Source organism: Salvelinus fontinalis, chromosome 5 (genome assembly GCF_029448725.1).
Source record: "Salvelinus fontinalis isolate EN_2023a chromosome 5, ASM2944872v1, whole genome shotgun sequence".
NCBI classification, from domain to species: Eukaryota; Metazoa; Chordata; class Actinopteri; order Salmoniformes; family Salmonidae; genus Salvelinus; species Salvelinus fontinalis.
In genome coordinates, this window is record NC_074669.1 from 38,873,579 (window position 1) to 39,017,757 (window position 144,179).

General features: G+C 47.2%; 3 protein-coding genes across 9 annotated transcripts in view; 2 read left to right on the plus strand and 1 right to left on the minus strand.

Annotated features, from left to right (window-relative positions):
• Positions 1-16,753, minus strand: part of LOC129855561 (protein RUFY3-like) — an 86,930-nt gene extending 70,177 nt beyond the window's left edge. For 3 of the 6 annotated variants that reach the window (XM_055923354.1, XM_055923350.1, XM_055923356.1), the window contains exon 1: positions 16,457-16,753. In XM_055923354.1, coding sequence (XP_055779329.1) covers positions 16,457-16,742 — 286 coding nt within the window. In that variant the 5' untranslated portion in view covers positions 16,743-16,753. Of the gene's footprint in view, positions 1-3,268; positions 3,970-16,456 lie in introns of those variants that run through there. The other 3 variants (XM_055923351.1, XM_055923352.1, XM_055923353.1) reach the window with 3 other exon arrangements.
• Positions 16,754-44,306: 27,553 nt separating this feature from the next.
• LOC129855562 (mitogen-activated protein kinase 1-like) lies at positions 44,307-103,470 on the plus strand. Of its 2 annotated transcripts, none has more exons than XM_055923358.1 (8): positions 44,307-44,619; positions 66,957-67,139; positions 70,973-71,162; positions 74,616-74,732; positions 77,162-77,276; positions 88,945-89,186; positions 97,570-97,710; positions 102,700-103,470. In XM_055923358.1, exons 1-7 carry the CDS (start codon positions 44,483-44,485, stop codon positions 97,684-97,686), a joined length of 1,101 nt encoding a protein of 366 aa, XP_055779333.1. In that variant the 5' UTR covers positions 44,307-44,482; the 3' UTR covers positions 97,687-97,710; positions 102,700-103,470. The 2 variants fall into 2 exon arrangements, with proteins under 2 accessions (XP_055779333.1, XP_055779332.1); XM_055923357.1 differs by having other exon boundaries at positions 44,308-44,619; positions 97,570-97,699; positions 102,700-103,469.
• A 21,113-nt stretch (positions 103,471-124,583) lies between these two features.
• LOC129855563 (protein yippee-like 1) overlaps positions 124,584-144,179 on the plus strand; it is a 47,009-nt gene continuing 27,413 nt past the window's right edge. The window contains exons 1-2 of the mRNA XM_055923359.1: positions 124,584-124,731; positions 136,164-136,476. Of these exons, the coding sequence (XP_055779334.1) occupies positions 136,360-136,476 (117 nt within the window). The 5' untranslated portion in view covers positions 124,584-124,731; positions 136,164-136,359. The remainder of the gene's footprint in view (positions 124,732-136,163; positions 136,477-144,179) is intronic.

A 144,179-nucleotide genomic window follows, 5' to 3' on the forward strand; every position in this document is an offset into this window, starting at 1 on the left:
CTACCACTAGACAGAGAGAGAGAGAGGACCTACTACCACTAGACAGAGAGAGGACCTACTACCACTAGACAGAGAGAGGACCTACTACCACTAGACAGAGAGAGAGAGAGGACCTACTACCAATAGACAGAGAGAGAGAGAGGACCTACTACCAATAGACAGAGAGAGGACCTACTACCACTAGACAGAGAGAGGACCTACTACCACTAGACAGAGAGAGGACCTACTACCACTAGACAGAGAGAGAGAGAGGACCTACTACCAATAGACAGAGAGAGAGAGAGGACCTACTACCACTAGACAGAGAGAGAGAGAGGACCTACTACCACTAGACAGAGAGAGAGAGAGGACCTACTACCACTAGACAGAGAGAGAGAGAGGACCTACTACCAATAGACAGAGAGAGAGAGAGGACCTACTACCACTAGACAGAGAGAGAGAGAGGACCTACTACCACTAGACAGAGAGAGAGAGAGAGGACCTACTACCAATAGACAGAGAGAGAGAGAGAGGACCTACTACCACTAGACAGAGAGAGAGAGAGGACCTACTACCACTAGACAGAGAGAGAGAGAGGACCTACTACCACTAGACAGAGAGAGAGAGAGAGGACCTACTACCACTAGACAGAGAGAGAGAGAGGACCTACTACCACTAGACAGAGAGAGAGAGAGAGGACCTACTACCACTAGACAGAGAGAGAGAGAGGACCTACTACCAATAGACAGAGAGAGAGAGAGGACCTACTACCAATAGACAGAGAGAGAGAGAGAGGACCTACTACCAATAGACAGAGAGAGAGAGAGGACCTACTACCACTAGACAGAGAGAGAGAGAGGACCTACTACCACTAGACAGAGAGAGAGAGAGGACCTACTACCACTAGACAGAGAGAGAGAGAGGACCTACTACCAATAGACAGAGAGAGAGAGAGGACCTACTACCAATAGACAGAGAGAGGACCTACTACCAATAGACAGAGAGAGAGAGGACGTCTCTAGTACACAAATTGAGCGAATTCCGTCCTACAAATATAATGGTATCTGGCTTGATGACAAACTCTCATTTAAAAAACATGTCACTGAGCATAATGAAATAAAAATCAAAAAGGAACATAAAACTAAACATCCCAATTACGATCTGACAAACAATACTTCAAATCAGTTATAGAACCCAATGCGCTCTATCCTTGAGATGTTTCTACAACTTGATTGAGGTCTTTTGCCTTTTGGGTAGGCCGTCATTGTAAATAAGAATTAGTTCTTAACTGCCTAGTTAAAGAAAAGGTTAAATTAAAGGTTCAATTAAAGGTTCAATTAAAGGTTCAATTAAAGGTTCAATTAAAGGTTCAATAATAATAATAACAAATGCCCAGCAGAGGGAGTTCCCTTTGACCATTTCCCGATTCACTGTTTTGGTGGTGCTCATAGAAAGTAGCAGAGATCCCACTCTGGTAATGTGACGTGTTTAAATATTATATTGTTTAAAACCATGTCTAAAAATGAACAATATTCATGTTGAATAAATTAAATGGGTAAAATTCTATGATTAATATATACACTAGATGACAGATAGGAGGCGCTGTGTTGAAACTAGCCTCCATCTTGGCTCTCCCCCTCCGTTGTCAAATATATTTAGGAAGTTATAAGAATCCATTTATTAATGTCTACATGTTTTTGCCATTTTTATTTTATTTAAGACACATTAATGCATACTTTAACATTTAATTATGAGCTAAACAAAAATATATATTTTTATAGATCTCCACTACAACAACAAAATACATGTCATTTTCTTCTTTAAACATTTAATTGAAATACTGTAAAATTCCATTCCTCCTGCTGGGAGTGCAAATATGGCCGACTGGTGGCATCAAAGCTTCTCAACGGACAATACACAAGACCCCTACAGGACCCCCCCCTCCTACAGGACCCCCCCCCTACAGGACACACAGGACCCCCCCCACAGGACACACAGGACCCCCCCCACAGGACACACAGGACCCCCCCCACAGGACACACAGGACACCCCCCCCCCCTACAGGACACACAGGACCCCCCCTACAGGACACACAGGACCCCCCCTACAGGACCCCTCATACAGGACCCCCCCCTATAGGACCCCCACTACAGGACCCAGGATCTAGTTTGAAATACACACCTTATTTCCAAGCAGCACCTCACCACACCTAGGGTGAGCACATTTAAAATACCCGCATGCAGGACAACAGGATGAATTGGGGGGACAGCGTAGCCACACCACTCTGCTCCTCCCTGTTCAACACAAGCCTCCTCTATGGCTCAGAGAGAACACCATGTAATCATAGAGTTCAATCAGCGAGTTACCGAGCGCTGGGAGACTCTGACATGACGACATTACGAGGGCCTGTATTCATAAAGAGTCTCAGTAGGAGTGGTGATCTAGGATCAGGTCATAAAGAGTCTCAGTAGGAGTGTTGATCTAGGATCAGGTCATATAGAGTCTGAGTAGGAGTGGTGATCTAGGATCAGGTCATACAGAGTCTCAGTAGGAGTGTTGATCTAGGATCAGGTCATAAAGAGTCTCAGTAGGAGTGGTGATCTAGGATCAGGTCATACAGAGTCGCAGTAGGAGTGTTGATCTAGGATGAGGTCATACAGAGTCTCAGTAGGAGTGTTGTTCTAGGATCAGGTCATACAGAGTCTCAGCAGGAGTATTGATCTAGGATCAGGTCATACAGAGTCTCAGTAGGAGTGGTGATCTAGGATCAGGTCATACGGATTCTCAGTAGGAGTGTTGATCTAGGATCAGGTCATACAGAGTCTCAGTAGGAGTGTTGATCTAGGATCAGGTCATACGGATTCTCAGTAGGAGTGTTGATCTAGGATCAGGTCATACGGAGTCTCAGTAGGAGTGTTGATCTAGGATCAGGTCATACGGAGTCTCAGTAGGAGTGTTGATCTAGGATCAGGTCATACGGAGTCTCAGTAGGAGTGTTGATCTAGGATCAGGTCATACAGAGTCTCAGTAAGAGTGTTGATCTAGGATCAGGTCATACAGTCTCTCAGTAGGAGTGGTGATCTAGGATCAGGTCATACAGAGTCTCAGTAGGAGTGGTGATCTAGGATCAGGTCATACAGAGTCTCAGTAGGAGTGGTGATCTAGGATCAGGTCATACAGAGTCTCAGTAGGAGTGTTGATCTAGGATCAGGTCATACGGAGTCTCAGTAGGAGTATTGATCTAGGATCAGGACCCCCCCCTCTGTCCATGTTACAGTCCATCACCTACCTTCGTGGGCTGGCTCTGGGTCTGGGGTGAGAGAGATGTCGTTGAGCTCCCTGAGACAGAGCCATTCTCCGTCCACCGACACGCGGAAGTTACACAGATAGATGGTCTCCCGGGCCGCCTGCGTGATCTTGTCAGTGGTGGGGGTCGGGGCATCGGCCTGAGGCGTCACGTCTGCCATGATGACTCAGCGAATAGAGGGGCTGAGAGACGAACGGCAACAAAGCAGGAACGCTCTCTCTGTCCAGGCGACGCAAAGGCCGCAAAGAGGGGGGATGGAGAGAATTTGTGCTGAACGACAGCAGTCTCCCCAGATATAAAAGGATGGTGTTATTTCTCTTCTTCCTCTCCGTGCCTCCTCCCCCCTTCACGCACTCCCGTTTTTAACGGAGGAGTGAGGAGAAAAAGCCAGTGTGCGTCTTGTCTCAACAAAAGCTGCAGCCCTGCTCTCTCCTCCGCAGCGCGGGCCTGGGATAACAACGCTAGGTCTCTGCCTGGGCGCGGCCTGGGTACTGGGATAACAGCGCTAGGTCTCTGCTCCGCTGGAATGACAGCCTCTCCTTTGGTGGGCTCTGCCTCTGCCCCTCTCCTCTCGTTTCGGCTAGCCCTCACAGGATTGGTTGTGTGCAGGCAGTGAGTCGCTGCTCCTCTGACAGACAGCAGAGTGGGTGTTGACCAAGATGGCTGCCTGATAATGAGCTAGCTGGGTAAAAGAGTAACATCACCTGACCAGATGGTGCATGGGGAGGGGGAAGGGACTAATTCCCATGATGCCCATTTGTTGCAGGGAGAGAGGGAGGGCATCTTTGATGCAGGAAGGGAGGCATGGATGGCTCGTCGCTCTCTGGCATCAGCCAGATTTCCTGGCAGGTTAGAACTATTAATCAAACACTGAGCTGAGAAGCACCACTTTACTCAGCCACCAGTATTTATAGGATAATGCCACAGTTAACCCAACCCCTCTGAATCTGAGAGGTGCTGCGTCTTCCACAGTAAACCCAACCCCTCTGAGAGGTGCTGTGTCTTCCACAGTTAACCCTACCCCTCTGAGAGGTGCTGTGTCTTCCACAGTAAACCCAACCCTCTCTGAATCAGAGAGGTGCTGTGTCTTCCACAGTAGACCCAACCCCTCAGAGAGGTGCTGTGTCTTCCACAGTAAACCCAACCCCTCAGAGAGGTGCTGTGTCTTCCACAGTAAACCCAACCCCTCTGAGAGGTGCTGTTTCTTCCACAGTAAACCCAACCCCTCTGAATCAGAGAGGTGCTGTGTCTTCCACAGTAAACCCAACCCCTCTGAATCAGAGAGGTGCTGTGTCTTCCACAGTAAACCCAACCCCTCTGAATCTGAGAGGTGCTGTGTCTTCCACAGTAAACCCAACCCCTCAGAGAGGTGCTGTGTCTTCCACAGTTAACCCAACCCCTCTGAGAGGTGCTGTTTCTTCCACAGTAAACCAACCCCTCTGAATCAGAGAGGTGCTGTGTCTTCCACAGTAAACCCAACCCCTCTGAGGTGCTGTGTCTTCCACAGTAAACCCAACCCCTCAGAGAGGTGCTGTGTCTTCCACAGTAATCCCAACCCCTCTGAGAGGTGCTGTGTCTTCCACAGTAAACCCAACCCCTCTGAGAGGTGCTGTGTCTTCCACAGTAAACCCAACCCCTCTGAGAGGTGCTGTGTCTTCCACAGTAAACCCAACCCCTCAGAGAGGTGCTGTGTCTTCCACAGTAAACCAACCCCTCTGAATCTGAGAGGTGCTGCGTCTTCCACAGTAAACCCAACCCCTCTGAGAGGTGCTGTGTCTTCCACAGTAAACCCAACCCCTCTGAGAGGTGCTGTGTCTTCCACAGTAAACCCAACCCCTCAGAGAGGTGCTGTGTCTTCCACAGTTAACCCAACCCCTCTGAGAGGTGCTGTGTCTTCCACAGTTAACCCAACCCCTCTGAGGTGCTGCGTCTTCCACAGTTAACCCAACACCTCTGAATCAGAGAGGTGCTGTGTCTTCCACAGTAAACCCAACCCCTCTGAATCAGAGAGGTGCTGTGTCTTCCACAGTAAACCCAACCCCTCTGAATCAGAGAGGTGCTGTGTCTTCCACAGTAAACCCAACCCCTCAGAGAGGTGCTGTGTCTTCCACAGTTAACCCAACCCCTCTGAGAGGTGCTGTTTCTTCCACAGTAAACCAACCCCTCTGAATCAGAGAGGTGCTGTGTCTTCCACAGTAAACCCAACCCCTCTGAGGTGCTGTGTCTTCCACAGTAAACCCAACCCCTCAGAGAGGTGCTGTGTCTTCCACAGTAATCCCAACCCCTCTGAGAGGTGCTGTGTCTTCCACAGTAAACCCAACCCCTCTGAGAGGTGCTGTGTCTTCCACAGTAAACCCAACCCCTCTGAGAGGTGCTGTGTCTTCCACAGTAAACCCAACCCCGCTGAATCAGAGAGGTGCTGTGTCTTCCACAGTAAACCCAACCCCTCAGAGAGGTGCTGTGTCTTCCACAGTAAACCCAACCCCTCAGAGAGGTGCTGTGTCTTCCACAGTAAACCCAACCCCTCAGAGAGGTGCTGTGTCTTCCACAGTAAACCCAACCCCTCTGAGGTGCTGTGTCTTCCACAGTAAACCCAACCCCTCTGAGGTGCTGTGTCTTCCACAGTAAACCCAACCCCTCTGAGGTGCTGCGTCTTCCACAGTTAACCCAACACCTCTGAATCAGAGAGGTGCTGTGTCTTCCACAGTAAACCCAACCCCTCTGAGAGGTGCTGTGTCTTCCACAGTAAACCCAACCCCTCTGAGAGGTGCTGTGTCTTCCACAGTAAACCCAACCCCTCTGAGAGGTGCTGTGTCTTCCACAGTAAACCCAACCCCTCTGAGAGGTGCTGTGTCTTCCACAGTAAACCCAACCCCTCTGAGAGGTGCTGTGTCTTCCACAGTAAACCCAACTCCTCTGAGAGGTGCTGTGTCTTCCACAGTTAACCCAACCCCTCTGAGAGGTGCTGTGTCTTCCACAGTAAACCCAACCCCTCTGAGAGGTGCTGTGTCTTCCACAGTTAACCCAACCCCTCTGAATCAGAGAGGTGCTGTGTCTTCCACAGTAAACCCAACCCCTCTGAGAGGTGCGGGGAACTGCCTTAATTCGACATCCAAGTCATCGGTCTATTAGCCTACACCATGTTTAGTATTTCAACATTATGTCTCTCTTGATATGTTATAGGTAAAGTAAATAATATTCATCATAGACTTACCTAGTTAAATAAAGAATGAAACATGAATGTACACCATTGTCGACAACAGCAACAACAAAAAACAGGACTCGGGCCGCTGCGACGACCCGAGTCCTGGGCCGCTGCGACGACCCGAGTCCTGGGCCGCTGCGACGACCCGAGTCCTGGGCCGATGCGACGACCCGAGTCCTGGGCCGATGCGACGACCCGAGTCCTGGGCCGATGCGACGACCCGAGTCCTGGGCCGATGCGACGACCCGAGTCCTGGGCCGATGCGACGACCCGAGTCCTGGGCCGATGCGACGACCCGAGTCCTGGGCCGATGCGACGACCCGAGTCCTGGGCCGATGCGACGACCCGAGTCCTGGGCCGATGCGACGACCCGAGTCCTGGGCCGATGCGACGACCCGAGTCCTGGGCCGATGCGACGACCCGAGTCATGGGCCGATAAATACACAATTATTTGTTACAGCCTGAATTTTAAATAGATTTTACCCATCTACATACAATACCCCATAATGACAAAGTAAAAAATATATATACAAAAATTGTTGCCAAATTTGTTGAAAATGAAATAAAGAAATCTCTCATTTACATAAGTTCTCACACACCTTAAGAATGGCAGCAATTACAGCTGTGAGTCTTTCTGGGTAAGTCTCTAAGAGCTTTGTACACCTGGATTGTACAATATTTGCACATTATTATTTTTTTTATTCTTCAACCTCTGTCAAATTGGTTGTTGATCATGATAGAAAGCCATTTTAAAAAGTCTTGCCATAGATTTAAGCAGATTTAAGTCAAAACTGGAACTAGGCCGCTCAGGAACATTCAACAACGTCTTGGTAAGCAACTCCAGTGTAGATTTGGCCTTGTGTTTTAGATTATTGTCCTTTTGTAGGTTACTTCATCTCCCAGTGTCTGTTGCAAAGCAGACAACCAGGATTTAACTAGGATGTTGCCTGTGCTTAGCTCTATTCCGTTTCTTTGTATACTAAAAAAAAATGCCCTAGTCCTTGCCGATGACAAGCATACCCATAACATGAAGCAGCCACCACCATGCTTGAAAATATGAAGAGTGGTACTCAGTGATGTGTTGTGTTTGCCCCAAACCTAATGCTTTGTATTCAGAACAAAGTTAAGTTCTTTACCATATTTTTTTCAGTTTTACTTTAGTGCCTTGTTGCAAACAGGATGTTTTGGATAAGGATGCACGATATATCGGTGAACATATTGGAATCGGCTGATATTAGCTAAAAGAAATGCCACCATCGGTATCGGCCGATGTCTAGTTTAAAGCCGATGTGCAAAACCGATGTCAAAGCTGACGTGCGTACCTATATAACGTAGGTACATGATGTAATGACGCCATGTAAAATTTTGCACTACACGTGCAGCACAGCATTCCTAACCCACAATGTCTGCTGTGTGGATCGAGCAGTCAACAAGTCCAGCAGTCATTTGAAAGAGTAAGAACATTTCAGAGAGACAACTCAAAGGCGAAATCCATAACGCCAAGATAATGGAATTCATTGCCCTTGACAATCAACCATTCTCTGTCGTGGGTGATGTTGGCTTTCGCCGACTGATCAAGCACCAATACACACTAACAAATGCGCTATTTTTCAGATGTTGCCCTACCGGAGTTACACAGTAGTTGCGTCACTGCTATTAGCTTCACCACATACATACTATGAAAAGCCGTTTGGGTCTTTGCGTGTCAAAAGATACAGTAGCACTGTCAAAGCTGTACAAACATTTCTGCAAGCAAGCAAACACCGGCCACGAACAATGTGTTTTCAATAGCGCGTTGGTAATAAAGCATAATTTGTTCGACCGCAACTTCTGAGCTAGCTAGCTTTAGCTTGGTGACTAGCTAGCACCAATACAACCAGCCTGAAAACAATGACCAGTAGAAACTGCAGTCATTTTCATAATTCTTAGCAATGATTTAGGAATCCTTGAGTTAGTATTAGCTAGGTTGCCACTTGTTGTTCGACTATTGAAATTGAACTTCAGTTCATGACAATAAATAGCTAGCCAGCTACTTAACCCTGTTGCCCACAGCTAACGTTATAAGCGACCAGCTAGCTTCATCTGGCTAGTGAAGCTCGACCGGACCGGGTTATGTGCTGTGAAGCTAGCCACAATAAGGATTAGGCACAATAATGGAATTTGCGGTATGCCTTCAAAATAAAAGTATGTCTTTGACAGTGATGCAAATTAATACAAATAGTAGAATTATGCAATACTTTTATTTTGAAGACTAACCGCAAAGTCCACTATTGTGGCTAATCCTTATTGTGGCTAGCTTCACGTCGATGGGTCCTCCATTAATCAAATAAGAACTGTCTTATAAATTAGGGTTATTTTAGATGATAACACCTAGCTATATAGTTAGCTAGCTAACTATAGCGACTGAAACAGATTGTCGTTTTGCTATGTTTTTGGGGAAGAACATTGTTTGCATCCATGAGCTACATTTAGATTTACATTTTAGTCATTTAGCAGACGCTCTTATCCAGAGCGACTTACAGTAGAGTGCATACACTTTATTAAAAAAATTTTTTTACATTTTATTACATTTTACATACTGAGACAAGGATATCCCTACCGGCCAAACCCTCCCTAACCCGGACGACGCTATGCCAATTGTGCGTCGCCCCACGGACCTCCCGGTTGCGGCCGGCTGCGACAGAGCCTGGGCGCGAACCCAGCCCAGCCTGGGCGCGAACCCAGATACTCTGGTGGCGCAGCTAGCACTGCGATGCAGTGCCATAGACCACTGCGCCACCCGGGAAGCTAGCTAGCTTTTATGACCAGCACTGTAGGTACGCGAGACAACTTTACCAGCATCATAGCGTACGTATCGATGAATCGTTGTGACATATGAAATACGAGTGATTGTGTAATAACTGTGTAAAAAATGTAGAAAAGCTTTAAATAGTTGTGTGACATGCAGTCATATTCAGGTCCTGATTGGTCAAATAGTGTTATTTGACACGTCAAAGTGTTATGTGATGTGTATCTTTTTTGACACGCAAAGACGCAAACGGCGTTCCATAGAAATCCTGGTTGAAAATGAAACGACTGAACAAAAGAACAACGAAATCGCACAGCAAGAAAGTGAATGAAATCTGATTTGATTATGTTTTACTAGTAATGGGGAAATAGGTAAATGCCCTCAAAATAACTTTTTGGTCAGTGTGTGTGACCTTTATTTAACTAGGCAAGTCAGTTAAGAACAAATTCTTAATTACAAATGACGGCCTACCACGGAAAAAACGCCAATCATGGCCGGATGTGATACAGCCTGGATTCAAACCAGGGACTGTAGTGACGCCTCTTGCACTGAGAGGCAGTGCCTTAGACGGCTGTGTCAATGTGTGTGAACTATTTACCTATACTAGAAATCTTAAAGAGGCCGCTAAAATTTTAAATATCGGTTATCGGCCAAAATTGTCATAATGGTGCATCACTAGTTTTGTAATATTTTTGATTCTTTACAGGCTTCCTCCTTTTCACTCTGTTAATTATGTTAGTATTGTGGAGTAACTACAATGTTGATCCATCCTCAGTTTTCTCCTATCACAGCCGTTAAAAACTCACTGTTTTACAGTCACCATTGGCCTCATGGTGAAATCCCTGAGCGGTTTCCTTCCTCTCTGGCAACTGAGTTAGGAAGGACGCCTGTATCTTTGTAGTTACTGGGTGTATTGATACACCTTCTAAAGTGTAATAATTCATTTCACCATGCTCAAAAGGGATATTCAATGTCTGTTTGTATTATTACCCATCTACCAATGGGTGCCCTTCATTGTGAGGCATTGGAAAACCTTCCTGGTGTTTGTGGTTGAATCTGTGTTTGAAATTCACTGCTCGACATAGGGACCTAATTGTACGTGTGGGGTACAGAGACGAGGGAGTCATTCAAAAAATGATGTTAAACACTATTATTGCACAAGGAGTGAGTCGACGCAACGTATTATGTGACTTGTTAGAAGCACATTTCACTGGCAAAGAAAACAATATCAACACCCCCAAAGACTTTGCCATTGCTATTTTCTATAGATACTGATTTGGTCTAATTCAAAATGAGGGCGTCATCGTCACCATAAACGCTGAACGATGATCAGCCGTCGTTATAAACGCTCGTTCACGCTCAGTTTTACGGCAGGTCTGATTTATAACAGGGCAACCGGGAGGTCCGTGGGGCGACGCACAATTGGCATAGCGTCGTCCGGGTTAGGGAGGGTTTGGCCGGTAGGGATATCCTTGTCTCAGTATGTAAAATGTAATAAAAAAAAGTAGCATGCGTATGTATTATGTGCGTCAAGTTTAAACATTTAAAATATATTTTTTTAGAAATAGATCACGCAGATATTACGTGTAACGTTTATGCCACGGTTATAAATGAAGAGAGAAGGTTACTCATCACCGAAGGCCCTTTGAACCACACATCCCCATTGACAATGTCAGTTTTTTTCCACACTGAGTCAGGCAGTCAACGCCGACTCCGGGACTGAACTTCTGTGCAGTATTTGAACAAAAATACTAGAAATTCCACTCATCCAAGGTTATTTCAGTCACACCAATTTAACTCAACATAAAAACACAACTCAGGAATCAGAATGGATTCAAGCATGAGCATTTCACTGTCGCCATCTTGTCTGCTACATCCTATCATTCTACATCTCGTCTTCCACATCTTGTCTGCTACATCCTATCATTCTACATCTCGTCTTCCACATCTTGTCATTCTACATCTTATCTTGTCAGTCTAGCTCATAGACTGTAAAAAAAAAAATGGACGAAGCCATCGATGACGTCACCCCATTACATTTACATTTACATTTAAGTCATTTAGCAGACGCTCTTATCCAGAGCGACTTACAAATTTGGAAAGTTCATACATATTCATCCTGGTCCCCCCGTGGGAAATGAACCCACAACCCTGGCGTTGCAAGCGCCATGCTCTACCAAATGAGCCACATGGGACCACATTGTGTCCTATGAGAATGCCTGGTGGCGTATTTGATCATCATGAAAATGTCATTTCAGTGTCGCCATCTTGTCAACAAACAAAGAGTGCACCAAGGGGTGGGGGGGCCCCAGGGGTGGGGGGGCCCCAGTACCAAATTTGGGAAACATTGAACTACTGACATGACAAAACAGCAGTGTTACAATGTTCGCGGCTTCCCCACAGAATTGGCCTACTTTGAAAACGATGTCGCGGGTGAAAATGGATTTGTCGAGGGGTTTTTTGTGCTATTTCTAGATTGCACCGTGGCATTTCTCTTAAAAATATATTTCGCTGCTGACCTGATGCTGACTGTCAGGCAGCGAGGCAGGCTGTTGCTGAGTGGATGGTGGGGAGGACCGGAGGGGTGTGTCTGTGTTGAGAGAGCACTACAGCTATTGGCTGAGTCATGTGAGCGAGAGGAGAGAGCAGCACGCCTCACATGTCATGACAACTTCTTACCAGTTGTAGGACTTGGCTATTTAGATTGTCATTATGGAGACACCTATTTCCAAACCTTTTTCCATAAAACATTAATACTCTAGAACTGATAATAAATAATTGAATAATAATGATAATAATCAAGAAATAATGGAGACAAAGCACTGGAAAAAGACTTTGGGCCCACTAGGACGCATTACATAAATCCACTCTGAGGTGGTTTAAACTGCATTCTAATGTTGACTGTGTAACGGATGTGAAATGGCTATCTAGTTAGCGGTGGTGCGCGCTAATAGCCTTCTAGGATGTGAAATGGCTATCTAGTTAGCGGTGGTGCGCGCTAATAGCCTTCTAGGATGTGAAATGGCTATCTAGTTAGCGGTGGTGCGCGCTAATAGCCTTCTAGGATGTGAAATGGCTATCTAGTTAGCGGTGGTGCGCGCTAATAGCCTTCTAGGATGTGAAATGGCTATCTAGTTAGCGGTGGTGCGCGCTAATAGCCTTCTAGGATGTGAAATGGCTATCTAGTTAGCGGTGGTGCGCGCTAATAGCCTTCTAGGATGTGAAATGGCTATCTAGTTAGCGGTGGTGCGCGCTAATAGCCTTCTAGGATGTGAAATGGCTATCTAGTTAGCGGTGGTGCGCGCTAATAGCCTTCTAGGATGTGAAATGGCTATCTAGTTAGCGGTGGTGCGCGCTAATAGCCTTCTAGGATGTGAAATGGCTAGCTAGTTAGCGGTGGTGCGCGCTAATAGCCTCCTAGGATGTGAAATGGCTATCTAGTTAGCGGTGGTGCGCGCTAATAGCCTCCTAGGATATGAAATGGCTATCTAGTTAGCGGTGGTGCGCGCTAATAGCCTTCTAATCGGTGACGTCACGGACTAAAGTTAAACTGTCACAACTGCTTAAAGAAAACGGTATCAATGCGAAGTGCTTTATGCACTTCGGGGGGGGGGGGGGGGGTCCTCAATGAAACTGACATGAGGCTAAATGTGGAGAATGATTCATTTGCCTCAGTTGGCTATCACGTAGCCTATTAATATACATGCCATCGTAGGCTACCATTTGATACAATAAATATGTTGAAATTATTTATCACTGGAGTCATTGCAAATCAATTTTTTTTATTTTTTTTTTATTTTACCGTTATTTTACCAGGTAAGTTGACTGAGAACATGTTCTCATTTGCAGCAACGACCTGGGGAATAGTTACAGGGGAGAGGAGGGGGATGAATGAGCCAATTGTAAACTGGGGATTATTAGGTGACCATGATGGTTTGAGGGCCAGATTGGGAATTTAGCCAGGACACCGGGGTTAACACCCCTACTCTTACGATAAGTGCCATGGGATCTTTAATGACCTCAGAGAGTCAGGACACCCGTTTAACGTCCCATCCGAAAGACGGCACCCTACACAGGGCAGTGTCCCCAATCACTGCCCTGGGGCATTGGGGTATTTTTTAGACCAGAGGAAAGAGTGCCTCCTACTGGCCCTCCAACACCACTTCCAGCAGCATCTGGTCTCCCATCCAGGGACTGACCAGGACCAACCCTGCTTAGCTTCAGAAGCAAGCCTGCAGTGGTATGCAGGGTGGTATGCTGCTGGATGTGAAGCCTACCTGGAGCTGGTAAACTAGTTGAATAGAAAGCATGTAACTCAATGTGTAGCCTACCTGGAGCTGGCAAACCAGTTGAATAGAAAGCATGTAACTTCAGTTTATTGTTGTAGTAGTCTTGTGTTATTAAAAACACATTAGATTGATGTAACAGTCAGATTAGGCTACAGGTAAAACCCATTAGATTGATGTCAGATTAGGCTACAGGTAAAACACATTAGATTGATGTAACAGTCAGATTAGGCTACAGGTAAAACCCATTAGATTGATCTCAGATTAGGCTACAGGTAAAACCCATTAGATTGATGTAACAGTCAGATTAGGCTACAGGTAAAACCCATTAGATTGATGTAACAGTCAGATTAGGCTACAGGTAAAACACATTAGATTGATGTCAGATTAGGCTACAGGTAAAACCCATTAGATTGATGTAAAAGTCAGATTAGGCTACAGGTAAAACACATTAGATTGATGTAGCAGTCAGATTAGGCTACAGGTAAAACACATTAGATTGATGTAGCAGTCAGATTAGGCTACAGGTAAAACACATTAGATTGATGTAACAGTCAGATTAGGCTACAGGTAAAACACATTAGATTGATGTAGCAGTCAGATTAGGCTACAGGTAAAACACATTAGATTGATGTAACAGTCAGATTAGGCTACAGGTAAAACACATTAGATTGATGTAACAGTCAGATTAGGCTACAGGTAAAACCCATTAGATTGATCTCAGATTAGGCTACAGGTAAAACCCATTAGATTGATGTAACAGTCAGATTAGGCTACAGGTAAAACCCATTAGATTGATGTATCAGTCAGATTAGGCTACAGGTAAAACACATTAGATTGATGTCAGATTAGGCTACAGGTAAACCCCATTAGATTGATGTCAGATTAGGCTACAGGTAAACCCCATTAGATTGATGTATCAGTCAGATTAGGCTCCAGGTAAACCCCATTAGATTGATGTATCAGTCAGATTAGGCTACAGGTAAAACACATTAGATTGATGTAACAGTCAGATTAGGCTACAGGTAAAACCCATTAGATTGATGTATCAGTCAGATTAGGCTACAGGTAAAACCCATTAGATTGATGTAACAGTCAGATTAGGCTACAGGTAAAACCCATTAGATTGATGTAACAGTCAGATTAGGCTACAGGTAAAACACATTAGATTGATGTCAGATTAGGCTACAGGTAAAACCCATTAGATTGATGTAACAGTCAGATTAGGCTACAGGTAAAACCCATTAGATTGATGTAAAAGTCAGATTAGGCTACAGGTAAAACACATTAGATTGATGTAACAGTCAGATTAGGCTACAGGTAAAACACATTAGATTGATGTAGCAGTCAGATTAGGCTACAGGTAAAACACATTAGATTGATGTAACAGTCAGATTAGGCTACAGGTAAAACACATTAGATTGATGTAACAGTCAGATTAGGCTACAGGTAAAACCCATTAGATTGATCTCAGATTAGGCTACAGGTAAAACCCATTAGATTGATGTAACAGTCAGATTAGGCTACAGGTAAAACCCATTAGATTGATGTATCAGTCAGATTAGGCTACAGGTAAAACACATTAGATTGATGTCAGATTAGGCTACAGGTAAACCCCATTAGATTGATGTCAGATTAGGCTACAGGTAAACCCCATTAGATTGATGTATCAGTCAGATTAGGCTACAGGTAAACCCCATTAGATTGATGTATCAGTCAGATTAGGCTACAGGTAAAACCCATTAGATTGATGTAGCAGTCAGATTAGGCTACAGGTAAAACCCATTAGATTGATGTAGCAGTCAGATTAGGCTACAGGTAAAACCCATTAGATTGATGTATCAGTCAGATTAGGCTACAGGTAAAACCCATTAGATTGATGTAACAGTCAGATTAGGCTACAGGTAAAACACATTAGATTGATGTAGCAGTCAGATTAGGCTACAGGTAAAACCCATTAGATTGATGTAACAGTCAGATTAGGCTACAGGTAAAACCCATTAGATTGATGTCAGATTAGGCTACAGGTAAAACACATTAGATTGATGTAACAGTCAGATTAGGCTACAGGTAAAACCCATTAGATTGATGTAACAGTCAGATTAGGCTACAGGTAAAACACATTAGATTGTTGTAACAGTCAGATTAGTAATCTGACTGTTACATCAATCTAATGTGTTTTTAACAACACAAGGCTACCATGCTGTGTTGTCGTGTGTTGCTGCCTTGCTACGTTGTCGTCTTAGGTCTCTCTATGTAGTCTTGTCTCGTGTTGTGATGTGTGTTTTAGCCTATATTTATATTATTTTATTGTTTTAATCCCAGCCCCCGTCCCAGCAGGAGAGGCCCTTTGCCTTTTGGTAGGCCGTCATTGTAAATAAGAACTTGTTCTTAACTGACTTGCCTGGTTAAATAAATACAGTACCTTCCTGTATGTTTTCGTTTCGACTCCAGTAACTAACCCGATTCAATGTATCAAGCAGGTAACGCGAAGTATTAGAATCAGGTCAACTATTTTAGGGTTGGAGAAAAACCTACAGGACGGTAAATTAACTCTCCGGGAACAGGGTTAGCGAGCCCTGATATAACGGGAACCTCTTATTTCTGTACTGTAGTTAATCAAATCTGAAAGTTGTCTTTGGCTGGCTAGCTAGCTGCTAGCTAAGACAAAGAGCTTCATATCCCCTACTGCAACTCTGTTTGCTTGTTGGCTAGGTAGATTTGAGTCAACAGTCAGCTGGTGTTGGCAGTTCACTAGTTGTTGACAAATAGCTAACGTTAGCTAACTAGCTAGCTGGTACAACAGCTAAGCTTTTTCAGTCAGACTGCTATTCATTGTCAGCTAGCAAGTGGACTAGTTAAAAGGGTAGGTAAAGTATTGAAACACTCACTCTTCGACGTACTCTTGATATTGAGTTCATATTGAACAGAAGAAGTAGGAGATGACAGTCCAGTCTTCGCAAAAGAAATGTTCGCCGAACTCAGCGCCTCTTTAAAATAGATGACAGAAGTCGGAGAGAATGACTCGTCCGGGGTGCTAGCAACATGTCCATTTTTATCTTGAATGTGTGCTCTGTCAGAGTCCCCCGAGGCATCCAAACTTTGTGAAAGTGGTGAATCCTGGATGGGACACGGGAGTGTTGACAGTCCCTGCTCCTCCGCCATCTTCACTTGCATGTGACTCGTTTCCAATCAGCAGTCAGAGAGAAACTTCTTCTTCTTTGTTGGGGCTTATCGGCGGTTGGGATCCAACGTTATTGTGCATTACCGTCACCTACTGTACTGGAGTGTGGGCTAGAGACAGGGAGAAACTAAATCCTACCTGGCATCTCAGTTGCTCTTGAATAAGATGACAACATATTTGAGACTATATCTAAAGAAGTTCTACTCAAAATACTGTTTAAACTCATTTCCTGTATCCCCTTCTCCCTCATACTAGATCTCATCCTCTCTCTTTCCCTCTGATACTGCCCACACTGTATTAATACATGCTCTGTTTCCTGGTAATAATCCCGCATTTCTGTTGGATGCTTTCCTATTACATTTAAAGTCATATTTATCTGGCTGTGTCCCACCCTTCATCTTGTAAAAAAAATTGCCTCCTCTCTTCTGTCTCTTCCCGATGTTCTCCCCTCCCTGACTTTCCCCTGTACTTGAAATAAATGCCTGCCCTTAGAATCACTGCTCCTGCCATCTCTGCACCATCACTGTCCACATCAGCCTGTTAGCTAGCCATCTCTGCACCATCACTGTCCACATCAGGCTTGTTAGCCTGCCATCTCTGCACCATCACTGTCCACATCAGGCTGTTAGCTAGCCATCTCTGCACCATCACTGTCCACATCAGGCTGTTAGCTAGCCATCTCTGCACCATCACTGTCCATATCAGGCTGTTAGCCTGCCATCTCTGCACCATCACTGTCCACATCAGGCTGTTAGCCTGCCATCTCTGCACCATCACTGTCCACATCAGGCTGTTAGCCTGCAATCTCCACACCATCACTGTCCACATCAGGCTGTTAGCCTGCCATCTCTGCACCATCACTGTCCACATCAGGCTGTTAGCCTGCCATCTCTGCACCATTACTGTCCACATCAGGCTGTTAGCTAGCCATCTCTGCACCATCACTGTCCACATCAGGCTGTTAGCTAGCCATCTCTGCACCATCACTGTCCACATCAGGCTGTTAGCTAGCCATCTCTGCACCATCACTGTTCATATCAGGCTGTTAGCCTGCGTTCTCTGCACCATCACTGTCCATATCAGGCTGTTAGACTGCCATCACTGTCCACATCAGGCTGTTAGCTAGCCATCTCTGCACCATCACTGTCCACATCAGGCTGTTAGCTAGTCATCTCTGCACCATCACTGTCCATATCAGGCTGTTAGCTAGCCATCTCTGCACCATCACTGTCCACATCAGGCTTGTTAGCCTGCCATCTCTGCACCATCACTGTCCACATCAGGCTGTTAGCTAGTCATCTCTGCACCATCACTGTCCACATCAGGCTGTTAGCTAGCCATCTCTGCACCATCACTGTCCACATCAGGCTGTTAGCCTGCCATCTCTGCACCATCACTGTCCACATCAGGCTGTTAGCCTGCCATCTCTGCACCATCACTGTCCACATCAGGCTGTTAGCCTGCCATCTCTGCACCATCACTGTCCACATCAGGCTGTTAGCCTGCCATCTCTGCACCATCACTGTCCACATCAGGCTGTTAGCCTGCCATCTCTGCACCATCACTGTCCATATCAGGCTATTAGCCTGCCATCTCTGCACCATCACTGTCCACATCAGGCTGTTAGCCTGCCATCTCTGCACCATCACTGTCCACATCAGGCTGTTAGCCTGCCATCTCTGCACCATCACTGTCCACATCAGGCTGTTAGCTAGCCATCTCTGCACCATTACTGTCCACATCAGGCTGTTAGCCTGCCATCTCTGCACCATCACTGTCAATATCAGGCTGTTAGCCTGCCATCTCTGCACCATCACTGTCCACATCAGGCTGTTAACCTGCCATCTCTGCACCATCACTGTCCACATCAGGCTGTTAACCTGCCATCTCTGCACCATCACTGTCCATATCAGGCTGTTAGCTAGCCATCTCTGCACCATCACTGTCCACATCAGGCTGTTAGCCTGCCATCTCTGCACCATCACTGTCCACATCAGGCTTGTTAACCTGCCATCTCTGCACCATCACTGTCCACATCAGGCTGTTAGCTAGCCATCTCTGCACCATTACTGTCCACATCAGGCTTGTTAGCCTGCCATCTCTGCACCATCACTGTCCACATCAGGCTGTTAGCTAGCCATCTCTGCACCATTACTGTCCACATCAGGCTGTTAGCTAGCCATCTCTGCACCATCACTGTCCACATCAGGCTGTTAGCTAGCCATCTCTGCACCATCACTGTCCACATCAGGCTGTTAGCCTGCCATCTCTGCACCATCACTGTTCATATCAGGCTGTTAGCCTGCGTTCTCTGCACCATCACTGTCCATATCAGGCTGTTAGACTGCCATCACTGTCCACATCAGGCTGTTAGCTAGCCATCTCTGCACCATCACTGTCCACATCGTGCTGTTAGCCTGCCATCTCTGCACCATCACTGTCCACATCAGGCTGTTAACCTGCCATCTCTGCACCATCACTGTCCACATCAGGCTGTTAGCCTGCCATCTCTGCACCATCACTGTCCACATCAGGCTGTTAGCCTGCCATCTCTGCACCATCACTGTCCACATCAGGCTGTTAGCCTGCCATCTCTGCACCATCACTGTCCACATCAGGCTGTTAGCCTGCCATCTCTGCACCATCACTGTCCACATCAGGCTGTTAGCCTGCCATCTCTGCACCATCACTGTCCATATCAGGCTGTTAGACTGCCATCACTGTCCACATCAGGCTGTTAGCCTGCCATCTCTGCACCATCACTGTCCACATCAGGCTGTTAGCCTGCCATCTCTGCACCATCACTGTCCATATCAGGCTGTTAGACTGCCATCACTGTCCACATCAGGCTGTTAGCCTGCCATCTCTGCACCATCACTGTCCACATCAGGCTGTTAGCTAGTCATCTCTGCACCATCACTGTCCACATCAGGCTTGTTAGCCTGCCATCTCTGCACCATCACTGTCCACATCAGGCTGTTAGCTAGCCATCTCTGCACCATCACTGTTCATATCAGGCTGTTAGCCTGCCATCTCTGCACCATCACTGTCCATATCAGGCTGTTAGACTGCCATCACTGTCCACATCAGGCTGTTAGCTAGCCATCTCTGCACCATCACTGTCCACATCAGGCTGTTAGCCTGCCATCTCTGCACCATCACTGTCCACATCAGGCTTGTTAGCCTGCCATCTCTGCACCATCACTGTCCACATCAGGCTGTTAGCTAGCCATCTCTGCACCATCACTGTCCACATCAGGCTTTTAGCCTGCCATCTCTGCACCATCACTGTCCACATCAGGCTGTTTGCCTCTGCCTTGCTCATTGAAACTACCACATCAACATCCCCACTACTTAGTGCTTGTTCAGCCAGTACATCAACATCCCCACTACTTAGTGCTTGTTCAGTCAGTACATCAACATCCCCACTACTTAGTGCTTGTTTAGCCAGTACATCAACATCCCCACTATGTAGTGCTTGTTTAGCCAGTACATCAACATCCCCACTACTTAGTGCTTGTTTAGCCAGTACATCAACATCCCCACTACTTAGTGCTTGTTCAGTCAGTACATCAACATCCCCACTACTTAGTGCTTGTTCAGTCAGTACATCAACATCCCCACTACTTAGTGCTTGTTCAGCCAGTACATCAACATCCCCACTACTTAGTGCTTGTTCAGCCAGTACATCAACATCCCCACTACTTAGTGCTTGTTTAGTCATTATATCAACATCCCCACTACTTAGTGCTTGTTTAGCCAGTACATCAACATCCCCACTATGTAGTGCTTGTTTAGCCAGTACATCAACATCCCCACTACTTAGTGGTTGTTTAGTCAGTACATCAACATCCCCACTACTTAGTGCTTGTTTAGCCAGTACATCAACATCCCCACTACTTAGTGCTTGTTAACCCAGTACATCAACATCCCCACTACTTAGTGCTTGTTTAGTCAGTACATCAACTGCCTCGTTCCCCTCCACCCCCCACAGAGGGACCCAAGTAACTCTTATCTGTATACCCATCTGTTTCATCCTGCCATGGGTTTGTAGTACATCATAAAGCAGGTCTTGTGTGTTACGTGAGCTAAAGGTCTGCAGACTCATTAACACTGCATATGAATCATAGCAAATAACTTCTTCCACCCACTGCAAGGCCAAAAGGATGGCCATCAGCCATATATATACACAGCAAGATGTTCTGTAATACATTTCCTGGCTGCCACTCCACATTCCGGCACTACAAAATGCTGACTCAGCACTTCCTGTCCTCAGATCTATTGAACCATCTGTGTAAATGGCCACAACATCCTGGTACACACAGTATCCAGACGTCTCTTAAACCAATCAGATGGATCGACACCCTCTCTGTCGTTCTGTAGTCTCTCCGACACTTCTAGATCAACTACTGGAGGTGGGAGTAGTCATGGTGGGTTTACAGGAAAAGCTGGCGTTGGACTAAACTCCCTTCCATTACAGTCCCATCTCCTTCGCCCAGTCCCATCTCCTTCGCCCAGTCCCATCTCCTTCGCCCAGTCCCATCTCCTTCGCCCAGTCCCATCTCCTTCGCCCAGTCCCATCTCCTTCGCCCAGTCCCATCTCCTTCGCCCGGGTATTACCCCACTCACCCAAAGCTCGTGTTCTGTCCTCGCTCATCCTTCCAACATGCCTGTAAAATCCCTTTCGTAGGATGAGACACCCCGTGTCCCTGTAGGTTGACCCAATCATGAATTTCCAGCTGCTGTCTCCTAATCTGCAATGGCATATCCCCCATCTCCACCTGTAGTGCAGCCACTGGGGAGGTCCGAAACACCCCACTACATATTCTGAGTCCTTGCCCCTGTATTACATCTAGCCTTTCCAATGAGGTCCGGGCTGCAGAACCATACTCTATACTGCCGTAGTCTATTACAGATGAGGTCCGGGCTGCAGAACCATACTCTATACTGCCGTAGTCTATTACAGATGAGGTCCGGGCTGCCGAACCATACGCTATACTGCCGTAGTCTATTACAGATGAGGTCCGGGCTGCCGAACCATACGCTATACTGCCGTAGTCTATTACAGATGAGGTCCGGGCTGCCGAACCATACGCTATACTGCCGTAGTCTATTACAGATGAGGTCCGGGCTGCCGAACCATACGCTATACTGCAGTAGTCTATTACAGATGAGGTCCGGGCTGCCGAACCATACGCTATACTGCCGTAGTCTATTACAGATGAGGTCCGGGCTGCCGAACCATACGCTATACTGCCGTAGTCTATTACAGATGAGGTCCGGGCTGCCGAACCATACGCTATACTGCCGTAGTCTATTACAGATGAGGTCCGGGCTGCCGAACCATACGCTATACTGCCGTAGTCTATTACAGATGAGGTCCGGGCTGCCGAACCATACGCTATACTGCCGTAGTCTATTACAGATGAGGTCCGGGCTGCCGAACCATACGCTATACTGCCGTAGTCTATTACAGATGAGGTCCGGGCTGCCGAACCATACGTTATACTGCCGTAGTCTATTACAGATGAGGTCCGGGCTGCCGAACCATACGCTATACTGCCGTAGTCTATTACAGATGAGGTCCGGGCTGCCGAACCATACGCTATACTGCCGTAGTCTATTACAGATGAGGTCCGGGCTGCCGAACCATACGCTATACTGTCGTAGTCTATTACAGATGAGGTCCGGGCTGCCGAACCATACGCTATACTGCCGTAGTCTATTACAGATGAGGTCCGGGCTGCCGAACCATACGCTATACTGCCGTAGTCTATTACAGATGAGGTCCGGGCTGCCGAACCATACGCTATACTGCCGTAGTCTATTACAGATGAGGTCCGGGCTGCCGAACCATACGCTATACTGCCGTAGTCTATTACAGATGAGGTCCGGGCTGCCGAACCATACGCTATACTGCCGTAGTCTATTACAGATGAGGTCCGGGCTGCCGAACCATACGCTATACTGCCGTAGTCTATTACAGATGAGGTCCGGGCTGCCGAACCATACGCTATACTGCCGTAGTCTATTACAGATGAGGTCCGGGCTGCCGAACCATACGCTATACTGCCGTAGTCTATTACAGATGAGGTCCGGGCTGCCGAACCATACGCTATACTGCCGTAGTCTATTACAGATGAGGTCCGGGCTGCCGAACCATACGTTATACTGCCGTAGTCTATTACAGATGAGGTCCGGGCTGCCGAACCATACGCTATACTGCCGTAGTCTATTACAGATGAGGTCCGGGCTGCCGAACCATACGCTATACTGCCGTAGTCTATTACAGATGAGGTCCGGGCTGCCGAACCATACGCTATACTGCCGTAGTCTATTACAGATGAGGTCCGGGCTGCCGAACCATACGCTATACTGCCGTAGTCTATTACAGATGAGGTCCGGGCTGCCGAACCATACGCTATACTGCCGTAGTCTATTACAGATGAGGTCCGGGCTGCCGAACCATACGCTATACTGCCGTAGTCTATTACAGATGAGGTCCGGGCTGCCGAACCATACGCTATACTGCCGTAGTCTATTACAGATGAGGTCCGGGCTGCCGAACCATACGCTATACTGCCGTAGTCTATTACAGATGAGGTCCGGGCTGCCGAACCATACGCTATACTGCAGTAGTCTATTACAGATGAGGTCCGGGCTGCCGAACCATACGCTATACTGCCGTAGTCTATTACAGATGAGGTCCGGGCTGCCGAACCATACGCTATACTGCCGTAGTCTATTACAGACCGGATCAATGCAACATACATGGTCCTCAGTGAGGAACGCCCAGCCTCCCCACTCCTTCCCCCTTAGACCAGATCAATGCAACATACATGGTCCTCAGTGAGGAACGCCCAGCCTCCCCACTCCTTCCCCCTTAGACCAGATCAATGCAACATACATGGTCCTCAATGAGGAACGCCCAGCCTCCCCACTCCTCAGACCGGATCAATGCAACATACATGGTCCTCAGTGAGGAACGCCCAGTCCCCCACTCCTTCCCCGTCAGACAGGATCAATGCAACATACATGGTCCTCAATGAGGAACGCCCAGCCCTCCCACTCCTTCCCCGTCAGACAGGATTAATGCAACATACATGGTCCTCAATGAGGAACGCCCAGCCTCCCACTCCGTCCCCGTCAGACAGGATCAATGCAACATACATGGTCCTCAGTGAGGAACGCCCAGCCCTCCCACTCCTTCCCCGTCAGACCTGATCAATGCAACATACATGGTCCTCAATGAGGAACGCCCAGCCTCCCCGTCAGACAGGATCAATGCAACATACATGGTCCTCAATGAGGAACGCCCAGCCTCCCCACTCCTTCCCAGTCAGACAGGATCAATGTAACATACATGGTCCTCAATGAGGAACGCCCATTCTCCCCACTCTGTCCCCGTCAGACAGGATCAATGCAACATACATGGTCCTCAATGAGGAACGCCCAGCCTCCCCACTCCTTCTCCGTCAGACAGGATCAATCTGTTAGGAATTTTGTTAATTAATAGTTAAAACAAATTCTAGCTTTAGATAAAACTATAACTAATTGAACTCTGCATGCCTGGTGAAAAGAGATTTGTGCTGTGGGTCATAAAATAAGCAGAAAGGGTCGTTAAACTATGGTTGAACTGACCCAACTTAGCCCTGAGGTGTTTAGATAAACTTTTTAGGTCTTCCATTATCTTGAGTTGTCTGCTAAAGTGGTAATAAATTATAGTGAGCCTTCAGGATAAATGATTATATTATGTGTCATGTGAGTGCCCTGTGAAGTTGGAATGAACTTTTGAACCTGTTTTCTATTTGTCAGGACAATGAGACTTAATTCTGTAACCTATGACGTCATATCTTGTATATAAACCTGTGTTTATGATCAAATGGCAGCTTGCTCCGAGAATAAACCCTATTATCTAATTTTAATAAGACTGTATCCTGTCTATTTTATGTTAATAAGTATCTTACAAATTCTTATAAATAGACAGATTGAATTTAATTAATGAGTAAATTAGAGGAATGATTTAATTCCACTAACACAATGTAACATACATGGTCCTCAATGAGGAACGCCCAGCCTCCCACTCCTTCCCCGTCAGACCAGATCAATGCAACATACATGGTCCTTAATGAGGAACACCCAGCCTCCCCACTCCTTCCCCGTCAGATAGGATCAATGCAACATACATGGTCCTCAATGAGGAACGTTCCACTACTGTCTCCTTCCAGCTGTCTGGTAGTTGATTGGTCTCCTTCCAGCTGTCTGGTAGTTGATTGGTCCCTCTACTGTCTCCATCCAGCTGTCTGGTAGTTGATTGGTTCCACTACTGTCTCCTTCCAGCTGTCTGGTAGTTGATTGGTCCCACTACTGTCTCCTTCCAGCTGTCTGGTAGTTGATTGGTCCCACTACTGTCTCCTTCCAGCTGTCTGGTAGTTGATTGGTTCCACTACTGTCTCCTTCCAGCTGTCTGGTAGTTGATTGGTCTCCTTCCAGCTGTCTGGTAGTTGATTGGTCCCACTACTGTCTCCTTCCAGCTGTCTGGTAGTTGATTGGTCTCCTTCCAGCTGTCTGGTAGTTGATTGGTTCCACTACTGTCTCCTTCCAGCTGTCTGGTAGTTGATTGGTCTCCTTCCAGCTGTCTGGTAGTTGATTGGTTCCACTACTGTCTCCTTCCAGCTGTCTGGTAGTTGATTGGTCCCACTACTGTCTCCTTCCAGCTGTCTGGTAGTTGATTGGTCCCACTACTGTCTCCTTCCAACTGTCTGGTAGTTGATTGGTCCAACTACTGTCTCCTTCCAGCTGTCTGGTAGTTGATTGGTCTCCTTCCAGCTGTCTGGTAGTTGATTGGTCCCACTACTGTCTCCTTCCAGCTGTCTGGTAGTTGATTGGTCCCACTACTGTCTCCTTCCAGCTGTCTGGTAGTTGATTGGTCTCCTTCCAGCTGTCTGGTAGTTGATTGGTCTCCTTCCAGCTGTCTGGTAGTTGATTGGTCCCACTACTGTCTCCTTCCAGCTGTCTGGTAGTTGATTGGTCCCACTACTGTCTCCTTCCAGCTGTCTGGTAGTTGATTGGTCTCCTTCCAGCTGTCTGGTAGTTGATTGGTCCCACTACTGTCTCCTTCCAGCTGTCTGGTAGTTGATTGGTCTCCTTCCAGCTGTCTGGTAGTTGATTGGTCCCACTACTGTCTCCTTCCAGCTGTCTGGTAGTTGATTGGTCTCCTTCCAGCTGTCTGGTAGTTGATTGGTCCCACTACTGTCTCCTTTCAGCTGTCTGGTAGTTGATTGGTCCCACTACTGTCTCCTTCCAGCTGTCTGGTAGTTGATTGGTCTCCTTCCAGCTGTCTGGTAGTTGATTGGTCCCACTACTGTCTCCTTCCAGCTGTCTGGTAGTTGATTGGTCTCCTTCCAGCTGTCTGGTAGTTGATTGGTCCCACTACTGTCTCCTTCCAGCTGTCTGGTAGTTGATTGGTCTCCTTCCAGCTGTCTGGTAGTTGATTGGTCCCACTACTGTCTCCTTCCAGCTGTCTGGTAGTTGATTGGTCCCACTACTGTCTCCTTCCAGCTGTCTGGTAGTTGATTGGTCCCACTACTGTCTCCATCCAGCTGTCTGGTAGTTGATTGGTCCCACTACTGTCTCCTTCCAGCTGTCTGGTAGTTGATTGGTCCCACTACTGTCTCCTTCCAGCTGTCTGGTAGTTGATTGGTCCCACTACTGTCTCCTTCCAACTGTCTGGTAGTTGATTGGTCCCACTACTGTCTCCTTCCAGCTGTCTGGTAGTTGATTGGTCTCCTTCCAGCTGTCTGGTAGTTGATTGGTTCCACTACTGTCTCCTTCCAGCTGTCTGGTAGTTGATTGGTCTCCTTCCATCTGTCTGGTAGTTGATTGGTTCCACTACTGTCTCCTTCCAGCTGTCTGGTAGTTGATTGGTCCCACTACTGTCTCCTTCCAGCTGTCTGGTAGTTGATTGGTCCCACTACTGTCTCCATCCAGCTGTCTGGTAGTTGATTGGTCCCACTACTGTCTCCTTCCAGCTGTCTGGTAGTTGATTGGTCCCACTACTGACTCCTTCCAGCTGTCTGGTAGTTGATTGGTCCCACTACTGTCTCCTTCCAGCTGTCTGGTAGTTGATTGGTCCCACTACTGTCTCCTTCCAGCTGTCTGGTAGTTGATTGGTCCCACTACTGTCTCCTTCCAGCTGTCTGGTAGTTGATTGGTCTCCTTCCAGCTGTCTGGTAGTTGATTGGTCCCACTACTGTCTCCTTCCATCTGTCTGGTAGTTGATTGGTCCCACTACTGACTCCTTCCAGCTGCCTGGTAGTTGATTGGTCTCCTTCCAGCTGTCTGGTAGTTGATTGGTCCCACTACTGTCTCCTTCCATCTGTCTGGTAGTTGATTGGTCCCACTACTGTCTCCTTCCAGCTGTCTGGTAGTTGATTGGTCCCACTACTGTCTCCTTCAAGCTGTCTGGTAGTTGATTGGTCCCACTACTGTCTCCTTCCAACTGTCTGGTAGTTGATTGGTCCCACTACTGTCTCCTTCCAGCTGTCTGGTAGTTGATTGGTCCCACTACTGTCTCCTTCCAGCTGTCTGGTAGTTGATTGGTCCCACTGCTGTCTCCTTCCAGCTGTCTGGTAGTTGATTGGTCCCACTACTGACTCCTTCCAGCTGTCTGGTAGTTGATTGGTCCCACTACTGTCTCCTTCCAGCTGTCTGGTAGTTGATTGGTCTCCTTCCAGCTGTCTGGTAGTTGATTGGTCCCACTACTGTCTCCTTCCAGCTGTCTGGTAGTTGATTGGTCCCACTACTGTCTCCTTCCATCTGGTACCACTACTGTCTCCTTCCAGCTGTCTGTTAGTTTCCCCTCCTCCCACACTCCGTTTTACAACCCCAATACCTTATCCAGTACCTCATCACTAAGATGGGCCAACATAACATAGCACACCTCATCTTTCCCAGGTAAAGTTAACCCAGCCTTACCTATTGCCCTTTTCATCTCTGCCATAATACAGTGCATTCAGAAAGTATTCAGACCCCTTGACTTTTTCCACATTTTGTTACATTACAGCCTTATTCTAAAATGTATATATATTTTTTTAAATGTCCTCATCAATCTACACACAATACCCCATAATGACATCACAATACCCCATAATGACATCACAATACCCCATAATGACATCACAATACCCCATAATGACATCACAATACCCCATAATGACAAAGCAAAAACAGATTTTTAGAAAATGTTGGGCATCAGGGAAAATATATGGAATAGAAAGTACATTATTTTCGTTAGGAATCTAGTGAAGTAAAAGTAAAAGTTGTCAAAAATATAAAGAGTAAAGTAAAGTACAGATACCCCCAAAAAATACTTAAGTAGTACTTTAAAGTAGTTTTACTTAAGTACTTTACACCACTGTCTAGATACAGTACTGTACATGAAAACAAGCAGCTGGCAATGTGTTGGCTAATTATAAATATCAAAAAGGGAAATAATGTGGTGTAGGGAGCGTTGTAATTCTACCTTGTTTATTTACTGAGAACGAATGAATAATACAGAGACAAAATCAGAAGGTCAATGGAGGTCAATGGCACGGAGGAGGATTGCAGAAAAGTTGGTGTTGATGGTAAAAAGAGATTTACAGAAAAATGTTTGCAAGTAAAGCCACAATTTCCTTTACTGGAAATACAGATATGCATCTGTTGGTCACAGATACCTTTATAAACAGGTCGGGATGTGGATCAGAAACCCAGTCAGTATCTGGTGTGACCACCGTTTGCCTCATACAGCGCGACACATCTCCTTCACATTTACATTTAGTGCACTCAGCCAAGCGTGTGCAACATCCTACATTGTCCAAAAATACAACAATGGTGGTGGAAAATAGTGTTTCATGAAGAAATTATGCATATTTTCCCTGTTATTCTCCGGCCTTCTCACCGTTGAAGCTAGTCAAGGAGGAAAATTGTGCTTTTGCAGCCTGAATGGAGGATGCCTTATGTACGAAACGGTCCGCGAGGGACACGGGTGAATTACCAGGAATGCACATCAAGCCTATTTTTATTTATTTAACTAGGCAAGACAGTTAAAACTTCTCCAGGCTTAGGGGCACTATTTTCACGTCCGGATGAAAAGTGTGCCCAAAGTAAACTGCCTGCTACTCAGGCCCAGAAGCTAGGATATGCATATAATTGGTATATTTGGATAGAAACACTCTAAAGTTTCTAAAACAGTTTGAATAATGTCTGTGAGTATAACAGAACTGATTTGGCAGGCAAAACCCCGAGCACAATCCATCCAGGGAAAATATTTTTTGAGGTTAATCTGTTTTCCATTGGTTTTCTATGGTAAACCCGTTTTAAGAGAAATATGCTTGCAGTTCCTATAGCTTCCACTAGATGTCAACAGTCTTTAGAAATTTGTTCATGTTTTTCTTTAGAGAAATGAAGAAGTACGGCTGTCACGCCCTGGCCTTAGTTATCTTTGTTTTCTGTAATATTTTGGTTAGGTCAGGGTGTGACAGGGGGGATGTTTGTGTGTATTTGTCATTAACTGACATCCGGTTTGGAGCGAGCGGTCGCATTTGCATTCGCTCTGCAGGTAGTATAAATTTTCATTACATTTTATTACATTTCATTATAGTACAACGGTTTAATTTGTCTAACCTTAGCAATTTCTTCTTAGCTAGCTACTTAGCCGTCTGTGTATAAAAGATAATTGCGTATTTATCGTATTTCGTCGCCTATCGTAGCCCAGCAGCTAGCAAACGTCCACCGTCTACCGTATAACTTTTCATTACATTTCATTATAGTACAACGGTCTGATTTTCATTTTCATTACAGTACAACGGTTTGATTTGTTTGATCTTAGCTAGCTACATAGCCGTCTTTGCATCAAACATAATTGTGTAGTTATTGAGGTTCGCCAGCCAGCTATCTTCGCCCTAACGTAACGCAACGTAGCCAACACGGCTAGCTAGCCAGCTTGCCACCGAATAGCAGCATTGTAGAAACGAGCGCATTACAACGTAACGACTTGATCAGTGTAGTGTTGGCTGACTACACAGTTGTCTTTGCTATCTTTGATTTGTATTTGTTCGATCTTAGCTAGCTACTTAGCTGGCTACATAGCCGTCTTTGTATCGGTGATAATTGTGTAGTTATCAAGGTTCGCTGAGGTTCGCTAGCCAGGTATTCTCGCCCTAACGTAACGTAACGTAGTAAACCCTGCTAGCTAGCCAGCAAGCCACCAATTAGCAGCACTGTAGAAACGATTACATTACAACGGAACGACTTGACTTGTGTAGTGTTAGCTAGCTACATAGTTTTCTCTGCTATCTTTGTATCTAAGATAATTGTGTAGCTTTGAGTAATTATCGGTTAGCTAGCCAGCTATTTTTTCGCCTGCCGCGCTGCCGTCCTCCTACCTAGCCAACGCTGCTAGCTAGCCAACTTCTACCGAATAGCAGCACTGTAGAAACTTACATTACAACGGAACGACTTGATTAGCGTAGTGTTAGCTAGTTGTCTTTGCTGTCCTTGTATCCACGATAATTGTGTAGTTTAGAGAAATTTAGTGAAATTGTCGAGGTTACCTAGCCAGCTTCACTTTCAACAACGTAGCTACTGCTAGCCAGGCTACTTCACCAGCCAGCAGTACTATATCATTTTAGTCAATAAGATCTTGTATTTTATTTTTATTTTTTTGCAACGTAAGCTTAACTTTCTGAACATTCGAGACGTGTAGCCCACTTGTCATTCTAATCTCCTTTGCATTAGCGTAGCCTCTTCTGTAGCCTGTCAACCATGTGTCTGTCTATCCCTGTTCTCTCCTCTCTGCACAGACCATACAAACGCTTCACACCGCGTGGCCGCGCCCACCCTAACCTGGTGGTCCCAGCCCGCACGACCCACGTGGAGTTCCAGGTCTCCGGTAGCCTCTGGAACTGCCGATCTGCGGCCAACAAGGCAGAGCTCATCTCAGCCTATGCGTCCCTCCAGTCCCTCGACTTCCTGGCACTGACGGAAACATGGCTCACCACAGATAACACTGCTACTCCTACTGCTCTCTCTTCGTCTGCCCACGTGTTCTCGCACACCCCGAGACCTTCTGGTCAGCGGGGTGGTGGCACCGGGATCCTCATATCTCCCAAGTGGTCATTCTCTCTTTCTCCCCTTACCCATCTGTCTATCGCCTCCTTTGAATTCCATGCTGTCACAGTTACCAGCCCTTTCAAGCTTAACATCCTTATCATTTATCGCCCTCCAGGTTCCCTTGGAGAGTTCATCAATGAGCTTGATGCCTTGATAAGCTCCTTTCCTGAGGACGGCTCACCTCTCACAGTTCTGGGTGACTTTAACCTCCCCATGTCTACCTTTGACTCATTCCTCTCTGCCTCCTTCTTTCCACTCCTCTCCTCTTTTGACCTCACCCTCTCACCTTCCCCCCCTACTCACAAGGCAGGCAATACGCTTGACCTCATCTTTACTAGATGCTGTTCTTCCACTAACCTCATTGCAACTCCCCTCCAAGTCTCCGACCACTACCTTGTATCCTTTTCCCTCTCGCTCTCATCCAACACTTCCCACACTGCCCCTACTCGGATGGTATCGCGCCGTCCCAACCTCCGCTCTCTCTCCCCCGCTACTCTCTCCTCTTCCATCCTATCATCTCTTCCCTCTGCCCAAACCTTCTCCAACCTATCTCCTGATTCTGCCTCCTCAACCCTCCTCTCCTCCCTTTCTGCATCCTTTGACTCTCTATGTCCCCTATCCTCCAGGCCGGCTCGGTCCTCCCCTCCCGCTCCGTGGCTCGACGACTCATTGCGAGCTCACAGAACAGGGCTCCGGGCAGCCGAGCGGAAATGGAGGAAAACTCGCCTCCCTGCGGACCTGGCATCCTTTCACTCCCTCCTCTCTACATTTTCCTCTTCTGTCTCTGCTGCTAAAGCCACTTTCTACCACTCTAAATTCCAAGCATCTGCCTCTAACCCTAGGAAGCTCTTTGCCACCTTCTCCTCCCTCCTGAATCCTCCTCCCCCTCCCCCCCCCCTCCTCCCTCTCTGCAGACGACTTCGTCAACCATTTTGAAAAGAAGGTCGACGACATCCGATCCTCGTTTGCTAAGTCAAACGACACCGCTGGTTCTGCTCACACTGCCCAACCCTGTGCTTTGACCTCTTTCTCCCCTCTCTCTCCAGATGAAATCTCGCGTCTTGTGACGGCCGGCCGCCCAACAACCTGCCCGCTTGACCCTATCCCCTCCTCTCTTCTCCAGACCATTTCCGGAGACCTTCTACCTTACCTCACCTCGCTCATCAACTCATCCCTGACCGCTGGCTACGTCCCTTCCGTCTTCAAGAGAGCGAGAGTTGCACCCCTTCTGAAAAAACCTACACTCGATCCCTCCGATGTCAACAACTACAGACCAGTATCCCTTCTTTCCTTTCTCTCCAAAACTCTTGAACGTGCCGTCCTTGGCCAGCTCTCCTGCTATCTCTCTCAGAATGACCTTCTTGATCCAAATCAGTCAGGTTTCAAGACTAGTCACTCAACTGAGACTGCTCTTCTCTGTATCACGGAGGCGCTCCGCACTGCTAAAGCTAACTCTCTCTCCTCTGCTCTCATCCTTCTAGACCTATCGGCTGCCTTCGATACTGTGAACCATCAGATCCTCCTCTCCACCCTCTCCGAGTTGGGCATCTCCGGCGCGGCCCACGCTTGGATTGCGTCCTACCTGACAGGTCGCTCCTACCAGGTGGCGTGGCGAGAATCTGTCTCCTCACCACGCGCTCTCACCACTGGTGTCCCCCAGGGCTCTGTTCTAGGCCCTCTCCTATTCTCGCTATACACCAAGTCACTTGGCTCTGTCATAACCTCACATGGTCTCTCCTATCATTGCTATGCAGACGACACACAATTAATCTTCTCCTTTCCCCCTTCTGATGACCAGGTGGCGAATCGCATCTCTGCATGTCTGGCAGACATATCAGTGTGGATGACGGATCACCACCTCAAGCTGAACCTCGGCAAGACGGAGCTGCTCTTCCTCCCGGGGAAGGACTGTCCGTTCCATGATCTCGCCATCACGGTTGACAACTCCATTGTGTCCTCCTCCCAGAGCGCTAAGAACCTTGGCGTGATCCTGGACAACACCCTGTCGTTCTCCACCAACATCAAGGCGGTGGCCCGTTCCTGTAGGTTCATGCTCTACAACATCCGCAGAGTACGACCCTGCCTCACACAGGAAGCGGCGCAGGTCCTAATCCAGGCACTTGTCATCTCCCGTCTGGATTACTGCAACTCGCTGTTGGCTGGGCTCCCTGCCTGTGCCATTAAACCCCTACAACTCATCCAGAACGCCGCAGCCCGTCTGGTGTTCAACCTTCCCAAGTTCTCTCACGTCACCCCGCTCCTCCGCTCTCTCCACTGGCTTCCAGTTGAAGCTCGCATCCGCTACAAGACCATGGTGCTTGCCTACGGAGCTGTGAGGGGAACGGCACCTCAGTACCTTCAGGCTCTGATCAGGCCCTACACCCAAACAAGGGCACTGCGTTCATCCACCTCTGGCCTGCTCGCCTCACTACCACTGAGGAAGTACAGTTCCCGCTCAGCCCAGTCAAAACTGTTCGCTGCTCTGGCACCCCAATGGTGGAACAAACTCCCTCACGACGCCAGGACAGCGGAGTCAATCACCACCTTCCGGAGACACCTGAAACCCCACCTCTTCAAGGAATACCTAGGATAAAGCAATCCTTCTGCCCCCCCCCCCCCCCCCCCCCTTAAAATGATCTAGATGCACTATTGTAAAGTGGCTGTTCCACTGGATGTCATAAGGTGAATGCACCAATTTGTAAGTCGCTCTGGATAAGAGCGTCTGCTAAATGACTTAAATGTAATGTAAATGTCTCGTCTTGGGTGGTTGTATTGTATAGGGGGTTTTGTAGAGGTTATGGGGTTGTGTTTAGTGTAGGTGTCTAGGTATGTCTATGGTTACCTGAATGGTTCTCAATCAGAGACAGCTGTCTTTCATTGTCTCTGATTGGGAGCCATATTTAATGCAGCCAAAGGCATTAGGCTATTGTGGGTAATTCTCTATGTCTATGTTGCATGTGTGTACGTAGTTTGTTTAGCTTCACGATCGTTTGTTGTTTTTGTTCGTTTGTAAGTGTTTTGTTTGTCTTCTTTAAAGAAGATGTATTGTTATCACGCTCCGCCTTGGTCCACTCTTTCTCATCAAGACGATCGTGACAACGGCTGTCCAGAACGAGGGTCCAGCTCTCTAATGTTTTGATGCGCGCGACCTGGAATGCACTTTCTTTGTTTTCCTTCGGTATTGAACACATTTTATCCCGTCTTAAATTTTATCGATTATTTACGTTAAATACCTCAAGTTGTAATAGGAAAGTTGTTTGAAATGTTTGGATCAAGATTACAGGTAACTTAGAAGACATTTTGTAGTCATGTTGCGCGAGTTGGAACCAGTGTTTTTTTTTTTAATCAGAAGCGCCAAATAAATGGACATTTTGGAGCTATAAGGACGGAATTAATCGAACAAAAGGACCATTTCTGATGTTTATGGGACATATTGGAGTGCCAACAGAAGAAGTTCTTCAAAGGTAAGTTATTTCTGACTTTTGTGTCGCGCCTGGCGGGATGAAATATGATTGTCTGTGTTTGTTTGATGGGGTGCTGTCCTTAGATAATAGCATGGTTTGCTTTCGCCGTAAAGCCTTTTTGAAATCTGACATGGTGGCTAGATTAACAAGAAGTTCAGCTGTAATTTGTAATTTGGTGTATTGCAGTTAAATATTTTTTATATCTTTTTTTCAATTTGGCGCTCTGCTATTTTACCGGATGTTGTCGAATGGATCCTGTTAACGGGATTTGAGCCATAAGAAGTTTTAAGAACAAGTTATTGTTTACAATGACGGCCTACCAAAAGGCAAAAGGGTGCTGAGATTTAAAAAAAAAATATAGGCCAAAACACGCATCACAACAAGAGACAAGACAAGACTACATAAAGAGAGACCTAAGACAACAACATAGCAAGGCAGCAAAACATGACAACACAGCATGGTAGAAACACAACATGACAACAACATGGTAGCAACACAGAAATATACAGGGCGGTATATTCCTGCTCGTTGGCTACATCTGTTGGCCAGGAGAGAGAAAGGCCCGGAAGGGTAAGAGCCTAATAACAATTTAATTCGTTTGGAGCTTGTGCAGTGGCTATTTTAACCTGGCTTTGGCCAGAACTGTTTTGGGGTCTTGTCCTTACCCAAGTAAGGACATGCCTGTTGAATTTCTGCTTTCTTTTGCCAGATACTCCGGTAAACAGCTTAGCTGTCCTGTAGCAGAGAGGGACGGGAAGACCCGTGTAGAAAGGCTCAAAGACTGAGCTAGGCTTTGTTTTGGTTTTGCTGTTACCACAGTGGCAGATTCTGTTTCTTTCCCCGAATAAAAGTCCTGGGTTGTTTCCCTGGAGAAAGTTATATTCTTGTCTACATTTGTGTTACTTTACACACTTGTCAGTTGTTGGCCAGCAAAATAATGTTATGAATCGGTTCAAACCCCAAAAAGGGCAGAACTACGTAGCACTGGACCACAAGACTGGACAATAATCAAGATTATATCAAACTAGAGCCTGCAGAACTTCCATTTTGGACTGTGGTGTCAAAAAAGTAGAGCATCTCTTTATTATGGACAGACCTCTCCCCATCTTTACAACCATTGAATCTATATGTTTTGACAATGACAGTTTACAGTCTAAGGTAACGCCAAGGAATTTAGTCTCAACTTGTTCAACAGCCACACCATTCATGACCAGATTCAGCTGAGGTCTAGAATTTAGGGAATGATTTGTACCAGGCCTGATCACCGACAACAATGAGACCGCATATGGGGAGGAGGTCAGAGACCTGGTCGTGTGGTGCTAGGACAACAACCTCTCCCTCAATGTGAGCAAGACAAAAGAGACGATCGTGGACTACAGGAAAAGGAGGACCGAGCACGCCCCCATTCTCATCGACAGGGCTGCAGGTGCAGGTTGAGAGCTTCAAGTTGCAACAAACTATCAATGTCCAAGCACACTGAAAAAGTTATGAAAAGGGCACGACAAAGCCTATTCCCCCTCAAGAGACTGAAAATATTTGTCATGGATCCTCAGATCCTCAAAAGGTTCTACAGCTGCACCATCGAGAGCATCCTGACTGGTTGCATCACTGCCTGGTATGGCGGCAACTGCTCGGCCTCTGACCACAAGGCACTACAGAGGGTAATGCGTACGGCCCAGTACATCACTGGGGCTAAGCTTCCTGCCATCCAGGACCTCTATAATAGTCGGTGTCAGAGGAAGGCCCTGAAAATTGACGAAGACTCCAGCCACTAAAGTCATAGACTGTTCTCTCTGCTACCGCACGGCAAGCGGTACCGGAGCGCCAAGTCGAGGTCCAAAAGGCTTCTTAACAGCTTCTACCACCAAGCCATAAGACTCCTGAACAATTAATCAAAGAGCTACCCAGACCCCTCTTTTACGCTGCTGCTACTCTCTGTTTATTATCTATGCATAGTCACTTTAACTCTACCTACAAGTACATATTACCTCATCTAACCGGTGCCCCTGCACATTGACTCTGTACCGGTACCCCCTGTATATAGCCTCCACATTGACTCTGTACCGTAACACCCTGTATATAGCCTGCACATTGACTCTGTACCGGTACCCCCTGTATATAGCCTCCACATTGACTCTGTACCGTAACACCCTGTATATAGCCTCCACATTGACTCTGTACCGTAACACCCTTTATATAGCCTCCACATTGACTCTGTACCGTAACACCCTGTATATAGCCTCCACATTGACTCTGTACCGTAACACCCTGTATATAGCCTCCACATTGACTCTGTACCGGTACCCCCTGTATATAGCCTCTACATTGACTCTGTACCGGTACCCCCTGTATATAGCCTTCACATTGACTCTGTACCGGTACCCCCTGTATATAGTCTCCACATTGACTCTGTACCGTAACACCCTGTATATAGCCTCCACATTGACTCTGTACCGTAACACCCTGTATATAGCCTCCACATTGACTCTGTACCGGTACCCCCTGTATATAGCCTCCACATTGACTCTGTACCGTAACACCCTGTATATAGTCTCCGCAGTGACTCTGTACCATAACACCCTGTATATAGCCTCCACATTGACTCTGTACTGGTACCCCCTGTATATAGCCTCCACATTGACTCTGTACCGGTACCCCCTGTATATAGCCTCCACATTGACTCTGTACCGTAACACCCTGTACATAGCCTCCACATTGACTCTGTACTGGTACCCCCTGTATATAGCCTCCACATTGACTCTGTACCGGTACCCCCTGTATATAGCCTCCACATTGGCTCTGTACCGGTACCCCCTGTATATAGCCTCCACATTGACTCTGTACCGGTACCCCCTGTATATAGCCTCCACATTGACTCTGTACCGGTACCCCCTGTATATAGCCTCCACATTGACTCTGTACCGGTACCCCCTGTATATAGCCTCCACATTGACTCTGTACCGGTACCCCCTGTATATAGCCTCCACATTGACTCTGTACAGATACCCCCTGTATATAGCCTCCACATTGACTCTGTACCGTAACACCCTGTATATAGTCTCCACATTGACTCTGTACCGTAATACCCTGTATATAGCCTCCACATTGACTCTGTACCGGTACCCCCTGTATATAGCCTCCACATTGACTCTGTACCGGTACCCCCTGTATATAGCCTCCACATTGACTCTGTACCGGTACCCCCTGTATATAGCCTCCATATTGACTCTGTACCGTAACACCCTGTATATAGCCTCCACATTGATTTTGTACCGGTACCCCCTGTATATAGCCTCCACATTGACTCTGTACCGGTACACCCTGTATATAGTCTCCACATTGACTCTGTACCGTAACACCCTGTATATAGCCTCCACATTGACTCTGTACCGGTACCCCCTGTATATAGTCTCCACATTGACTCTGTACCGGTACCCCCTGTATATAGTCTCCACATTGACTCTGTACCGGTACCCCCTGTATATAGCCTCCACATTGACTCTGTACCGTAACACCCTGTATATAGCCTCCACATTGACTCTGTACTGGTACCCCCTGTATATAGCCTCCACATTGACTCTGTACCGGTACCCCCTGTATATAGCCTCCACATTGACTCTGTACCGGTACCCCCTGTATAAAGCCTCCACATTGACTCTGTACCGTAATACCCTGCATATAGCCTCCACATTGACTCTGTACCGGTACCCCCTGTATATAGCCTCCACATTGACTCTGTACCGCAACACCCTGTATATAGCCTCCACATTGACTCTGTACCGGTACCCCCTGTATATAGCCTCCACATTGACTCTGTACCGGTACCCCCTGTATATAGCCTCCACATTGACTCTGTACCGGTACCCCCTGTATATAGCCTCCACATTGACTCTCTACCGTAACACCCTGTATATAGCCTCCACATTGACTCTGTACTGGTACCCCCTGTATATAGCCTCCACATTGACTCTGTACCGGTACACCCTGTATATAGCCTCCACATTGACTCTGCACTGGTACCCCCCGTATATAGCCTCCACATTGACTCTGTACCGGTACACCCTGTATATAGCCTCCACATTGACTGTGTACCGGTACCCCCTGTATATAGCCTCCACATTGACTCTGTACTGGTACCCCCTGTATATAGCCTCCACATTGACTCTGTACCGGTACCCCCTGTATATAGCCTCCACATTGACTCAGTACCGGTACCCCCTGTATATAGTCTCCACATTGACTCTGTACCGGTACCCCCTGTATATAGCCTCCACATTGACTCTGTACCGTAACACCCTGTATATAGCCTCCACATTGACTGTGTACCGGTACCCCCTGTATATAGCCTCCACATTGACTCTGTACTGGTACCCCCTGTATATAGCCTCCACATTGACTCTGTACCGGTACCCCCTGTATATAGCCTCCACATTGACTCAGTACCGGTACCCCCTGTATATAGTCTCCACATTGACTCTGTACCGGTACCCCCTGTATATAGCCTCCACATTGACTCTGTACCGTAACACCCTGTATATAGCCTCCACATTGACTCTGTACTGGTACCCCCTGTATATAGCCTCCACATTGACTCTGTACCGGTACCCCCTGTATATAGCCTCCACATTGACTCTGTACCGGTACCCCCTGTATAAAGCCTCCACATTGACTCTGTACCGTAATACCCTGTATATAGCCTCCACATTGACTCTGTACCGTAACACCCTGTATATAGCCTCCACATTGACTCTGTACCGGTACCCCCTGTATATAGCCTCCACATTGACTCTGTACCGGTACCCCCTGTATATAGCCTCCACATTGACTCTGTACCGGTACCCCCTGTATATAGCCTCCACATTGACTCTGTACCGTAACACCCTGTATATAGCCTCCACATTGACTCTGTACTGGTACCCCCTGTATATAGCCTCCACATTGACTCTGTACCGGTACACCCTGTATATAGCCTCCACATTGACTCTGTACTGGTACCCCCTGTATATAGCCTCCACATTGACTCTGTACCGGTACACCCTGTATATAGCCTCCACATTGACTCTGTACCGGTACCCCCTGTATATAGCCTCCACATTGACTCTGTACTGGTACCCCCTGTATATAGCCTCCACATTGACTCAGTACCGGTACCCCCTGTATATAGCCTCCACATTGACTCAGTACCGGTACCCCCTGTATATAGCCTCCACATTGACTCTGTACCGGTACCCCATGTATATAGTCTCCACATTGATTCTGTACCGGTACCCCCTGTATATAGTCTCCACATTGACTCTGTACCGGTACCCCCTGTATATAGCCTCCACATTGACTCTGTACCGGTATCCCCTGTATATAGCCTCCACATTGACTCTGTACCGGTACCCCCTGTATATAGCCTCCACATTGACTCTGTACCGGTACCCCCTGTATATAGCCTCCACATTGACTCTGTACCGTAACACCCTGTATATAGCCTCCACATTGACTCTGTACCGTAACACCCTGTATATAGTCTCCACATTGACTCTGTACCGTAATACCCTGTATATAGCCTCCACATTGACTCTGTACCGGTACCCCCTGTATATAGCCTCCCCATTGACTCTGTACCGTAACACCCTGTATATAGCCTCCACATTGACTCTGTACCGGTACCCCCTGTATATAGCCTCCACATTGACTCTGTACCGGTACCCCCTGTATATAGCCTCCACATTGACTCTGTACCGGTACCCCGTGTATATAGCCTCCACATTGACTCTGTACCGTAACACCCTGTATATATTCTCCACATTGACTCTGTACTGGTACACCCTGTATATAGCCTCCACATTGACTCTGTACTGGTACCCCCTGTATATAGCCTCCACATTGACTCTGTACTGGTACCCCCTGTATATAGCCTCCACATTGACTCTGTACCGGTACCCCCTGTATATAGCCTCCACATTGACTCTGTACCGGTACCCCCTGTATATAGCCTCCACATTGACTCTGTACCGGTACCCCATGTATATAGTCTCCACATTGACTCTGTACCAGTACCCCCTGTATATAGTCTCCACATTGACTCTGTACCCCCTGTATATAGCCTCCACATTGACTCTGTACCGTAACACCCTGTATATAGCCTCCACATTGACTCTGTACTAGTACCCCCTGTATATAGCCTCCACATTGACTCTGTACAGTAACACCCTGTATATAGCCTCCACATTGACTCTGTACCGTAACACCCTGTATATAGTCTCCACATTGACTCTGTACCGTAATACCCTGTATATAGCCTCCACATTGACTCTGTACCGGTACCCCCTGTATATAGCCTCCACATTGACTCTGTACCGTAACACCCTGTATATAGCCTCCACATTGACTCTGTACCGGTACTCCCTGTATATAGCCTCCACATTGACTCTGTACTGGTACCTCCTGTATATAGCCTCCACATTGACTCTGTACTGTAACCCCCTGTATATAGCCTCCACATTGACTCTGTACCGGTACCCCTTGTATATAGTGTCCACATTGACTCTGTACCGGTACCCCCTGTATATAGCCTCCACATTGACTCTGTACTGGTACCCCCTGTATATAGCCTCCACATTGACTCTGTACCGGTACCCCCTGTGTATAGCCTCCACATTGACTCTGTACCGGTACCCCCTGTATATAGCCTCCACATTGACTCTGTACCGGTACCCCATGTATATAGCCTCCACATTGACTCTGTACCGTAACACCCTGTATATAGCCTCCACATTGACTCTGTACCGTAACACCCTGTATATAGTCTCCACATTGACTCTGTACCGTAATACCCTGTATATAGCCTCCACATTGACTCTGTACCGGTACCCCCTGTATATAGTCTCCACATTGACTCTGTACCGTAATACCCTGTATATAGCCTCCACATTGACTCTGTACCGGTACACCCTGTATATAGTCTTGCTTGTTATTTTACTGCAGCTGTTTAATTATTTTTTCTTATTTTCTATTTTCTACATGACACTTTTTTTTCTTAACTTAAAGTATTGTTGGTTAAGAGCTTGTCAGTAAGCATTTCACTGTAAGGTCTACTACACCTGTTGTATTCAGCATTTCACTGTGAGGTCTACTACACCTGTTGTATTCAGCATTTCACTGTGAGGTCTAATACACCTGTTGTATTCAGCATTTCACTGTGAGGTCTACTACACCTGTTGTATTCAGCATTTCACTGTAAGGTCTACTACACCTGTTGTATTCAGCATTTCACTGTGAGGTCTACTACACCTGTTGTATTCAGCATTTCACTGTAAGGTCTACTACACCTGTTGTATTCAGCATTTCACTGTAAGGTCTACTACACCTGTTGTATTCAGCATTTCACTGTAAGGTCTACTACACCTGTTGTATTCAGCATTTCACTGTAAGGTCTACTACACCTGTTGTATTCAGCATTTCACTGTAAGGTCTACTACACCTGTTGTATTCAGCATTTCACTGTAGGGTCTACTACACCTGTTGTATTCAGCATTTCACTGTAAGGTCTACTACACCTGTTGTATTCAGCATTTCACTGTAGGGTCTACTACACCTGTTGTATTCAGCATTTCACTGTGAGGTCTACTACACCTGTTGTATTCAGCATTTCACTGTGAGGTCTACTACACCTGTTGTATTCAGCATTTCACTGTGAGGTCTACTACACCTGTTGTATTCAGCATTTCACTGTGAGGTCTACTACACCTGTTGTATTCAGCATTTCACTGTGAGGTCTACTACACCTGTTGTATTCAGCATTTCACTGTGAGGTCTACTACACCTGTTGTATTCAGCATTTCACTGTGAGGTCTACTACACCTGTTGTATTCAGCATTTCACTGTGAGGTCTACTACACCTGTTGTATTCAGCATTTCACTGTGAGGTCTACTACACCTGTTGTATTCAGCATTTCACTGTAAGGTCTACTACACCTGTTGTATTCAGCATTTCACTGTAAGGTCTACTACACCTGTTGTATTCAGCATTTCACTGTAAGGTCTACTACACCGGTTGTATTCAGCATTTCACTGTGAGGTCTACTACACCTTTTGTATTCAGCATTTCACTGTGAGGTCTACTACACCTTTTGTATTCAGCATTTCACTGTGAGGTCTACTACACCTGTTGTATTCAGCATTTCACTGTAAGGTATGCACATGTTGTATTTGGCACATGTGAGAACATTTGATTTTAAATACAATACTCTTAGTTTTAGAGATATTCAAGACCAGTTTATTACTGGCCACCCATTCCAAAAGATGCAACTCTTAAGGGTTTCAGTGACTTCATTGCGTGTGGTTGCTGTGTGTGTGTGTGTGTGTGTGTGTGTGTGTGTGTGTGTGTGTGTGTGTGTGTGTGATGGATAGACAGACAAGTGTAGCCTACACCAAGATGCGGCTGAAATTCTGCAGGTGGGGGAGCGGGTGAGAAGGTTCAGGAGGCTTGTTGGGCATCTTGTTATGACATGCATTTACATGAATTAGGTCCACGGAATTATACCTGGGAAGAGCGATTTTATGGAGAAACTTTTTTTGAATGTTATTTGAAATAGCTAGCTAACGTGCTTGTGCGTGCAGAGCGGCACCGGAAATAAAAATCTAAAGTGAAACAAGATAACTAGGCCTATAGTATCCTTCACTGGCGTTTAAACAGTTCATTATTCTATAGCTAATTTAAAAAAAAACTCTCTCCCTATCTTCTGGATCAAGCTTGTAATGTCCGCACAGAAGCCTATGCTTCGGAGTGGGGAGGGGCAGGTAGCATAAACGCGCACAGGTAAAGATTTTCAGCTTGCAGGCAGACACTGTAATAAGTTTCTGAGTGACAGAGTTAGGGCTTTGCATAGGCATTTTGTTGTGGGCGAAGGGGGGAAAAAATGACTGAAACGTAAAATACAATTGTAAAAGGGCTTTTATAAATGAAAACATAGCAATGTATCAACCTACGTGACATCACAGAGTGCCAACTAACCTTCTGGTAGAGAATGCAGTGATGAGTATCAACATTGTCACCGGTAAATAAACGCAGAATACTATGATAAACTGCATATAACGGTTTTAATGAAGTGGCAGCTGCGTTCATACAGATGATGTCGACATAGTCAAGGACCGATAGGAACGTCGACTGAATAATCGGCTTCCTACTATTTAGCGAGAGGCAGGACCCTATTTCTATAGAAGAAGCCCATTTTTATTCTCAGCTTCTTCTTAACTAACTCATCAATATGAACACCATCCAAAGTACGTATGCTTAAATCATCAGACTTATTTTTATGCGCTCTAGAGAACAACACAATTGTTAACTAATAACTAGTTCATTATTAACAATTAAAGTATGATAAATAACAGTAGTGTGTTGCTTCCCAATCACACTTAAAGTATGTAGAATATTTTAATGTGAGGACTCCTGCAAGCCCCAGTAATAAGACTCTGAGAGAAATATAGTTGGGTATTGCCTTCAGCACCTAACTAGCTAGCTGGTCATCAAGATGACTGACTTAAAGGTGACGGACTTAAAGGTGACGGACTTAAAGGTGACAGACTTAAAGGTGACAGACTTAAAGGTGACGGACTTAAATATGCCTGACTTAAAGATGACGGACTTAAAGGTGACGGACTTAAAGGTGACGGACTTAAAGGTGACAGACTTAAAGGTGACGGACTTAAAGATGACGGACTTAAAGGTGACGGACTTAAAGGTGACGGACTTAAAGGTGACGGACTTAAATATGCCTGACTTAAATATGCCTGACTTAAAGATGACGGACTTAAAGGTGACGGACTTAAAGATGACGGACTTAAAGGTGACGGACTTAAAGATGACGGACTTAAAGAATACTGATTTATCCGAGTCCATTCCTCTCCACAGGCGACTCCCAGGTGCACGACATACGTCATCCGTTCGGGCAGCAGGCGTGTCCATAGTCTCTGCGTGTAGCTGCGTACCGAAGTCAGTAGCGCCGATGAACCACTATCATTACTGACGACTTCACAAAGGCTCCCTGTTATAACGTTGTTACTGCGGTGACTTTTCCTTTCATTTTGGCTGAGGAGAACGTGTAAAGAGGCAGCTGGTTTTCACAATGGCGACAGCTGCGGTATCTGCCAGTGGCCCCAACCCCGGATCCGGCGCTGAGTTGGTCCGAGGACAGGCCTTCGATGTCGGGCCTCGCTACCACAATCTGTCGTATATCGGAGAGGGCGCCTACGGAACGGTGTGGTAAGACATGTCTTCATACGTTCCATGATGGCAGAAATGTTGCCTCACACACTCTCATCACTACTGACGGTAGTCGAACAAGTTTGGATACTTTGTAGACTTCAATGAGTAGAATTACCCTCCGTTTTCACTTCTTTACTGCCACATTATAACATGTAAAGTGTATTTTTAGACGTGTTACTGTTGATATGGCGCTAGTTTGCAGTGAGTGAAGGCATTTGTTACAGTGGCTACTTGTTGCTCTTGGGTCGACTGTAGGATTTGGCAACTCAGGGCGATTTCACATTACATAACTCACTATTGACAAATTATTTTTATTCCTTTTAACAGACTATTTATGTTCATTTCGAAAAAATCTTCCTCTACCAACTTTTTATTAGGCCAACATATTTCGTTCTTATCTGCATGCTCAGCAGAATAATTTATATCTGAATAACCACCGACGCAAAACGCCTGAATGTCAAACTTGATTCGTGTTTTTAGCCGTCAATTTGTCTTAATTTAAAATAAGCCTGAGAACTCTGAATCATTTCAGATTTACCGGTAGGCTGGTTTCGGTAAACTGCACTATTCACTGTGTGCATGTTGTGTTGACATCAGTTGTAGTGATAGTGACCAGGATGAATGGACCAGATTGCTGGTGCGAGAGAGCTTGTTTAGGGGCAAGGTTAGCCCTGATCGTGGCTGAAGGCATCTTCTGTACAGGGGAGCGTTAATGCTGCAGTATGTCACTTTTTAGGCGACCCAACCAAATACACATATTAGTTATAGATCTGTCATTCTCATTGAAAGCCAGACTAAGAAGCGGAAGATGTGTTCTATGTGCACCATTTCTATGCTTCCCGTTAAGTTTTTTGCGAATTTGAGTTTGTATTTTTTAGCAGGCGTACAAAACAATCATTTTGGCTCGTGGAAAATCTGTTTCACAGGTTTAGATTGAACTACGATTCTCTACAACGTATATGATTGTTTTGTTACAAACGGAAATTAGGTGAAATATTTGAATTTTAGCAACAAGGAAATTGAGTGTTTAAAAAAAAATCATTTTGTATTTTTTTTATTTTGTTGCATTTTTCAGCTTTAAGAGCCGCGACGCGCGGGTTCAGCATTAAAATGCATCGCTTGCGGACGAACGTGTTGTCACAGAAAAATGTTGGGTGCAACTGTTGTGGGGCGGCAGGTAGCCTAGTAGTTAGAGCGTTGGACTAGTAACCAGCAGGTAGCCTAGTGGTTAGTGTTGGACTAGTAACCAGCAGGTAGCCTAGTGGTTAGAGTGTTGGACTAGTAACCAGCAGGTAGTCTAGTGGTTAGAGTGTTGGACTAGTAACCAGCAGGTAGCCTAGTGGTTAGAGCGTTGGACTAGTAACCAGCAGGTAGCCTAGTGGTTAGTGTTGGACTAGTAACCAGCAGGTAGCCTAGTGGTTAGAGTGTTGGACTAGTAACCAGCAGGTCGCCTAGTGGTTAGTGTTGGACTAGTAACCAGCAGGTAGCCTAGTGGTTAGTGTTGGACTAGTAACCAGCAGGTAGCCTAGTGGTTAGAACGTTGGACTAGTAACCAGCAGGTACCCTAGTGGTTAGATTGTTGGTCTAGTAACCAGCAGGTAGCCTAGTGGTTAGAGCGTTGGACTAGTAACCAGCAGGTGGCCTAGTGGTTAGAGCATTGGGCTAGTAACCAGCAGGTAGCCTAGTGGTTAGAGCGTTGGACTAGTAACCAGCAGGTAGCCTAGTGGTTAGAGTGTTGGACTAGTAACCAGCAGGTCGCCTAGTGGTTAGTGTTGGACTAGTAACCAGCAGGTAGCCTAGTGGTTAGAGCGTTGGACTAGTAACCAGCAGGTACCCTAGTGGTTAGATTGTTGGTCTAGTAACCAGCAGGTAGCCTAGTGGTTAGAGCATTGGGCTAGTAACCAGCAGGTGGCCTAGTGGTTAGAGCATTGGGCTAGTAACCAGCAGGTAGCCTAGTGGTTAGAGCGTTGGACTAGTAACCAGCAGGTAGCCTAGTGGTTAGAGCGTTGGACTAGTAACCGGCAGGTAGCCTAGTGGTTAGAGCGTTGGACTAGTAACCAGCAGGTAGCCTAGTGGTTAGAGCATTGGACTAGTAACCAGCATTTAGCCTAGCGGTTAGAGCGTTGGACTAGTAACCAGCAGGTAGCCTAGTGGTTAGAGTGATGGACTAGTAACCAGCAGATAGCCTAGTGGTTAGAGTGGGGAGGTAGGTAGCCTAGTGGTTAGAGTGTTGGACTAGTAACCAGCAGGTAGCCTAGCGGTTAGAGCGTTGGACTAGTAGCCAGCAGGTAGCCTAGTGGTTAGAGTGTTGGACTAGTAACCAGCAGATAGCCTAGTGGTTAGAGTGGGGAGGTAGGTAGCCTAGTGGTTAGAGTGTTGGACTAGTAACCAGCAGGTAGCCTAGCGGTTAGAGCGTTGGACTAGTAACCAGCAGGTAGCCTAGTGGTTAGAGCGTTGGACTAGTAACCGGCAGGTAGCCTAGTGGTTAGAGTGTTGGGCCAGTAACCAGCAGGTAGCCTAGTGCTTAGAGTGTTGAACTAGTAACTGGCAGGTCGCCTAGCGGTTAGAGCGTTGGACTAGTAACCAGCAGATAGCCTAGTGGTTAGAGTGGGGAGGTAGGTAGCCTAGTGGTTAGAGTGTTGGACTAGTAACCAGCAGGTAGCCTAGTGGTTAGAGCGTTGGACTAGTAACCAGCAGGTAGCCTAGTGGTTAGAGCGTTGGACCAGTAACCAGCAGGTAGCCTAGTGGTTAGAGTGTTGGGCCAGTAACCAGCAGGTAGCCTAGTGCTTAGAGTGTTGAACTAGTAACTGGCAGGTCGCCTAGCGGTTAGAGCGTTGGACTAGTAACCAGCAGGTAGCCTATTGGTTAGAGCGTTGGACTAGTAACCGGCAGGTAGCCTAGTGGTTAGAGTGTTGGACTAGTAACCAGCAGGTAGCCTAGTGGTTAGAGTGTTGGACTAGTAGCCAGCAGGTAGCCTAGTGGGTAGAGCGTTGGACTAGTAACCAGCAGGTAGCCTAGTGGTTAGAGCATTGGACTAGTAACCAGCAGGTAGCCTAGTGGTTAGAGTGTTGGACTAGTAACCAGCAGGTAGTCTAGTGGGTAGAGTGGGGAGGCAGGTAGCCTAGTGGTTAGAGTGTTAGACTAGTAACCAGCAGGTAGCCTAGCGGTTAGAGCGTTGGACTAGTAACCAGCAGGTAGCCTAGTGGTTAGAGTGTTGGACTAGTAACCAGCAGATAGCCTAGTGGTTAGAGTGGGGAGGTAGGTAGCCTAGTGGTTAGAGTGTTGGACTAGTAACCAGCAGGTAGCCTAGCGGTTAGAGCGTTGGACTAGTAACCAGCAGGTAGCCTAGTGGTTAGAGCGTTGGACTAGTAACCGGCAGGTAGCCTAGTGGTTAGAGAGTTGGACTAGTAACCAGCAGGTAGCCTAGTGGTTAGAGCATTGGACTAGTAACCAGCAGGTAGCATAGCGGTTAGAGCGTTGGACTAGTAACCAGCAGGTAGCCTAGTGGTTAGAGCGTTGGACTAGTAACCAGCAGGTAGCCTAGTGGTTAGAGTGTTGGACTAGTAACCAGCAGGTAGCCTAGTGGTTAGAGTGGGGAGGCAGGTAGCCTAGTGGTTAGAGTGTTGGACTAGTAACCAGCAGGTAGCCTAGCGGTTAGAGCGTTGAACTAGTAACCAGCAGGTAGCCTAGTGGTTAGAGCATTGGACTAGTAACCAGCAGGTAGCCTAGTGGTTAGAGTGGTGGACCAGTAACCAGCAGGTAGTCTAGTGGTTAGAGTGTTGGACTAGTAACCAGCAGGTAGTCTAGTGGTTAGAGTGTTGGACTAGTAACCGGCAGGTAGCCTAGTGGTTAGAGTGTTGGGACTAGTAACCAGCAGGTAGCCTAGTGGTTAGAGTGTTGGGACTGGTAACCAGCAGGTAGCCTAGTGGTTAGAGTGTTGGACTAGTAACCAGCAGGTAGCCTAGTGGTTAGAGCGTTGGGACTGGTAACCAGCGGGTAGCCTAGTGGTTAGAGTGTTGGGACTGGTAACCAGCAGGTAGCCTAGTGGTTAGAGTGTTGGGACTGGTAACCAGCAGGTAGCCTAGTGGTTAGAGCATTGGACTAGTAACCAGCAGGTAGCCTAGTGGTTAGAGCGTTGGACTAGTAACCAGCAGGTAGCCTAGTGGTTAGACCGTTGGACAAGTAACCAGCAGGTAGTCTAGTGGTTAGAGAGTTGGACTAGTAACCAGCAGGTAGCCTAGTGGTTAGAGTGTTGGACTAGTAACCAGCAGGTAGCCTAGTGGTTAGAGTGTTGGACTAGTAACCAGTAGGTAGCCTTGTGGTTAGAGCGTTGGACTAGTAACCAGCAGGTAGCCTTGTGGTTAGAGTGTTGGACTAGTAACCAAAAGGTTGCTGGATCGAATCCCCGAGCTGACAAGGTAAACATCTCTGCTTCTGCCCCTGAACAAGGCAGTTTAACCCACTGTTCCTAGGCCGTCATTGTAAATAAGAATTTGTTCTTAACTGACTTGCCTAGTTAAATAAAGGTAAAATAAAAACTAGTTAACATGGTGTACAGCAAGTGTATTTTGCATCTGTGAAATTACGACCATTTGTGGTGATATGAAAGTAGAGGATTTATGTTTGTAGAACTGTACAGCACAACTGAGAATTGATTCGCGTTTAGATGGGAGTATTCGTCTGTTTTGTCCTCCAGAGCTAATTCACCCTTTAAACAGAACATGTAATGTCCTTGGACTAAAGAGTAACGTTACCTGTTGTCCATTACTGGGGTAGGGCAAGCTTCAACAGAGCACTGCAAGCTGCATCACGAAGCATCAAACGACTGAGCTGAATAAGCCACAGGAGTTTAAGAGGCTCCGTGTAAAGTACAGTAGGTCTACTTGATCTAGACAGTCATACAGTGTGTTCATCTAGTTCTGAGAATAGGCTTCCTGGGAATCCAGGCTGCAGAGAGACGATCATAAAGTTGTTCAATAACGTTACCAAAAAAGCAGGAGCGACACTCAACTAGTCTAGTATAGCGCGATCATTACATCACCTACAGAGAATCTTTCTCTCTCGATCCCCTACAGAGAATCTTTCTCTCTCGATCCCCTACAGAGAATCTTTCTCTCTCGATCCCCTACAGAGAATCTTTCTCTCTCGATCCCCTACAGAGAATCTTTCTCTCTCGATCCCCTACAGAGAATCTTTCTCTCTCGATCCCCTACAGAGAATCTTTCTCTCTCGATCCCCTACAGAGAATCTTTCTCTCTCGATCCCCTACAGAGAATCTTTCTCTCTCGATCCCCTACAGAGAATCTTTCTCTCTCGATCCCCTACAGAGAATCTTTCTCTCTCGATCCCCCTACAGAGAACCCACAAAGATTGTTCATGTTGCCTAGTCGCTAAGTCTCCAGCTCGCACGCAGGCAGGCACTCCGATGTACACACTTGTGGTTGTGTGCATTTAGCTCAGTGATTTTAAATAATGGAAGGTGTCAGGGAATGGGATCCCAGGAGCCGTGAGACCTATCTTTATCCCTAGGCTCAGTTGAGAGTGAAAGGATGGTTAGAAACGGGTCAAATGGCACCATATTCCCTACATAAAGCTCTATGGGCCCTGGTCAAAAGTAGAGCCCAGGCTTTCCGGGTGGCGCAGTGGTCTAGGGCACTGCATCGCAGTGCTAGCTGCGTCACCAGAGTCTCTGGGTTCGCGCTCAGGCTCTGTCGCAGCCGGCCGCGACCGGGAGGTCCGTGGGGCGACGCACAATTGGGCTAGCGTCGTCCGGGTTAGGGAGGGTTTGGCCGGTAGGGATATCCTTGTCTCATCGCGTCCCAGCGACTCCTGTGGCGGGCCGGGCGCAGTGCGCACTAACCAAGGGGGGCCAGGTACACGGTGTTTCCTCCGACACATTGGTGCGGCTGGCTTCCGGGTTGGAGGCGCGCTGTGTTAAGAAGCAGTGCGACTTGGTTGGGTTGTGCTTCGGAGGACGCGTGGCTTTCGACCTTCGTCTCTCCCGAGCCCGTACGGGAGTTGTAGCGATGAGACAAGATAGTAATTACTAGCGATTGGATACCACGAAAATTGGGGAGAAAAGGGGAGAAAAAATTATAAAAAATAAATAAAAATAAAATAAAAGTAGAGCCCTGTAGGCCCTGGTCAAGAGTAGAGCCCCGTAGGCCCTGGTCAAGAGTAGAGCCCCGTAGGCCCTGGTCAAGAGTAGAGCCCCGTAGGCCCTGGTCAAGAGTAGAGCCCCGTAGGCCCTGGTCAAGAGTAGAGCCCCGTAGGCCCTGGTCAAGAGTAGAGCCCCGTAGGCCCTGGTCAAGAGTAGAGCCCCGTAGGCCCTGGTCAAGAGTAGAGCCCCGTAGGCCCTGGTCAAGAGTAGAGCCCCGTAGGCCCTGGTCAAGAGTAGAGCCCCGTAGGCCCTGGTCAAGAGTAGAGCCCCGTAGGCCCTGGTCAAGAGTAGAGCCCCGTAGGCCCTGGTCAAGAGTAGAGCCCCGTAGGCCCTGGTCAAGAGTAGAGCCCCGTAGGCCCTGGTCAAGAGTAGAGCCCCGTAGGCCCTGGTCAAGAGTAGAGCCCCGTAGGCCCTGGTCAAGAGTAGAGCCCCGTAGGCCCTGGTCAAGAGTAGAGCCCCGTAGGCCCTGGTCAAGAGTAGAGCCCCGTAGGCCCTGGTCAAGAGTAGAGCCCCCAAGGCCCTGGTCAAGAGTAGAGCCCCCAAGGCCCTGGTCAAGAGTAGAGCCCTGTATAAGGAATAGGCAGGCAGGCAGGCAGCAGACTACCTCTCTGTGGAGGCAGGCAGGGAGCAGACTACCTCTCTGTGGAGGCAGGCAGGCAGGGAGCAGACTACCTCTCTGTGGAGGCAGGCAGGCAGGGAGCAGACTACCTCTCTGTGGAGGCAGGCAGGCAGGGAGCAGACTACCTCTCAGTGGAGGCAGGCAGGCAGGCAGCAGACTACCTCTCAGTGGAGGCAGGCAGGGAGCAGACTCCATCTCAGTGGAGGCAGGCAGGGAGCAGACTACCTCTCAGTGGAGGCAGGCAGGCAGCAGACTACCTCTCAGTGGAGGCAGGCAGGGAGCAGACTACCTCTCAGTGGAGGCAGGCAGGGAGCAGACTACCTCTCAGTGGAGGCAGGCAGGGAGCAGACTACCTCTCAGTGGAGGCAGGCAGGGAGCAGACTACCTCTCAGTGGAGGCAGACAGGGAGCAGACTACCTATCAGTGGAGGCAGACAGGGAGCAGACTACCTATCAGTGGAGGCAGGCAGGCAGCAGACTACCTCTCAGTGGAGGCAGGCAGCAGACTACCTCTCAGTGGAGGCAGGCAGGGAGGCAGCAGACTACCTCTCAGGGGAGGCAGGCAGGGAGGCAGCAGACTACCTCTCAGTGGAGGCAGGCAGGGAGGCAGCAGACTACCTCTCAGTGGAGGCAGGCAGGCAGGCAGCAGACTACCTCTCAGTGGAGGCAGGCAGGCAGGGAGCAGACTACCTCTCAGTGGAGGCAGGCAGGCAGGGAGCAGACTACCTCTCAGTGGAGGCACGCAGGCAGGGAGCAGACTACCTCTCAGTGGAGGCAGGCAGGCAGGGAGCAGACTACCTCTCAGTGGAGGCAGGCAGGCAGGGAGCAGACTACCTCTCAGTGGAGGCAGGCAGGCAGGGAGCAGACTACCTCTCAGTGGAGGCAGGCAGGCAGGCAGCAGTCTACCTCTCAGTGGAGGCAGGCAGCGGACTACCTCTCAGTGGAGGCAGGCAGGGAGCAGAGTACCTCTCAGTGGAGGCAGGCAGGGAGCAGACTACCTCTCAGTGGAGGCAGGCAGGCAGGGAGCAGACTACCTCTCAGTGGAGGCAGGCAGGCAGGGAGCAGACTACCTCTCAGTGGAGGCAGGCAGGCAGGGAGCAGACTACCTCTCAGTGGAGGCAGGCAGGCAGGGAGCAGACTACCTCTCAGTGGAGGCAGGCAGGCAGGGAGCAGACTACCTCTCAGTGGAGGCAGGCAGGCAGGGAGCAGACTACCTCTCAGTGGAGGCAGGCAGGGAGCAGACTACCTCTCAGTGGAGGCAGGCAGGCAGGGAGGCAGGAAGCAGACTACCTCTCAGTGGAGGCAGGCAGGGAGGCAGGAAGCAGACTACCTCTCAGTGGAGGCAGGCAGGGAGGCAGCAGACTACCTCTCAGTGGAGGCAGGCAGGGAGGCAGCAGACTACCTCTCAGTGGAGGCAGGCAGGCAAGGAGCAGACTACCTCTCAGTGGAGGCAGGCAGGCAGGGAGCAGACTACCTCTCAGTGGAGGCAGGCAGGGAGCAGACTACCTCTCAGTGGAGGCAGGCAGGCAGGGAGCAGACTACCTCTCAGTGGAGGCAGGCAGGCAGGGAGCAGACTACCTCTCAGTGGAGGCAGGCAGGCAGGGAGCAGACTACCTCTCAGTGGAGGCAGGCAGGCAGGGAGCAGACTACCTCTCAGTGGAGGCAGGCAGGCAGGGAGCAGACTACCTCTCAGTGGAGGCAGGCAGGCAGGGAGCAGACTACCTCTCAGTGGAGGCAGGCAGGCAGGGAGCAGACTACCTCTCAGTGGAGGCAGGCAGGCAGGGAGCAGACTACCTCTCAGTGGAGGCAGGCAGGCAGGGAGCAGACTACCTCTCAGTGGAGGCAGGCAGGCAGGGAGCAGACTACCTCTCAGTGGAGGCAGGCAGGCAGGGAGCAGACTACCTCTCAGTGGAGGCAGGCAGGCAGGGAGCAGACTACCTCTCAGTGGAGGCAGGCAGGCAGGGAGCAGACTACCTCTCAGTGGAGGCAGGCAGGCAGGGAGCAGACTACCTCTCAGTGGAGGCAGGCAGGCAGGGAGCAGACTACCTCTCAGTGGAGGCAGGCAGGCAGGGATCAGACTACCTCTCAGTGGAGGCAGGCAGGCAGGGAGCAGAGTACCTCTCAGTGGAGGCAGGCAGGCAGGGAGCAGAGTACCTCTCAGTGGAGGCAGGCAGGCAAGGAGCAGACTACCTCTCAGTGGAGGCAGGCAGGCAGGGAGCAGAGTACCTCTTAGTGGAGGCAGGCACGCAAGGAGCAGACTACCTCTCAGTGGAGGCAGGCAGGCAGGGATCAGACTACCTCTCAGTGGAGGCAGGCAGGCAGGGAGCAGACTACCTCTCAGTGGAGGCAGGCAGGCAGGGATCAGACTACCTCTCAGTGGAGGCAGGCAGGCAGGGAGCAGACTAACTCTCAGTGGAGGCAGGCAGGCAGGGAGCAGACTAACTCTCAGTGGAGGCAGGCAGGCAGCAGACTACCTCTCAGTGGAGGCAGGCAGCGGACTACCTCTCAGTGGAGGCAGGCAGGCAGGGAGCAGACTACCTCTCAGTGGAGGCAGGCAGGCAGGGAGCAGACTAACTCTCAGTGGAGGCAGGCAGGGATCAACATGACTCTACTTGTAATACTCTGTGCTTTTCCAGCCTGCCCCTCCCAGCCTCCCTCATGCACTGAGCAAACACACATACATCCTTCCTACTCACTCAATCACTCTCCTTTCCCTTTGTCAACACACACACACACACCTACACTTATACACCTACCTACACACACACACACACACACACACACACACACACACACCCACCCACCTAAAGAATAACCCTTGAATGAGTAGGTGTTCTGAAACTTATGACCGGTTGTGTACACCCCCCCCCCCCCCCCCCCTCCCCCTACACCTACACATTATTCCATGTGTAACTCTGTGTTGTTGAATTGCTTTGCTTCATCTTGGCCAGGTCGCAGTTGTTAATGAGAACTTGTTCTCAACTTGCCTACCTGGTTAAATAAAGGTGAAGTAAAATAAATAAACTCTCAGTTAACTGCTGGTGCAGCCCATCTGCTACTGGAGATACCAGGAGGGTTTTTCCTGGCAATGCCAGACACTTTTATAGCGGGATGAATGTGTGATGTGACTGAAACCACTACCTACATGTTACCTCAACTACTATTTGTGGCCTGCTGGAGGTCATTTTGCAGGGCTCTGGTAGTGCTCCTCCTTGCACAAATGCGGAGGTAGCGGTCCTGCTGCTGGGTTGTTGCCCTCCTACGGCCTCCTTCACGTCTCCTGATGTACTGGCCTGTCTCCTGGTAGCGCCTCCATACTCTGGACACTATGCTGAAAGACAAAGCAAACCTTTTTGCCACAGCTCGCATTGATGTGCCATCCTGGATGAACTGCACTACCTGAGCCACTTGTGTGGGTTGTAGACTCCGTCTCATGCTACCACTAGAGTGAAAGCACCGCCAGCATTCAAAAGTGACCAAAACATCAGCCAGGAAGCATAGGAACAGAGAAGTGGTCTGTGGTCACCACCTGCAGAACCATTCCTTTATTGGGGGTGTCTTGCTAATTGCCTATAATTTCCACATTTTGTCAATTCCATTTGCACAACAGCATGTGAAATTTATTGTCAATCAGTGTTGCTTCCTAAGTGGACAGTTTGATTTCACAGAAGTGTGATTGACTTGGAGTTACATTGTGTTGTTTAAGTGTTCCCTTTATTTTTTTGAGCAGTGTATATGGTTGAGCAGTAGATTATATAAAATACGGTATATACATATGACATAAGTAATGTAAACATTATTAAAATGATGCTCTACGTGTCTTGTAAAGAGGATTAATGTTCTTAATTTTAAGAAGTGATCCATTTATTAAAGTGGCTAATGACTTCAAGTCTGTGTATGTTGGCAGCAGCCCCTCTGTGTTTTGTGATAGCTGTTGAACAGTCTGGATGGCCTTGAGATGGAAGCTGTTTTTCAGTCTCTCGGTCCCAGCTTTGATGCACCTGTACTGACCTTCTGGGTCTTAGGGGCCAAATTTCTTCAGCCTCCTGTGGTTGATGCTATTGCACCTGCTTCAACACGCTGTCTGTGTGTCGTGGACCATTTTGAGTTTGTCCGTGATGTGTACGCCGAGGAACTTTGAGTGATGGCCTCTATTTAAAAGAAGCTACTGTATTTATTTTTTTCTCAGCTTTCATAATATTAAGCACATTGCTTATAATTGCATGAAAATAAACTCCTCCGTCCTCCGTTCACCATTTAAGTGCATAGAGGACATGTATATCCCCTGCTGCCCCTGTTTCGATAGAGGTACATGATAATGGTCCATTCTAAGTCAAAAACAAATTTCACAAATACATTATTTTGTATATTTAAAGACGAGATTAAATCAATAATTGTCTGATGGGTGACAATGTTAGCCTATCACTTGTGAATGATGTCCAGCATGAGAAACAAAGCCTTTTTTTTTTGCGACTTGTTGGAGTCATAACCGCACTCCTCATGTAGCTTAGCCCACAGGCCTAATATGTTTTGATAAGGTTTGTAATCACAACTAAAGTGGCCAAATAACTCTTTTTTAAAATTACAAACATTAATCCTCTTTACAAGGGGTGTGGAGCCTAACTGGCATACATAACCAGCACGTGAGTTTCAAGATTGGGGATGATCATTTTCACCATAAAAATGCACCTTTTTATAATAAAAAGCATTACGTGCATAATCACATTTGTGGTCACTTTTGGCTGACGAAAAGTAAATGTGGACAGTTCTTCAAATATCTTCATTATGCTCCTCGGAATTTGATTAGGACGAGCACATTTGCGTCCCCGATTTGTCTTCACTTATAGCCTGTGAGAAAGACCCGGTCACGTGACTGAGAACCGTGTGAGAGACCCTTCGGATTGCACATAGTGATAAGGGCAGAACGCAGTACTCGGGGCCGCAAAAGGCATGGATTTATTTTAGGGTGCATTACGGCCACAAAGGGGATGCCGCCGCCGTGAAATTCGAGGCATTATCAAGTGTTTTTCAAATTGTGAATGAGAGACTGATGAAGTGTGTACAGCCTGCTCAAAAAACACAGAGCAGCGTCAAGCAACCTTTTTCAAAATCATCATTAGGGTCGCATCATACAGCCTTACAATGCATTAAAAATCTAAACATGTAGCCCAACATTTTCTTAAGACCTGGCTAAAATAAATAATGTATTTATTGTGATGGTGTAGGCTACATTACATGAATTTATTAGACTTTTTTAAAATGTAGATGTTCCACTTGTAGGACATGCTGAATGTGTTTATGTTAATTAACGGTCAATTACCGCGAGACAGTTATTTGCCTGACAATCACCGGCTGACGAAATCTCATGACATGTCACGTTCCTGACCTGTTTTCCTTTTTTCTTGTATTTATTTAGTTGGTCAGGGCGTGAGTTGGGTGGGTTGGTCTATGTGTGTTTTTCTATGTTGGGGTTTTTGTGTTCGGCCTGGTATGATTCTCAGTCAGAGGCAGCTGTAGATAGTATGATTCTCAATCAGGGACAAACGAAGGCAGCCGGGGTTTCACGTGTGTTTTGTGGGTGGTTGTATCGCGTGTCTGCATTCGTCCCACACGGGACTGTTTGTCGATTGTTTCATGGTGTTCTTTTGTTTCGTGTTCAGTTTCGATTCATTAAATAATCATGGACACTAATCACTCCGCATATTGGTCTGATCCTTCTCGCCTCTCCTCCTCGTCCGAGGAGGAGGATTACGACGATCGTTACAGAACCACCCACCAATCTAGGATCAAGCGGAGTGCAAACGGGCAGCGACAGCAGTGGGAAAAAACCCAGGACTCCTGGACTTGGGAGGAGATCCTGGACGGCAAAGGACCCTGGGCTCAGCCAGGGGAATATCGCCGTCCCAAGGCGGAGCTGGAAGCAGCGAAGGCAGAGAGGCGCTGGTATGAGGAGGCAGCGCGGCGACGCGGTTGGGAGCCCGAGAGTCAGACCCAAAAATTTCTTGGGGGAGGGCACACGAGGAGTGTGGCAAAGCCGGGTAGGATACCTGAGCCAACTCCCCGTGCTTACCGTGGAGTGAGAAGGCGTCGTACTGGTCAGACACCGTGTTATGCGGTAAAGCGCACGGTGTCCCCAGTACGCGTGCTTAGCCCAGTGCGGGCTATTCCACCTCGCCGCACTGGTAGGGCTAAGTTGGGCATCGAGCCGGATGTCATGAAGCCGGCCCAACGCATCTGGCCTCCAGTGCGTCTCCTCGGGCCGGCATACATGGCACCAGCCTTACGAATGGTGTCCCCGGTTCGCCAGCATAGCCCAGTGCGGGCTATTCCACCTCGCCGCACTGGCAGGGCTACGGGCACCATTCAACCTGGTAAGGTTGGGCAGGCTCGGTGCTCAAGAGCACGTGTCCTCCTTCACGGTCCGGTATACCCGGTGCCACCTCCAAGTACCAGTCCACCGGTGGCAGCCCCCCGCACCAGGCTGTCTCTCCGGGTTCTCTCTCCAGCTGCTTCCACCTGTCCAGCGCTGTCAGAGCTTTCCTCCTCTCCAGCGTAGCCAGTGCCTATACCACGCACCAGGTCTACAGTGCGTCTCAGCCGGCCAGAGTCTGCCGTCTGCCCAGCGGCGCCTGAACTGCCTGCCTGCTCAGCGCTGTTTGAGCTGCCTGCCTTCCCAGCGCTGTCCGTCTGTTATGAGCCGTCCAGCCGGGACCAGCCAGAGCCGTCCAGCCGGGACCAGCCAGAGCCGTCCAGCCGGGACCAGCCAGAGCCGTCCAGCCGGGACCAGCCAGAGCCGTCCAGCCGGGACCAGCCAGAGCCGCCCAGCCGGGACCAGCAAGAGCCGTCCAGCCGGGACCAGCAAGAGCCGTCCAGCCGGGACCAGCCAGAGCCGTCCAGCCGGGACCAGCCAGAGCCGTCCAGCCGGGACCAGCCAGAGCCGTCCAGCCGGGACCCGCCAGAGCCGTCCAGCCGGGACCCGCCAGAGCCGTCCAGCCGGGACCCGCCAGAGCCGTCCAGCCGGGACCCGCCAGAGCCGTCCAGCCGGGACCCGCCAGAGCCGTCCAGCCGGGACCCGCCAGAGCCGTCCAGCCGGGACCCGCCAGAGCCAGCCAGCCAGCCAGGATCCGCCAGAGCCAGCCAGCCAGCCAGGATCCGCCAGAGCCAGCCAGCCAGCCAGGATCCGCCAGAGCCAGCCAGCCAGCCAGGATCCGCCAGAGCCAGCCAGCCAGCCAGGATCCGCCAGAGCCAGCCAGCCAGCCAGCCAGGATCCGCCAGAGCCAGCCAGCCAGCCAGGATCCGCCAGAGCCAGCCAGCCAGGATCCACCCCTCAGTCCGGTGCCGCCCCTCAGTCCGGTGCCGCCCCTCAGTCGAGTGGGTTTGACATGGAGGGTGGCCATTGGGAGGAGACCACGGAAGCGGGGTTTGACTATGGTGGGTTGGGGACCACGACCAGCGCCAGAGCCGCCACCGTGGACAGACGCCCACCCAGACCCTCCCCTAGAGTTTATGCGGGTGCGCCCGGAGTTCGCACCTTAAGGGGGGGGGTTATGTCACGTTCCTGACCTGTTTTCCTTTTTTCTTGTATTTATTTAGTTGGTCAGGGCGTGAGTTGGGTGGGTTGGTCTATGTGTGTTTTTCTATGTTGGGGTTTTTGTGTTCGGCCTGGTATGATTCTCAGTCAGAGGCAGCTGTAGATCGTTTGTCCCTGATTGAGAATCATACTAAGGCAGCCGGGGTTTCACGTGTGTTTTGTGGGTGGTTGTATCGCGTGTCTGCATTCGTCCCACACGGGACTGTTTGTCGATTGTTTCATGGTGTTCTTACTCCTTGTATATAGTCTCATTATTACCTCGTACCCCTGTACATTGACTCGGTACCAGTACTCCTTGTATATAGTCTCATTATTACCTCAGCTACCTGGTACCCCTGTACATTGACTCGGTACCAGTACTCCTTGTATATAGTCTCATTATTACCTCAGCTACCTGGTACCCCTGTACATTGACTCGGTACAGTACTCCTTGTATATAGTCTCATTATTACCTCAACTACCTCGTACCCCTGTACATTGACTCGGTACAGTACTCCTTGTCTACAGTCTCATTATTTCCTCAACTACCTCGTACCCCTGTACATTGTTTTTGATACCGGTGCTTCTGGTGTATATTGTCTTGTTATTGTTACTATTTCCTTTATTTACAAATGTTTCTCACTTTTTAACTCTGCATTGTTGGAAAGCGCTCTTCAGTAAGCATTTCACGGTAAAGTCTACACCTGTTGTGTTCAAGCAAATGTGAGAAATAAAATGTGATTTGAAATTGAGAGGGAAGTAAAAGAGATGGTGTGTGTATGGGGGATGCTACAATGCTAAATCTTCTGGTAAGGTTTAGATGTTCCCTTTATCCCCCTCCACTACATTGCCTTGGCAACAGCATGTTGCATAACCTTCCACACTGGCTGCAATATCTAAGGCCTTGTACTCTGTTTCCATGGAAACCCTGCCCCCCCCATGCTTTCTCGACAATTCAATTCAAATGTCTTTATTGTCCTGGGAAACATACTTTTGTGTTTTTTTTCTTCTCTTGCTTTGGCAATCACACAAATTAAATGAATAATTCCATCATAATAACAACAAAAGAGAACAATGTCATGAAATGTGCTTCACAAGGTGCATGGACTCTGTGTGCAGTAACAGTGTTTAACATCATTTTTGAATGACGACCTCCTCTCCTAGCCTGCACATACAATTATCTGTAAGGTCCCTCAGTCGAACAGTCAATTCACATTTCAGCAGGACTATAACCTAAAACACGAGAACCAAATCTACACTGGAGTTGCTTACAGTTGATGTTCCTGAGTGGCCGAGTTAGATTTTTTCCAAGTACATTTAAGTCAAAACTATGGCAAGACCTGAAAAATGGTTGTCTATCATATTCAACAATCAATATGCCAGAGCTTGAAGGATTTTGAAAAGAATAATGGGCAAATATTGTACAATCCAGGTGTGGAAAGCTCTTCAGCCCTGTTCACACTGCAGGTCTTAATTATGGAGTGAGATCCCTGACAAAAGGTTGAACGTGCGTATCATTAGGATCGTAAGAAAAGCCTTATGTAAATTGTTAGGATTGTAAGAAAAGCCTTCTGTAAATTGTTAGGATCGTAAGAAAAGCCTTATGTAAATTGTTAGGATATTAAGAAAAGCCATATGTAAATTGTTAGGATATTAAGAAAAGTCATATGTAAATTGTTAGGATATTAAGAAAAGCCATGCGTGAAATGTGACATTTAATCTCAGAACATACAAATACCATGTTACGATGACAGACTATTTTATGCTCGAACAAATCTTGTGTAGCAATTCTGACGTACAATAATACCTTTCAGAGTTTAGGCAGTTTTCATCTCACCAACAACAAAGAAACGTACACCAGACGGCCTGTGAGGCGTGCTACCCGAACAATCATCACACCGAAGAAAACCCAGAAGTCAGGGAAACCTGAAAGTAGTACCCTGCACGTGTAACAGTATAACTTTAAACCGTCCCCTCGCCCCGACACGGGCGCGAACCAGGGACCCTCTGCACACATCAACAACAGTCGCCCACGAAGCATCGTTACCCATCGCTCCACAAAGGCCGCGGCCCTTGCAGAGCAAGTTGCAACACTATTTCTAGGTTTCAGAGCAAGTGACGTAACTGATTGAAACGCTACTAGCGCGTACCCGCTAACTAGCTAGCCATTTCACATCCGTTACACATGTTTTCAAGTTAAGTCTCTATGACTCCTCAGTTGACTTCCCGTTTAGGTAGCTAATGAAATGGATTTGTTTAGCAGCGTAAGTCTAGATAGCATTAACTGTATTCTGTCTACAACAGTGCAGTTTCAGTCCGCTAGGTGTCTCTCTACAGTATGGGTATATCTCTGGGTGACGTGGACATCCACATGCATGCACCTTATCAACATATGACTCATTCAATATTACACCTCATTTTCTGGGCTCTGTCTGCAATCATAACCAGTAGTATCTACCAGGAATCAGGAATTATAACCGGTAGTATCTACCAGGAATCAGGAATCATAACCGGTAGTATCTACCAGGAATCAGGAATCATAACCGGTAGTATCTACCAGGAATAATGAATCATAACCAGTAGTATCTACCAGGAATCAGGAATCATAACCGGTAGTGTCTACCAGGAATCATAACCGGTAGTGTCTACCAGGAATCATAACCGGTAGTATCTACCAGGAATCATAACCGGTAGTATCTACCAGGAATCAGGAATCATAACCGGTAGTATCTACCAGGAATCATAACCGGTAGTGTCTACCAGGAATCATAACCGGTAGTGTCTACCAAGAATCATAACCGGTAGTGTCTACCAGGAATCATAACCGGTAGTGTCTACCAGGAATCATAACCGGTAGTATCTACCAGGAATCGTAACCGGTAGTATCTACCAGGAATCGTAACCGGTAGTATCTACCAGGAATAATGAATAATAACCAGTAGTGTCTACCAGGAATCATAACCGGTAGTGTCTACCAGGAATCATAACCGGTAGTATCTACCAGGAATCATAACCGGTAGTGTCTACCAGGAATCATAACCAGTAGTATCTACCAGGAATCAGGAATCATAACCGGTAGTATCTACCAGGAATAATGAATCATAACCAGTAGTATCTACCAGGAATCATAACCAGTAGTATCTACCAGGAATCATAACCGGTAGTATCTATCAGGAATCAGGAATCATAACCGGTAGTATCTACCAGGAATCATAACCAGTAGTATCTACCAGGAATCAGGAATCATAACCAGTAGTATCTACCAGGAATCAGGAATCATAACCGGTAGTATCTACCAGGAATCAGGAATCATAACCGGTAGTATCTACCAGGAATCATAACCAGTAGTGTCTACCAGGAATCATAACCAGTAGTATCTACCAGGAATCATAACCAGTAGTATCTACCAGGAATCATAACCAGTAGTGTCTACCAGGAATCATAACCGGTAGTATCTACCAGGAATCAGGAATCATAACCGGTAGTATCTACCAGGAATCATAACCAGTAGTGTCTACCAGGAATCATAACCAGTAGTGTCTACCAGGAATCATAACCAGTAGTGTCTACCAGGAATCATAACCAGTAGTGTCTACCAGGAATCATAACCAGTAGTATCTACCAGGAATCGTAACCGGTAGTATCTACCAGGAATCATAACCAGTAGTATCTACCAGGAATCGTAACCAGTAGTATCTACCAGGAATCGTAACCGGTAGTATCTACCAGGAATCTTTTACACTCTAATAATTTTTGTTGTTGTTGAATATTTGCATATTTATTTCGTCACTCAATCTTGCCAAAGCATATTCTGTAGCAGGGTTCAATATGAACATAAAAAATAATTTGACATGTTTTTTATGAATCTGGTCAGGTACATATGGCCTTTTGAAATGAACACGGGAGAGGTTAAACAGAGGCTAAGTCTTGCATAAGATTATTACCACACATGGCAATAACCCTGTTGTGGTGGTCTTAGGTAGTCTCTGTAAGGGCTATTCCCTCCATCACGACACTGCTGCCCAGTTGAAGAGCTTGTGATCTCCATGCAGCACCGTGTGCCTTCAGAAAAGCCCCCCTCGGATGTCCTTCTGGAGGCAGGCAGCCAGACAGTCGTTATACCCTAATGTAGGACTATTAGCCTCGTAGCCAAGTAAAGTGCAGAGCGTGCATGATGCGCGCAACTCATCATTCCAACATGTTTGAACATTTTAATTCATCCTTCGTTCAGTTCAGTATGTTATCAAATTTTATTAGTCACATGTGCCGAAAACAACCGGTGTAACAGTGAAATGCTTACTTACGAGGCCCCTAACCAACAATGCAGTTTCATTCAGTCATTTGTCTGCGTTGCAATAGGAATTAAATCAGAGAATAGAATACTCTTATCCATTTGTTTATTGAAATCCATGTGTGTGTTTTTAGCCTATCACTTTAACTAATTGTTTAATTTTAGGCTTTTCCAAATGTAAAATAGGCCTTCAACTTGTAGGCGTTTGCAATTTAGGCTATCATTTTAGGTACTGGTGTCTTGTGGAATAAATTTTACAACTCTATTTGTGTTCTATAACTGTTTTTATTACAGGACTCTCCTTCAAAAGAGACCCTAGCTCACATGCCTCTAAATATAGCCTCTAAATAAATGGTAAACAAAATAGTTGAGGAAGCACGTGCAGTGGCGGATAGGGAAAATAAATCTGGCAATAAAAATAGGCTGTAGATCGTCTTGACCATTTGGGTCCCCTTGGCTATAACCTGTCCTGAGTTAAATAGCTAAGACTTCATCAATATTTTTTGTTTTGTCTCATCTATTGATATGGTTATAGCCTCTGCGTGATGGGGTTGTGCAATGCAAATGGCTGTAACAAGCCTCCATACAGAGTTGGAATTCACTAATACAACAGTCATAATGCCTAATATAAGGCCTACAGTCCGTGCTCCCAAATACTGGAACAAGTGTGATTCATTTGGTGACATAATCACCACAGTAGGCCGACGCGGCTATAAAAAATAAATTTTGCAATTATATGGTAACAGTATGGCATATTTACATAGTTGGATAGGCCTAAATCATATTTACTGTCCATTTTGTAGCTCAGGTGGTTATTCTAGACAAGGCTCTTCTGTGTCTTTTATCATTCCCACACAAGTCATTTGCTGAAGGCCCAAGCCTTTACTACGCCATCTAGTGGTGTAATGTTGTTATTGAATGCAGTTCTAAAACCAGCTCTCGACTTATTTTGGAAATGAAACCGGAAGCTGAAAAGTAACTCTAACTTCTGGGCTAGAGTGGTTTGATCGACCAGCTAACTTATGTTCATGTCCTTTACAAATGCCACATTACTGACAAAAGTTTGTGTACGCATAAAAAAAGATCTGAAAACGAGTAAAGTATAATGTAAAGTAAGATTTGAACGTGTAAATGTTCATTCATAGTCTTATAATAGTTTTTACTGTAAGTTTACAGATCTAATTTAATGTTTACGTTTCATGTTTCACGCATGTCTTTAACACACTTTACGTATTGATTTTCTTACGATCCTAACGATACGTACGTTCAACCTTTTGGGCAGCTTTCTCGCTCCAACACTTATCAAATCAGTTTTGTTTTTCAAATCAGTTTTAGCCTACTGACTGTTCAAACAGCAAGTTTTAAGTGTCCACACAGCTGTAATTTGCTGTCAAGGCTACACTAGTTGTCATAGTAACAACAGGTGATGTGGTGTAGGCTGGTTGGTGGTGGTGGTGCTTCCTAAGGTGACAACAATGGCTGCCGTGGACGTTTCCCAGTTGCTTTGACTGACCATAATCACGGTGTAATAAGACTTAAAGCCTCAAAGAATGTGATCAACTTTCAAAACGAGTCCTTTTTGTCTAGCCACAGCAGTCAACTAGCTAGGTAGCCACAGCAGGCAACTAGCTAGGTAGCCACAGCAGTCAACTAGCTAGGCAGCCACAGCAGTCAACTAGCTAGGTAGCCACAGCAGTCAACTAGCTAGGTAGCCACAGCAGTCAACTAGCTAGGTAGCCACAGCAGTCAACTAGCTAGGTAGCCAGAGCAGTCAACTAGCTAGGTAGCCACAGCAGGCAACTAGCTAGGTAGCCACAGCAGTCAACTAGCTAGGCAGCCACAGCAGTCAACTAGCTAGGTAGCCACAGCAGTCAACTAGCTAGGTAGCCACAGCAGTCAACTAGCTAGGTAGCCAGAGCAGTCAACTAGCTAGGTAGCCACAGCAGTCAACTAGCTAGGTAGCCACAGCAGTCCACTAGCTAGGTAGCCACAGCAGTCCACTAGCTAGGTAGCCACAGCAGTCCACTAGCTAGGTAGCCACAGCAGTCCACTAGCTAGGCAGCCACAGCAGTCCACTAGCTAGGCAGCCACAGCAGTCCACTAGCTAGGTAGCCACAGCAGTCCACTAGCTAGGTAGCCACAGCAGTCCACTAGCTAGGTAGCCACAGCAGTCCACTAGCTAGGCAGCCACAGCAGTCCACTAGCTAGGCAGCCACAGCAGTCCACTAGCTAGGCAGCCACAGCAGTCCACTAGCTAGGCAGCCACACCAGTCAACTAGCTAGGCAGCCACACCAGTCAACTAGCTAGGTAGCCACACCAGTCAACAAGCTAGGCAGCCACACCAGTCAACTAGCTAGGTAGCCACACCAGTCAACTAGCTAGGTAGCCACACCAGTCAACTAGCTAGGTAGCCACACCAGTCAACTAGCTAGGTAGCCACACCAGTCAACTAGCTAGGTAGCCACAGCAGTTGTTTGTTTGTCAATGAGGGTGTGCAGGGTGAATACGTGGTCTGTTGTACGGTCATTTGGTAAATATGTGGTCTGTTTGCTAGTACATTGATTTCACTGAGTAAATGTACAAGTCTGCTGTTAATTATTTCGCAGAGGATTTTCCCAAGGTTGCTGTTGACACATATCCCACAGTAGTTATTGGGGGCAAATTTGTCTACACTTTGTGGATTGGGGGACGACGACTCAGTCCTTTGTTCCAAATATTGGGGAAGATTCCACAGCTGAGGATGATGTTAAAAAGTATAGCCAATTGGAGTTTGTACTCTGTATATTTTATCATTTAATTTAGGATACCATCAACACCACAGGCCTTTTTGGTTTTGAGGGTTTGTATTTTGTAGTGTTCATTCAATGTAATTGACGAACCCAGTGGGTTCTCGTAGTCTATTTTTAAAATGTATTTAAAAATATATATTTTTATCTAATTGGTAGTTAGTCTTGTCCGCCGCAACTCCCGTACGGACTCAGGTCGAAGGTCGAGAGCCATGCGTCCTCAGAAACATGACCCCACCAAGCCGCACTGCTTCGTGACACACTGCTTCGTGACACACTGCTTCGTGACACACTGCTTCGTGACACACTGCTTCGTGACACACTGCTTCGTGACACACTGCTTCGTGACACACTGCTCGCTTAACCCGGAAGTCAGCCGCACCAATGTTTCGAAGGAAACACTGTTCAACTGGCGACGGTGTCAGAGTGCACGCGCCCGGCCCGCCACAGGAGTCACAAGAGCGCGATGGGACACGGACATCCTACCCTGACAAACCCTCCCCTAACCCAGGCGACGCAGGGCCAATTGTACATCACCTCATGAATCTCTCGGTCGCAGCCGGCTGCAACACAGCCCGGGATCGAACCCTGATCTTTAGTGACGCCTCAAGCACTGCAGTGCCTTAGACCGCTGAGTCACTCGGAGGACCAGAGTTCTGGTAGTCTTAAGTAGATGATTCTAAGATTTGTATTTGATGTGTGTTTTTGCTATTTGTTCTTTGTTACAGAGACAAAAAGATTGGAGAAGTGGTTTATCCACATCTCTGTTTTTTGATTGGATAAGTCTTTGTGTTTAGTGTGTTCCAATTTTCCCAGAAGTGATTAGATAGTATGGATTTTTCAATTACATTCAGCTGATTTTTTTCTCACTCAGACTCTAACCTGCTCTCTCTCTCCCCCCCCCCCAGCTCTGCATATTGCCGTGACAACAAGGTCCGCGTGGCGATCAAGAAGATCAGTCCGTTTGAGCACCAGACATACTGCCAGAGGACTCTGAGAGAGATTAAGATCCTGCTGCGTTTCAAACATGAGAACATCATCAGCATCAACGACATCATCCTCACGCCCTCCATCGACCAGATGAAGGACGTGTATCCTTTACCTGATGATGTCAGTAAACCTGTTCCATCGCCACAAAGAGAGACATGTACACACACACTCTTCTCTCTCACACAAAACCCCACAGGAATGCTGTACCTCACATTCATCAGGACAGTATCATAATGATTTCCAGATATTTTTTAGTAATGTTGTCAGATCTTAGGCCGTTTCATCACAGGAACGTTGTCCTAACGTTGATGCCCGGCAACGTCCAACCAATCAGAGAATGTTAGAAGGACAGTGGTCAGTTTGGTTTAATGTCTTCCAAATACACAAACATTAGGAACACCTGCTCTCTCCACGAGACTGATCAGGTGAATCCATGATCTCTTATTGATCCCACTTGTTTAATCCACTTCAATCAGTGTAGATGAAGGGGAGGAGACAGGTTAAATAAGGACTTTTAAGCCTTGAGACAATTGAAACATGGATTATGTATGTGTGAATGGGCAAGACAAAAGATTTAAGTGCCTTTTAACGGGGTATGGTAGTAGGTGCCAGGCGCACCGGTTTGTGTCAAGAACTGCAACTCTGCTGGGTTTTTCACGCTCAACAGTTTCCCCCGTGTGTATCAAGAATGGTCCACCACCCAAAGGACATCCAATCAACTTGACAACTGTAGGTATCATTGGAGTCAACATGGACCAGGATCCCTGTGGAACACTTTAGACACCTTGTATAGTCCATGACCTGACGAATTGAGGCTGTTCTGGGGGCAAAAGGGGCGTGCTAATATTTTGTGCAATCAGTCTAACACAACACTATAACATACTGAAGTTCACTACTGGTCAAAAGTTTTAGAACACATACTTATTCAAGGGTTTTTATTTGATTTTTTAATATTTTCTACATTGTAGAATAATAGTGAAGACATCAAAACTATGAAATAACACATTTGGAATCATGTAGTAACCAAAAAAGTGTTGAACAAATCAAAATATATTTTATTCAGCTTTGCACACTTGGCATTCTCTCAACCAGCTTCATGAGGAATGCTTTTCCAACATTCTTGAAGGAGTTCCCACATATGCTGAGCACTTGTTGGCTGCTTTTCCTTCGCTTTTCCTTCACGCTGCGATCCAACTCATCCCAAACCATCTCAATTGGGTTGAGGTCGGGTGATTGTGGAGGCCAGGTCATCTGATGCAGCAGTCCATCACTGTCCTTCTTGGTCAAATAGCCCTTACACAGCCTGCAGGTGTGTTGGGTCATTGTCCTGTTGAAAAACAAATGATAGTCCCACTAAGCCCAAATCAGATGGGATGGCGTATCACTGCAGAATGCTGTGGTAGCCATGCTGGTTAAGTATGGCTTGAATTCTAAATATATCAGTGTCATCAGCAAAGCCCCATCACACCTCCTCCTCCATGCTTCACGGCGGGAAATACACATGCGTAGATCGTCTGTTCACCCACACCGCGTCTCACAAAGACACTGCGGTTGGAACCAAAAATTTACAATTTGACCTCATCAGACCAAAGGACAGATTTCCAACAGTCTAATGTCCATTGCTCGTGTTTCTTGGCCCAAACAAGTCTCTTCTTCTTATTGGTGTCCTTTCGTAGTGGTTTCTTTGCAGCAATTCGACCATGAAGGTCTGATTCACGCAGTCTCCTCTGAACAGTTGATATTGAGATGTCTGTTACTTGAACTCTGAAGCATTTATTTGGGCTGCAATTTCTGAGGCTGGTAACTCTAATTAACTTATCCTCTGCAGCAGAGAACTCTGGGTCTTCCTTTCCTGTGGTGGTCCTCATGAGAGCCAGTTTCATCATAGCGCTTGATAGTTTTTGTGACTGACCTTAAAGAAACTTTCAAAGTTCTTGACATTTTCCAGATTGACTGACCTTCATGTCTTAAAGTAATGATGGACTGTCGTTTCTCTTTGCTTATTTGAGCTGTTCTTTCCATAATATGGACTTGGTCTTTTACCAAATAGGGCTATCTTCTGTATATCTCCCCACCTTGTCACAACACAACTGATTGGCTCAAACACATTAAGAAGAAAATAAATTCCACAAATTAACTTTTAAGAAAGCACACCTGTTAAATGAAATGCATTCCAGGTGACAACCTCATGAAGCTGGTTGAGAGAATGCCAAGCTGTCATTAAGGCAAAGGCTGGCTACTTTGAAGAATCTCAAATGTAAAATATATTTTGATTTGTTTAACACTTTTTTGGTTACTACATGATTCCATATGTGTTATTTCATAGTTGTAATGTTTTCACTGTTATTCTACAATGTAGAAAATAGTATCATACAAGAAAGAACACCAACTCATTCAAGGGTTTAAATTTTAATTTTAATTTTTTATATATATATATATTTTTTATAAATCTATACAGTTTCACAATTCCTGACATTTAATCCGAGTAAAAATTCCCTGTCTTAGGTCAGTTAGGATCACCACTTTATTTTAAGAATGTGAAATGTCAGAATAATAGTAGATAGAATGATTTATTTCAGGTTTTATTTCTTTCATCACATTCCCAGTGCGTCAGAGGTAAATATACACAATTAGTATTTGGTAGCATTGCCTTTAAATTGTTTAACTTGTGTCAAGTGTTTGGGGTAGCCTTCTACAAGCTTGGCCCATTCCTTGACCCATTCCTCCTGACAGAGCTGGTGTAACTGAGTCAGGTTTGTAGGCCTCCTTGCTCGCACACGCTTTTTCACTTCTGCCCACAAATTTTCTACATGATTGAGGTCAGGGCTTTGTGATGGCCACTCCAATACCTTGACTTTGTTGTCCTTAAGCCATTTTGCCACAACTTTGGAAGTATGCTTGGGGTCATTGTCCATTTGGAAGACCCATTTGCAACCAAGCTTTAACTTCCTGACTGATGTCTTGAGATGTTGCTTCAATATTTCCACATAATATTCCTCCTCATGATTTCATCTATTTTGTGAAGTGCACCAGTCCCTCCTGCAGCAAAGTACCCCCACAACATGATGCTACCTCCCCCGTGCTTCACGGTTGGGATGGTGTTCTTCAGCTTGCAAGCCTCCCACTTTTTCCTCCAAACATAACGATGGTCATTATGGCCAAACGGTTCTATTTTTGTTTCATCAGACCAGAGGACATTTCTCCAAAAAGTACGATCTTTGTCCCCATGTGCAGTTGCAAACCGTAGTCTGGCTTTTTTATGGTGGTTTTGGAGCAGTGGCTTCTTCCTTGCTGAGCGGACTTTCAGGTTATGTCGATATAGGACTCGTTTTACTGTGGATATAGATAATTCTGTACCTGTTTCCTCCAGCATCTTCACAAGTTCCTTTGCTGTTGTTCTGGGATTGAATTGCACTTTTTGCACAAGTATGTCACCATGTGACTTTCTCGTTGTTGCAGCCTGAATTCAAAATAGATTACATTAAATATGTATTTTCTCACCCATCTACAGACAATACCCCATAAAGACAAAATTAAAACCATGTTTTTAGAAATTTTACCAATTTTATTAAACTTGAAATATTGAATTTACATAAGTATTCATACCCCTGAGTCAATACATGTTAGAATCCCGTTTGGCAGCGAGTACAGCTGTGAGTCTTTTTGTCTGAGAGTTTTCTTTTGCGAGGGTGGAGACTTGTGTAACTCTCAATTTCTAACAGGTACATATCCACATTTAATTCACACAGCTGACCAAATTACGCATGATTTTAGGGCTCAGTTAACTGAGATACACTGTTGTTCTTTAACCGTGTGTAACCCAGCTACTCATGACCTGATGGAGACAGACCTGTACAAGCTGAGCCTCAGATCTAATGACATGGGTTGTGTTGTTGTATCTATCTAGCAGATTCCTTAACCCCTTGTCTCCTAGCTACATCGTGCAGGACCTGATGGAGACAGACCTGTACAAGCTCCTGAAGACCCAGCGCCTGAGCAACGATCACATCTGTTACTTCCTGTATCAGATCCTGAGAGGCCTGAAGTACATCCACTCTGCCAACGTCCTGCACCGCGACCTCAAACCCTCCAACCTGCTGCTCAATACCACCTGTGACCTAAAGGTACTGACCCCTGACCTCTGACCTTAACGTTCTGCACCGTGACCTCAAACCCTCTAACCTGTTGCTCAATACCACCTGTGACCTAAAGGTACTGACCCCTGACCCCTGACCCTAACGTCCTCACCGCGACCTCAAACCCTCTAACCTGCTGCTCAATACCACCTGTGACCTAAAGGTACTGACCCCTGACCTCTGACCCTTAACATCCTGCACCGCGACCTCAAACCCTCTAACCTGCTGCTCAATACCACCTGTGACCTAAAGGTACAGAACCCTGACCCCTGACCCTTGACCCTAACGTCCTGCACCGCGACCTCAAACCCTCCAACCTGCTGCTCAATACTACCTGTAATCTAAAGGTACTGACCCCTGACCTTAACGTCCAGAACCGTGACCTCAAACCCTCCAACCTGCTGCTCAATACCACCTGTGACCTAAAGGTACAGAACCCTGACCCCTGACCCTAACGTCCTGCGCAGAGACTGTCCCCTCTAATTGAAGCCGCGGAATTTCAAGGCCAATCACGGTACTGCAGACATTGTTTGCAGAATACGTTATAGTTGATGGTGAAAATGGCAGTCTTCAGGTAAAAAAATAAATACAATTTAGAAGTCAATCGTGGTACCAATAATGGCTTTTAATACACCAGATGTATATCGTGGAACAGATTATTTTAAAATCGCACACAGAACCAGTTAAAAGGATAATTGAGTTGCTTATGGCAGCCTGCAGTACCTTGGTTGGCCTTCAGCTGTACTAGATACTCGGAGAGGGGGCAGCACTGAGCAAGCCTGCACGTCACTTCCTGGAGTAGCTCAAACTGCTGCATGATATGTCTCCATTTGGCGTCATCTTAACAAACTTAATTTGGCTTCAATGCGCTATTGAATTTCAACATAGGAATTAATGCTCACGTGATCGATGGCTTTGTCCCTTTGTCCCTTCATATATACACTGCTCAAAAAAATAAAGGGAACACTTAAACAACACAATGTAACTCCAAGTCAATCACACTTCTGTGAAATCAAACTGTCCACTTAGGAAGCAACACTGATTGACAATAAATTTCACATGCTGTTGTGCAAATGGAATAGACAGAAGGTGGAAATTATAGGCAATTAGCAAGACACCCCCAATAAAGTAGTGGTTCTGCAGGTGGTGACCACAGACCATTTACATTTAAGTCATTTAGCAGACGCTCTTATCCAGAGCGACTTACAAATTGGTGCATTCACCTTATGAAATCCAGTGGGACAACCACTTTACAATAGTGCATCTAAATCTTTTAAGGGGGGGGTTAGAAGGATTACTTTATCCTATCCTAGGTATTCCTTAAAGAGGTGGGGTTTCAGGTGTCTCCGGAAGGTGGTGATTGACTCCGCTGTCCTGGCGTCGTGAGGGAGTTTGTTCCACCATTGGGGTGCCAGAGCAGCGAACAGTTTTGACTGGGCTGAGCGGGAACTGTACTTCCTCAGAGGTAGGGAGGCGAGCAGGCCAGAGGTGGATGAACGCAGTGCCCTTGTTTGGGTGTAGGGCCTGATCAGAGCCTGAAGGTACGGAGGTGCCGTTCCCCTCACAGCTCCGTAGGCCACTTCTCAGTTCCTATGCTTCCTGGCTGATGTTTTGGTCACTTTTGAATGCTGGCGGTGCTCTCACTCTAGTGGTAGCATGAGACGGAGTCTATATATAAAAGACTCCAGCTTCAGTGATTTTTGCAATTTGTTCCAGTCATTGGCAGCAGAGAACTGGAAGGAAAAGCGGCCAAAAGGGGAGTTGCCTTTGGGGATGACCAGTGAAATATACCTGCTGGAGTTGACCACAGCAAACCGCATTAAATGATCTGGCAACAGCTCTGGTGGACGTTCATGCTGTCAGCATGGCAATTTGACGATTCCTCAAAACTTGAGACTTGTGGCATTGTGTTGTTGTGGCAAAACTGCACATTTTAATGGTATTTTATTGTCCCCAGCACAAGGCGCACCTGTGTAATGATCATGCTGTTTAGTCAGCTTTTTTTTTTTTTTTTTTTTTTTACCTTTATTTAACTAGGCAAGTCAGTTAAGAACAAATTCTTATTTTCAATGACGGCCTAGGAACAGTGGGTTAACTGCCTGTTCAGGGGCAGAACGACAGATTTGTACCTTGTCAGGGATTTGAACTTGCAACCTTTCGGTTACTAGTCCAACGCGCTAACCACTAGGCTACCCTGCCGCCCCAGCTTCTTGATATGCCACACCTGTCAAGTGGATGGATTATTTTGGCAAAGGAGGAATGCTCACTAACAGGGGTGTAAAGACATTTGTGTACACAATTTGAGAGAATTAAGCTTTTTGTGTTTATGGAACATTTCTGGGATATTTTATTTCAGCTCATGAAACATGGGACCAACACTTGTTGCGTTTAGTGTATAATACAATTTCACTACATGGAGTCGCGACCCCAAGTTTGGGAACAGCTTCCCTAACCCCTAACCTACTGCACTGAGACCCCAGGCCCTCCAACCTGCTCCTGAATTCCATCTGTGATCACAAAATACACTACTAACCTCTAACCTACTGCACCAAGGCCTCAAGTCCTCCAACCTGCTGCTCAATACCACCTGCGACCTCAAGGTAACGAACCTTGACCCCTAACCTAATCAGTAATAATACTACACCTTGGACCTGTTTCCCGGGACACTGTCTGGGTCTAAAACGATTGCTAAATGGAGAATCTTTATTGAAAGTGTTTGGTTATTCCAGGACTAGGTTTAGTCTGGGAAATCAGCTCCTTCCAGGACTAGCTTTAGTCTGGGAAATCGGCTCCTTCTAGGACGAGGTTTAGTCTGGGAAATCAGCTCCTTCCAGGACGAGGTTCTACAAGCAGTCAGCTTCAAATGCTGTGCTGTTACATCTGCCGTGTCCCCTACTTTAAGGGCTTTGGCATTTTCCATGTTGAGACTTTCTCTAAACCCTCTTCTCTCCCTTCCTCACTAACATCCCGGGTAGACCACTGCATCCCAGTGCTAGCTGCGCCACCAGAGTCTCTGGGTTCACGCCCAGGCTCTGTCGCAGCCGGCCGCAACCGGGAGGTCCGTGGGGCGACGCACAATTGGCATAGCGTCGTCCGGGTTAGGGAGGGTTTGGCCGGTAGGGATATCCTTGTCTCAGTATGTAAATGTAATAAAATGTATGCACTCTACTGTAAGTCGCTCTGGATAAGAGCGTCTGCTAAATGACTAAAATGTAAATGTAACATCCTCGTTTTCTCTCTCCTCCCTCCTCTCCTCACTAATGTCTTCCGCGGTCCCCTCCGATGTCCCCTTTCTCTCCTTTCATTCTGCTCTTTCCTCCTCTCCTCACTAATGTCCTCTGATGTCTCCTTTATCTCCTTTCATTCTGCTCTCCCCTCCTGCTCCCCCTCCCCCCCCCCCGCTGCTCTCTTCACTAACATCCTCCTCTTCCCTCTCCTTAGATTTGCGACTTCGGTCTGGCACGTGTGGCTGACCCAGACCACGACCACACAGGCTTCCTGACGGAGTATGTAGCTACTCGCTGGTACCGGGCGCCTGAGATCATGCTCAACTCCAAGGTTAGCGCCACCTGGTGGCCAGACAGATAAATGCCAAATCTCAATGCACCACACACCATGACACAAGACCAGGGGTTTTCAACCTTTCCTTGCCCAGGCAAACCGGTGACCCAGGAACTGCGATCATATGTTAAGACAAGATGTGATATATATTTTTACTATCAGGTGAACGCTAATGAAAGTAGAATTATTCAACATGTAAAATGAATAGAATTGTTGGGACAGTTTCATTATGTTGACCTCCCCACAGTTTATTGGAAGAGGAAGTGTAAACTCTTAACATACCTTTTCTAGCTAATAGATTATCTTGGTGGCGTGGATAAAATGTTGCTGTTTTTAAAGCGTGCATGCTAACCGTTCCTGTAGACTTCCAGTCATTGCGCTAATGCTAGTTAGGTGGTTTCCATGACCCAACGCAAACTTCTTTCATACTGGACGGAGACTTTTTATTTATTTAACCTTTATTTTATCAGGGAGTCCGAATTACAGAAATTACACACATCAAAATGCAAGCAGAAAGAAAAACGCACATCAATATAAATACGAAATGCAAGAAAGAAAAAGTCATAATCACACACAATCATTCAGCTTCCTGAATTGACCCAGAGACACCAGAACATCACATTAACACAGTAATAAGATCCTCAATCAGCTTCCTGAATGGACCCAGAGACACCAGAACATCACATTCATCACTAATAAGGTCCTCATTCAGCTTCCTGAATTGACCCAGAGACACCAGAACATCACATTCATCAGTAATAAGGTCCTCATTCAGCTTCCTGAATTGACCAAGTAAATCCACACCTTGGGGTCAGGTTAGGGGGAGTACCTGGTCCCTGTCCACACCTTGGGGTCAGGTTAGGGGGAGTACATGGGCCCTGTCCACACCTTGGGGTCAGGTTAGGGGGAGTACATGGCCCTGTCCACACCTTGGGGTCAGGTTAGGGGGAGTACCTGGTCCGTATCCACACCTTGGGGTCAGGTTAGGGGGAGTACATGGCCCGTATCCACACCTTGGGGTCAGGTTAGAGGGAGTATATGGTCCCTGTCCACACCTTGGGGTCAGGTTAGGGGGAGTACCTGGGCCCTGTCCACACCTTGGGGTCAGGTTAGGGGGAGCACATGGTCCCTGTCCACACCTTGGGGTCAGGTTAGGGGGAGTACCTGGTCCGTATCCACACCTTGGGGTCAGGTTAGGGGGAGTACATGGGCCCTGTCCACACCTTGGGGTCAGGTTAGGGGGAGTACATGGGCCCTGTCCACACCTTGGGGTCAGGTTAGAGGGAGTACATGGGCCCTGTCCACACCTTGGGGTCAGGTTAGGGGGAGTACCTGGTCCCTGTCCACACCTTGGGGTCAGGTTAGAAGGAGTACATGGGCCCTGTCCACACCTTGGGGTCAGGTTAGAGGGAGTACATGGGCCCTGTCCACACCTTGGGGTCAGGTTAGGGGGAGTACCTGGGCCCTGTCCACACCTTGGGGTCAGGTTAGGGGGAGTACATGGGCCCTGTCCACACCTTGGGGTCAGGTTAGAGGGAGTACATGGGCCCTGTCCACACCTTGGGGTCAGGTTAGGGGCAGTACATGGGCCCTGTCCACACCTTGGGGTCAGGTTAGAGGGAGTACATGGGCCCTGTCCACACCTTGGGGTCAGGTTAGAGGGAGTACCTGGTCCCTGTCCACACCTTGGGGTCAGGTCCCCCCCCCCCCCCCTGTATTAGTCTACAATAGAGGTTCCTACATGTATCTGCTGTATTAATACTAGAGGTTACTACATGTATCTGCTGTATTAATACTAGAGGTTACTACATGTATCTGCTGTATTAATACTAGAGGTTACTACATGTATCTGCTGTATTAATACTAGAGGTTACTACATGTATCTGCTGTATTAATACTAGAGGTTACTACATGTATCTGCTGTATTAATACTAGAGGTTACTACATGTATCTGCTGTATTAATACTAGAGGTTACTACATGTATCTGCTGTATTAATACTAGAGGTTACTACATGTATCTGCTGTATTAATACTAGAGGTTACTACATGTATCTGCTGTATTAATACTAGAGGTTACTACATGTATCTGCTGTATTAATACTAGAGGTTACTACATGTATCTGCTGTATTAATACTAGAGGTTACTACATGTATCTGCTGTATTAATACTAGAGGTTACTACATGTATCTGCTGTATTAATACTAGAGGTTACTACATGTATCTGCTGTATTAATACTAGAGGTTACTACATGTATCTGCTGTGTTAATACTAGAGGTTACTACATGTATCTGCTGTATTAATACTAGAGGTTACTACATGTATCTGCTGTATTAATACTAGAGGTTACTACATGTATCTGCTGTATTAATACTAGAGGTTACTACATGTATCTGCTGTATTAATGCTTACCCCTCCTCTCTCAGGGTTACACCAAGTCTATTGATATCTGGTCTGTGGGCTGCATCCTGGCTGAAATGCTCTCCAATAGACCCATCTTCCCTGGGAAGCACTACCTGGACCAGCTCAACCACATACTGGGTACTCACTCACTCACTCACTCACTCACTCACTCACTCACTCACTCACTCACTCACTCACTCACTCACTCACTCACTCACTCACTCACTCACGTTCAGGAAGACACATTGTTACTCTCTATTCATGACATGATTATCTGTATCTCTGTCCAGTGTCTGTGTTCTGTTGCCCGTCTTAATCTTTTCTTTTTATTGGCCAGTCTGAGATATGGCTTTTTCTTTGCAACTCTGCCTAGAAGGTCAGCATCCCGGAGTCGCCTCGTCACTGTTGACGTTGAGACTGGTGTTTTGCGTGTACTATTTAATGAAGCTGCCAGTTGAGGACTTGTGAGGTGTCTATTTCTCAAACTAGACACTCTAATGTACTTGTCCTCTTGCTCAGTTGTGCACCGGGGCCTCCCACTCTTTCTATTCTGGTTAGAGCCAGTTTGCGCGGTTCTGTGAAGCGCTATATAAGATCTTTAGTTTCTTGGCAATTTCTCGCTTGAAATAGCTTTAATTTCTCAGAACAAGAATAGACTGATGAGTTTCAGAAGAAAGTTCTTTGTTTCTTGCCATTTTGAGCCTGTTATCAAACCCACAAATGCTGATGCTCCAGATACTCAACTAGTCTAAAGAAGGACAGTTTTATTGCTTCTTTAATCAGAACAACAGTTTTCAGCTGTGCTAATATAATTGCAAAAGGGTTTTCTAATGATCAATTAGCCTTTTAAAATGATAAACTTGGAGTATCTAACAAAACGTGCCATTGGAACATAGGAGTGATGGTTGCTGATAATGGGCCTCTGTACACCTATGTAGATATTCCATAAAAAATCAGCCGTTTCCAGCTACAATAGTCATTTACAACATTAACAATGTCTACACTGTATTTCTGATCAATTTGATATTATTTTAATTAACAAAAAATTTGCTTTTCTTTCAAAAACAAGGACATTTCTAAGTAACCCCTAATATATATACACTGCTCAAAAAAATAAAGGGAACACTTAAACAACACAATGTAACTCCAAGTCAATCACACTTCTGTGAAATCAAACTGTCCACTTAGGAAGCAACACTGATTGACAATACATTTCACATGCTGTTGTGCAAATGGAATAGACAACAGGTGGAAATTATAGGCAATTAGCAAGACACCCCCAATAAAGGAGTGGTTCTGCAGGTGGTGACCACAGACCACTTCTCAGTTCCTATGCTTCCTGGCTGATGTTTTGGTCACTTTTGAATGCTGGCGGTGCTTTCACTCTAGTGGTAGCATGAGACGGAGTCTACAACCCACACAAGTGGCTCAGGTAGTGCAGCTCATCCAGGATGGCACATCAATGCGAGCTGTGGCAAGAAGGTTTGCTGTGTCTGTCAGCGTAGTGTCCAGAGCATGGAGGCGCTACCAGGAGACAGGCCAGTACATCAGGAGACGTGGAGGAGGCCGTAGGAGGGCAACAACCCAGCAGCAGGACCGCTACCTCCGCCTTTGTGCAAGAAGGAGCAGGAGGAGCACAGCCAGAGCCCTGCAAAATGACCTCCAGCAGGCCACAAATGTGCATGTGTCTGCTCAAACGGTCAGAAACAGACTCCATGAGGGTGGTATGAGGGCCCGACGTCCACAGGTGGGGGTTGTGCTTACAGCCCAACACCGTGCAGGACGTTTGGCATTTGCCAGAGAACACCAAGATTGGCAAATTTGCCACTGGCGCCCTGTGCTCTTCACAGATGAAAGCAGGTTCACACTGAGCACATGTGACAGACGTGACAGTCTGGAGACGCCGTGGAGAACGTTCTGCTGCCTGCAACATCCTCCAGCATGACCGGTTTGGCGGTGGGTCAGTCATGGTGTGGGGTGGCATTTCTTTGGGGGGGGCGCACAGCCCTCCATGTGCTCGCCAGAGGTAGCCTGACTGCCATTAGGTACCGAGATGAGATCCTCAGACTCCTTGTGACACCATATGCTGGTGCGGTTGGCCCTGGGTTCCTCCTAATGCAAGACAATGCTAGACCTCATGTGGCTGGAGTGTGTCAGCAGTTCCTGCAAGAGGAAGGCATTGATGCTATGGACTGGCCCGCCCGTTCCCCAGACCTGAATCCAATTGAGCACATCTGGGACATCATGTCTCGCTCCATCCACCAACGCCACGTTGCACCACAGACTGTCCAGGAGTTGGCAGATGCTTTAGTCCAGGTCTGGAAGGAGATCCCTCAGGAGACCATCCGCCACCTCATCAGGAGCATGCCCAGGCGTTGTAGGGAGGTCATACAGGCACGTGGAGGCCACACACACTACTGAGCCTCATTTTGACTTGTTTTAAGGTTTTCCACTTTAATTTTGAGTGTGACTCCAAATCCAGACCTCCATGGGTTGATAAATTTGATTTCCATTGATAATTCTTGTGTGATTTTGTTGTCAGCACATTCAACTATATAAAGAAGAAAGTATTTAATAAGAATAGTTCATTCATTCAGATCTAGGATGTGTTATTTTAGTGTTCCCTTTATTTTTTTGAGCAGTGTATTATATAGACCACTACTTCCTCATTCAAGGGTTTTTCTTTATTTTTACTATTTTCTACATTGTAGAATAATAGTGAAGCCATCAAAACTATGAAATAACACATGGAATCATGTAGTAACCAAAAAAGTGTTAAACAAATATATTTTATATTTGAGAATCTTCTAAGTAGCCACCCTTTGCCTTGATGACAGCTTTGCGTACTCTTGGCATTTTCTCAACCAGCTTCACCTGGAATGCTTTTCCAACAGTCTTGAAGGAGTTCCCACATATGCTGAGCACTTGTTGGCTCCTTTTCCTTCAGTCTGCTGTCCATCTCTTTCTTTTTCCCGTATCTTTCAAACTGTTCTCTTTCACAAAAGTTCTTAACCCTTAATACGTTTTACGGAGACGGTATGTTTTACATTGGTTATCTTGATGTTATTAGTCCCAACCTTAAGCTCCATTCAACCCCTCACATCTATCTCTTAACACCATCCGTATTGGATTTCTATTTGCCATATATTTAACTGTGCTGTTTCACAAAAGTTCGGAACCTTTCTATTCTCATTGTTTCTTCAGATTGTCAAATAAAACATTTTTCTAAAAGTATTATTGATCAATTTGACTATGACTTTTCAGATCACCCAGTAGTACTATCTGCAGGGTTAGTTCCAGGAAAATATTACAATTATTCATCCATTCCTGGACCTGCTACAAAAACATGCTACATACGGACAGTACCATAACAACTTATCTACTGATTCTGTTTCTTCGCAGCGAAATCTGCAGAGCTAGAAAGGTTGTATCCCCCGTATAAATAACAATTCTATTGGTTGCAAGAATTTTGTATAATAATTTCAATAGAACAATTTTAACTTTTGAATCCGGCTTCGTTTTGCGTGTCAATTCATAAACCATGTGCCAATGGAATCGGTACGTCAAATCTTTACAACTATTTTCTAACAATCTATTTGGTACGTCTGTGAATTTTTTTTGGTCCTTAAATGAAACTGGTATACTTTTTTTTATTTATCACAATATCTTTAACCATTTATGGTCTTTTCATGCCAACAGACAAGTTTCTTTCTTCCCCCCCCCACTTTCCTCTTCCGTTTGTGGTAATGCTGAAATGAGTTGGTTGTAATTTTGTGTAGAGCAGAAATGTCCATATGTCTTTGTTAGCTGCATGTGTGACAACTCCACCAGTCCTATTTATGATATTTATGAAGAATATTATTATTATTTTTTAATCAATTAGTCAACCATCCTTTATCAATTTATCAATCAATTATCAATTAGTATATTTGAGTTGAACCACTTTGTTGAATTCTCTTTTCTGGTGGATTACATTGAAATTGCAACCAACTTTCTGTTTTAAAAATAGCTATATTTGGGAGATAATTTCCTTTTCAAATAACTGAAAGGGAGAGGTTGTGGTCTGAATAAAGGGAGAGGTTGTGGTCTGAATAAAGGGAGAGTTTGTGATCTGAATAAAGGGAGAGGTTGTAATCTGAATAAAGGGAGAGGTTGTAATCTGAATAAAGGGAGAGGTTGTAATCTGAATAAAGGGAGAGGTTGTAATCTGAATAAAGGGAGAGGTTGTAATCTGAATAAAGGGAGAGGTTGTAATCTGAATAAAGGGAGAGGTTGTAATCTGAATCAAGGGAGAGGTTGTAATCTGAATAAAGGGAGAGGTTGTAATCTGAATAAAGGGAGAGGTTGTAATCTGAATAAAGGGAGAGGTTGTGGTCTGAATAAAGGGAGAGGTTGTAATCTGAATAAAGGGAGAGGTTGTAATCTGAATAAAGGGAGAGGTTGTAATCTGAATAAAGGGAGAGGTTGTAATCTGAATAAAGGGAGAGGTTGTAATCTGAATAAAGGGAGAGGTTGTAATCTGAGTAAAGGGAGAGGTTGTAATCTGAGTAAAGGGAAAGGTTGAAATCTGAATAAAGGGAGAGGTTGTAAGAGTTAATCAGGGTAAACTGGGATATGACTAAAGAGTTAATCAGGGTAAACTGGGATATGACTAAAGAGTTAATCAGGGTAAACTGGGATATGACTAAAGAGTTAATCAGGGTAAACTGGGACTGAAGAGTTAATCAGTGTAAACTGGGATATGACTAAAGAATTAATCAGGGTAAACTGGGATATGACTAAAGAGTTAATCAGGGTAAACTGGGATATGACTAAAGAGTTAATCAGGGTAAACTGGGATATGACTAAAGAGTTAATCAGGGTAAACTGGGATATGACTAAAGAGTTAATCAGGGTATACTGGGATATGACTAAAGAGTTAATCAGGGTATACTGGGATATGACTAAAGAGTTAATCAGGGTAAACTGGGATATGACTAAAGAGTTAATCAGGGTATACTGGGATATGACTAAAGAGTTAATCAGGGTAAACTGGGATATGACTAAAGAGTTAATCAGGGTATACTGGGATATGACTAAAGAGTTAATCAGGGTAAACTGGGATATGACTAAAGAGTTCATCAGGGTAAACTGGGATATGACTAAAGAGTTAATCAGGGTATACTGGGATATGACTAAAGAGTTAATCAGGGTAAACTGGGATATGACTAAAGAGTTCATCAGGGTAAACTGGGATATGACTAAAGAGTTAATCAGGGTATACTGGGATATGACTAAAGAGTTCATCAGGGTAAACTGGGATATGACTAAAGAGTTCATCAGGGTAAACTGGGATATGACTAAAGAGTTAGTCAGGGTAAACTGGGATATGACTAAAGAGTTCATCAGGGTAAACTGGGATATGACTAAAGAGTTAATCAGGGTAAACTGGGATATGACTAAAGAGCTTATCAGGGTAAACTGGGATATGACTAAAGAGTTAATCAGGATATAGTGGGATATGACTAAAGAGTTAATCAGGGTAAACTGGGATATGACTAAAGAGTTAAACTGGGATATGACTAGAGAGTTAATCAGGGTAAACTGGGATATGACTAAAGAGTTAATCAGGGTAAACTGGGATATGACTAAAGAGTTAATCAGGGTAAACTGGGATATGACTAAAGAGTTAATCAGGTAAAACTGGGATATGACTAAAGAGTTAATCAGGGTTAACTGGGATATGACTAAAGAGTTAATCAGGGTGATTTTCCTGCAAACAGACAGGTAGCAAGATCTTATCTATTTTTGCTAACTTTCTATTAAAATGTATTGGAGCGAGAATTTCTTTTTTTCTTTCGGGATATGTATATCCACATCATCATCAGACCATTTTATTGGTAAACTACACGGTAATGTAAAAGTAGTATTTTTTTAGTGATCTAATACGTAATATAGTACACTGATCATAGCTGCCCTTAAATGTACACAGAGAGCTAAATATGCATGTCAATCTCTCCTGGCTCAAAGTGGAGGAGAGATTGACTTCATTGCTACTTGTATTTGTGAGAGGTATTTTACAGAGCTGTCTGTTTGAACTACTGGCACACAGCTCGGACACCCATGCATACCTCACTAGACATGCCACAAGAGGTCCCCAGGAAGAGTAGCTGCTGCCTTGGCAGGAACTAATGGGGATCCATAATAAACCCCAGGAAGAGTAGCTGCTGCCTTGGCAGGAACTAATGGGGATCCATAATAAACCCCAGGAAGAGTAGCTGCTGCCTTGGCAGGAAGTAATGGGGATCCATAATAAACCCCAGGAAGAGTAGCTGCTGCCTTGGCAGGAACTAATGGGGATCCATAATAAACCCCAGGAAGAGTAGCTGCTGCCTTGGCAGGAACTAATGGGGATCCATAAAACAAACAAATACACCAGACAGGATGGCTGACTGATAGCTATACCTCCAGCCAGGACCCAGACAGGATGGCTGACTGATAGCTATACCTCCAGCCAGGACCCAGACAGGATGGCTGACTGATAGCTATACCTCCAGCCAGGACCCAGACAGGATGGCTGACTGATTGATATACCTCCAGCCAGGACCCAGACAGGATGGCTGACTGATAGCTATACCTCCAGCCAGGACCCAGACAGGATGGCTGACTGATAGCTATACCTCCAGCCAGGACCCAGACAGGATGGCTGACTGATAGCTATACCTCCAGCCAGGACCCAGACAGGATGGCTGGTCATCTAAAGATCATCTTTGTATCTTCCTACTGGCAGTAAGTACCTTCACATGTTAATTTACTGTATCTAGGTACTGTCATTAACATGTTACTGTTCAACACATGAATACATGTCAGCATACAGCGCATTTGGAAAGTATTCAGACCCCTTGACATTTTCCACATTTTGTTACCTTACAGCCTTTTTAAAATGGGTAAAATATGTTTTTTCCCTCATCAATCTACACACACTACCCCATAATGACAAAGCGAAAACATGTTTTTAGAAATGTTTGCAAATGTATTAAAAATGAAAACTATACTTTATTTACATAAGTATTCAGACCCTTTGCTATGAGACTCGAAATTGAGCTCAGTTGCATCCTGTTTCCGTTGATCATCCTTGAGATGTTTCTACAACTTGATTGGAGTCCACCTGTGGTAAATTCAATTGATTGGACATGATTTGGAAAGGCACACACCTGTCTATATAAGATCCCACAGTTGACAGTGCATTTCAGAACAAAAACCAAGCCACGGGGTCAAAGGAATTGTCCGTAGAGCTCCGAGAGGATTGTGTCGAGGCACAGATCTGGGGAAGGGAACCAAAACATTTCTGCAGCATGGAAGGGGCCTGTTGTCCGGATTTGACACACTGAACTCTGTCTGAGAAGTAGTTGGTGAACCAGGCGAAGCAGTCATTTGAGAAACCAAGGCTGTTGAGTCTGCCGATAAGAATGCGGTGATTGACAGAGTCACCAATGCGCAATGCCAAGCGTCGGCTGGAGTGGTGTAAAGCTCGCCGCCATTGGACTCTGGAGCAGTGGAAACGAGTTCTCTGGAACGATGAATCACGCTTTAAGATCTGGCAGTCCGATGGACGTATCTAGTTTTGACGCATGACTGCTACTTGCCCTAATGCACAGTTTGAACTGTAAAGTTTGGTGGAGGAGGAATAATGGTCTGGGGCTGTTTCTCTGGGTTTTGGCTACAGTCTGCATGACAATGCCCCGTGCACAAAGCGAGGTCCATACAGAATTGGTTTGTCGATCAGTGTGGAAGAACTTGACTGGCCTGCACAGAGCCCTGACCTCAACCCCATTGAACACCTTTCGGATGAATTGGACCGCCAACCTAATCGCCCAATATCAGTGCCTGACCTCACTAATGCTCTTGTGGCTGAATGGAAGCAAGTCCCCGCAGCAATGTTCCAACATCTAGTGGAAAGCCTTCCCAGAAGAGTGGAGGCTGTTATAGCAGCAATGTTCCAACATCTAGTGGAAAGCCTTCCCAGAAGAGTGGAGGCTGTTATAGCAGCAATGTTCCAACATCTAGTGGAAAGCCTTCCCAGAAGAGTGGAGGCTGTTATAGCAGCAATGTTCCAACATCTAGTGGAAAGCCTTCCCAGAAGAGTGGAGGCTGTTATAGCAGCAATGTTCCAACATCTAGTGGAAAGCCTTCCCAGAAGAGTGGGGGCTGTTATAGCAGCAATGTTCCAACATCTAGTGGAAAGCCTTCCCAGAAGAGTGGGGGCTGTTATAGCAGCAATGTTCCAACATCTAGTGGAAAGCCTTCCCAGAAGAGTGGGGGCTGATTTAGCAGCAAAGGGGGGAACAACTCCATATTAATGGCCATGATTTTAGAATGAGGTCTTCGACGAGCAGGTGTCCACATACCTTTTGGCCACGTAGTGTATGTCTTAAGGTTAAGTCTGTCTATATCTCAGTATGAGCAGAGGGGATTGAATATTATTATTCATGTCTTTTGGCTTTATTGTCGTAAAAATGAATGTTTGAATTGACTGTTTTGTGTTTTAATGTATTTGTTTATGTGTCTGTTTGTGTGTTTTTGTATTGTGCAGGGCATTTAATTAAATAAGATTAGAAAAATAAATGGCTTATTAACAATCTACGTGGATGATGGTCACACTATTACTATTATTACTATTTACTATTATTACTATTTAAATACTTCATGGAGTTAATGATCATGGGATGTTCTTCAAGCCAATCAGGACTTATCTGTCCGTTTCTCCCTCACCCAGAATAATTCAGTATTGTTAGTGGTTTCTCCCTCACCCAGAATAATTCAGTATTGTTAGTGGTTTCTCCCTCACCCAGGATAATTCAGTAATATTAGTGGTTTCTCCCTCACCCAGAATAATTCAGTAATATTAGTGGTTTCTCCCTCACCCAGAATAATTCAGTAATATTAGTGGTTTCTCCCTCACCCAGGATAATTCAGTAATATTAGTGGTTTCTCCCTCACCCAGAATAATTCAGTATTATTAGTGGTTTCTCCCTCACCCAGGATAATTCAGTAATATTAGTGGTTTCTCCCTCACCCAGAATAATTCCCAGCTTTATGTCATTAGTAAATTGACAGAAGCTGGGAATTGATTGAAAAATATTCTCTTATTTCTGAGTATTTCTCAACAGTAGAGGAAAAAGTGCATCTCTGTCTCTACCTCCACTGTCGTGCAGTGATCACATAGATGCTCCTCTTTGGGTAGCCATGTCTTTTTGTCTTTTTTTTTTTAGGCCCAGGTAGTTGGCGCCGAGGTTTAGGCCCAGGTAGTTGGCGCTGAGGTTTAGGCCCAGGTAGTTGGCGCTGAGGTTTAGGCCCAGGTAGTTGGCGCTGAGGTTTAGGCCCAGGTAGTTGGCGCTGAGGTTTAGGCCCAGGTAGTTGGCGCTGAGGTTTAGGCCCAGGTAGTTGGCGCTGAGGTTTAGGCCCAGGTAGTTGGCACTGAGGTTTAGGCCCAGGTAGTTGGCACTGACGTTTAGGCCCAGGTAGTTGGCGCTGAGGTTTAGGCCCAGGTAGTTGGCGCTGAGGTTTAGGCCCAGGTAGGTGGCGCTGAGGTTTAGGCCCAGGTAGTTGGCGCTGAGGTTTAGGCCCAGGTAGTTGGCGCTGAGGTTTAGGCCCAGGTAGTTGGCGCTGAGGTTTAGGCCCAGGTAGTTGGCACTGACGTTTAGGCCCAGGTAGTTGGGCCTAAACGTTTAGGCCTCCCCCCCCCCATCTCTCATCTCTCCCCCATCTCTCATCTCTCCCACATATCTGATCTCTCTCCCACATATCTGATCTCTCCCTCATTTCTCCCCCATCTCTCATTTCTCTCTCATCTCTCCCCCATCTCTCCCCTCAGGGTGGCAGTTAGCCTAGTGGTTAAGAGCGTTGGGCCAGTAACCGAAAGGTCGCTGGTTTGAATCCCTGCGCGGACTAGTTGAAAATCTGTCGACGTGCCATTGAGCAAGGCACTTAACCATAATTGCTTCTGTTAGTCACACTGGATAAGATTGACTACAATTTAAACTTCTCCTCTCTCTCATTTTCCTCTTGTGTCCCCCCATCTCTCTCCACCTTATGTCCCCACATCTCTCCCATCTCTCTCCACCTTATGTCCCCACATCTCCCCCCATCTCTCTCCACCTTATGTCCCCACATCTCTCCCTTCTCTCTCCACCTTGTGTCCCCACATCTCTCCCCATCTCTCTCCACCTTATGTCCCCACATCTCTCCCTTCTCTCTCCACCTTGTGTCCCCACATCTCTCCCTTCTCTCTCCACCTTATGTCCCCATCTTATGTCCCCACATCTCTCCCCATCTCTCTCCACCTTATGTCCCCATCTTATGTCCCCACATCTCTCCCCATCTCTCTCCACCTTATGTCCCCACATCTCTCCCACATCTCTCCCTTCTCTCTCCACCTTATGTCCCAACATCTCTCCCATCTCTCTCCACCTTATGTCCCCACATCTCTCCCCATCTCTCTCCATCTTATGTCCCCACATCTCTCCCTTCTCTCTCCACCTTATGTCCCCACATCTCTCCCTTCTCTCTCCACCTTATGTCCCCATCTTATGTCCCCACATCTCTCCCATCTCTCTCCACCTTATGTCCCCACATCTCTCCCCATCTCTCTCCACCTTATGTCCCCACATCTCTCCCTTCTCTCTCCACCTTATGTCCCCATCTTATGTCCCCACATCTCTCCCATCTCTCTCCACCTTATGTCCCCACATCTCTCCCCATCTCTCTCCATCTTATGTCCCCACATCTCTCCCTTCTCTCTCCACCTTATGTCCCCACATCTCCCCCTTCTCTCTCCACCTTATGTCCCCATCTTATGTCCCCACATCTCTCCCTTCTCTCTCCACCTTATGTCCCCATCTTATGTCCCCACATCTCTCCCTTCTCTCTCCATCTTATGTCCCCATCTTATGTCCCCACATCTCTCTCCACCTTATGTCCCCACATCTCTCCCCATCTCTCTCCCCCTTATGTCCCCACATCTCTCCCCATCTCTCTCCACCTTATGTCCCCACATCTCTCCCCATCTCTCTCCCCCTTATGTCCCCACATCTCTCCCCATCTCTCTCCACCTTATGTCCCCACATCTCTCCCCATCTCTCTCCATCTTATGTCCCCACATCTCTCCCTTTTCTCTCCACCTTATGTCCCCACATCTCTCCCTTCTCTCTCCACCTTATGTCCCCATCTTATGTCCCCACATCTCTCCCTTCTCTCTCCACCTTATGTCCCCATCTTATGTCCCCACATCTCTCCCTTCTCTCTCCATCTTATGTCCCCATCTTATGTCCCCACATCTCTCTCCACCTTATGTCCCCACATCTCTCCCCATCTCTCTCCCCCTTATGTCCCCACATCTCTCCCCATCTTTCTCCACCTTATGTCCCCACATCTCTCCCCATCTCTCTCCCCCTTATGTCCCCACATCTCTCCCCATCTCTCTCCCCCTTATGTCCCCACATCTCTCCCCATCTCTCTCCACCTTATGTCCCCACATCTCTCCCCATCTCTCTCCCCCTTATGTCCCCACATCTCTCCCCATCTCTCTCCCCCTTATGTCCCCACATCTCTCCCCATCTCTCTCCACCTTATGTCTCCACATCTCTCCCTTCTCTCTCCACCTTATGTCTCCACATCTCTCCCCATCTCTCTCCACCTTACGTCCCCACATCTCTCCCTTCTCTCTCCACCTGATGTCCCCACATCTCTCCCCATCTCTCCCCTCTGTTATGGCGATTAGATGGTTGGTTATCACAACGCTTCATGTTTCTGTCTCCCTCCCCTCCAGGTGTCCTCGGGTCTCCTTCCCAGGAGGATCTGAACTGCATCATCAACATCAAGGCCAGGAACTACCTGCTGTCTCTCCCGCTGCGCTGCAAGGTCCCCTGGAACAGCCTCTTCCCCAAAGCCGACTCCAAAGCTCTGGACCTGCTGGATAAGATGTTGACCTTTAACCCCCACAAGAGGATCGAGGTGGAGGCGGCTCTGGCTCACCCTTACCTGGAGCAGTACTACGACCCTACTGATGAGGTAATGACCCCTGACCCTGACTCGACCTTACCTGGAGCAGTCTACGACCTTACAGGTGGGGTATTTGTCAGAAATCAGTAGTCGCTGAAAAATGTTAGTGGATTAGATTTCAGGTATGTCCTAAATGTCCCTGACCAATGAGGATATGGAACTAACTAGTCTCTTCTGTTGTATTAATTCAGTCATCTCTATATCCTGCTCTAACCTGTAACAGAGACTCTAACCTGTAACAGGGACTCTAACCTGTACCAGAGGCTCTAACCTGTACCAGAGGCTCTAACCTCCTGTACCACAGGCTTTAACCTCCTGTACTAGAGGCTCTAACCTCCTGTACCAGAGGCTCTAACCTCCTGTACCAGAGGCTCTAACCTCCTGTACCAGAGGCTCTAACCTCCTGTACCAGAGGCTCTAACCTCCTGTACCAGAGGCTCTAACCTGTACCAGAGGCTCTAACCTGTACCAGAGACTCTAACCTGTACCAGAGGCTCTAACCTGTAACAGGGACTCTAACCTCTAACCCCCCGTCTCTCTTTCTAACCTCCTGTCTCTCTCTCTAACCCCCTGTCTCTCTCTCTAACCTCCTGTCTCTCTCTCTAACCTCCTGTCTCTCTCTCTAACCTCCTGTCTCTCTCTCTAACCTCCTGTCTCTCTCTCTAACCTCCTGTCTCTCTCTCTAACCTCCTGTCTCTCTCTCTAACCTCCTGTCTCTCTCTAACCTCCTGTCTCTCTCTCTAACCCCCTGTCTCTCTCTCTAACCTCCTGTCTCTCTCTCTAACCTCCTGTCTCTCTCTCTGACCTCCTGTCTCTCTCTCTGACCTCCTGTCTCTCTCTCTAACCTCCTGTCTCTCTCTCTAACCTCCTGTCTCTCTCTCTAACCTCCTGTCTCTCTCTCTAACCTCCTGTCTCTCTCTCTGACCTCCTGTCTCTCTCTCTAACCTCCTGTCTCTCTCTCTGACCTCCTGTCTCTCTCTCTAACCTCCTGTCTCTCTCTCTAACCTCCTGTCTCTTTCTCTAACCTCCTGTCTCACTCTCTAACCTCCTGTCTCTCTCTCTAACCTCCTGTCTCTCTCTAGCCTCCTGTCTCTCTCTCTAACCTCCTGTCTCTCTCTCTAACCTCCTGTCTCTCTCTCTGACCTCCTGTCTCTCTCTCTAACCTCCTGTCTCTCTCTCTAACCCCCTGTCTCTCTCTCTAACCTCCTGTCTCTCTCTCTAACCTCCTGTCTCTCTCTCTAACCTCCTGTCTCTCTCTCTAACCCCCTGTCTCTCTCTCTAACCCCCTGTCTCTCTCTCTAACCTCCTGTCTCTCTCTCTCTCTAACCTCCTGTCTCTCTCTCTCTCTAACCTCCTGTCTCTCTCTCTCTCTAACCTCCTGTCTCTCTCTCTGACCTCCTGTCTCTCTCTAACCCCCTGTCTCTCTCTCTAACCCCCTGTCTCTCTCTCTAACCTCCTGTCTCTCTCTCTAACCTCCTGTCTCTCTCTCTAACCTCCTGTATCTCTCTCTAACCTCCTGTCTCTCTCTCTAACCTCCTGTCTCTCTCTCTAACCCCCTGTCTCTCTCTCTAACCTCCTGTCTCTCTCTCTCTAACCCCCTGTCTCTCTCTCTAACCCCCTGTCTCTCTCTCTAACCTCCTGTCTCTCTCTCTAACCTCCTGTCTCTCTCTCTAACCTCCTGTCTCTCTCTCTAACCTCCTGTCTCTCTCTCTCTAACCTCCTGTCTCTCTCTCTAACCCCCTGTCTCTCTCTCTAACCTCCTGTCTCTCTCTCTCTAACCCCCTGTCTCTCTCTCTAACCTCCTGTCTCTCTCTCTAACCTCCTGTCTCTCTCTCTAACCTCCTCTCTCTCTCTCTAACCTCCTGTCTCTCTCTCTAACCTCCTGTCTCTCTCTCTAACCTCCTGTCTCTCTCTCTAACCCCCTGTCTCTCTCTCTAACCTCCTGTCTCTCTCTAACCTCCTGTCTCTCTCTCTAACCTCCTGTCTCTCTCTCTAACCTCCTGTCTCTCTCTCTAACCTCCTGTCTCTCTCTAACCTCCTGTCTCTCTCTCTAACCTCCTGTCTCTCTCTCTAACCTCCTGTCTCTCTCTCTAACCTCCTGTCTCTCTCTCTAACCTCCTGTCTCTCTCTAACCTCCTGTCTCTCTCTCTAACCTCCTGTCTCTCTCTCTAACCTCCTGTCTCTCTCTAACCTCCTGTCTCTCTCTCTAACCCCCTGTCTCTCTCTCTAACCTCCTGTCTCTCTCTCTAACCTCCTGTCTCTCTCTCTAACCTCCTGTCTCTCCCTCTAACATCCTGTCTCTCTCTCTGACCTCCTGTCTCTCTCTCTAACCCCCTGTCTCTCTCTCTAACCTCCTGTCTCTCTCTCTAACCTCCTGTCTCTCTCTCTAACCTGTCTCTCTCTCTAACATCCTGTCTCTCTCTCTAACCTCCTGTCTCTCTCTCTAACCCCCTGTCTCTCTCTCTAACCTCCTGTCTCTCTCTCTAACCCCCTGTCTCTCTCTCTAACCTCCTGTCTCTCTCTCTAACCTCCTGTCTCTCTCTCTAACCTCCTGTCTCTCTCTCTAACCTCCTGTCTCTCTCTGACCTACTGTCTCTCTCTCTAACCTCCTGTCTCTCTCTCTAATCTCCTGTCTCTCTCTCTAACCCCCCTGTCTCTCTCTCTAACCTCCTGTCTCTCTCTCTCTAACCTCCTGTATCTCTCTCTAACCTCCTGTCTCTCTCTCTAACCCCCTGTCTCTCTCTCTAACCTCCTGTCTCTCTCTCTAACCTCCTGTCTCTCTCTAACCTACTGTCTCTCTCTCTAACATCCTGTCTCTCTCTCTGACCTCCTGTCTCTCTCTCTAACCCCCTGTCTCTCTCTCTAACCTCCTGTCTCTCTCTCTAACCTCCTGTCTCTCTCTCTAACCTCCTGTCTCTCTCTCTAACATCCTGTCTCTCTCTCTAACCTCCTGTCTCTCTCTCTAACCTCCTGTCTCTCTCTCTAACCCCCTGTCTCTCTCTCTAACCCCCTGTCTCTCTCTCTAACCTCCTGTCTCTCTCTCTAACCTCCTGTCTCTCTCTCTAACCTCCTGTCTCTCTCTCTAACCTCCTGTCTCTCTCTCTAACCTCCTGTCTCTCTCTGACCTACTGTCTCTCTCTCTAACCTCCTGTCTCTCTCTCTAACCTCCTGTCTCTCTCTCTAACCTCCTGTCTCTCTCTCTAACCTCCTGTCTCTCTCTCTAACCTCCTGTCTCTCTCTCTAACCTCCTGTCTCTCTCTCTAACCTCCTGTCTCTCTCTGACCTCCTGTCTCTCTCTCTAACCTCCTGTCTCTCTCTCTAACCCCCTGTCTCTCTCTCTAACCCCCTGTCTCTCTCTCTAACCTCCTGTCTCTCTCTCTAACCCCCTGTCTCTCTCTCTCTGACCTCCTGTCTCTTTCTAACCTCCTGTCTCTCTCTCTAACCTCCTGTCTCTCTCTCTAACCTCCTGTCTCTCTCTCTAACCCCCTGTCTCTCTCTCTAACCCCCTGTCTCTCTCTCTAACCTCCTGTCTCTCTCTCTAACCTCCTGTCTCTCTCTCTAACCTCCCGTCTCTCTCTAACCCCCTGTCTCTCTCTCTAACCTCCTGTCTCTCTCTCTAACCTCCCGTCTCTCTCTAACCCCCTGTCTCTCTCTCTAACTTCCTGTCTCTCTCTCTAACCTCCTGTCTCTCTCTCTAACCTCCTGTCTCTCTCTCTAACCTCCTGTCTCTCTCTCTAACCCCCTGTCTCTCTCTGACCTCCTGTCTCTCTCTCTAACCTCCTGTCTCTCTCTCTAACCTCCTGTCTCTCTCTCTAACCTCCTGTCTCTCTCTCTAACCCCCTGTCTCTCTCTCTAACCTCCTGTCTCTCTCTCTAACCTCCTGTCTCTCTCTCTAACCTCCTGTCTCTCTCTCTAACCTCCTGTCCCTCTCTCTAACCTCCTGTCTCTCTCTCTAACCTCCTGTCTCTCTCTCTAACCTCCTGTCTCTCTCTAACCTCCTGTCTCTCTCTCTAACCCCCTGTCTCTCTCTCTAACCTCCTGTCTCTCTCTCTAACCTCCTGTCTCTCTCTCTGACCTCCTGTCTCTCTCTCTAACCTCCTGTCTCTCTCTCTAACCCCCTGTCTCTCTCTCTAACCTCCTGTCTCTCTCTCTAACCTCCTGTCTCTCTCTCTAACCTCCCGTCTCTCTCTAACCCCCTGTCTCTCTCTCTAACTTCCTGTCTCTCTCTCTAACCTCCTGTCTCTCTCTCTAACCTCCTGTCTCTCTCTCTAACCTCCTGTCTCTCTCTCTAACCCCCTGTCTCTCTCTGACCTCCTGTCTCTCTCTCTAACCTCCTGTCTCTCTCTCTAACCTCCTGTCTCTCTCTCTAACCTCCTGTCTCTCTCTCTAACCCCCTGTCTCTCTCTCTAACCTCCTGTCTCTCTCTCTAACCTCCTGTCTCTCTCTCTAACCTCCTGTCTCTCTCTCTAACCTCCTGTCCCTCTCTCTAACCTCCTGTCTCTCTCTCTAACCTCCTGTCTCTCTCTCTAACCTCCTGTCTCTCTCTAACCTCCTGTCTCTCTCTCTAACCCCCTGTCTCTCTCTCTAACCTCCTGTCTCTCTCTCTAACCTCCTGTCTCTCTCTCTGACCTCCTGTCTCTCTCTCTGACCTCCTGTCTCTCTCTCTGACCTCCTGTCTCTCTCTCTAACCTCCTGTCTCTCTCTCTGACCTCCTGTCTCTCTCTCTAACCTCCTGTCTCTCTCTCTGACCTCCTGTCTCTCTCTCTAACCTCCTGTCTCTCTCTCTGACCTCCTGTCTCTCTCTCTAACCTGTCTCTCTCTCTAACCTCCTGTCTCTCTCTCTAACCTCCTGTCTCTCTCTCTAACCTCCTGTCTCTCTCTCTAACCTCCTGTCTCTCTCTAACCTCCTGTCTCTCTCTCTAACCTCCTGTCTCTCTCTCTGACCTCCTGTCTCTCTCTCTAACCTCCTGTCTCTCTCTCTAACCCCCTGTCTCTCTCTCTAACCTCCTGTCTCTCTCTCTAACCTCCTGTCTCTCTCTCTAACCTCCTGTCTCTCTCTCTAACCCCCTGTCTCTCTCTCTAACCCCCTGTCTCTCTCTAACCTCCTGTCTCTCTCTCTCTCTAACCTCCTGTCTCTCTCTCTAACCTCCTGTCTCTCTCTCTAACCTCCTGTCTCTCTCTCTAACCTCCTGTCTCTCTCTCTAACCCCCTGTCTCTCTCTCTAACCTCCTGTCTCTCTCTCTCTAACCTCCTGTCTCTCTCTCTAACCTCCTGTCTCTCTCTCTAACCTCCTGTCTCTCTCTCTAACCTCCTGTCTCTCTCTCTAACCTCCTGTCTCTCTCTCTAACCTCCTGTCTCTCTCTCTAACCCCCTGTCTCTCTCTCTAACCTCCTGTCTCTCTCTCTCTAACCTCCTGTCTCTCTCTCTCTAACCCCCTGTCTCTCTCTCTAACCCCCTGTCTCTCTCTCTAACCTCCTGTCTCTCTCTCTAACCTCCTGTCTCTCTCTCTAACCTCCTGTCTCTCTCTCTAACCCCCTGTCTCTCTCTCTAACCTCCTGTCTCTCTCTCTCTAACCCCCTGTCTCTCTCTCTAACCTCCTGTCTCTCTCTCTAACCTCCTGTCTCTCTCTCTAACCTCCTGTCTCTCTCTCTAACCTCCTCTCTCTCTCTCTAACCTCCTGTCTCTCTCTCTAACCTCCTGTCTCTCTCTCTAACCTCCTGTCTCTCTCTCTAACCCCCTGTCTCTCTCTCTAACCTCCTGTCTCTCTCTAACCTCCTGTCTCTCTCTCTAACCTCCTGTCTCTCTCTCTAACCTCCTGTCTCTCTCTCTAACCTCCTGTCTCTCTCTCTAACCTCCTGTCTCTCTCTCTAACCTCCTGTCTCTCTCTCTAACCTCCTGTCTCTCTCTCTAACCTCCTGTCTCTCTCTCTAACCTCCTGTCTCTCTCTAACCTCCTGTCTCTCTCTCTAACCTCCTGTCTCTCTCTCTAACCTCCTGTCTCTCTCTAACCTCCTGTCTCTCTCTCTAACCCCCTGTCTCTCTCTCTAACCTCCTGTCTCTCTCTCTAACCTCCTGTCTCTCTCTCTAACCTCCTGTCTCTCTCTCTAACATCCTGTCTCTCTCTCTGACCCCCTGTCTCTCTCTCTAACCCCCTGTCTCTCTCTAACCTCCTGTCTCTCTCTCTAACCTCCTGTCTCTCTCTCTAACCTCCTGTCTCTCTAACATCCTGTCTCTCTCTCTAACCTCCTGTCTCTCTCTCTAACCTCCTGTCTCTCTCTCTAACCCCCTGTCTCTCTCTCTAACCTCCTGTCTCTCTCTCTAACCTCCTGTCTCTCTCTCTAACCTCCTGTCTCTCTCTCTAACCTCCTGTCTCTCTCTCTAACCTCCTGTCTCTCTCTGACCTCCTGTCTCTCTCTCTAACCTCCTGTCTCTCTCTCTAACCTCCTGTCTCTCTCTCTAACCTCCTGTCTCTCTCTAACCTCCTGTCTCTCTCTCTAACCTCCTGTCTCTCTCTCTAACCCCCTGTCTCTCTCTCTAACCTCCTGTCTCTCTCTGACCACCTGTCTCTCTCTCTCTAACCTCCTGTCTCTCTCTCTAACCCCCTGTCTCTCTCTCTAACCCCCTGTCTCTCTCTCTAACCTCCTGTCTCTCTCTGACCACCTCTCTCTCTCTCTAACCTCCTGTCTCTCTCTCTAACCCCCTGTCTCTCTCTCTAACCCCCTGTCTCTCTCTCTAACCTCCTGTCTCTCTCTCTAACCTCCTGTCTCTCTCTCTAACCTCCCGTCTCTCTCTAACCCCCTGTCTCTCTCTCTAACTTCCTGTCTCTCTCTCTAACCTCCTGTCTCTCTCTCTAACCTCCTGTCTCTCTCTCTAACCCCCTGTCTCTCTCTCTAACCTCCTGTCTCTCTCTCTAACCTCCTGTCTCTCTCTCTAACCTCCTGTCTCTCTCTCTAACCTCCTGTCTCTCTCTAACCTCCTGTCTCTCTCTCTAACCTCCTGTCTCTCTCTCTAACCTCCTGTCTCTCTCTCTAACCCCCTGTCTCTCTCTGACCTCCTGTCTCTCTCTCTAACCTCCTGTCTCTCTCTCTAACCTCCTGTCTCTCTCTCTAACCTCCTGTCTCTCTCTCTAACCCCCTGTCTCTCTCTGACCTGTCTCTCTCTCTAACCTCCTGTCTCTCTCTCTAACCTCCTGTCTCTCTCTCTAACCCCCTGTCTCTCTCTCTAACTTCCTGTCTCTCTCTCTAACCTCCTGTCTCTCTCTCTAACCTCCTGTCTCTCTCTCTAACCTCCTGTCTCTCTCTCTAACCCCCTGTCTCTCTCTGACCTCCTGTCTCTCTCTCTAACCTCCTGTCTCTCTCTCTAACCTCCTGTCTCTCTCTAACCTCCTGTCTCTCTCTCTGACCTCCTGTCTCTCTCTCTGACCTCCTGTCTCTCTCTCTAACCTCCTGTCTCTCTCTCTAACCTCCTGTCTCTCTCTCTAACCTCCTGTCTCTCTCTCTAACCTCCTGTCTCTCTCTCTAACCTCCTGTCTCTCTCTCTGACCTCCTGTCTCTTTCTAACCTCCTGTCTCTCTCTCTAACCCCCTGTCTCTCTCTCTAACCCCCTGTCTCTCTCTCCGACCTCCTGTCTCTCTCTCTAACCCCCCGTCTCTCTCGCTAACCCCCCGTCCCCCGTCTCTCTCTCTCTAACCCCCTGTCTCTCTCTCTAACCTCCTGTCTCTCTCTAACCCCCTGTCTCTCTCTCTAACCTCCTGTCTCTCTCTCTAACCTCCTGTCTCTCTCTCTAACCTCCTGTCTCTCTCTCTAACCTCCTGTCTCTCTCTCTAACCTCCTGTCTCTCTCTCTAACCCCCTGTCTCTCTCTCTAACCCCCTGTCTCTCTCTCTAACCTCCTGTCTCTCTCTCTAACCTCCTTTCTCTCTCTCTAACCTCCTGTCTCTCTCTCTAACCTCCTGTCTCTCTCTCTAACCTCCTGTCTCTCTCTCTAACCTCCTGTCTCTCTCTCTAACCTCCTGTCTCTCTCTCTAACCTCCTGTCTCTCTCTCTAACCTCCTGTCTCTCTCTCTAACCTCCTGTCTCTCTCTCTAACCTCCTGTCTCTCTCTCTAATCTCCTGTCTCTCTCTCTAACCTCCTGTCTCTCTCTCTAACCCCCTGTCTCTCTCTCTAACCCCCTGTCTCTCTCTCTAACCTCTTGTCTCTCTCTCTAACCTCCTGTCTCTCTCTCTAACCTCCTGTCTCTCTCTCTAATCCCCTGTCTCTCTCTCTAACCTCCTGTCTCTCTCTCTAACCTCCTGTCTCTCTCTCTAACCCCCTGTCTCTCTCTCTAACCTCCTGTCTCTCTCTCTCTAACCCCCTGTCTCTCTCTCTAACCCCCTGTCTCTCTCTCTCTGTTAGCCTGTAACCGAGGCTCCCTTCAAGTTTGACATGGAGCTGGATGATCTTCCCAAAGAGACCCTGAAGGAGATGATCTTTGAAGAGACGGCTCGCTACAACACAGTCTGCAGGCCCTAACCCTTACACACAGGTACAACACAGGTACAACACAGTCTGCAGGCCCTAACCCATACACACAGGTACAACACAGGTACAACACAGTCTGCAGGCCCTAACCCATACACACAGGTACAACACAGTCTGCAGGTCCTAACCCATACACACAGGTACAACACAGTCTGCGGGTCCTAACCCATACACACAGTCTGCAGGCCCTAACCCATACACACAGGTACAACACAGTCTACAGGTCCTAACCCATACACACAGGTACAACACAGCCTACAGGCCCTAACCCATACACACAGGTACAACACAGTCTGCAGGCCCTAACCCATACACACAGGTACAACACAGTCTGCAGGCCCTAACCCATACACACAGGTACAACACAGCCTACAGGCCCTAACCCATACACACAGGTACAACACAGTCTGCAGGCCCTAACCCATACACACAGGTACAACACAGTCTACAGGCCCTAACCCATACACACAGGTACAACACAGTCTGCAGGCCCTAACCCATACACACAGGTACAACACAGTCTACAGGCCCTAACCCATACACACAGGTACAACACAGTCTGCAGGCCCTAACCCATACACACAGGTACAACACAGTCTGCAGGCCCTAACCCATACACACAGGTACAACACAGTCTGCAGGCCCTAACCCATACACACAGGTACACACAGTCTGCAGGCCCTGACCCATACACACAGGTACAACACAGTCTGCAGGCCCTAACCCATACACACAGGTACAACACAGTCTGCAGGCCCTAACCCATACACACAGGTACAACACAGTCTGCAGGCCTTACCCATACACACAGGTACACACAGGTACAACACAGTCTACAGGCCCTAACCCATACACACAGGTACAACACAGCCTACAGGTCCTAACCCATACACACAGGTACAACACAGCCTACAGGTCCTAACCCATACACACAGGTACAGGTACAACACAGTCTACAGGCCCTAACCCATACACACAGGTACAACACAGTCTACAGGCCCTAACCCATACACACAGGTACAACACAGTCTACAGGTCCTAACCCATACACACAGGTACAACACAGTCTGCAGGCCCTAACCCATACACACAGGTACAACACAGTCTGCAGGCCCTAACCCATACACACAGGTACACACAGTCTGCAGGCCCTGACCCATACACACAGGTACAACACAGTCTGCAGGCCCTAACCCATACACACAGGTACAACACAGCCTACAGGCCCTAACCCATACACACAGGTACAACACAGTCTGCAGGCCCTAACCCATACACACAGGTACAACACAGTCTGCAGGCCCTAACCCATACACACAGGTACAACACAGCCTGCAGGTCCTAACCCATACACACAGGTACAACACAGTCTGCAGGCCCTAACCCATACACACAGGTACACACAGGTACAACACAGTCTACAGGCCCTAACCCATACACACAGGTACAACACAGCCTACAGGTCCTAACCCATACACACAGGTACAACACAGTCTGCAGGCCCTAACCCATACACACAGGTACAACACAGCCTACAGGCCCTAACCCATACACACAGGTACAACACAGCCTACAGGTCCTAACCCATACACACAGGTACAACACAGTCTGCAGGCCCTAACCCATACACACAGGTACAACACAGTCTACAGGTCCTAACCCATACACACAGGTACAACAGCATATTAAAATCCCAACCCACTCTGCAGTTAAACACGACATGTCTGGGTGTCTGGAAGCGCTGGACTGTCCTCTAGATCAGACATGTCTGGGTGTCTGGAAGCGCTGGACTGTCCTCTAGATCAGACATGTCTGGAAGCGCTGGACTGTCCTCTAGATCAGACATGTCTGGAAGCGCTGGACTGTCCTCTAGATCAGACATGTCTGGGTGTCTGGAAGCGCTGGACTGTCCTCTAGATCAGACATGTCTGGGTGTCTGGAAGCGCTGGACTGTCCTCTAGATCAGACATGTCTGGGTGTCTGGAAGCACTGGACTGTCCTCTAGATCAGACATGTCTGGAAGCGCTGGACTGTCCTCTAGATCAGACATGTCTGGGTGTCTGGAAGCACTGGACTGTCCTCTAGATCAGACATGTCTGGAAGCGCTGGACTGTCCTCTAGATCAGACATGTCTGGGTGTCTGGAAGCGCTGGACTGTCCTCTAGATCAGACATGTCTGGGTGTTTGGAAGCACTGGACTGTCCTCTAGATCAGACATGTCTGGGTGTCTGGAAGCACTGGACTGTCCTCTAGATCAGACATGTCTGGGTGTCTGGAAGCATTGGACTGTCCCCTAGATCAGACATGTCTGGGTGTCTGGAAGCATTGGACTGTCCTCTAGATGAGACATGTCTGGGTGTCTGGAAGCGCTGGACAGTCCTCTAGATCAGACATGTCTGGGTGTCTGGAAGCACTGGACTGTCCTCTAGATCAGACATGTCTGGGTGTCTGGAAGCACTGGACTGTCCTCTAGATCAGACATGATGCAAGATTGTAGACTTTTTTTCTCACAATTCTCTCAAATCATCTCAGATCTCCCCAAATGCATAGGGTCTAGGGGTCCATTTGGGACGGAGTGGAGTTTGATAGAGTGCTGTAGGGGCTATAGGGGATCATTTAGTAACTAAAACACAGAATATCAGGGGGAAAAAACAAGAATATTTTGTCTAACTAATGGCAGACGGCAACAAAAACAGGCAAATGTGCCAGTGAAGTCCACCCTTCACGGCTTTCATTTGTGAGCAGATCCTTCAGCGTTAACCGCTGGACGCAAACTGATGAAACGGTGTGAACTCTGCTCACAAGAATCGGTCATCCCGCTTGAAGAAAAACAGGCGCTCCCTATCTACTTCCTCCAGACAAGTGCAGTACATCACCTGTAAGGGGAGAATCCCTAATCGACACCTAGGCCTCGACCTCGTCTCCCAGGCACCTGATCTGAGAGGATTGGAATCAATATGATGGAGGTGGAAGTGAACTACTGCCTTCCAGAGGTTTTGTAGTGATGGAGTAGAGTGCCTTGGAGAGGTTTTGTAGTGATGGAGTAGAGTGCCTTCGAGAGGTTTTGTAGTGATGGAGTAGAGTGCCTTGGAGAGGTTTTGTAGTGATGGAGTAGAGTGCCTTGGAGAGGTTTTGTAGTGATGGAGTAGAGTGCCTTGGAGAGGTTTTGTAGTGATGGAGTAGAGTGTCGTCGAGAGGTTTTGTAGTGATGGAGTAGAGTGCCTTGGAGAGGTTTTGTAGTGATGGAGTAGAGTGCCTTAGAGAGGTTTTGTAGTCATGGAGTAGAGTGCCTTTGAGAGGTTTTGTAGTGATGGAGTAGAGTGCCTTGGAGAGGTTTTGTAGTGATGGAGTAGAGTGCCGTCGAGAGGTTTTGTAGTGATGGAGTAGAGTGCCTTGGAGAGGTTTTGTAGTGATGGAGTAGAGTGCCTTGGAGAGGTTTTGTAGTGATGGAGTAGAGTGCCTTAGAGGTTTTGTAGTGATGGAGTAGAGTGCCTTGGAGAGGTTTTGTAGTGATGGAGTAGAGTGCCTTGGAGAGGTTTTGTAGTGATGGAGTAGAGTGCCTTGGAGAGGTTTTGTAGTGATGGAGTAGAGTGCCGTCGAGAGGTTTTGTAGTGATGGAGTAGAGTGCCTTGGAGAGGTTTTGTAGTGATGGAGTAGAGTGCCTTGGAGAGGTTTTGTGGTGATGGAGTAGAGTGCCTTCGAGAGGTTTTGTAGTGATGGAGTAGAGTGCCTTGGAGAGGTTTTGTAGTGATGGAGGAGTGCCTTGGAGAGGTTTTGTAGTGATGGAGGAGTGCCTTTGAGAGGTGTTGTAGTGATGGAGTAGAGTGCCTTGGAGAGGTTTTGTAGTGATGGAGTAGAGTGCCTTAGAGAGGTTTTGTAGTGATGGAGTAGAGTGCCTTAGAGGTTTTGTAGTGATGGAGTAGAGTGCCGTCGAGAGGTTTTGTAGTGATGGAGTAGACTGCCTTGGAGAGGTTTTGTAGTGATGGAGTAGAGTGCCTTAGAGGTTTTGTAGTGATGGAGTAGAGTGCCTTAGAGGTTTTGTAGTGATGGAGTAGAGTGCCTTGGAGAGGTTTTGTAGTGATGGAGTAGAGTGCCTTGGAGAGGTTTTGTAGTGATGGAGTAGAGTGCCTTGGAGAGGTTTTGTAGTGATGGAGTAGAGTGCCTTGGAGAGGTTTTGTAGTGATGGAGTAGAGTGCCTTGGAGAGGTTTTGTAGTGATGGAGGAGTGCCTTTGCACCAGAGTATCAGCCCTCAGGAGACTGAAAAGATTTGGCATGGGTCCCCAGATCCTCAAAAAGTTCTACAGCTGCACCATCGAGAGCATCCTGACTGGTTGCATCACCGCCTGGTATGGCTACTGCTCGGCATCTGACCGTAAGGCACTACAGAGGGTGGTGCGTACGGCCCAGTACATCACTGGGGCCAAGCTTCCTGCCATCCAGGACCTCTAGACCAGGGGGTGTCAGAGGAAGGCCCTAAAAATTGTCAGAGACTCCAGTTACCCAAGTCACAAACTGTTATCTCTGCTACCGCACGGCAAGTGATACCGGAGCGCCAAGTCTAGGTCCAAGAGGCTTCTAAACAGCTTCTTCCCCCAAGCCAACTCCTGAACAATTAATCAAATGGCCACCAGACTATTACATTGACCCCCCCATTTGTTTTTACACTGCTGCTACTCGCTGTTTATCATCTATGTATAGTCACTTCACCCCTACCTACATGTACAAATGACCTCTAACCGGTGCCCCCGCACACTGACTTGGTACCGGTACCCCCCTGTATATAGCCTCATAGTTATTTTGTTTACATTTTTTAAATATTTTCTTAACCAACAATGCAGTTTTAAGAAAATCAAGTTAAGGACTGTGCATTTCACAGTAAGGTTATATTCAGCACATGTGACAAATGACATTTAATTTTGGTTTGATCATTGGATAGAGCCTCCCTTCAGATCTCTGTCTCTGTTTAACAGTTCTTTCTCCTCTCTCTCTCTCTCTCTCCACAGATCCAACTGGACTCCTCTCCTCCATCTCTCCGCCTCTCCGTCATGTGCTGTGGTTCTTCCTGTCTTCAGCATTTCCTGTATACTTCCTACCTCCCCTAGTCAGTCAACCCACCATGCTCAGGAACAGTGTCAAGAATCAACCTCTCTCTGCTTTCTGCTTTCTCACTTTCTCTCTTTCTCTCTCTGCTTTCTGCTCTTTCTCTCTCTGCTTTCTGCTCTCTCTCTCTCTCTCTCTCTCTCTCTCCTTTCTGCTTTCTCACTTTCTCTCTGCTTTCTGCTCTTTCTCTCTCTGCTTTCTGCTCTCTCTCTCTGTCTCTCCCTCCCCTCTGCCTACGGGGTAAGGGGGCGTCACATCGTTGAGGACATGATTGTCTTGTGTGTTTCAAGCCAAGATCAACAGAGGTCTGTGTCCCAAATGGTGCCCTATTCCCTAATATAGTGTACTACTATTATGAAGTAGTGCACTATAAAGGGAACAGGGTGCCATAGGGATCTGGTCTAAAGTAGTGCACTATATAGGGAACAGGGTGCCATAGGGATCTGGTCTAAAGTAGTGCACTATATAGGGAACAGGGTGCCATAGGGCTCTGGTCTAAAGTAGTGCACTATATAGGGAACAGGGTGCCATAGGGATCTGGTCTAAAGTAGTGCACTATATAGGGAATACAGTATCTGGACAGGTTGACGTAATACTACAGTATCTGGACAGGTTGATGTAATACTACAGTATCTGGACAGGTCTCGCTCTCTGCTGCTCCCAACGGCCTGGTCTCGCTCTCTGCTCCTCCCAACGGCCTGGTCTCGCTCTCTGCTCCTCCCAACGGCCTGGTCTCGCTCTCTGCTCCTCCCAACGGCCTGGTCTCGCTCTCTGCTCCTCCCAACGGCCTGGTCTCGCTCTCTGCTCCTCCCAACGGCCTGGTCTCGCTCTCTGCTCCTCCCAACGGCCTGGTCTCGCTCTCTGCTCCTCCCAACGGCCTGGTCTCGCTCTCTGCTGCTCCCAACGGCCTGGTCTCGCTCTCTGCTCCTCCCAACGGCCTGGTCTCGCTCTCTGCTCCTCCCAACGGCCTGGTCTCGCTCTCTGCTCCTCCCAACGGCCTGGTCTCGCTCTCTGCTCCTCCCAACGGCCTGGTCTCGCTCTCTGCTCCTCCCAACGGCCTGGTCTCGCTCTCTGCTCCTCCCAACGGCCTGGTCTCGCTCTCTGCTGCTCCCAACGGCCTGGTCTCGCTCTCTGCTCCTCCCAACGGCCTGGTCTCGCTCTCTGCTCCTCCCAACGGCCTGGTCTCGCTCTCTGCTGCTCCCAACGGCCTGGTCTCGCTCTCTGCTGCTCCCAACGGCCTGGTCTCGCTCTCTGCTCCTCCCAACGGCCTGGTCTCGCTCTCTGCTCCTCCCAACGGCCTGGTCTCGCTCTCTGCTGCTCCCAACGGCCTGGTCTCGCTCTCTGCTCCTCCCAACGGCCTGGTCTCGCTCTCTGCTCCTCCCAACGGCCTGGTCTCGCTCTCTGCTGCTCCCAACGGCCTGGTCTCGCTCTCTGCTCCTCCCAACGGCCTGGTCTCGCTCTCTGCTCCTCCCAGCGGCCTGGTCTCGCTCTCTGCTCCTCCCAACGGCCTGGTCTCGCTCTCTGCTCCTCCCAGCGGCCTGGTCTCGCTCTCTGCTCCTCCCAACGGCCTGGTCTCGCTCTCTGCTCCTCCCAACGGCCTGGTCTCGCTCTCTGCTCCTCCCAACGGCCTGGTCTCGCTCTCTGCTCCTCCCAACGGCCTGGTCTCGCTCTCTGCTCCTCCCAACGGCCTGGTCTCGCTCTCTGCTCCTCCCAACGGCCTGGTCTCGCTCTCTGCTCCTCCCAGCGGCCTGGTCTCGCTCTCTGCTCCTCCCAGCGGCCTGGTCTCGCTCTCTGCTCCTCCCAACGCCCTGGTCTCGCTCTCTGCTGCTCCCAGCGGCCTGGTCTCGCTCTCTGTTCCTCCCAACGGCCTGGTCTCGCTCTCTGCTGCTCCCAACGGCCTGGTCTCGCTCTCTGCTCCTCCCAGCGGCCTGGTCTCGCTCTCTGCTCCTCCCAGCGGCCTGGTCTCGCTCTCTGCTCCTCCCAACGGCCTGGTCTCGCTCTCTGCTCCTCCCAACGGCCTGGTCTCGCTCTCTGCTCCTCCCAACGGCCTGGTCTCGCTCTCTGCTCCTCCCAACGGCCTGGTTTCGCTCTCTGCTCCTCCCAACGGCCTGGTCTCGCTCTCTGTTCCTCCCAACGGCCTGGTCTCGCTCTCTGTTCCTCCCAACGGCCTGGTCTCGCTCTCTGCTCCTCCCAACGGCCTGGTCTCGCTCTCTGTTCCTCCCAACGGCCTGGTCTCGCTCTCTGTTCCTCCCAACGGCCTGGTCTCGCTCTCTGTTCCTCCCAACGGCCTGGTCTCGCTCTCTGCTCCTCCCAACGGCCTGGTCTCGCTCTCTGCTGCTCCCAACGGCCTGGTCTCCCAACGGCCTGGTCTCGCTCTCTGCTCCTCCCAACGGCCTGGTCTCGCTCTCTGCTCCTCCCAACGGCCTGGTCTCGCTCTCTGCTCCTCCCAACGGCCTGGTCTCGCTCTCTGCTCCTCCCAACGGCCTGGTCTCGCTCTCTGTTCCTCCCAACGGCCTGGTCTCGCTCTCTGCTGCTCCCAACGGCCTGGTCTCGCTCTCTGCTCCTCCCAACGGCCTGGTCTCGCTCTCTGCTCCTCCCAACGGCCTGGTCTCGCTCTCTGCTCCTCCCAACGGCCTGGTCTCGCTCTCTGCTCCTCCCAACGGCCTGGTCTCGCTCTCTGCTGCTCCCAACGGCCTGGTCTTGTGATACACACAGGAAACCCAGCAGTGTTAGAGTTCTTGACCCAAACCGGTGCGCCTGGCACCTACTACCAAACCCTGTTCAAAGGCACTTAAATATGTTGTCTTGCCCATTCACCCTCTGAATGGCACACACACACAATCCATGTCTCAATTGTCTCAAGGCTTAAAAATCATTCTTTAACTTGTCTCCTCCCCTTCATCTACACTGATTGAAGTGGATTTAACAAGTGACATCAATAAGGGATCATATCTTTCACCTGGATTCACCTGGTCACTCTATGTCATGGAATTAAAAGCCATTTATACTGAGAAACCTTAGTACAGAGTCATGAGTCAGATTACATGTACATCATCCTAACACCATATTTATACATTGGATCCGTTTCGTTAGTTTGCAGGTTTATGTACGTGCCTCTTTTAAGATGTCAACACTCAGTTGGATCAGTGAGAGAGCGCGACGTAACAACAGAAGTTAGGCTCGTCTGCCACGCCCTCCTTCCCTCAACTACAGGAACAAATACCAAGGATTATTACCCCAGGCATTATCGGTAACTCAAGATGTCTGCATCTCGCTAGATCTATACGCTAGTGTCTCTCCGATACCATTACAGCGGCCATAGTTGACCGCTAGTTAGGTCGAAGCTTCTTCATACCTGTTTCACACTTATTTCAGTTACATACAGAACCATTTCAATGGAAGCAGGTTAGTGGCTCGTAGCTTGTGTTCCCAGGTCATTATTTGAGATGCTCAGAGAGAACATTGTCCATGCACCCTGGCTTCTCTCTGCTGCCATTTCACTGGCCATACTATCTACTACGTTACAAAGTGGCCAAACATCTATACAAATCTCCAGTAACTGTCTGCGCCGTTACAAATCTCTGCTCCAGTAACTGCCAACATCTATCACACTTATTGCATTCACACCAAGTCACCCAGTCTAATGCCAAGTCACCCAGTCTAATGCCAAGTCACCCAGTCTAATGCCAAGTCACCCAGTCTAATGCCAAGTCACCCAGTCTAATGCCAAGTCACCCAGTCTAATGCCAAGTCACCCAGTCTAATGCCAAGTCACCCAGTCTAATGCCAAGTCACCCAGGTTGAGATGCCAAGACACCCAGTCTAATGCCAAGTCACCCAGTCTAATACCAAGTCACCCAGTCTAATGCCAAGTCACCCAGTCTAATACCAAGTCACCCAGGTTGAGATGCCAAGTCACCCAGGTTGAGATGCCAAGTCACCCAGTCTAATGCCAAGTCACCCAGTCTAATGCCAAGTCACCCAGTCTAATGCCAAGTCACCCAGTCTAATACCAAGTCACCCAGGTTGAGATGCCAAGACACCCAGTCTAATACCAAGTCACCCAGTCTAATACCAAGTCACCCAGTCTAATACCAAGTCACCCAGGTTGAGATGCCAAGACACCCAGTCTAATACCAAGTCACCCAGTCTAATACCAAGTCACCCAGTCTAATACCAAGACACCCAGTCTAATGCCAAGTCACCCAGGTTGAGATGCCAAGACACCCAGTCTAATACCAAGTCACCCAGTCTAATACCAAGTCACCCAGGTTGAGATGCCAAGTCACCCAGGTTGAGATGCCAAGTCACCCAGTCTAATGCCAAGTCACCCAGTCTAATGCCAAGTCACCCAGTCTAATGCCAAGTCACCCAGTCTAATGCCAAGTCACCCAGTCTAATACCAAGTCACCCAGGTTGAGATGCCAAGACACCCAGTCTAATACCAAGTCACCCAGTCTAATACCAAGTCACCCAGTCTAATACCAAGTCACCCAGTCTAATGCCAAGTCACCCAGTCTAATACCAAGTCACCCAGTCTAATACCAAGTCACCCAGTCTAATGCCAAGTCACCCAGTCTAATGCCAAGTCACCCAGTCTAATACCAAGTCACCCAGTCTAATACCAAGTCACCCAGTCTAATACCAAGTCACCCAGTCTAATACCAAGTCACCCAGTCTAATACCAAGTCACCCAGTCTAATACCAAGTCACCCAGTCTAATACCAAGTCACCCAGTCTAATACCAAGTCACCCAGTCTAATACCAAGTCACCCAGTCTAATACCAAGTCACCCAGTCTAATACCAAGTCACCCAGTCTAATACCAAGTCACCCAGTCTAATACCAAGTCACCCAGTCTAATACCAAGTCACCCAGTCTAATACCAAGTCACCCAGTCTAATACCAAGACACCCAGTCTAATACCAAGACACCCAGTCTAATACCAAGACACCCAGTCTAATACCAAGTCACCCAGTCTAATACCAAGTCACCCAGTCTAATACCAAGTCACCCAGTCTAATACCAAGACACCCAGTCTAATACCAAGTCACCCAGTCTAATACCAAGTCACCCAGTCTAATACCAAGTCACCCAGTCTAATACCAAGTCACCCAGTCTAATACCAAGTCACCCAGTCTAATACCAAGTCACCCAGTCTAATACCAAGTCACCCAGTCTAATACCAAGTCACCCAGTCTAATACCAAGTCACCCAGTCTAATACCAAGTCACCCAGTCTAATACCAAGACACCCAGTCTAATACCAAGTCACCCAGTCTAATACCAAGTCACCCAGTCTAATACCAAGTCACCCAGTCTAATACCAAGTCACCCAGTCTAATACCAAGTCACCCAGTCTAATACCAAGTCACCCAGTCTAATACCAAGTCACCCAGTCTAATACCAAGTCACCCAGTCTAATACCAAGTCACCCAGTCTAATGCCAAGTCACCCAGTCTAATGCCAAGTCACCCAGTCTAATGCCAAGTCACCCAGTCTAATGCCAAGTCACCCAGTCTAATGCCAAGTCACCCAGTCTAATACCAAGTCACCCAGTCTAATGCCAAGTCACCCAGTCTAATGCCAAGTCACCCAGTCTAATGCCAAGACACCCAGTCTAATACCAAGACACCCAGTCTAATACCAAGACACCCAGTCTAATACCAAGACACCCAGTCTAATACCAAGTCACCCAGTCTAATACCAAGTCACCCAGTCTAATACCAAGTCACCCAGTCTAATACCAAGTCACCCAGTCTAATACCAAGTCACCCAGTCTAATACCAAGTCACCCAGTCTAATACCAAGTCACCCAGTCTAATACCAAGTCACCCAGACTAATACCAAGTCACCCAGGTTGAGATGCCAAGACAACATTATCCATGTAGTTCCCTTTGAGTTGTCTTTACTTTTCCTCCTAGTTTGACCAACAGCACTTGCTTTCTATCTATTTAACGTTACAATGCCATCTGTACACGTTACAATGCCATCTGTACACGTTACAATGCCATCTGTACACGTTACAATGCCATCTGTACACGTTACAATGCCATCTGTACACGTTACAATGCCATCTGTACACGTTACAATGCCATCTGTACACGTTAAAATGCCATCTGTACACGTTACAATGCCATCTGTACACGTTACAATGCCATCTGTACAACGTTACAATGACATCTGTACACGTTACAATGCCATCTGTACAACGTTACAATGCCATAATGCCATCTGTACACGTTACAATGCCATCTGTACACGTTACAATGCCATCTGTACACGTTACAATGCCATAATGCCATCTGTACAACGTTAGTGACATCTGTACAACGTTACAGTGCCATCTGTACAACGTTACAATGCCATCTGTACAACGTTACAATGCCATCTGTACAACGTTACAATGCCATAATGCCATCTGTACACGTTACAATGCCATCTGTACACGTTACAGTGCCATCTGTACAACGTTACAGTGACATCTGTACAACGTTACAATGCCATCTGTACAACGTTACAGTGACATCTGTACACGTTACAATGCCATAATGCCATCTGTACAACGTTAGTGACATCTGTACAACGTTACAGTGCCATCTGTACAACGTTACAATGCCATCTGTACAACGTTACAATGCCATCTGTACAACGTTACAATGCCATAATGCCATCTGTACACGTTACAATGCCATCTGTACACGTTACAGTGCCATCTGTACAACGTTACAGTGACATCTGTACAACGTTACAATGCCATAATGCCATCTGTACACGTTACAATGCCATCTGTACACGTTACAATGCCATCTGTACACGTTACAATGCCATAATGCCATCTGTACAACGTTAGTGACATCTGTACAACGTTACAGTGCCATCTGTACAACGTTACAATGCCATCTGTACAACGTTACAATGCCATCTGTACAACGTTACAATGCCATAATGCCATCTGTACACGTTACAGTGCCATCTGTACAACGTTACAGTGACATCTGTACAACGTTACAATGCCATCTGTACAACGTTACAGTGACATCTGTACACGTTACAATGCCATAATGCCATCTGTACAACGTTAGTGACATCTGTACAACGTTACAGTGCCATCTGTACAACGTTACAATGCCATCTGTACAACGTTACAATGCCATCTGTACAACGTTACAATGCCATAATGCCATCTGTACACGTTACAATGCCATCTGTACACGTTACAGTGCCATCTGTACAACGTTACAGTGACATCTGTACAACGTTACAGTGCCATCTGTACAACGTTACAATGCCATCTGTACAACGTTACAATGCCATCTGTACAACGTTACAATGCCATAATGCCATCTGTACACGTTACAATGCCATCTGTACACGTTACAGTGCCATCTGTACACGTTACAGTGCCATCTGTACAACGTTACAGTGACATCTGTACAACGTTACAATGCCATCTGTACAACGTTACAGTGACATCTGTACAACGTTACAGTGCCTTTGGCCACATAGGTCTAGATAACCTTGTCTACTGGCTCAATATCTCGAATGAGAGAGAGACAGCCTGGTAGACCAGATTAAGGTTTATATAATATTACAATGCCATGGGTTTATATAATATTACAATGCCATGGGACATAGGTTTATATAACATTACAATGCCATGGGACATAGGTTTATATAATATTACAATGCCATAGGACATAGGTGTATATAACATTACAATGCCATGGGTTTATATAACATTACAATGCCATGGGTTTATATAACATTACAATGCCATGGGTTTATATAACATTACAATGCCATAGGACATAGGTTTATATAACATTACAATGCCATGGGACATAGGTTTATATAACATTACAATGCCATGGGACATAGGTTTATATAACATTACAATGCCATGGGACATAGGTTTATATAACATTACAATGCCATAGGTTTATATAACATTACAATGACATGGGACATAGGTTTATATAACATTACAATGACATGGGACATAGGTTTATATAACATTACAATGCCATAGGTTTATATAACATTACAATGCCATGGGACATAGGTTTATATAACATTACAATGCCATGGGTTTATATAACATTACAATGCCATGGGACATAGGTTTATATAACATTACAATGCCATGGGTTTATATAACATTACAATGCCATAGGTTTATATAACATTACAATGCCATGGGTTTATATAACATTACAATGCCATGGGACATAGGTTTATATAACATTACAATGCCATGGGTTTATATAACATTACAATGCCATAGGACATAGGTTTATATAACATTACAATGCCATGGGACATAGGTTTATATAACATTACAATGCCATGGGACATAGGTTTATATAACATTACAATGCCATAGGTTTATATAACATTACAATGCCATGGGTTTATATAACATTACAATGCCATAGGACATAGGTTTATATAACATTACAATGCCATGGGACATAGGTTTATATAACATTACAATGCCATAGGTTTATATAACATTACAATGCCATAGGTTTATATAACATTACAATGCCATGGGACATAGGTTTATATAACATTACAATGCCATGGGACATAGGTTTATATAACATTACAATGCCATGGGACATAGGTGTATATAACATTACAATGCCATAGGTTTATATAACATTACAATACCATAGGACATAGGTTTATATAACATTACAATGCCATGGGACATAGGTTTATATAACATTACAATGCCATAGGTTTATATAACATTACAATGCCATGGGTTTATATAACATTACAATGCCATGGGACATAGGTTTATATAACATTACAATGCCATAGGACATAGGTTTATATAACATTACAATGCCATGGGTTTATATAACATTACAATGGCATTGGTTTATATAACATTACAATGACATGGGACATAGGTTTATATAATATTACAATGCCATGGGACATAGGTTTATATAACATTACAATGACATAGGTTTATATAACATTACAATGCCATTGGTTTATATAACATTACAATGACATGGGACATAGGTTTATATAACATTACAATGACATGGGTTTATATAACATTACAATGACATGGGACATAGGTTTATATAATATTACAATGCCATAGGACATAGGTTTATATAACATTACAATGCCATAGGACATCGCGGTATATTCTGTGTTTTAGTGGGGTCGTTGGGATCGCGGTATATTCTGTGTTTTAGTGGGGTCGTTGGGATCGCGGTATATTCTGTGTTTTAGTGGGGGTCGTTGGGATCGCGGTATATTCTGTGTTTAGTGGGGGTCGTTGGGATCGCGGTATATTCTGTGTTTTAGTGGGGGTCGTTGGGATCGCGGTATATTCTGTGTTTTAGTGGGGGTCGTTGGGATCGCGGTATATTCTGTGTTTTAGTGGGGGTCGTTGGGATCGCGGTATATTCTGTGTTTTAGTGGGGGTCGTTGGGATAGCGGTATATTCTGTGTTCTAGTGGGGGTCGTTGGGATCGCGGTATATTCTGTGTTTTAGTGGGGGTCGTTGGGATCGCGGTATATTCTGTGTTTTAGTGGGGTCGTTGGGATCGCGGTATATTCTGTGTTTTAGTGGGGTCGTTGGGATCGCGGTATATTCTGTGTTTTAGTGGGGGTTGTTGGGATCGCGGTATATTCTGTGTTTTAGTGGGGTCGTTGGGATCGCGGTATATTCTGTGTTTTAGTGGGGGTCGTTGGGATCGCGGTATATTCTGTGTTTAGTGGGGGTCGTTGGGATCGCGGTATATTCTGTGTTTAGTGGGGTCGTTGGGATCGCGGTATATTCTGTGTTTTAGTGGGGTCGTTGGGATCGCGGTATATTCTGTGAAAGAAAAAGGATGAAAAACAAATGCACTTCGTCTCGCTGAGGATGATGGGATTTTTTATTAGATATATTGCTGAAGCTTTGATCATGTGATGAGGACTGACCTTTTTTATTTTATTTTGCAAATGTTTTTTTTTATTGTAAAATTAATGTTTCTATCGAATATTACTGTTGTATAGTATATCCCTTTCCCCCCCCTCGTATCTGAATACAGGTTGAAATGGCAGATATGTCCCGTGTGGCTCAGTTGGTAGAGCATGGCGCTTGCAACGCCAGGGTTGTGGGTTCAATTCCCACGGGGGGACCAGGGTTCAATTCCCACGGGGGGGACCAGGATGAATATGTATGAACTTTCCAATTTGTAAGTCGCTCTGGATAAGAGCGTCTGCTAAATGACTTAAATGTAAATGTACTAATAAGCACCTAAGTTGGAACGCAGTGACTCTACAGTGCCATGATATACATGTCCAGAGCTCAGGCTCTGTTCTTCACAGCTCCGTATGTGTTTTGACTGACAGCCGTTCTGAACATGAACACAACACACAACAACAAGTTAGTTGCCCCCTTAATCCCTCCGGGTAATTGGGCAACTTTTACAAAAAAACATTTGTTGTCTAAAGTGAGGATAAATGCTGTAAATTTAAGAGGTGTCTATGTATTTTTGAAAGATGAGATGTTGAGGATTATATTAAATACCGCTTTGATGTCGTACAAGCAAACCAAACACCTGTGAGTCCAAATGTGGACTTCACATTTCCCATATCAGCAAACTCATGTCACGTGGTGTCCATGTTTATGATCACTGTGTTTTAACGTACAGTTAAAAGATGACATGGCGTCCTATCCTGGGTTGTTAATTCACCGTGGCACATGCACTCATGACTCCTTTCTGTTTCTCTGTTACAAGATGACATGGCGAAAGAACAAGCTTTCAGCCCACCTGACCCAGATTGAGATTTATAATGGACCGTTTCTGGATCGGGTAAAACAACAGTCATTGTTGTGATGGTGGGGATGCAGGGTCGTAATGGACCGTTTCTGGATCGGGTAAAACAACAGTCATTGTTGTGATGGTGGGGATGCAGGGCTGTAATGAACCGTTTCTGGATCGGTAAAACAACAGTCATTGTTGTGATGGTGGGGATGCAGGGCTGTAATGAACCGTTTCTGGATCGGTAAAACAACAGTCATTGTTGTGATGGTGGGGATGCAGGGTCGTAATGGACCGTTTCTGGATCGGGTAAAACAACAGTCATTGTTGTGATGGTGGGGATGCAGGGTCGTAATGAACCGTTTCTGGATCGGGTAAAACAACAGTCATTGTGTGATGGTGGGGATGCAGGGCTGTAATGAACCGTTTCTGGATCGGGTAAAACAACAGTCATTGTGTGATGGTGGGGATGCAGGGTTGTAATGGACCGTTTCTGGATCAGTAAAACAACAGTCATTGTTGTGATGGTGGGGATGCAGGGCTGTAATGAACCGTTTCTGGATCGGGTAAAACAACAGTCATTGTTGTGATGGTGGGGATGCAGGGCTGTAATGAACCGTTTCTGGATCGGGTAAAACAACAGTCATTGTGTGATGGTGGGGATGCAGGGCTGTAATGAACCGTTTCTGGATCGGGTAAAACAACAGTCATTGTGTGATGGTGGGGAGGCAGGGTCGTAATGGACCGTTTCTGGATCGGGTAAAACAACAGTCATTGTGTGATGGTGGGGAGGCAGGGTCGTAATGGACCGTTTCTGGATCGGGTAAAACAACAGTCATTGTGTGATGGTGGGGATGCAGGGCTGTAATGAACCGTTTCTGGATCGGGTAAAACAACAGTCATTGTGTGATGGTGGGGATGCAGGGCTGTAATGAACCGTTTCTGGATCGGGTAAAACAACAGTCATTGTGTGATGGTGGGGAGGCAGGGTCGTAATGGACCGTTTCTGGATCGGTAAAACAACAGTCATTGTTGTGATGGTGGGGAGGCAGGGTCGTAATGGACCGTTTCTGGATCGGGTAAAACAACAGTCATTGTGTGATGGTGGGGAGGCAGGGTCGTAATGGACCGTTTCTGGATCGGGTAAAACAACAGTCATTGTGTGATGGTGGGGAGGCAGGGTCGTAATGGACCGTTTCTGGATCGGGTAAAACAACAGTCATTGTGTGATGGTGGGGAGGCAGGGTCGTAATGGACCGTTTCTGGATCGGTAAAACAACATTGTGTGATGGTGGGGATGTAGGGTCGTAATGGACCGTTTCTGGATCGGTAAAACAACAGTCATTGTGTGATGGTGGGGATGCAGGGCTGTAATGAACCGTTTCTGGATCGGGTAAAACAACAGTCATTGTGTGATGGTGGGGAGGCAGGGTCGTAATGGACCGTTTCTGGATCGGTAAAACAACAGTCATTGTTGTGATGGTGGGGATGCAGGGTCGTAATGGACCGTTTCTGGATCGGGTAAAACAACAGTCATTGTGTGATGGTGGGGAGGCAGGGTCGTAATGGACCGTTTCTGGATCGGTAAAACAACATTGTGTGATGGTGGGGATGTAGGGTCGTAATGGACCGTTTCTGGATCGGTAAAACAACAGTCATTGTGTGATGGTGGGGATGCAGGGCTGTAATGGACCGTTTCTGGATCGGGTAAAACAACAGTCATTGTGTGATGGTGGGGATGTAGGGTCGTAATGGACCGTTTCTGGATCGGGTAAAACAACAGTCATTGTGTGATGGTGGGGATGCAGGGTCGTAATGGACCGTTTCTGGATCGGTAAAACAACATTGTGTGATGGTGGGGATGTAGGGTTGTGTTCCTAACAATACAAGTGTCCTCTAGTTCCTCGGAGCTGGGAGGGCTGATAGTTGAAGAATGTTCGTTTAGTCATAAAAGTGCATTGAAATGTCTTATGAACTGTGAACTCTGGAGAGGTGTGTTGCCACTCGGAGACACCAGGTAGTCTTCTCACTCAAACCCTTGTAATCGTTTTGTCTTATGTTTCATCTACACCACATTTTCCAGGAATAGTCTTAACATGTTACTGAATGTATAGTATATATATATATATATATAGTATAGTGTAGTATAATCTGAATGTATCCAGAATATTTTTAGATTTTGTGATCAACAAATGCGACAAAAAAGTACATTAAATGTAAAAAGCACATAAACCCAACAGTTTGATGTGTAAAGTGGACTTTGGTCTGGTGGTTTTCCCATAACCTCCACTGATTTCAATTGCTACCATGGTAATACATAAGCGTTTTCATATTTCTTCTGTAAGAAACATTTAAATGTAGCCCTATCCATTTTGGCAACCCGTTACACTGGTGGGAGACTTAAGACTTGTTGCCATGAATTGAAATACTCGTCTGTTTTGATCAGTAGAAAACCTTTTAATTGTCCATTTCACTTTCAAGCAAAAAACCCAACAAAGATCACTTTTGGTTGGTTGTGTTTTTGCGGTTTCTGTTAGTAGCTAAACCAGACTATACACGGGAGTGTACAAAACATTATAAACACTTTCCTAATATTGAGGTGAACCCCTGTTTGCCCTCAGTACAGCCTTATTAGCATACCACCCAGCATCCCACTGCTGGCTTGCTGCTGAAGCTAAGAAGGGTTGGTCCTGGTCAGTCCCTGGATGGGAGACCAGATGCTGCTGGAAGTGGTGTTGGAGGTCCAGTAGGAGGCACTCTTTCCTCTGGTCTAAAACAATATCCCAATGTCCCAGGGCAGTGATTGGGGACATTGCCCTGTGTAGGGTGCCGTCTTTCGGATGGGACGTTAAACGGGTGTCCTGACTCTCTGAGGTCATTAAAGATCCTATGGCACTTATCGTAAGAGTAGGGGTGTTAACCCCGGTGTCCTGGCTAAATTCCCAATCTGGCCCTCAAACCATCATGGTCACCTAATAATCCCCAGTTTACGATAGGCTCATTCCTCTCCCCTGTAACTATTCCCCAGGTCGATGCTGTAAATGAGAACGTGTTCTCAGTCAACTTACCTGGTAAAATAACGGTAAAATAAAATTTTAAAAAATTCATAAATATTCATCGGAGTATGGACTTTACAAGGTGTCCAAAGCGTTCCACAGGGATCCTGGCCCATGTTGACTCCAATGCTTCCCCACAGTTGTGTCAAGTTGTCTGGATGTCCTTTGCGTGGTGGACCATTTCTTGATACACACAGGACACTGTTGAGTGAAAAACCCAGCAGCTTTGCAGTTCTAAACACACACAAACCGGTGCGCCTGGCACCTTCTACCATACCCCGTTCAAAGGCACTTAAATATGTTGTCTTGTCCATTCACCCTCTGAATAACACACATACACAATCCATGTCTCAATTGTCTCAATGGTTAAAAGTCCTTCTTTAACCTGTCTCCTCCCATTCATCTACACTGATTGAAGTGGATTTAACAGGTGGCATCAATAAGGGATCATAGCTTTCACCTGGATTCACCTGGTCAGTCTTTGTCATGGAAAGAGCAGGTGTTCTGTACCCTCAGTGTATATGAAGGAGGTTGTAACCTCTGGCTATCTGTCATCTGGCTATCTGTCATCTGGCTATCTGTCATCTGGCTATCTGTCATCTGGCTATCTGTCATCTGGCTATCTGTCATCTGGCTATCTAGCTATCTGTCATCTGGCTATCTGTCATCTGGCTATCTGTCATCTGGCTATCTGTCATCTGGCTATCTAGCTATCTGTCATCTGGCTATCTGTCATCTGGCTATCTGTCATCTGGCTATCTGGCTATCTGGCTATCTGTCATCTGGCTATCTGTCATCTGGCTATCTGTCATCTGGCTATCCGTCATCTGGCTATCTGTCATCTGGCTATCTAGCTATCTGTCATCTGGCTATCTGTCATCTGGCTATCTGGCTATCTGGCTATCTGGCTATCTGTCATCTGGCTATCTGTCATCTGGCTATCTGTCATCTGGCTATCTGTCATCTGGCTATCTGTCATGTTGAAGGAGTTGACTTGAACAAAGCATTTCTGTTGATGTTGACGATATCAATCTGTTATTTTACTTTATCTGCCATGACATGTAAACCCGGGAAATAAATACACTGTGTCCTATTCCACGTCTCTGGGGATCGTTGTTTCTTTGGAAATGACCATTATTCAATGTCTGTTTTTCATAAAGCCCTGTTCCCTCTATAGTGCACTAGGGGGGCCCTGTTCCCTCTATAGCGCACTAGTGGGGCCCTGTTCCCTCTATAGTGCACTAGGGGGGCCCTGTTCTCGCTATAATGCACTAGGGGGGCCCTGTTCCCTCTATAGTGCACTAGGGGGGCCCTGTTCCCTCTATAGTGCACTAGGGGGGCCCTGTTCCCTCTATAGGGGGGCCCTGTTCTCTCTATAATGCACTAGGGGGGCCCTGTTCCCTCTATAGTGCTCTAGGGGGGCCCTGTTCCCTCTATAGTGCACTAGTGGGGCCCTGTTCCCTCTATAGTGCACTAGGGGGGCCCTGTTCCCTCTATAGTGCACTAGGGGGGCCCTGTTCTCTCTATAGTGCACTAGGGGGGCCCTGTTCCCTCTATAGTGCACTAGGGGGGCCCTGTTCCCTCTATAGCGCACTAGTGGGGCCCTGTTCCCTCTATAGTGCACTAGGGGGGCTCTGTTCCCTCTATAGTGCACTAGGGGGGCCCTGTTCCCTCTATAGTGCACTAGGGGGGCCCTGTTCCCTCTATAGGGGGGCCCTGTTCTCTCTATAGTGCACTAGGGGGGCCCTGTTCCCTCTATAGTGCACTAGGGGGGCCCTGTTCCCTCTATAGTGCACTAGTGGGGCCCTGTTCCCTCTATAGTGCACTGGGGGGGCCCTGTTCCCTCTATAGTGCACTAGGGGGGCCCTGTTCTCTCTATAGTGCACTAGGGGGGCCCTGTTCCCTCTATAGTGCACTAGGGGGGCCCTGTTCCCTCTATAGTGCACTAGGGGGGCCCTGTTCCCTCTATAGTGCACTAGGGGGGCCCTGCTCCCTCTATAGTGCACTAGGGGGCCCTGTTCTCTCTATAGTGCACTAGGGGGGCCCTGTTCCCTCTATAGTGCACTAGGGGGGCCCCGTTCCCTCTATAGTGCACTAGGGGGACCCTCTTCCCTCTATAGTGCACTAGGGGGGCCATGTTCCCTCTATAGTGCACTAGGGGGGCCCTGTTCCCTCTATAGGGGGGCCCTGTTCTCTCTATAGTGTACTAGGGGGGCCCTGTTCCCTCTATAGTGCACTAGGGGGGCCCTGTTCCCTCTATAGCACACTAGGGGGGCCCTGTTCCCTCTATAGTGCACTAGGGGGCCCTGTTCCCTCTATAGTGCACTAGGGGGGCCCTGTTTCCTCTATAGCACACTAGGGGGGCCCTGTTTCCTCTATAGTGCACTAGGGGGGCCCTGTTCCCTCTATAGCACACTAGGGGGCCCTGTTCCCTCTATAGTGTACTAGGGGGACCCTCTTCCCTCTATAGCGCACTAGGGGGGCCCTGCTCCCTCTCTAGGGGGGCCCTGTTCCCTCTATAGCACACTAGGGGGGCCCTGTTCCCTCTCTAGTGCACTAGGGGGCCATGTTCCCTCTCTAGGGGGGCCCTGTTCCCTCTATAGTGCCCTGTTCCCTCTCTAGGGGGGCCCTGTTCCCTCTATAGTGCACTAGGGGGGCCCTGTTCCCTCTATAGTGCACTAGGGGGACCCTGTTCCCTCTATAGTGCACTAGGGGGACCCTGTTCCCTCTATAGTGCACTAGGGGGGCCCTGTTCCCTCTATAGTGCACTAGGGGGGCCCTGTTCCCTCTATAGTGCACTAGGGGGCCATGTTCCCTCTCTAGGGGGGCCCTGTTCCCTCTATAGTGCCCTGTTCCCTCTCTAGGGGGGCCCTGTTCCCTCTATAGTGCACTAGGGGGGCCCTGTTCCCTCTATAGTGCACTAGGGGGACCCTGTTCCCTCTATAGTGCACTAGGGGGACCCTGTTCCCTCTATAGTGCACTAGGGGGGCCCTGTTCCCTCTATAGTGCACTAGGGGGGCCCTGTTCCCTCTATAGTGCACTAGGGGGGCCCTGTTCCCTCTATAGTGCACTAGGTGGGCCCTGTTCCCTCTATAGCGCACTAGGGGGACCCTGTTCCCTCTATAGTGCACTAGGGGGACCCTGTTCCCTCTATAGTGCACTAGGGGGGCCCTGTTCCCTCTATAGTGCACTAGGGGGGCCCTGTTCCCTCTATAGTGCACTAGGGGGGCCCTGTTCCCTCCTATAGTGCACTAGGGGGGCCCTGTTCCCTCCTATAGTGCACTAGGGGGCCATGTTCCCTCTCTAGGGGGGCCCTGTTCCCTCTATAGTGCACTAGGGGGACCCTGTTCCCTCTCTAGGGGGGCCCTGTTCCCTCTATAGTGCACTAGGGGGGCCCTGTTTCCTCTATAGTGCACTAGGGGGACCCTGTTCCCTCTATAGTGCACTAGGGGGACCCTGTTCCCTCTATAGTGTACTAGGGGGGCCCTGTTCCCTCTATAGTGCACTAGGGGGGCCCTGTTCCCTCTATAGTGTACTAGGGGGGCCCTGTTCCCTCTATAGTGCACTAGGGGGGCCCTGTTCCCTCTATAGTGCACTAGGGGGACCCTGTTCCCTCTATAGTGCACTAGGGGGACCCTGTTCCCTCTATAGTGCACTAGGGGGACCCTGTTCCCTCTTAGTGTACTAGGGGGACCCTCTTCCCTCTATTGCGCACTAGGGGGGCCCTTCTCCCTCTCTAGGGGGGCCCTGTTCCCTATATAGTACACTAGGGGGGCCCTGTTCCCTCTATAGTGCACTAGGGGGGCCCTGTTCCCTCTATAGTGCACTAGGGGGGCCCTGTTCCCTCTATAGTGCACTAGGGGGGCCCTGTTCTCTCTATAGTACACTAGTGGGGCCTTGTTCCCTCTATAGTGCACTAGGGGGGCCCTGTTCTCTCTATAGTGCACTAGTGGGGCCCTGTTCCCTCTATAGTGCACTAGTGAGGCCCTGTTCCATCTCTAGGGGGGCCCTGTCCCCTCTATAGTGCACTAGGGGGGCCCTGTTCACTCTATAGTGCACTAGTGGGCCCTGCTCCCTCTATAGTGCACTAGGGGGACCCTGTTCCCTCTATAGTGCACTAGGGGGGCCCTGTTCCCTCTATAGTGCACTAGTGGGGCCCTGTTTCCTCTATAGCGCACTAGGGGGACCCTGTTCCCTCTATAGTGCACTAGTGGGGCCCTGTTCCCTCTATAGTGCACTAGGGGGACCATGTTCCCTCTATAGTGCACTAGGGGGACCATGTTCCCTCTATAGTGCACTAGGGGGGCCCTGTTCCCTCTATAGTGCACTATTGGGGCCCTGTTCCCTCTATAGTGCACTATTGGGGCCCTGTTCCCTCTATAGTGCACTAGTGGGGCCCTGTTCCCTCTATAGTGCACTAGGGGGCCATGTTCCCTCTATAGTGCACTAGGGGGACCCTGTTCCCTCTATAGTGCTCTAGGGGACCCTGTTCCCTCTATAGTGCACTAGGGGGCCCTGCTCCCTCTATAGTGCTCTAGGGGGCCCTGTTCCCTCTATAGTGCACTAGGGGGGCCCTGTTCCCTCTATAGTGCACTAGGGGGGCCCCGTTCCCTCTATAGTGCACTAGGGGGACCCCGTTCCCTCTATAGTGCACTAGGGGGACCCTGTTCCCTCTATAGTGCACTAGGGGGACCCTGTTCCCTCTATAGTGCACTAGGGGGACCCTGTTCCCTCTATAGTGCACTAGGGGACCCTGTTCCCTATATAGGCAATACGGTACCATTCAGGATGCAGGCTAGAATGAGACTGTTGGATCTTACACAACATGATCAGAACAAGCCATTTGAGTCAGAGGAAACAAGGCTCCGTGTTTTAATCGTTCATTACTATATGAGATCTTCACTAATGCAGTGGTTGAATGGAGCATGTTATTCCGTTGCTACTATGCCATTACTATAATATTCACGAAACAGACCTCTTCTCAGCAGATTGTGTAGGGCAGGCTTTCTTGGCAGATGAGCACAACGCTACGGCATGTCTGTCTGTCTGTCTGTCTGTCTGTCTGTCTGTCTGTCTGTCTGTCTGTCTGTCTGTCTGTCCATGTCGATCTAACTGCATGCGTGTGAGTTGTGAAATCTCACCTTTGATGATGTTCCACGATGCTGCTGTGACCCCCGCCCCCGCTTCATTCAAGGCTCTTGGTTGGCAAGGTGACCGGGAACTCCACCAGCTCTCAGAAGAAGAGGAGGGAGGATCGCAGCGTCCAGCAGAGCGAGGAGGGAAGGGCCCGGCCCGAGAGGAGAAAAGTTTCAAATCGTTGGCCTGTTAGAGGGCAAGATGGTTGCCGTGGCAGCAGAGGGCAGATGGTTTCCATAGCAGCAGAGTGATTTCCTTGACTACAGACAGCTGAGTGCTCTGTGATGATGTGAAGACTACACTGGTTGTGTGAAGTAGAGAATATTCATACTTGTTTTAATCCAGGTGGCTCCACCTCTCATTTTAAATTTAAGCTATAATGGCAGAGCAATCCGCTATCTCAACTGTGAATTTATTTGTAAATTCTTTAAATTGCTATGTGTACAGTATTATAACAGGGGTCCAATGTAGCCATGTGTACAATAACAGGGATCCAATGTAGCCATGTGTACAATAACAGGGATCCAATGTAGCCATGTGTACAATAACAGGGATCCAATGTCGCCACGTGTTTGTTCAGTACTTTATGGCATTATGTGCCAGGAGCACCGGTTTGTGTCAAGAACTGCAACTCTGCTGGGTTTTTCACCCTCAACAGTTTCCTGTGTGTGTATCAGGAATGGTCCGCCACACAAAAGGACATCCAGCCAACTTGACACAACTGTGGGAAGCATTGAAGTCAACATGGACCAGCATCCCTGTGGAACGCTTTCAAACACCTTGTAGAGTCCATGACCCGACGAAATGAGGCTGTTCTGATCTGGGGGGAAAGGGGTGCAACTCAATATTAGGAAGGTGTTCCTAATGTTTTGAACACTGTGTACAGCTAATAAGGTGCCAGTTGTGAAGGAGCCTCAGTGTTAAAGAGAGACCCACTATCACAACATGGACAAAATAAATGCACGATTGTAATTCTAGAAATAAGTGTTTAATAAGTGTAACAGTATAACTTTAAACCGTCCCCTCGCCCCGACACGGGCGCGAACCAGGGACCTTCTGCACACATCGACAACGGTCGCCCACGAAGCGTCGTTACTCATCGCTCCACAAAAGCCACGGCCCTTTCAGAGCAAGGTGCAACACTACTTCTAGGTTTCAGAGCAAGTGACGTAACTGATTGAAACGCTAGTAGCGCGTACCCGCTAACTAACTAGCCATTTCACATCCGTTACATAAGAACAGATGACTCTAATGTCCTGTAAGGACACAACGTGGTGGTTCTGACCAGGGGTGATGTAGTTTGTATGTTTTTGTTTGTGTTTATAAAATAACTAATCAAATCTTACAACAATGAAGAAACTGGGTGTAATCTGTGCCGTGTCCCGAAGGGGGCGCTGTAGTGTAACAAATTATTCTAGTTTCCCTTAATAACTTGACAGCCTACCAATTCTCATAGGCTACAATCAGGGGTGTCAAACTCATTCCACGGAGGGCCTAGTGTCTGCAGGTTTTTGGTTTTTCCTTTCAACAAAGCCCTAGACAACCAGGTGTGGGGAGTTCCTAACTAATTAGTGATGTTAATTCATCAATCAAGTATAAGGGAGGAGCGAAAACCCGCAGACACTTGGCCCCCCGTGGAATGAGTTTGACACCTGTGGGCTACATGCATAACAGAAACTGTTATTTATTATAGTCTATTAACTAACAATATTTAGGGGGAAACGTCGTTGCATATTATATATTTTATCATTAAGCTACATTAAGTGAATGTTGTAGCCTATCCTGTCCATAGGCCTACTTTTCAATATGAATCTGAAGAGTACGTGCATCAACAGCTAAGACTACTGTCAACATATACACACCAAAACATTACGTCATGTTAACTACGTCAGATCAATAAATAAAATGGACATTGTTGATATTTTTGGCACGTGTCTTCCTCGGGGGCGCGCATCACTGAACGCTAGCCTGCAGACCTCCAGCTATTGGCCCTCGATCACATCTGAGACCGCCCCCCCTCCTGTAAAGCAATTGGTTGTTAGAGGGTTGTTCAGGAATTTAATTGGTCCTTAGTCATTGGAGAGGAGGGCAATATGATTTTATTCAGACTCTTCGTAACAAGTTCGAATGTAATGATTCATTTGGGAAAACAGCTATCGTCACACAAAAAACACAACTCATCCAATTGCAAGAATTGATACTAGAATATATTGGAAGAATCGTGCGTGGAGTCATTATTTCATCTCTAGTGCTAAACCTCGCCGAGAACAAAACAACACGGATTTTAATTCCATATATTGGACGAGCTGCAGTAGGGACGGGATAGCCTCCTGCCCAGCTGATGTCGGCGGTGACCTAGCTACATGGGAATTAACGTCATCCAGAAAACCAAGCCCGCTAATTAAGCTGCACAGTTTTTCATTTGGGACTTTAAACGTGTTGTTCCGACAGTGTAGGCAACCTACTGGATAGCAGTAACCAGCCTAGACAAGACCACATCTCTCCTTTAACTGCCCCAGCCCGCTGTGTTATTTGTGCATGGAATGAATCATTTGAGGCTCAGTCGGAATCGGCAATGATTTGCACAGACTGGAGAAAAGACCCGAGCCGACCGTATTGACGCCTAAAATAATGTACAGATAGGAACGAGTTTGTTTGTGTGGAACCCGGACCCGCATGCTGCTGCTGCTGTTCAGCCGTAGTCTTTTAGCCAGATCAGACGAGGACAACAGTATCTCCTTTATTGTTGAGTTACCTACACCGTCGGGTATTGAGTTAGTTACCTGCACCGCTCGACCGAATGGAAACATGAGTCAAACACAGTGAGGTGACGTCTCCGTCTTGGGGCCGTGGCAGCCCGTGCACAGACCAAGATCTGTGTTGTGAAAGTGACATCCAGCTTCAGCGGAGTAATTATTACCTCCGCCTACTACGTTCAAAGGGGAATAAAAAGTGTTTTGTGTAAGTATCTGTGTATCATGGTTCTGCTTCAATCGATACAATGATTACGGCAACAACAACAAAAATGGAGTTCTGGAGAGTTTAAACTTTGACATGTCCATAGGCTATAAGTAGCCCATTGGTTATAATGGGTTATAACCTAGTTATAAGTAGGCTATAATAACCACGTTGTAATTTATTTCGCATTCCTACTCGCTTTCAAAGGTCACATTGACTGATATCCAATTGATGCCGCTCAGCGGTAGGATAATGCTTAATGACAATAAAAAATCAGTCCATATGATCCAATTTTAGGATCCAGTTAAATGATTATCACGGTCAATTTCGTGTCACTGTCCTCACTTGCAGTGGGGCTTATGACATGAGATGTAGCACCGAGCGTTACAAAAAACCCGACGCAGAATACAAAACACATGACATCATCAGGCTAGCTCGACGCTTCTTCCCTCCTATAGGTTCATTGATGTTTTCCCCCGCTGTTGCCGTAATCATAACAGCACCGGACTTTTTGTTATTATTGCAAGTTAATTCGATGACACACTGCCTATAGATGCTTTCCCGCCTGTAGACTAATATTGCGTAACAGTCGTGAATGGACCGTGGTCTGCTCTATCGGGTCCAGCGATGCAGTGACCAGCGAGCGTCATCAACAATGTCGAGGCAGACACGTCTAGAGGGAATTGGGTCGGAGCCTAATATCTAAATGTTTTTATTTGATTTGAATCTGGGCAATGTAATGTGAGATAATGAGATTTGTGCGTATAGAGAAGAGAGGATGGCTGTCGCAGAGGAGATGTGGTTTTAGACATCCCATACAGGCTCAGTTATTATTTACTGTATAAGATGTATCCCAGGCTGACAGAGGTTTTAAGGTGACGCATAGCCAGTGAGAGCTGAGGACAGGATTTGTTTTTAAAGATTGGAATCAGAAAGCAATCGATGAAATACTTTACCGCCACGTGTAGGCTATGCTGTCAGTGGATTTGTTTTTTATCAATCAAAAGCAGATGTATTTATAAAGCCCTTTTTTACATCAGCTGCTGCCACAAAGTGCTGTACAGAAACCCAGCCTAAAACCCCCAAACAACAAGCAATGCAGAACTAGAAGCACGGTGGCTAGGAAAAACTCCCTAGAAAGGAAGAAACCTAGAGAGGAACCAGGCTCTGAGGGGTAGCCAGTCCTCTTCTGGCTGTGCCGGGTGGAGATGTATAAGAGTACATTGTCTTTAAGGCCAGATCGTTCTTCAAGATGTTTATAGATGACAAGCAGGGTCAAATAATAATCATGGTGGTTGCAGAGGGTGCAACAGGTCAGCAGTAATATGGATGCAGAGCCTCCGCCCCCCCATAAAACTATCTGAAGATCTCATTTAGAAATTGATTTGGTCAGAAATGTTATCCTGAAATATCAATCTTGTGCCTGTGTTTGTTCACATATAGAAGACAGAACAAATAAGCCCATATCAATATTTTATAGGAATTAAATATATTGTATTTCCCCTAACCAGTTGGTCTAAGGGACTTACATAAGCCTATGTTCTTTTTTTTAGGCAACATATTATATTCTATAACCAGCCTCACCTGCACGTATAATAAGGCATGTAGGCTTGTGTGGATCATGTCGTGATCACATATGATAATATCTCCCTGTATTTATTTACACATCCGGGTGTTTCTCCACCTCAGCCGCAGCCTCACCTTATTGGCCGCTGTAGCTGTCTGTCATAATCTGGGTCTGGCCCAGTAGTGACGTTAGACGAGGCTACCACGAACACAAAGACAACAACAAAGACGAACCGTGGAAAGGAAAGATTTAGTGATCGCTGCTGCTGGACACCTGACAACATCACTCCTTGACCATTACACAAGCACACTAGAAGGAGGACCACCGTCTCGTGATATGAAAAACAGTACCATCAAGCACACAAGTCAATATATGTCAAGATTCGCTCTGAGCAGATTCGCTTCAGGTGGTGAGTGTGATACATTGTTACAGACCGTATTGATGATGGGAGAGATAACTATATTGTTAAAGTTGATTTTGACGTGTAGAGTTTTTTTTTCTTTGTTACCGTAGTAGTTATTATTTTAGATTTGACAGCCAGAACAAAACATTGTCGTTGACCATGAAGACAAGTACATACTTGATGCATTTGGTTGTATTAACACATTAATAACATAAAAACAAACTAGATGTTGTTGAAATGAGAATGTCTATTTTGTATTATTGCTGTCTTTTGGGGGGGGGGTCGTAAAACGTGTCTCCTGTTGCTGCATCCAATGTTTTGCTCATTGGTTTGTTTGTTTTGTTGATTGGGAAGAGAAACGATAGCTGTCTTTTGTTTGGTGTTCTTCTGCATTCTTCTTCCTGTATGGGTTACCTAGAACCATACCTCAGTGGTAATGAAGCACGCTGCTTTCCTTTGTTATCAACAACAGCTCCTGCGCTCTGTTCTGCCGGGCGAATCTTTTTCTTTTGTTAGATTTTCACACTGCTGCTTCGAGGTTTCGTGTCATAACTCTTAAATCACATATCCCTCCCTTATATGTAGCTCAATGACAGTAGTGCAAGTTAATTTGAGCTGACGTCAAAGATGTATTTTTTATCATGTATAATATAGCGTTTCCTATTTGTGGGTATGAGGATGCCTGGACACGTGAAAGATATCCATGCTGGTTTGGTTGGCTAGCTGTGAGACCGCCAGGCTCGAAGCTCCCGTGGTCTTTCTGAGGTAGCGAGGCATCATGGATCCAGACAAGGAAACCAAATACATTAATTTCACCAGCCAGACCAACCTGGACTCAGGAGTAGACGTTACATATTAAACGTAGATCCAGGGCAGGCAAATTAGTATGATATTAATTGTGGATGTCCATCATCCATTTTCGTATGATATGTTATGAATTAGAATTATTATGACATGTTACTAATTGCAATTCGTACAATATGTTACACATTTGCTAAACATATAGTAGGAATTCCTATTTGTTGTGGCTAACGTTAGCTAGGTGGCTAATGGTAATTCTAGCTAGATGGCAAGCATGAGCTAGGCTAGCGGTCAATGTTAAAGCGTTATGTTAGGGTTAGCTAACATGCTATGTAGCTAAAAAAAGTAGTAAGAAGTTGCTAATTATCTAAAATGCTAAAGTTGTCCATGATGAGAATCGAACACACAACCTTTGGTTTGCTGGGCATTCGTGTTATACGCCCACCCTACTTTCGTTTTTTGCCTTAAGTAATCTTCTATCTTATATAACCATACCAAACGTAGAATATACTAATATCAGTGTCCTGGCTTTACGTTTTATATGTTACGTCTAGTCTGAGACCAGGCTGGCTAATCAGCCACATACACTGTGGGTGTTTCTCAATGTGCATACTTCCGTGCTCCACACTCTCATGCGCCGATGATTCTCCGACCACGTTCTCTTGAGAACGTTCTTGTGAGGACGAGAGTGTGAAGAATGCATTAAACAGTACATTGGAGAAGCACTCGCACTGTATTATCAAAGATTTTTCAACTGAACCAAGATAGACCACAGTCCGTCCTTTCAAATGAGCAAATGAGTCATAGTGTGCAGAGCCATGCACGAGCTAGAGAGATCCTATTGGCGCTTTCTTGCATTTATTTGCATATACCCATTAGGGAACGCCTACTCTGTGAAGTGCACGTGTGCAATAATTCAATTCACCTTTGCACTCCTTCTAAACAACTTTTATTTTTTTAACTTTGGCAAAGGGTAAAGTCTACAGAACTTAGTCCACTCTGTTCGTAAGAGATTCTAGTTTTGGGAACAGAACACTGTATTGAGATCAAATGTTTCATCAATGACAAAATGTGCAGAATGTCGTCCAAAATCCATCTCGTTCTATCTTCTCCCACTGCCGACCACTGGGCTTCCTCTCACTACCATATTTGGTAGTGAATGGAATCGCCAAGCGGATGCTTCACATTTATACATCTGGTGAAATATCTGGCTCATTGTTCTGTGATATTACCTCACCCTTCACCTCCCCTTCCTCTAAGATATACACAAAAAGCAAAATGACCTAGAACTAATGTTACGCAAGGTAGCTACCAATTATTCGTGGCTAGCCAGTTAGTCCTATTGACTTACTATGGATTTACCCATTAACTGAACTGTCTTCCAGCCAGAACAATGGCAATAGAGACTAAGCAAGATATACACAAAGCAACAGTTTTACTTCATATCTATCAGCTAGCTATATGTGAATCATAATAATGTAGCTAACCAGATCGTTTAACAGGCAAAAATGGCCTAAAACAAATACTATGCAAGAGAGATGTCAATTCTTTGTGGGTAGTTGGCTAACAATTCTTTGTCGCTATCTGACTAGCTAACAATACTAGTAGTTAGCCAGTTAGCCCTATTAACTTATTATGGGCTTACGATCTACATTACAGTAAACATGCCAAAATGAACATTATCAAGATAAAATGTTGTAGTCAGGCAACATTTCATTCCGAAGTCGAAATGTATTTTCTCTCACTTCATCTCAAATAATGGCAGCCATTGATTGGAAGAAATTTTTCGGCATTTTTTTTTTTTTTTTTACATGGTTGCATCATATTTTTGTGCATACTTTCCGTTGAAGCTTGAATTGATGCATGCTTCAAAATATGTACAGACAGAGTACGCATTCGATAAGGGCCCTCCGTTTCTCATACTTTGATTTGGACCCATTTGGTGCTCAGAGCACGGTGGTATGCATTTTGAGAAACACCTTGTATATACAAAAGTATGTGGACACCCCTTCAAGTTGGTGAATTTGGCTATTTCAGCCACACCCGTTGCTGACAGGTGTATAAAATCGAGCACACCGCCATGCAATCTCCATAGACAAACATTGGCAGTAGAATGGCCTTACTGAAGAGCTCAGTGACTTTCAACGTGGCACCATCATAGGATGCCGCCTTTCCAACAAGTCAGTTCGTCAAATTTCTGCCCTGTTAGAGCTGTGCCGGTCAACTGTAAGTGCTGTTATTGCGAAGTGGAAACGTCTAGGAGCAACAACGGCTCAGCCGTGAAGTGGTAGGCCACACAAGCTCACAGAACAGGACCGCCGAGAGCTGAAGCAAGTAGCGCGTAAAAATCGTCTGACCTCGGTTGTAACGCTCACTGTCGTGTTCCAAACTGCCTCTGGAAGCAACGTCAGCACAAGCTGTTCATCGGCAGCTTCATGAAATGGGTTTCCATGGCCAGTTTCCAAGCCTAAGATCTCCATGCGCAATGCCAAGCGTCGGCTGGAGTGGTGTAAAGCTCACATTGGTCTCTCTGGAGCAGTGGAAATGCGTTCTCTGGAGTGATGAATCACGCTTCACCATCTGGCAGTCCGACGGACAGATCTGGGTTTGGTGGATGCCAGGAGAACGCTACCTGCCCCAATGCATAGTGCCAACTGTAAAGTTTGGTGGAGGAGGAATAATGGTTGCACATTGGATGTGCTGGACGACAGTATATTGATAGCAGGAGATTCCTGATTCGTCTGCTAGCTAATGGGATCTTACACCACAATATCTAACAGGTAACATACAGTATATATATATACATCAGGACATATACATAGTGGACTCTTACACATTGTAAATATGACAATATAATACAGTATTTCAGAACGTGACTTACCGCTTGCATGTCAATGTTAGTAGACTGGGAAGAATTAACATTCGCAATCTCTCCCCCCTATCTGTAAGCATGACCAATGGCATAACACCTTATTGATATGTAAATTTAACCAACCAATTGGAATACATAAAAATGTAATACAGATTTCTGCAGTGTCAAGTAGAAACATAAACAACCCTGTTACAGAGGCTCGACGCGTCACGGAAGGTCTTTGTTTGTAAAGAATGGCATTAGATAAAGATGTCATTCTTTTTGTATCATTAAAACACATCATTCACCCATTAAAACAGTAGCAGGGTCCCCCCAGGGTGAAATTCACCCATTAAAACAGTAGCAGGGTCCCCCCAGGGTGAAATTCCCCATTAAAACAGTAGCAGGGTCCCCCCAGGGTGAAATTCCCCATTAAAACAGTAGCAGGGTCCCCCCAGGGTGAAATTCCCCATTAAAACAGTAGCAGGGTCCCCCCAGGGTGAAATTCCCCATTAAAACAGTAGCAGGGTCCCCCCAGGGTGAAATGCCCCATTAAAACAGTAGCAGGGTCCCCCCAGGGTGAAATTCCCCATTAAAACAGTAGCAGGGTCCCCCCCAGGGTGAAATTCACCCATTAAAACAGTAGCAGGGTCCCCCAGGGTGAAATTCCCCCATTAATACAGTAGCAGGGCTCCCCCAGGGTGAAATTCACCCATTAAAACAGTAGCAGGGTCCCCCCAGGATGAAATTCCCCATTAAAACAGTAGCAGGGTCCCCCAGGGTGAAATTCACCCATTAAAACAGTAGCAGGGTCTCTCCAGGGTGAAATTCACCCATTAAAACAGTAGCAGGGTCCCCCCAGTGTGGAATTCACCCATTAAAACAGTAGCAGGGTCCCCCCAGGGTGAAATTCACCCATTTAAAACAGTAGCAGGGTACCCCCAGGGTGAAATTCACCCATTAAAACAGTAGCAGGGTCCCCCCAGGGTGAAATTCCCCCATTAATACAGTAGCAGGGTCCCACAGGGTGAAATTCACCCATTAAAACAGTAGCAGGGTCCCCAGGGTGAAATTCCCCCATTTAATACAGTAGCAGGGTCCCCCCAGGGTGAAATTCACCATTAATACAGTAGCAGGGTCCCCCCAGGGTGAAATTCATCATTAAAACAGTAGCAGGGTCCCCCCAGGGTGAAATTACCCATTAAAACAGTAGCAGGGTCCCCCCAGGGTAGAATTCCCCATTAAACCAGTAGCAGGGTCCCCCCAGGGTGAAATTCACCCATTAAACCAGTAGCAGGGTCCCCCCAGGGTGAAATCCACCCATTAATACAGTAGCAGGGTCCCCCCAGGGTGAAATCCACCCATTAAAACAGTAGCAGGGTCCCCCCAGGGTGAAATCCACCCATTAAAACAGTAGCAGGGTCCCCCCAGGGTGAAATTCCTCATTCATCTGTGTCATGGTTTTCGGACATGAGATGACTTTCTCTCTTACACACACAACGCCATTTTGGCAGTGCTCTCTGGTAATGTGCTTGTATTTTTAAAGGTGTTTACAAGCTGATTGACACAGGGGGAGGGTTGTGAACGGGAGAGGCTGCTACATGGACACGCATGGTGCCCAAATTGATGACGTATGACACGCAGCTGAGTATGGAGCTGAAATGAACGGACTGGCTTCAGGCAGTCGTCCCGACGAGTCCTTCTCGGATAGTTTATGTAACAACATTAGCATGGTGCTATTTAAAACTAGCAAAAATAAAGTTAATTTTGATGGGACAAGGAGAAATAACTTTTAGTATTTGGTCACCATCTAGCATCTGGATGTCACCTTGACATGCCAGCTAACGACAAGCCAGTGTGAATGACCAATACAACGGTCCTGTTTAGAGGTGCTTCCCACCGGGCGGCTGCATCATGTCGCTGGCGGTAGCTAACGTAGCAAATTTGTTCCATTCCACTGATGTATATTTCCAGTAGGAAAGCAGCCTACATGAGAGGAACCTTGTACTGTTGGTAGTAACCATCTGGATGTCACCGTGATGTCACCGTGATGCCACCGTGATGTCACCGTGATGTCACCGTGATGCGGTAATACTACTCAACGAGGAGAGTTGTCACGTCCTTCCTTCGCACCCGAGTCCCGATTGACGCCCACTGCTGTCCTGCAGTAACTTGGAGGGAAGTAGTTAGATAGTGGAGTCAATATCAGGCCAGAAAGGAGAGGGAAGTAGTTAGATAGTGGAGTCAATATCAGGCCAGAAAGGAGAGGGAAGTAGTTAGATAGTGGAGTCAATATCAGGCCAGAAAGGAGAGGGAAGTAGTTAGATAGTGGAGTCAATATCAGGCCAGAAAGGAGAGGGAAGTAGTTAGATAGTGGAGTCAATATCAGGCCAGAAAGGAGAGGGAAGTAGTTAGATAGTGGAGTCAATAAGGAGCGGGAAGTAGCTGGATAGTGGAGTCAATAAGGAGAGGGAAGTCAATATCAGGCCAGTAAGGAGAGGGAAGTAGTTAGATAGTGGAGTCAATATCAGGCCAGTAAGGAGAGGGAAGTAGTTGGATAGTGGAGTCAATATCAGGCCAGTAAGGAGAGGGAAGTAGTTAGATAGTGGAGTCAATATCAGGCCAGTAAGGAGAGGGAAGTAGTTGGATAGTGGAGTCAATATCAGGCCAGTAAGGAGAGGGGAGTAGCTAGATAGTGGAATCAAAATCAGGCCAGTAAGGAGAGGGAAGTAGCTGGATAGTGGAGTCAATATCAGGCCAGTAAGGAGAGGGGAGTAGCTAGATAGTGGAGTCAATATCAGGCCAGTAAAGAGAGGGAAGTAGTTAGATAGTGGAGTCAATATCAGGCCAGTAAGGCGAGGGAAGTAGTTAGTGGAGTCAATATCAGGCCAGTAAGGAGAGGGAAGTAGCTAGATAGTGGAGTCAATATCAGGCCAGTAAGGCGAGGGAAGTAGTTAGATAGTGGAGTCAATATCAGGCCAGTAAGGAGAGGGAAGTAGCTAGATAGTGGAGTCAATATCAGGCCAGTAAGGAGAGGGAAGTAGTTAGATAGTGGAGTCAATATCAGGTCAGTAAGGAGAGGGAAGTAGTTAGATAGTGGAGTCAATATCAGGCCAGTAAGGAGAGGGAAGTAGTTAGATAGTGGAGTCAATATCAGGCCAGTAAGGAGAGGGAAGTAGTTAGATAGTGGAGTCAATATCAGGTCAGTAAGGAGAGGGAAGTAGTTAGATAGTGGAGTCAATATCAGGCCAGTAAGGAGAGGGAAGTAGTTAGATAGTGGAGTCAATATCAGGTCAGTAAGGAGAGGGAAGTAGTTAGATAGTGGAGTCAATATCAGGCCAGTAAGGAGAGGGAAGTAGTTAGATAGTGGAGTCAATATCAGGCCAGTAAGGAGAGGGAAGTAGTTAGATAGTGGAGTCAATATCAGGTCAGTAAGGAGAGGGAAGTAGTTAGATAGTGGAGTCAATATCAGGCCAGTAAGGAGAGGGGAGTAGTTAGATAGTGGAGTCAATATCAGGCCAGTAAGGAGAGGGAAGTAGCTAGATAGTGGAGTCAATATCAGGCCAGTAAGGAGAGGGATGTAGTTAGATAGTGGAGTCAATATCAGGCCAGAAAGGAGAGGGAAGTAGTTAGATAGTGGAGTCAATATCAGGCCAGTAAGGAGAGGGAAGTAGTTAGATAGTGGAGTCAATATCAGGCCAGTAAAGAGAGGGAAGTAGTTAGATAGTGGAGTCAATATCAGGCCAGTAAGGAGAGGGAAGTAGTTAGATAGTGGAGTCAATATCAGGTCAGTAAGGAGAGGGAAGTAGTTAGATAGTGGAGTCAATATCAGGCCAGTAAGGAGAGGGAAGTAGTTAGATAGTGGAGTCAATATCAGGCCAGAAAGGAGAGGGAAGTAGTTAGATAGTGGAGTCAATATCAGGCCAGTAAGGAGAGGGAAGTAGTTAGATAGTGGAGTCAATATCAGGCCAGAAAAGAGAGGGAAGTAGTTAGATAGTGGAGTCAATATCAGGCCAGTAAGGAGAGGGAAGTAGTTAGATAGTGGAGTCAATATCAGGCCAGTAAGGAGAGGGGAGTAGTTAGATAGTGGAGTCAATATCAGGCCAGTAAGGAGAGGGAAGTAGCTAGATAGTGGAGTCAATATCAGGCCAGTAAAGAGAGGGAAGTAGTTAGATAGTGGAGTCAATATCAGGGTGAGTGACAGCTACATAGCTTTTTTAGTCAGATAAAACTGAATGATTCTGAAAACTCCCAAATCTCAATTTCGTCAGACAAGTTTGAAATTCTCGCTGAATTGTCTAGTCACACGCATAAAGTAGCTAGCTGGGGAGGATTCATCAGGAGGACTGACTGACCAATCAATCTCCACTCAACTCTCGCTGCGTGACATACAGTACCAGTCAAATGTTTGGAGACACCTACTCATTTTAGGGTTTTTCTTTATTTTTACTATTTCCTACCTTGTAAAATAATAGGTGAAGACATCAAAACAATGAAATAACACATATGGAATCATATAGTAACCAAAAAAGTGTTAAATAAATAAAAATATATTTTATATTTGAGATTATTCAAAGTAGCCTCCCTTTGCCTTGATGACAGCTTTGCACACTCTTGGCATTCTCTCAACCAGCTTCATGATGTCGTCACCTGGAATGCATTTCAATTAACAGGTGTGCCTTGTTAAAAGTTAATTTGTGGAATTCCTTTCCTTCTTCATGCATTTGAGCCAATCAGTTGTGTTGTGACAAGGTAGGGTTGGTATACAACCACCGTGTCTTTGTGAGACGCAAAGTAGGTGAACAGATGATCTCCGCATATGTGGTTCCACCGTGAAGCATGGAGGAGGAGGTGTGATGGTGCTTTGCTGGTGACACTGTCAGTGATTTATTTAGAATTCAAGGCACAATTACTCAGCATGGCTACCACAGCATTCTGCAGCGATATGCCACCCCGTCTGGTTTGGGCTTAGTGGGACTATCATTTGTTTTTCAACAGGACATGAGATGGTTTGTGATGAGTTGCAGCCAAAAGCAGCCAACAAGTGCTCAGCATATGTGGGAACTCCTTCAAGACTTTTGGAAAAGCATTCCAGGTGAAGCTGGTTGAGAGAATGCCAAGAGTGTGCAAAGCTGTCATCAAAGCAAAGTGTGACTTTGAAGAATCTAAAATATATTTTGTTTTGTTTAACACTTTCTTGGTTACTACATGATAGCATATGTGTTATTTCATAGTTGTGATGTCTTCACTGTTATCAGCATGTTAAATGTGCAACCAGAGGGAAAACAATTCTAGACCACCTTTACTCCACACACAGGGATGCGTACAAAGCTCTCCCTCGTCCTCCATTTGGCAAATCTGACCATAATTCTATCCCCCTGATTCCTGGTCAGATGAAGTGGTCAGATGAAGCAGATGCTAAGCTACAGGACTGTTTTGCTATCACAGACTAGAATATGTTCCGGGATTCTTCCAATGGCATCGAGGACGTCGTCCCCACAGTGACTGATCAGTTGAAGTCGGAAGTTTACATACCCCTTAGCCAAATACATTTAAACTGAGTTTTTCACAATTCCTGATATTTAATCTTAGTAGAAATTCCCTGTCTTAGGTCAGTTAGGATCACCACTTTATTTTAAGATTGTGAAATGTCAGAATAATAGTAGAGAGAATTATTTATTTCAGCTTTTATTTCTTTCATCACATTCCCAATGGGTGAGAAGTTTACATTGCCTCAAATAGTATTTGGTGTGAACACCCACTCCTCTCTCCTCTCCTAACTGTCTTAATAGTCTTCCTGTCTTCCTCTCCAGGTGTAGTTTCCTCGTGGTTGCTGTGTGGAGCCTGCCGCCACACACCCACCCCTCAACAACGACGGCTTTTGCGTGCATCTTCCAGTGCTTCTTCTGTCAACAAGTTCAGCAGAGCTGCTGCTCGTCCGCCGCTAGCCCGGACGCCGCAGCCCCCGGCACATCAGCCACTCACAGCCCAGAGCCCCGCCCATGTGACATGGTGAAGATGACCAAGTCGAAGACGTTCCAGGCATACCTGCCCTCGTGTCATCGCACCTACAGCTGTATACACTGTCGGGCACACCTGGCCAACCACGACGAACTCATCTCTAAGGTAGGGGGGCTGGGGGCGCGCGCATACACACACACACACACACACACACAATGCAACGTGATCCAGTGCATTTTCACACACACTACAAAAAAATATCAACTTCGTTTTGTTGACTAGATCAGAATCAATCAAGTTGTTTACCAGGGAGCAGATCTAGAGCTAGCTGGTTACCACTCCAATCAAGTTGTTTACCAGGGAGCAGATCCAGAGCTAGCTGGTTACCACTCCAATCAAGTTGTTTACCAGGGAGCAGATCTAGAGCTAGCTGGTTACCACTCCAATCAAGTTGTTTACCAGGGAGCAGATCTAGAGCTAGCTGGTTACCACTCCAATCAAGTTGTTTACCAGGGAACAGATCTAGAGCTAGCTGGTTACCACGCCAGACACCTAAGCTGATTACCCAGCGAGCCAAAGGGAATCAGCCTCTGAACTCCACCCATGTTGTCAACATCTATTAGCCTCCTTTATGGATGAGCAGACGACCTACTGTACCTGCAGACGACCTACTGTACCTGCAGGCTACCTTCCTGCAGGCTACCAAGCTGCAGACTACCTTCCTGCAGACTACCAAGCTGCATGCTACCTACCTACAGACTACCTTCCTGCAGACTAACTACTGTACCTGCAGACTACCTACCTGCAGACTACCTACCTGCAGACTACCTACCTGCAGACTACCTTCCTGCAGACTACCAAGCTGCAAGCTACCTACCTGCAGACTACCTTCCTGCAGACTAACTACTGTACCTGCAGACTACCTACCTGCAGACTACCTACCTGCAGACTACCTACCTGCAGACTACCTACCTGCAGACTACCTACCTGCAGACTACCTACCTGCAGACTACCTACCTGCAGACTACCTACCTGCAGACTACCTACCTGCAGACTACCTTCCTGCAGACTAACTACCTGCAGACTACCTACCTGCAGACTACCTACCTGCAGACTACCTACCTGCAGACTACCTACCTGCAGACTACCTACCTGAAGACTACCTACCTGCAGACTACCTACCTGCAGACTACCTACCTGCAGACTACCTACCTGCAGACTACCTACCTGCAGACTACCTACCTGCAGACTACCTACCTGCAGACTACCTACCTGCAGACTACCTACCTGCAGACTACCTTCCTGCAGACTACCTTCCTGTAGACTACCTTCCTGCAGACTACCTTCCTGCAGACTAACTACCTGCAGACTACCTTCCTGCAGACTACCTACTGTACCTGCAGACTACCTTCCTGCAGACTACCTACCTGCAGACTACCTACCTGCAGACTACCTTACTGCAGACTACCTTACTGCAGACTACCTACCTGCAGACTACCTACCTGCAGACTACCTTCCTGCAGACTACCTTCCTGCAGACTACCTACCTGCAGACTACCTACCTGCAGACTAACTACCTGCAGACTACCTTCCTGCAGACGACCTACCTGCAGACTACCTACCTGCAGACTACCTACCTGTAGACTACCTTCCTGCAGACTACCTACCTGCAGACTACCTTCCTGCAGACTACCTTCCTGCAGACTACCTACCTGCAGACTACCTACCTGCAGACTACCTACCTGCAGACTACCTTACTGCAGACTACCTACCTGCAGACTACCTACCTGCAGACTACCTACCTGCAGACTACCTACCTGCAGACTACCTACCTGCAGACTACCTACCTGCAGACTACCTACCTGCAGACTACCTACCTGCAGACTACCTACCTGCAGACTACCTACCTGCAGACTACCTTCCTGCAGACTACCTTCCTGCAGACTACCTTACTGCAGACTACCTTACTGCAGACTACCTACCTGCAGACTACCTACCTGCAGACTACCTACCTGCAGACTACCTTACTGCAGACTACCTTACTGCAGACTACCTTACTGCAGACTACCTACCTGCAGACTACCTACCTGCAGACTACCTTCCTGCAGACTACCTACCTGCAGACTACCTACCTGCAGACTACCTTCCTGCAGACTACCTTCCTGCAGACTACCTTCCTGCAGACTACCTACCTGCAGACTACCTACCTGTAAACTACCTTCCTGCAGACTACCTTCCTGCAGACTACCTTCCTGCAGACTACCTACCTGCAGACTACCTACCTGCAGACTACCTTCCTGCAGACTACCTTACTGCAGACTACCTTCCTGCAGACTACCTTCCTGCAGACTACCTTCCTGCAGACTACCTACCTGCAGACTACCTACATGCAGACTACCCACTGTACCTGCAGACTACCCACCTGCAGACTACCTACCTGCAGACTACCTACCTGCAGACTACCTACCTGCAGGCTACCTACCTGCAGACTACCTACCTGCAGGCTACCTACCTGCAGACTACCTTCCTGCAAACTACCTACCTGCAGACTACCTACCTGCAGACTACCTACCTGCAGACTACCTACCTGCAGACTACCTACCTGTAGACTAACTACCTGCAGACTACCTACCTGTAGACTACCTTCCTGCAGACTACCTACCTGCAGGCTACCTTCCTGCAGACTACCTACTGTACCTGCAGACTACCTACCTGCAGACTACCTACCTGTAGACTAACTACCTGCAGACTACCTACCTGTAGACTACCTACCTGTAGACTACCTACCTGCAGACTACCTTACTGCAGACTACCTTTCTGCAGACTACCTTACTGCAGACTACCTTCCTGCACAACCCCTGTTTGTTTAGTTAGTAGGTGGGTGGGTGGGTGTGTGTGGGTATGTGTATATGTATATATATATCTATATAATATCTATATCTATATCTATATAATATCTATATAATATCTATATCTATATAATATCTATATATATCTATACAATATCTATATCTATATAATATCTATATCTATATAATATCTATATCTATATATATCTATATCTCTTGAGATCTTTGTACTAGTCTCTGTGTGTGAAGGTGATATAGAGCTTTTCCCCTCTGACATGGTGGTAGAAATGAAGTAAAATGGATTTCAGTTGTCCTGCATTAATGTCACCGGCCACTAGGAGCAGCACCTCTTACAGCTTCTACCCCCCAAGCCAGACTACTGAACAATTCATCAAATGGCTATGACTATTTTCATTTTTTTTCATTGCTGTTACTCACTGTTTATTATCTATGAATACCCCTACCTATATATACATATTACCTCAATTACCTCAACTAACCTGTACCCCTGCACATTAACTCAGTACCAGTACCTCCTGTATATAGCCTCAATGTTATTTTTTTAACTAAGATCGCTCACCGGTTGTTGTTAACAAAGTGACCCCTCCTCTGAGGCAATTCTGTCCTGACGAAGCATAGAAGTTTCTAGTTGAATTAGCCGTATGTACAGGACAGAATTGATGTACACCGTCCAACAAAATGCTTCATGACAAGTTCCTTCTCAACAATGCAACAATAAGAATGAATAAAATAAGAATACAAACATAAAGTAAATGTATCAGTAGAATAGAATACACATTTTAGCATCAGTATAATACAGGAAGGGACAATTTATAGTCCCACATTTACATGTGTTTTGTGGATGGGGGGGAATGGGGGGGACAGTATAATAGTCTAGTAACAGCAGGTGGAGAGAGGAATGGGGGGGGGACAGTATAATAGTCTAGTAACAGCAGGTGGAGAGAGGAATGGGGGGGGGGGGACAGTATAATAGTCTAGTAACAGCAGGTGGAGAGAGGAATGGGGGGGGGGGGGACAGTATAATAGTCTAGTAACAGCAGGTGGAGAGAGGAATGGGGGGGGGGGGCAGTATAATAGTCTAGTAACAGCAGGTGGAGAGAGGAATGGGGGGGGGGGGGACAGTATAATAGTCTAGTAACAGCAGGTGGAGAGAGGAATGGGGGGGGGGACAGTATAATAGTCTAGTAACAGCAGGTGGAGAGAGGAATGGGGGGGGGGACAGTATAATAGTCTAGTAACAGCAGGTGGAGAGAGGAATGGGGGGGGGGACAGTATAATAGTCTAGTAACAGCAGGTGGAGAGAGGAATGGGGGGGGGCAGTATAATAGTCTAGTAACAGCAGGTGGAGAGAGGAATGGGGGGGGGGACAGTATAATAGTCTAGTAACAGCAGGTGGAGAGAGGAATGGGGGGGGGGGACAGTATAATAGTCTAGTAACAGCAGGTGGAGAGAGGAATGGGGGGGGGGGCAGTATAATAGTCTAGTAACAGCAGGTGGAGAGAGGAATGGGGGGGGGGACAGTATAATAGTCTAGTAACAGCAGGTGGAGAGAGGAATGGGGGGGGGGACAGTATAATAGTCTAGTAACAGCAGGTGGAGAGAGGAATGGGGGGGGGGGACAGTATAATAGTCTAGTAACAGCAGGTGGAGAGAGGAATGGGGGGGGGGCAGTATAATAGTCTAGTAACAGCAGGTGGAGAGAGGAATGGGGGGGGGGGACAGTATAATAGTCTAGTAACAGCAGGTGGAGAGAGGAATGGGGGGGGGGGACAGTATAATAGTCTAGTAACAGCAGGTGGAGAGAGGAATGGGGGGGGGGGACAGTATAATAGTCTAGTAACAGCAGGTGGAGAGAGGAATGGGGGGGGGGGACAGTATAATAGTCTAGTAACAGCAGGTGGAGAGAGGAATGGGGGGGGGGACAGTATAATAGTCTAGTAACAGCAGGTGGAGAGAGGAATGGGGGGGGGGGACAGTATAATAGTCTAGTAACAGCAGGTGGAGAGAGGAATGGGGGGGGGGCAGTATAATAGTCTAGTAACAGCAGGTGGAGAGAGGAATGGGGGGGGGGGACAGTATAATAGTCTAGTAACAGCAGGTGGAGAGAGGAATGGGGGGGGGGGACAGTATAATAGTCTAGTAACAGCAGGTGGAGAGAGGAATGGGGGGGGGGGGACAGTATAATAGTCTAGTAACAGCAGGTGGAGAGAGGAATGGGGGGGGGCAGTATAATAGTCTAGTAACAGCAGGTGGAGAGAGGAATGGGGGGGGGGCAGTATAATAGTCTAGTAACAGCAGGTGGAGAGAGGAATGGGGGGGGGGGGGGACAGTATAATAGTCTAGTAACAGCAGGTGGAGAGAGGAATGGGGGGGGGGACAGTATAATAGTCAAGTAACAGCAGGTGGAGAGAGGAATGGGGGGGGGGGACAGTATAATAGTCTAGTAACAGCAGGTGGAGAGAGGAATGGGGGGGGGGGACAGTATAATAGTCTAGTAACAGCAGGTGGAGAGAGGAATGGGGGGGGGGACAGTATAATAGTCTAGTAACAGCAGGTGGAGAGAGGAATGGGGGGGGGGACAGTATAATAGTCTAGTAACAGCAGGTGGAGAGAGGAATGGGGGGGGGGACAGTATAATAGTCTAGTAACAGCAGGTGGAGAGAGGAATGGGGGGGGGGCAGTATAATAGTCTAGTAACAGCAGGTGGAGAGAGGAATGGGGGGAGGGACAGTATAATAGTCTAGTAACAGCAGGTGGAGAGAGGAATGGGGGGGGGACAGTATAATAGTCTAGTAACAGCAGGTGGAGAGAGGAATGGGGGGGGGGGACAGTATAATAGTCTAGTAACAGCAGGTGGAGAGAGGAATGGGGGGGGGGACAGTATAATAGTCTAGTAACAGCAGGTGGAGAGAGGAATGGGGGGGGGGGACAGTATAATAGTCTAGTAACAGCAGGTGGAGAGAGGAATGGGGGGGGGGACAGTATAATAGTCTAGTAACAGCAGGTGGAGAGAGGAATGGGGGGGGGGGCAGTATAATAGTCTAGTAACAGCAGGTGGAGAGAGGAATGGGGGGGGGACAGTATAATAGTCTAGTAACAGCAGGTGGAGAGAGGAATGGGGGGGGACAGTATAATAGTCTAGTAACAGCAGGTGGAGAGAGGAATGGGGGGGGGACAGTATAATAGTCTAGTAACAGCAGGTGGAGAGAGGAATGGGGGGGGGGACAGTATAATAGTCTAGTAACAGCAGGTGGAGAGAGGAATGGGGGGGGGGACAGTATAATAGTCTAGTAACAGCAGGTGGAGAGAGGAATGGGGGGGGGGACAGTATAATAGTCTAGTAACAGCAGGTGGAGAGAGGAATGGGGGGGGGGACAGTATAATAGTCTAGTAACAGCAGGTGGAGAGAGGAATGGGGGGGGGGGACAGTATAATAGTCTAGTAACAGCAGGTGGAGAGAGGAATGGGGGGGGGGACAGTATAATAGTCTAGTAACAGCAGGTGGAGAGAGGAATGGGGGGGGGGACAGTATAATAGTCTAGTAACAGCAGGTGGAGAGAGGAATGGGGGGGGGGGACAGTATAATAGTCTAGTAACAGCAGGTGGAGAGAGGAATGGGGGGGGGACAGTATAATAGTCTAGTAACAGCAGGTGGAGAGAGGAATGGGGGGGGACAGTATAATAGTCTAGTAACAGCAGGTGGAGAGAGGAATGGGGGGGGGGGGACAGTATAATAGTCTAGTAACAGCAGGTGGAGAGAGGAATGGGGGGGGGGACAGTATAATAGTCTAGTAACAGCAGGTGGAGAGAGGAATGGGGGGGGGGGACAGTATAATAGTCTAGTAACAGCAGGTGGAGAGAGGAATGGGGGGGGGGGGACAGTATAATAGTCTAGTAACAGCAGGTGGAGAGAGGAATGGGGGGGGGGACAGTATAATAGTCTAGTAACAGCAGGTGGAGAGAGGAATGGGGGGGGGGACAGTATAATAGTCTAGTAACAGCAGGTGGAGAGAGGAATGGGGGGGGGGACAGTATAATAGTCTAGTAACAGCAGGTGGAGAGAGGAATGGGGGGGGGGGACAGTATAATAGTCTAGTAACAGCAGGTGGAGAGAGGAATGGGGGGGGGACAGTATAATAGTCTAGTAACAGCAGGTGGAGAGAGGAATGGGGGGGGGGACAGTATAATAGTCTAGTAACAGCAGGTGGAGAGAGGAATGGGGGGGGGGACAGTATAATAGTCTAGTAACAGCAGGTGGAGAGAGGAATGGGGGGGGGGACAGTATAATAGTCTAGTAACAGCAGGTGGAGAGAGGAATGGGGGGGGGGGGACAGTATAATAGTCTAGTAACAGCAGGTGGAGAGAGGAATGGGGGGGGGGACAGTATAATAGTCTAGTAACAGCAGGTGGAGAGAGGAATGGGGGGGGGGACAGTATAATAGTCTAGTAACAGCAGGTGGAGAGAGGAATGGGGGGGGGGACAGTATAATAGTCTAGTAACAGCAGGTGGAGAGAGGAATGGGGGGGGGGGACAGTATAATAGTATAGTAACAGCAGGTGGAGAGAGGAATGGGGGGGGGACAGTATAATAGTCTAGTAACAGCAGGTGGAGAGAGGAATGGGGGGGGGGGACAGTATAATAGTCTAGTAACAGCAGGTGGAGAGAGGAATGGGGGGGGGGGACAGTATAATAGTCTAGTAACAGCAGGTGGAGAGAGGAATGGGGGGGGGGACAGTATAATAGTCTAGTAACAGCAGGTGGAGAGAGGAATGGGGGGGGGGGACAGTATAATAGTCTAGTAACAGCAGGTGGAGAGAGGAATGGGGGGGGGGGACAGTATAATAGTCTAGTAACAGCAGGTGGAGAGAGGAATGGGGGGGGGGACAGTATAATAGTCTAGTAACAGCAGGTGGAGAGAGGAATGGGGGGGGGGACAGTATAATAGTCTAGTAACAGCAGGTGGAGAGAGGAATGGGGGGGGGGACAGTATAATAGTC

Bases quoted from the DNA above. Each gene is read 5' to 3' on its own strand.
- LOC129855562 (XM_055923358.1), top strand. From the start codon at position 44,483: ATGGCGACAGCTGCGGTATCTGCCAGTGGCCCCAACCCCGGATCCGGC. The intron at 44,620-66,956 runs GTAAGACATGTC...CCCCCCCCCCAG, and splicing joins GGCGCCTACGGAACGGTGTG to CTCTGCATATTGCCGTGACA. The intron at 74,733-77,161 runs GTTAGCGCCACC...CTCCTCTCTCAG, and splicing joins AGATCATGCTCAACTCCAAG to GGTTACACCAAGTCTATTGA.